The 144,179-nt window shown below is 37.5% G+C and overlaps 2 protein-coding genes across 6 annotated transcripts; both read right to left on the bottom strand.

The window, feature by feature from the left end:
• Positions 1-26,502: 26,502 nt before the first annotated feature.
• Positions 26,503-83,404, bottom strand: PGGT1B (protein geranylgeranyltransferase type I subunit beta). 3 transcript variants are annotated; one of them, XM_004267465.4, is made up of 9 exons: positions 83,221-83,389; positions 75,109-75,227; positions 63,646-63,713; positions 59,747-59,898; positions 58,035-58,167; positions 45,085-45,130; positions 37,380-37,564; positions 31,498-31,606; positions 26,503-27,924 (listed from the first exon to the last, which is right to left on the bottom strand). In XM_004267465.4, exons 1-9 carry the CDS (start codon positions 83,358-83,360, stop codon positions 27,743-27,745), a joined length of 1,134 nt encoding a protein of 377 aa, XP_004267513.1. In that variant the 5' UTR covers positions 83,361-83,389; the 3' UTR covers positions 26,503-27,742. The 3 variants fall into 3 exon arrangements, 2 of the variants coding, with proteins under 2 accessions (XP_004267513.1, XP_033279680.1); XM_033423789.2 differs by lacking the exon at positions 83,221-83,389 and adding an exon at positions 83,031-83,190; XR_007476308.1 differs by lacking the exon at positions 26,503-27,924 and adding an exon at positions 36,295-36,551 and having other exon boundaries at positions 31,510-31,606; positions 83,221-83,404.
• Positions 83,405-86,174: 2,770 nt separating this feature from the next.
• Positions 86,175-116,803, bottom strand: CCDC112 (coiled-coil domain containing 112). Of its 3 annotated transcripts, XM_004267466.4 has the most exons (10): positions 116,516-116,796; positions 103,226-103,347; positions 99,491-99,612; positions 96,568-96,657; positions 93,995-94,070; positions 93,202-93,592; positions 89,666-90,079; positions 88,132-88,227; positions 87,112-87,230; positions 86,175-86,903 (listed from the first exon to the last, which is right to left on the bottom strand). In XM_004267466.4, the coding sequence occupies exons 1-10, from the start codon at positions 116,630-116,632 to the stop codon at positions 86,873-86,875; spliced, it is 1,578 nt and encodes a 525-aa protein (XP_004267514.1). In that variant the 5' UTR covers positions 116,633-116,796; the 3' UTR covers positions 86,175-86,872. The 3 variants fall into 3 exon arrangements, with proteins under 3 accessions (XP_004267514.1, XP_033279678.1, XP_033279679.1); XM_033423787.2 differs by lacking the exon at positions 88,132-88,227 and having other exon boundaries at positions 116,516-116,803; XM_033423788.2 differs by lacking the exon at positions 103,226-103,347 and having other exon boundaries at positions 116,516-116,646.
• Positions 116,804-144,179: the final 27,376 nt, after the last annotated feature.

Here is a 144,179-nt window from a genome sequence, read left to right as displayed (position 1 = left end):
GAAGCCATAATAATTAGAACAACTGGTATAAGAATAGACGAGTAGATCAATAACACAGAATAGAAAATCCAGATTAAAACTTATGATTAGATTTTACATGATTTCTGTTGATTTACTAAGTAATAAAGGTGATATTTCAAATCAGTGATGAAAGGGAGGAGGTCGAGATGGCAGAGTAGGAGGATGTGGAACTCACCTGCCCGCACGAACACATCAAAAATACAACTACATGTGGAACAATTCTCACTGAAAACTAACTGGAGACTGGCAGAAGGACTGCTGTACAACCAAGCCTGTAAGAAAGCTACACACAGAATCAGGTAGAAAGGGAAGAGAAAGAATCAGGTTGGGACCTGCACTCCTGGGAGAGGTCTCAGAGGAAAAAGGAGATTACACAGGTGGAGACTTGCCCTGGGAGTGAGTGCTTCAAGCCACATATTGGGCGCCTTGGCCCTGCGGTCCAACACAGGAAAGACAAGCCCCGTTGCCTGGTTGGAGGGCTGGTGGCACTAACAGGAGGGCTGTGGGAAGCCTGGACTCCACTTGTGAAGAGTGCACGAACACTTGCTCTTGAAGCAGGGCAGAGACAGTGGATTGAGATGGCATACCACTGCCCCTGCATGTACCCCAGCCTGAGATGAGTGATAGCTCCAGCCACTTGCATCATGACACAGCTCTAGACTAGGGCAAAGTCTGCCAAGGCCCAAGGAGAGAGCTCTGCAGTGAGACAAAAATGTGGCTGATGTGACGTCTGAGCAGGGTGGGGGCAGCCATTACTGGTGCTTACATAGGCAGCATATCAGAAGCAGTCTGGGTCTCTGACCCCAGCCAGACTGCCACAGGCCATACCCTGACTCATGCCAAGTGCCCACACTAGCCCCTCTTGCTCCAGCACTGCTTCCCTCTGGGGTGAGGGTACTGGTGCTGGGAGGGGCGAGAGCACACACTTAAAGGGAACAGAACCAGCTCAGACCCAACTCTCAAGATTTCTGTTCCAGTAACTTGGGACCAACCCCGCCCCTGATAGGGTGATGATGGTCACAGAAAAGACGGGAAGACCTAGCTCACACCTGGCTCCAGCCCTCCGCTCCATCTCAAGCCTCACCTCCTACCATGGTGATAGCTACCAGCACACCCTGGGGAAAGATGTGACTCATGATCACATGACATTCAGCTCCCCCCACCAAAGCCACTGGGCACACACAGACTGAGTGAGGATGCTCCCACATAAGGACACTCCTTCAAGACCACAATAGGTAACTGTCTCACCCAATTTCAGAGTGACAAAGTCAAACAAAATGAGAAGACAAAGGAGTTTGTCCCAATTGAAAGAGCAAGAGAAAACCCCTGGGAAAAAACAAAAAATGAAACAGAAATAAACAATTTACCAGACAAAGAATTCAAAGAATTAGGAATAAAAATGCTAACTGAAGTATGGAAAAGGATAGATGAACACAATGAGAATTTTAACTAGGAACTAGAAAACATGAAGAAGTATCGGTCAGAGCTGAAGAATACAATAACTGAAATGAAAAACATACTAAAAGGAATTAACAGCAGACTAGGTGATACAGAAGAACTCATAAGTGATCTGGAAGACAGAATAATGGAAATCACCCAATCAACCACCAAAAGGAAAAACAAATAAAAAAAATGAGAACAGTTTAAGAGGTCCCTGGGACAACATCAAGTGTACCAACAATTGCATTATAGGGGTCCCAGAAGGAGAAGAGAAAGGGAGGGAATTGAAAATGTATTTGACGAAACTATGGCTGAAAACTTCCCAAACCTGAAGAAGGAAAAAAATATCCAGGTATAGGAAACAGTGTCCCAAACTAGATGAACTCAACAGACCCACACCAAGACATATCATAATTAAAATGGCAAAAGTAAAAGAAAAGAGAGAATTCTAAAGGCAGCAAGAGAAAAAGAAAGAATCACATACAAGGGAAACTCCAAAAGGCTATCAGCTGATTTTTCGGCAGAAACGTTGCAGACCAGAAGGGAGTGGCATGATGTATTCAAAGAACTGAAAGGGAAAAATCTGCAACCTAGGATACCTTACCCAGCAAGATTATTAATTAGAATTGAAGGAGAGATAAAGAACTTCTCAGACAAGCAAAAACTAAAAGAGTTCATCAATGCTAAACCTACTCTAAAAGAAGTCTTAAAGGGTCTTCTATAGGAAAGGCAAATACATAGTAAAGGCTGAAGATCAACCACTTAAATAAGCTAGTATGAAAATTAAAAGCCAAAAAAATTATAAAATCAACTATAACTATAATAATTATTAAAAATATAAACATGAAATTGTTAAATATGACATCAAAAACACAAAATGTTGGGGAGGGGAGTAAAAAAATGTAGATCTTTTAGAATGTTTGAACATGAAGGACTACTTGTTTGAAACAAGTAGACATAGTTATAGGTCAACATATATGAACCTCATGGTAACCACAAATCAAAAACCTACAACAGATACATAAAAACAGAGAGAAAGGAACACCAGCACACCACTGAAGAAAATCATCGAAACACAAAAGAAGAAACTAAAAGAAGAAAAAGAGAAGAAATACAGAAACAACCAGAAAGCAAGTAACAAAACAGCAATAAGTATGTAGCTATCGATACTTACTTTAAATATCAATGGACTAAATGCTCCAATCAAAAGATATTAGGTGGCTGATTGGATAAAAAAACAAGACCCATTTATATGCTGCTTGCAAGAGACTTACTTCAGAGCTAAATACATACACAGACTGAAAGTGAGGGGATGGAAAAAGATATTTCATGCAAATGGAAATGACAAGAAAGCAGGGGTAGCAATACTCATACCAGACTTTAAAACAAAGTTTATAACAAAAGAAAAGGAAGGGCATTAGGGATCAATACAAAAAGAGGATATTACACTTGTTAACATATATGCACCTAGTACAGGAGCACCTAAATATGTAAAGCAAATATTAACAGACATAAAGGGAGAAAGTGACAATAATCCAATAACAGTGGACTATTAACACCCCACTTATATCAATGGTCAGATCATCCAGACGGAAACAGTGGTCTTGATACAATAGAACAGTTGGGCTTAAGAGATATCTATCAGACATTCTATCCCCAAACGGCAGAATACACATTCTTTCAAAGTGCATATGGAACATTCTCCAGGATGGATCACATGCTAGGCCACAAAACAAGTCTCAACAAATTTAAGGTGAGAGAAATTATATCAAGCATTTTTTCAGACCACAACAGTCTTAAACTAGAAATCAATTACAGGGAGAAACATGGAGAAAGCACAAACACCTGGAGACCAAACAACATGCTACTAAAAAAACCAATGGAACAATGAAGAAATCAAAGAGGAAATCCGAAAATGCCCCAAGACAAATGAAAATGGAAACACAATTTTCTAAAATCTATGGGATACAGTAAAAGCACTTCTAAGAGGGAAGTTTATAGTGACACGGGCCTACCTCAAGAAATACCAAAAATCTCAAATAAACAGCCTAACCTAATTACAAAAAGAAGAACAAAGTCCAAAGTCAGCAGAAGGGAGGAAATAATAAAGAGAGGAAATAAATAAAATAGAGAACAACAACAACAAAAAAAAACAATTGAAAAGACCAATGAAATCAAGAACTGGTTTTGTGAAAGGATAAACAAAATTAATAAACCTTTAGCCAGGCTCATTAAGAAAAAGAGAGGATCCAAATAAACAAAATAAGAAATGAAAGAGGAGAAATAACAACAGATATCACAGAGATACAAAGAACTATGAGAGAATACTACAAACAGCTGTATGTCCAAAAACTGGAAAACCTAGAAGAAACACATGAAATGAACACATTTCTAGAAACATTCAGTTCCGAGACTGAATCAGAAAGAAAAAGAAATAGACAATCTGAACAGACAGATCATTAGTAGTGAAAATGAATTTGTAATTAAGAAAAAAAATCCCAGCAAACAAAAGCCAGGACCCGACAAGTTCATAGGGGAATTCTATCAAACATATAAAGAAGAGCTAATGCCCATCCTTCTCAAACTATTCCAAAAAATTAAAGAGGATGGAACACTCCTAAATTCATTCTACAAGGTCACCATTACTCAATAGCAAAACCAGACAAAAATGCTACCAAAAAAAAATTTACAAGCCAATATCTCCGATGAATAGAGATGCAATAATTCTCAACAAAATATTAGCAAACCAAATTCAGCAATATATAAAAAGGATCAAACACCATGATCCCACCAGAAAACTACTAGAGCTCATCAAGGAATTCAGTAAAGCTGCAGGATACAAAACTGATATACAGAAATCTATTGCTATTCTATACACTAAAAATGAACTATCAGAAAGAGAAAGCAAGAAAAAAATCCCATTTAAAATAGCATCAAAAAGAATAAAATACCTAGGAATAAACTTAACCAAGGAGATGAAAGACCTAAACTCTGAAAACTATAAAACACTGATGAAGGAAATTGAAGATGACACAGAGAAATGGAAAGATATCCCATGTTCTTGGATTGGAAGATTAATGTTGTTAAAATGTCCATTCTACCCAAACCAATCTACAGACTTAATGTAATCCCTATCAAAATACCCATGACATTTTTCGTGAAAGAAAAATATCTCTTTCATAGATGCCACTAATCTCATTCTTGAGGTCCTATCTTCTAATACCAAAGGTCCTATCTTCTAATACCATCACACTGGGGTTTAGGATTTCAATATAAGAAGTTTTGAGGGGACACATACATTCAGTCTAAGGCTGAAGATTTTGTCTATTGATCTTGTTTCTGGTCACATTGTTGGGCTCTGTTACTATTTCTAATAGTTTGTTAGTTGATTCTCCTGGAATTAAAAAAAAATTATCTGAATACACATAGGTCATTTTTCTTATTTGTTGCCAATATTTAGAGATTTTTTTTCTTATTTTGTTATAACTTTCATTATAATGTTGGATAGCAGAAATGAAAACAATCATTCTAGATTTATTTCTGACTTTAATGGAAACCATTCAAATAATTCACCTTTGTAGCTGAGGATCTTGGGGGTTGAGGATTTGGAGTTAATAACACCCTTTATTGGGTTAAGAAGGTTTTTTCTATTCCTACTATGCTAAAAAGAATTTTTTATTAGATATACATGTTGAAATTTATCAAATTCTTTTATCTATTTATATGACTGTATGATTTTCATTTTTAATCTAGGAATAGAGTGAATTATATTAATTTTTTTCCAGTGTTGAACCTCTTCTGGGATAAATCCTGCTTGGTTATGATACATAAATCTATTAATACATTACTCAATCTGATGTACCAACATGTTCTTCAGCATTTTTGCTTTAATGTCCACATTTGTCCCAACTGGTCACTTTCTGGTGGCCTAGGATTCTTCCTGTTCCCTTTATCTGCCCTGAGCCAGTAGCACATTTGAAGTCATTTCCGTTTTTAGGTAGTAGCTTTTCTCTGTTAACATTATTCCATCTGCTTTGCATATTTCAGGATTCCTTATGATAATTTCTGGCCCGCCCAGCGTATTCATTTCTGTTTTCTAGTACTATTATGAATTTTTTAAAAAAACAAAAAAGATCTGTCATTTCCACGAATTTGGAATGGGAGGGACAGAAGCCTTTGCATGGCTCTATCTTCTATCTTGTTCAAAATTCAAAATTGATGCCATTTTTATTTTTTATTATTATTTTTTTTTTGCGGTATGTGGGCCTCTCATTGTTGTGGCCTCTCCCGTTGCAGAGCACCGGCTCCGGATGTGCAGGCTCAGTGGCCATGGCTCACGGGCCCAGCCGCTCCGCGGCATGTGGGATCTTCCCAGACCAGGGCACGAACCCATGTCCCCTGCATCGGCAGGCGGACTCTCAACCACTGCGCCACCAGGGAAGCCCTGATGCCATTTTTAGATTCTTGCTGGAACTTGATTATTTCTGGTACTTTCCAATCAGTTTAAATATCACCAGAAAACTAAGCACATCTACCTAACATTTTCTTCCCTTTCCATAATATGCTTTTTGGTTTAATTCCATAAAATGTTAACTGTTAGGAAGAAAGGCAGTAATACATTAGCCAGAGTTGTCTGTTATGAAGATATGTCACAATATACCTTTCCTACGTGACTTTTCAACACCCATTTGGGATAATTTTTTTTTTTTTTACCATACAAATGCTATGGTTTATTTTCAGTATAGATCTGTATTAACCCTGAGAATGTGGGGCAATAGATCTACATTTTTTTTTTCTTTAAGTCACAGCTACCTGAGATTTTATTTTTTTTATTTTTGGGGATAAATTCTTTAAATTTCTTCTTAGAATGAACCAACTTGGTCAGCTACCAACATTTGTTTTCTCCTCTGCATCAGAATAAGGATTTTTTTTTTCTCCAAATGAAATGCTGGTTACCTCAGCAACATTAAGAAGAGTTTTCTTTTTAAGTCCCCTTTCCCTTGAGGTGAAAAGGATATTGTACTTTCTAGCAGTTTCTTTTCTTCAGAAGTTTATCACAGACAATCTTTGGCCCAAACAGGGGGGCAAACTGCTTTGGGGTGGTTTGTTTAAGGACAGAGGATCAATTCTTGTCTCAGAGTTTCCCAAATTGCAAAGTTGGAACTGCGTGCACATATCCTAAATTCGTCCTCGGAGGACACTGTTATTTCTCTAGCAAGCAAGACTTGGCCCAGGAGGAAGCCTAGGATGGCCAACTCAGGCTATCTTAGGAGACTGCGGTCGTACAAGACATGCTGCTGAGCAGAGACTGCACTGCCTGCATCCCACGTCCATTCACTGAGTCTTGATATGTATACCAACAACATTCATTCATTCATTAAATATGACTGACCGCCTACTGTGTGCCTGGCAGTGTTCTGGCAGTGCAGATTCAGCAGTGAACAAGATAAACAAGATTCTTAAAATATAAATGTCCTTTTAATACCATGCTGTGTTTTGAAAGCTTCAATTTTGTATTAGATTTTTTGATGCTGAGGTAATATGATCTTGGTAGGGAGGGCAGAACCTTTTTTCCCTGCAAGGTACACTGTGAAATGATATACCATTTCTTTCCTAGGAAATGAGATATGCAAAGAGATCATTGGTTTGTTTGTCATTAGATATGCTAGAACTATATTGGATAACCAGGTTTCTCTTAACTAAGGTCCTAACCACTAACCCCACCCCTATCCCCCAACCTGCTCACATTGGGGCATAATTCTTTGGCGGATGACACCTTCTATAGGTACGGGGAAGGGAGGGTTAAGAGAGAAAACTGCCTCTGATCAATACAGCTGCATCATCATCATAAATAATTTAACCACATACTCCGTTTTTAGTTTCTTTGATCTGCTTCTATCATGATGCCTGGTTGTGTTACTGCCACAGAAGTTTGCTCTTTGCGAGGCTAAAGAATCTCCTTGCAGGACCTCAGTCATCCTCCTGGGGCAAAGGTCCACTTTGTATTATTCCTCCTGCCTCATAGCTCAGCATCGATGGTTTTTAACCATCCTGAAGGATCCTGAGTGCATTGTTGCTTTGAGATGTTATAAGCCAGGGATAAAGGAAATTACTTATTAGTGTTGGGAATAAGATAAATGGGCTGGTTCTCACGACCATCTTCCTCTAATTCCTTGTTTATTTTAGAGGGTTGTTTGTTTTGTGAGAGTTAGGGGAGTGAAGATATAGGAGGAAGGAGAAGGGATCATTTTCAGGACCTCATATTCAGATCTGGTATTGGTTTTGGCAGCAGTGAGTGAGGAGATGGGAGGGTATTCTGAGGAAGAAATTAGTGTAAGATTATCATATAGCAGAATTTATTGGCTCTGGCAAAAGTGATAAAGTGTGTCTTTGTTTTATTTTGCCACAAAGACATATTTTAAAAATCTCCTTCTTGTGTCACTGGTCCTCAACAAAGAACACAGCTCATATCTCCATTAATTTGAAGTTAAAAATGTTAACAACATCAATATTGGCCACTGACTTATTGCTTAATCTAAGTATTTGCTAGGGCTTCGAGCACTGCTGTTCTATTACAGAGGGGAGAAATATCTGGGAAGGAATTTGCAAAGTAGAAGAAAATGCTAAGAAAGGGATTCTATAAGCATCGTACTATAAAAATAGTGTCGACTCTGAGCAGTAGGAAGGACAAGCTTTTGGCCAAGAAGCAGCCACATTTTCACCTACAAACTGGCCAGCCAAGGCAGAGGGAAGCTATGGTGTATGCTTAAAAGTTTTAAAACAGCATCTTTTTCTGAATAAGATTAATGGCACAACGGGAAAGCACACTGAGAATTGTATTTATTAACCTGTCTGCTGCTTTTCTGTAACTACGATATGTACTCCCTTCCCACAGAACATCTCCTTCAGAGTCTGGCTCTTCTTGCTCAGTTCTCCTCAACGACTCGGCTTTACTTCAATCTGCTTCTTATTTGAATCCATAATTGAAATGGAGGGATCTGAGTCTTTCGTGATGTGAAACAGATATACTCTCTTTTAAGGGCTCAAACCACTTTTGCGGCCCCTTTCCTAATGCCCACGCATCTTCAACTATGTCCCGAAGCTCCCAGGAGCTCCAAGGTTCCCCCACAGACACTGCTGCCCATGTACTCTGGCAAAAGAAAATGGGGAATTGCATAGTTTGACTGGTGTGGCCAGTGTCAGAAGGTAATTACAATCAGTAACAAACTGAGAATAAACCACAATACCGCAGGCACAGTCTCACGCTCTGACTCTGAACTCCTATCTCTTCATTTACTGAGACATGCACAATTTTGAATTCTATCAGGGGAAACATTATTATGACACTTCCCATTATAGAGGTTTCTACTATGATTTTCTTTCTAACATAATTTCTGGAACACAGTGACACTATAAGTATTTCCCTAGAGAAGTAGCAATATAGCTACATTAATGTAAATGAGAAGAATATTTGCTGCAAATATACCTATTTTAGAGTTCCGTCAGCTTGCTATGGGGGAGCACTGTATTTCACACAGGCATTTCATAGTATATTGTTTACTGTTAAAAAGGAAAATTGTTAATATTTATCTTCTAGTATCCTTTCATGTAAAGATTCACAGTACGCGTTTTCCTATGTGTAATGTGTACCTAGCTGAAATCTTTCTATCTCATGATTCCAGAAGGAGTTTTAAGTTTCTTTTTTCAATATTCCAAATTTGGTTTACCTGTATGAAAAGAAGTACTTTCTATTTAACTGTAAAAGTACTCACTGAGTAACAAACTCTAAATAATTTGTTACGTTACCCCATTATTTTGTTAACAATGAGACAAAAATGACTATCATATATAAAGTATCCAACACCTACTAAGCCCACAAATATATATTCAATGAATGAATGAACATATCTACCTTACAAATGGAGAAACTGAAGTCAAAAGAAAGGTTTTAGCCATAATCATGTGTAACTCAAGAAATCCCCTGAAAATCTGATTCAAATATTCTTTTCCCTTCTTTTCTTAAAAGACAAGTGAAAGTTCTAATAATGGACATTTACTCTTTGAAAGGGAAATCTGAGAGTAATGTTTTTTTTTTTTTTTTTTTTTGTGGTACGCGGGCCTCTCACTGTTGTGGCCTCTCCCGTTGCGGAGCACAGGCTCCGGACGCACAGGCTCAGCGGCCATGGCTCACGGGCCTAGCCGCTCCGCGGCATGTGGGATCTTCCTGGACCAGGCACGAACCCGTGTCCCCTGCATCGGCAGGCGGACTCTGAACCACTGCGCCACCAGGGAAGCCCAGAGAGTAATGTTTTGTAGATAAAAAACCTTCAGATTAAAATTTCAGAATAAAAATAAGGAAGAAAATTATTTCATCTAAACACCACTTTTGTCTTTCTTTTAATTGTAAAATACTGAAAAGACCATTTAAATACTATGAAGTTACAGAGTCTCATCAATTATAACTCGAAATTGTGGATAAGAAAAAGCTGGAAATCTTCGTCAAGTTCTAACTTTTTAAAAATTGCATATACCACCTTGTCTTCTCTAAATGACTACTGCAAGTGGGAAATAAAACCAGAAATACAGCCTTGTCTTCACCTGCTACCAGCACCACAGTTCTAGTCTGAAAAACTATTTTACAGCACTTCAGTCCAAAATATATTTTCTCCCCCTTCTTTGTTACAAAACCTCGATTGATGTGCTCAACTTAACAAACAAATGAACAAACAAAAAACAAGCAAAAACACAGCCTTCTTTGTAGCTAGGGGTAGCCAATGAGATGTCACTGGAAGTTGTTAGGTGGGGCTTCTGGGAAAGCCCTCTGCCCCCTCCTTCCTTGTCTTCTAACTGAAACACAGTTCTGAGGCCTGGCATTCCAATCCCCATCTTGGACTCCTGAGGAGAACCTGAGGATAGAAGTCACGCACTAGGATGGCTAGAGAAGAGAAAGAGATGAGCCCAAGTCTCTAGGAATCGTGGGGCTTCCATTCTAGCCTTGGACTACCTACCGCCCACCTTCTTTCACTCAAGAGAAAATAAAACTCTAACTTGTTTAAACCATGTTATTTGAGTTTTCTGTTACATGCAACCAAATCTAGTCCCAACTGATAAAGCCACATTATAGCTATTTGACCTTTAGCTATTCATTTAACTTCTCTGTATTTCAGTTTATTCATCTATAAAAATGGGCACAACAATAGTCCTGGCTCAGAGAGTTGTTATAAGGATTAAATGAATTAATACATGTAAAGTGATTAGAATTGTAACCAGAGCAGACTGACCACTCAATGAATCCCATCTGTTACTATCATTCACTTGCACCATCTATAATATCATACCTGGAGTTTAAATGTGAAGGGAGAGGGTGTGTGAAGAAACGAAATCACTGCATTTGTTTCTTGCCCCATTCTTCAGGGACGGAGACCTGAGCAAAGAGCAGAACAGAACCCTGATAATACGATAATGCACGCTTCTCAATTAAAATCACTTTACAGATTACCAAGCACCTTCACATAACTGAGTTCCCCTAAGCCTTACCAGAGCTCTGAGATGAGGGTAAACGTTGAAGCTTGTTTGTGTTGGCAGGTCATTAGCTGACTGGCTCAGCGGCCAGAGTCCAAGTTCACCGTTCCAGTGAGGGCCAGTTGGCTGGATTCCATTTCATAGCCCTCGATTGTGCAGCATACTTAGCTGTGGTTAACTGCTCTCTGAACATGATTCCAAGTTTAAATCGTGTGGGAGAAGACATGAGGGAGTATAACTCAGCCATGCTGGAGAAACTGAAACTAAGTGTCTGCCTTCTCCACCAGCCAGCAGGTACATGTGGGTTGTAAGTGAGGCTTTTTTTAAAAGAGAGATTTCCTGAATCTTTTTCAGAAATCTGACGTTTTTTTCAGCTAGTTTATTTAGAAAGCTTCTGAGCCTTAGGGTTTTTTTTTTTTTAAGAATTTATTTATTTATTTATTATTTTTGGCTGTGTTGGGTCTTCATTGCTACGCGCGGGCTTTCTCTAGTGGCGGCGAGCGGGAGCTACTCTTCGTTGCAGTACATGGGCTTCTCATCGCGGTGGATTCTCTTGTTGCAGAGCACAGGCTCTGGGCACGCGGGCTTCAGTAGTTGTGGCATGCGGGCTCAGTAGTTGTGGCTCGTGGGCTCTAGAGTGCTGGCTCAGTAGTTGTGGTGCATGGGCTTAGTTGCTCTGTGGCATGTGGGATCTTCCCAGACCAGGGCTCGAACCCATGTCCCCTGCATTGGCAGGCGGATTCTTAACCACTGCACCACCAGGGAAGCCCGAGCCTTAGGGTTTTAACTTGAGAATGCCTCTCAGATTAGCTCCAATCTTAATATAATAATGATAACAGCTGATAAGGCACTCACTCTGAGTCAGCACTATTGTAAGCGCTTATTTCTACCATCCCATTTGATTCTCATGAAACTCTACAAGGTAGGTAGTATTATATCCGCCCTTCAGAGAAGGTCATCCTAAGCCACAAACAGTGGAGTGACTTGCCCAGCATCACCGGGAGAGGCAGTGGCAGAGCCAGGAGAGAGCCCATGCTCTTAGCCAGCACCTTGTATCTGTCTTAGAGTCATAAACTCTCCACTTTCCGTCTTTACACTCCAAGCTTGAGTTCCTGCGGAAGGAGGGCAGAGGTGTGATTCTTTGACCAAGTGCCTTTGATTGTGGCCATATTTTTATCACTTGTCATTCCGTATTCCACTCTCTCTTTACTCACAAAGGATGGTAAACTCTCTCAGGCAGTGCGTCTACCAGATCAAATACCAGGATTGTACTGTTTTCTCTGCTGGGGGCGCTTACTGCCTTTGGTTGACCCTTCATCTGAGCTCACTATGAAAAGCCCATGAGAACCTCTGGTCTGCAGCTCCAAGTCAACTTCTCCAGGGAGATTTTTTTCTGAAGAGTCCATTCCTGCTAGTGATACCCAGTTGGGGAAAAGTATTTCCTGTAACACACGCAAGAACAGAGCCTATTTCCTTGATCCTAATTGGCACTATCAATGTAATAACAGCGTTTTGGCAGAGTCAGGGGGCGATAGGGAGGAAGTGACACAGAATTTTTAAAAATCAGAAAAGTATAAAAATGTACTTTACTTCTGTGATCTTCCTCCCAAAACCCATAACCCCAGTCTAATCATGAGAAAAACATCAAACAAATCCCAAAGGAAGAACATTCTACAAAATACCTGACCAGTACTCCTCAAAACTGTCAATGTTATGAAGAAAAGTCTGAAAAACTGTCACAGCCAAGAGGTGACATGATAACTAAATGTAATGTGGTATCTTGGATAGGATCCTGGAACAGAAAAACGACACCAGGCAAAACCTAAGGAAATCTGAATAGAGTTAATAATGATAAGAATGCATTAATATTGGTTAATTAATTGTAGCAAATATACCCTGCTAATGTAAGATGTTAATAATATGGGGAACTGGGTGCAGAGTGTTTGGGAACTCTCTGTATTTATCTTTGCAATTTTTCTGTAAATCTAGAACTTCTAAAATAAAGTTTATTAAAAAAACAAACATGGGCAGTGTTGTCAAGTCCTATTGTATATGTAAAATTCTACTGGGCTGGCTGACATACTGTCCTCACATTTATAGAAACCCTGAACCCAACACCCCTCCTCTCCTCTGAAGAGCTTTGGGCAGTTTATAGAGAGAGACACCTTAGTTTTTGTTTTTGTACCAATCTACATGCCACATTTTATGATCCCCGTGTTACAGAGTAATGAGATCTGGCACATGCAATGGCTTGCTCAAGGTCACCAGGATGGGGGCAGAGCTGGGCGTGGAGCCCTGTTTACCTTTCCTGGTACCACTGCAGGCTGGGCAGGGAAACCAGCTTAGATGAATTCAATTCCATTCAATTCAACCGACGTTAGCTAACACGTACTAGTATTGTGAGCACTGGGAATTTTAAACTGAATGAAATTCAGCTCCCTGCTCAAGGGCCATGTTGTGGTGCAGTGGGGAGAGACAAATACATCAAGAGTTATTTTCAATACAAGAAGCTAAGTGCCAAGCAGACATGTGGAGAGTGTTGAGGGAGCTGGGAGGAAAGGCTCCCCCAGACAGGAGGGGGCTATTTAGCCCTAGGAAAAATCTCAGCCTGAAGTGCAGGTGAGCCCTGATTAGGGAAAATGTGTTTCTTGGTTCCTTAGGGCCCCTGATGCATCTGATTTCTTACAGTCCCAAAGGCTCTTCTGAAAGTTCACTTGGTGGCAGGAGTGGGACTGCAACACTGAAGCCCATTTTCTGGCAGGGCATAAATCTTACATTCAGTGGCCCAGATCTTGTGAGAACATGAAAGGGCTTTGATATACATGAATAGCAAAATAGCAAAAAGAAGAAAAAAGGCAAAAAAAGTTACAGTCCAATTTACTCAGCTTCCTCCTGTGTCTGTGAGGTATAAATGAAGGGAGATCCGTGCAGGATTTTCTGGACTGTGAGGTATGTTGGCATTCCTAAGAGAGTGTGACAGCCTGAATTTTCTGTTTGTGCTTTTAGTGACTGATTAGCTAGTCGGGACAACGTAAATTAATGCTATTTTCTTATACCCTTTGATAGTGGGCATAGGCATTTCTTCTGTAGGTTGTGAACCACTTCCTGGGCCGACTTCCTCCCTGTGGGAGATTTGAGGAGCCATAGTAACTCATCAGTCCCCTAGGCCATGATCTGAGGCACTGTGCAAAGCCCATTTGGCAAATGCAAGAGATTTTTTTCTTTCTTTTTAATAGTGCATGTCTGAATTAAAGAAGCAATTTCCTAAACTGGAGGTTCCAAATCAGTTGTTTCTGCTAGTTTTATTCTGTATATTTTTGAAATTATTTGCTCCCTTTCCATGTTTTCTGAAGGTGGCGAGCAGCCAGCTGTTGGGTCCTCTTCTGTCATTGCTTGGAGTCTTCTCTGTCACCACCAGGCCCTCTCTGGTGTCCTAGAAGTTCCTGCTCTCAAAGACGATGCCCACATCATATCCTGAGAGAGTTAACATCCTTCCCCTCACACTCATTTCCCTAAACTCAGAAGAGAAGAGAAAAGAAACTCTATATGCTTGGCTTCGTTCAGCGGCTGGTGTGGTCTCACAGGCTGCAATTCCTTGGCAAATTACCCCAATGAGTCTTCAGCCATCAGGGGGAAATTCGTCTTTTATAACATCTTCCTTTAATGAGTCTTCCTAACACCGTGAAATGACCTTAACACCCAGAAGAGGATTTTAAAAATGGTGTGTACGTGCCGCGGAGCGGCTGGGCCCGTGAGCCATGGCCGCTGAGCCTGCGCATCCGGAGCCTGTGCTCCACAACGAGAGAGGCCACAACAGTGAGAGGCTCGCGTACCGCAAAAAAATAAATAAATAAATAAATAAATTTAAAATGGTGTGTAGAAAAGGCTGGCTGAGGATGTGTGTGGACGTAAGTTCACCATACTTGGGGAAGAAAAAGGATACAATACAAGAATGTGATTTTTAAAGTGGATGCAGACCAACTAGGAGTCAGGATTTTTTTTAGTGTTTTTAAGGAAAAAGTGATCAGTCTTTAGTGTTACATTTTTGGAAAATAAGCAATGAACAGTGATTTAGTAGACAGTAGTCATATCAGAAGATGTTTTTTATCTATAACTTATTTGATATGATTTAATTTCTCTTTTCAATAACTTTGTTGCATTTAAAGTATATTAAATTGTGCAAAGATAGAACATAATTTTACATCTGGCCTGAGGGATAAGAAATGGGTTTACATGCTATCCTGCATTTCATGAAACTGGCCACAAATCAGAGGAATAAAAACAGAAATATTTTGAAATGATTTATACATACAATATACACTACTGTTTTAGGAAAATTACTTTCCAGTAAAAATGGCCAAGATTCGCTGATTGATTTTTCCAATAAGCATGACTTTCACACCTACCATGTGCTGTGTCACAACTCAGAAATTCAAAAAAAAAAAAAAGAGATGAATAAACCAAAGCTGCTGACAGCAAGCGCTCACGGTCTGCCTGAGACAATGGACAGTAAACAGGTAATTACTGCCCAGTGTGCGAAGTACTCTAGCAGAAGCACATAAGCAGAACCAAGGAGCAACAGGGTGGGAGAAAGACTATAATGGGCCAGTGTCTTGCTTTGTCTAATTCAGCTGGGCAGGTGAAACTGGACTTTTAAGTTGACAGTTGAAGGATAAGAGTTCAGAAGGGCAGGTAGAGGACGTTCTAGGCTGAGAGGCGGTCTGAGCAAAGTCAAGAACAGAGAGAGCAGAGTGCCTTCAGGTATCACGGGTTGGGCAGAGGGGAATGACCAAAGGTGAGGCTGGAAAGGGAGGCGGGGCTTAGGTCTCCAGGGCCTGACACGGCATTATGCTAAGGAGATACATGTTACCCCGTGGACAGCACTTCTCTAACTTTAACGTTCACAAGACTCACTGGGGAGCTCATTAAAATAGATGCTGATTCTATGGGTCCGAGCGTTACCTTTTCTAACAAGTGCCAGGTGATGCTGCTGCTGCAATGAAGTGGTTTTCAGGCCTCACTGAGGTAGCAGATATTCGCCAATTCCAATAGCTGAAATGGATCACCTGTGTGCTAAGATATGCCACCTTTAATCCTTTGAGAGGAAGGGTTTGGGGTGGGACCTGGGCCAACAGAGCCTCTAGGATTGTGCCCATAAGCTACCTCCTGGGCTTACTGTGGGTGCCCTACCATCTTGTCTATGTGTTCTATGATGTGAGGAGGGTGGAGAAGGCAAGCCAGTCCAAACAAGCAGCTCTGCACTGTAAGAACCACAATCTGGTTTTCTACGGAGAAAACACAGTGCTGCAACCAATAGCCCGTTACCCAAAGCAGCTGATATTGGTTGTAGGCGTGGCCCAGAGCCTTCCCTCCTCAAGCATTAAGCGTTAGGAGATTGAAATCTTGGTTCTAGTTCACCTCTGCAGGGGACTCAGTTCATCCAGGCTGTGGTGGTGTCTGCGGCAGCCCAGCTCTACCAAGCTCAACGTTTCCACTACGCAGGGACAACAAAGGAGTGGTGGAAATGAGAATCTTGTTCTATGACTTTCCAGATATAATCGTTTATTTTTCATAAGTTATTTTAAGTCATTCCTTAGTCCTTTCTCAAATTATAACAGAGATGATTAAATTGGCCATTTTTCCTAATAACTGGTAACAGAAATCTGGAAAAGGAAAATGCCAGGCTGCGTAAAATAAATGAAAACTTGAATTTCTGCTGAGTTGATTGGTCTTGAGGTCACCATCATATGTAAGCATGTGAATATAAACACATTCACACATATGTGGTTGCATGTGCAGGTCCTTTTATAGAAGCTGGTCACACATGTTGCCTCTGCAGAGAGCTGCAGAATGGGGGTTGGTGTGGGAGGAGAGTTCCTCATCAACAGTACCCTTTTTGTCCTGTTTAAAGTTTTTCTGATATAACTGCTTACCTTTTAAAAAAAAAAGAGAAGACAGATGTCTCAGTGGTTGAAAAGCATGATGACACTTGCAGCACCCTTTAGTCTGCTGGTTTGGGCAGTAACACTTTCCTCCTGGGCCACCTCGTCTTGAAGCTCTTTTTGTTCTGTGTGTTTAAGGGGAAAAGATGAAAGTCATCAGGTCTCCTGAAGCTAAATTACCCAGAGCCTGAGTAATTTATTAAGGAACTAAACCTTTGAAATAAATTCCCCAAAAGTCAGAATTTTTTTCAATTGTGTCCTCAGTTGACAGTTTCTGCCCTCTCTTCAGAAAACGGTGAAACATAATCGAAATGAGATGTAAGATTACAAAATAAAAATGAACTGGAAGGAAAGACATATATTTTTAACACAGGGAAACATCTTCATTGGTGCCCTTCCTACCACCTTCTCTTCCCCAAACACACTATGACAGATCTCTGGGGAAAAGCATATTCCAGATAGATGCCATACTGACTATTAACATTTAATGGATAACTTTCATTATGGTATTATATATTTATAAGCAGAGAAGAAGCATCATGTCTTCCATAAACACTATGAGTATTAAACATACAAGTTATAACCCAGTTTGCAACCTGCTCTGACTTAAAATCTCATTTTAGTGAACTGGAGTGAGCTCTCTGAAGTCATTTAGACACTAAGGTAATACTGGTACATGCCTGTTGTAGAAATGAAAGCTGAAATAATTTGGTTTGGAGCTCTATGTTCTGTAATCTGTATTTCCTCTCCTCATAGAAGGTAGTACAATGTTTGAAAAAAACTTAGAAGTAGTGCTTCCTGAAACTCATTTGTCTACTTACATATTAATAGGCCTTCCACTTAGAAATTCTCCCTGCATTTTTAGGTTTCATCTAGGAGGGATTTAGAGATAAAATCTAAATATTTCAACGTAGTAATTAACATTGAGCCAGTCCCCACTTCCTCAATGTTTTCAATAAAAACATCTTCCTTCTCCAGTGTTGGACATAACCGCATCGAGCTAGGTCTCACAGAGAAAATCCAAGAGCTGCTGGGATCCTTACCTCTTTTGTTCTCTTCCAAATCTTCAGGCTTCTTAGTACTGAGGAACTTCTGGTGTTGGGCAGGGTTGGGCGGGGCCGCGTGGGGAGGTACATACATATACTTTGCCTCCTAAAGACCCTACTCCCAACTACCATTTAAGAGACATACATTTGTCAACCTGAAGTCACCTTAAGCTCATCTACTCTCCATGTTAGAATGGACCTTTTGAGTTATTTAATACAGTGATTCTTAAACCTGGCTTCTCATCAGAATTACCTGTGGAACTTAAAAAGATTCCTGTCTCTACCATAACCTTCTGAATGAAAAGCTTTGGAGGTGAGTCTCACCTTTTTAAAGTGCAGTTCTGAATTTGTCAATCCAAATTCTGAATGTATCTCTATAATATGAGAAAACAATTTTGTATAACACAAACCATTATCACAACTAACAAAATTTAAAATAATTAATATCACTAAATATCTAGTTCATATCAAATTTCCCTAGTCCTCTCAAAAATATCTTTTGAAAGTTAGTTTGCTTAAATTAGGACCCAAGCCCAAGTCAGGTCCATGTGTTCCTATGTCTCTTACATTTCTTTTAATCTAGAACAGTCTACCTTATCCCTCTCCTTCCACTTCCTTATGCCATTGGCTTGTTGAAGAAACCAGATTTATCTTTAGGATGTGCTACCTCTGACACAGTTGGATGCTTCCTCGTGGTGCCATTTTACTTTTCCCATTTCACTGGTGAGATCTGGACATTAGCTCTAGCAGATTGATTAGCTTCAGTCTCTGCTGTTTTTGGCAAGGATGCTTTGTAGCTAGTACTGTGTACCTCACTCTGCATTAATCAGGAGGCTCTTACTGATTGTTCTCCTTTCAGAGACAGCAGCGTTGATTAGTGGATTCAGGTGCTGGCAGCATGAGCCTTCCTTTTTTTTTTTTTTTGCGGTACGCGGGCCTCTCACTGTTGTGGCCTCTCCCGTTGCAGAGCACAGGCTCCCGACTTGCAGGCTCAGCGGCCATGACTCACGGGCCTGGGATCTTCCCGGACCGGGGCACGAGCCCGTGTCCCCTGCATTGGCAGGCAGACTCTCAACCACTGTGCCACCAGGGAAGCCCAAGCCTTCCATTTTAACATTCTCCATCACCTCTTCTCCTAATGGTTTCAGTATCCACTGATGGTTTTAGCCTAGAATCTATGAGCATTTGCAAAATAATTCTTTTCTGCCATCATTCCTTTTACATTTAAACTGAGAATTTTTCTGAAAACTGGAACTTTCCCTCATCAACTAGGATGATTTGTTTACTCTGAAAATGCAGGTTGTTCAAGAACAGGCAATAGGAATGCTGACTTTTAGAGAAATGAGGTAATGCTCTAAAATAATGGTGTCTGTTTTCCTGTTTGACACTTCCCTGTCCAAACTGACTGTCATCTGAAAGTGAGTCTAGCTATGCACTGCCAGCCTGCAGTCCTCTGCTTCCTCCCTGGCTCCCAGCTGAGCTTACCTTCTCTAGGGCAGGGAGCTTACTGGTTCCATTCCAGCTTCACACAGCTCTGACGCTGCAGTCCTTTATCTTTCTCACATACGGATTCATTTATCAATTCCACTATTCGAAATATATTATTTGTTGTGCATGTTTAAAGTTTTGAGCAGTCCAGTTACTGGTGGAGCCAGAATGTGACTAAGGAGGGGTATATGTTAAGATTAACCCCTAATCCTCACATGCTCTAAAGCCAGCTCAAATGATCACACAATAAACAGAGTTTGGTGATATGCAAATCAACTTCAAGGCAAGTCCCCTAGGCCTCACCTTCTTAAGATGGCCACCCCCAAGCCCCCACTAAACAGAAATTCTAGAGTTGGCACTGAATCTAAACCTTATTCCGCAGAACGGCTCTTCAGCTATTTGAATATGATAAATATGGCCCATTTCTCCTTGCCCCCCTAGAAAGCCTGATCTTCCCACTTCTGACCTTTTTAATATGTGGTACCTTGAAACCAACAGTACACAGTGGTGTCATCACCTCCTTCATTTTAGCTGCCCTACTTCTATTAAAATGATACTTTAATAGGCAGGGATAGTAACTTTGAAAAACTGTTGATTTTTTTTGCCTTTGCATTTCTTGTTCCACCAGAGGCACTCATTTACCTTGAGAGGTTTAGCATATTACAGCAATGAGGAAGGGAGGGAATAAGCAGCTTTAGAGTTTGTAGCAAAATAAGAATCATAAAGCTAGCATTTGTCATTTGAGAAAGGATTTTATAAATTAAACTGCAGTTTAAGGACTTCCCTGGTGGGGCAGTGGTTAAGAATCTGCCTGCCAATGCAGGGGACACAGGTTCCAGCCCTGCTCTGGGAGGATCCCACATGCCGATGAGCAACTAAGCCCGTGTGCCACAACTACTAAGCCTGCACTCTAGAGGCCGCGAGCCACAACTACTGAGCCTGTGTGCCACAGCTACTGAAGCCCATGCGCCTAAAGCCCGTGCTCCGCAACAAGAGAAGCCACCACAATGAGAAGCCCACGCACAGCAACGAAGACCCAATGCAGCCAAAAATAAATAAATTAAAAACAAAACCAAAAAAACCCCCTCCAGTTAACATGTCAAGGCAATGGTAGAGAGAACTCAGAAAATGAAGAATGTCCCTGCCACAAACGAAGGGGAGAAATCTTATTTACTCCCAGCCCTGGGAAAGTGTGGAAAGGATGAAAGAGATGGGCAGAGGAGAGGAGGTGTGTGGAATGCCTAGTTGCAAGGTCTAGACAGGTGTGAAGGAAACTAAGGACATAGGGCCTGGTAGTGTCAGTACAGCCCTTAGATCAGGCAAGAGCACCCCATTCCAATGCTCCCCATAAGACTGGTGGGTCCCCTTTCTAGAGCATGCCCCCAGCTACCAGAGATCATGGAATTCCCATGTGAGCCCACTTCCAGGGCCTCCATGGGGTTCTCTCTTGGGTCCCTTTTGGACTGTGCTGCCAGGGTGTGTGTTCACACTTGGGTCCAAGGTGTGATGATGGAGCAGCTACCTGGGGGAGGTGGAGATGACATAGAGCTTGTCAAGGTGTGGGTGGGGGCCTAGGGTGGGGAAAGAGGGCTGGCCATGGGCTGGGAACCCTGAGGAGGCCAAGATTTCTAGATCTGAGCCTGAGTTTCCTTTGAGATGCTTGATAGGGTGATGTTGGTAGGGTAGGAGGCTGGACACGTATGTGGGCAAAGATCACCTGGCTCAGACTGTGTGGGGTAAAGAGAAGCTTGTGCTCAGATGGAGGAGGTGCAGGGGGGTGGAGAGAGATCAAGTGGGTGTGAAAGAGCCACCCCCTACACTCCCTCCAAGAAGAAGAAGTGGATGTGGAATCTGTGGATCTCTCTAATGACTGCAGGGAGCCAGGGCTGGCAGGCTAGCAAATCAGGGAGAAATCTTTCCCCTTTGCCTGCTCTGCTCCAGCCCAGCAGCACCGACTGCCAAATCATGGCCTGGGGTGGAAAATGAAGTTAATTGTGCATTTATGCTATTCACAATTATTTGGTATGACTTGCTTTCCTCCCACCAAATCTGTTATTATATTTGTCAGTCTAGGAGGATAGAACATAATTTTCTGGTGTGATTTGTAACTCTTAAATATTTAGACATGTGGTACATGAGGTGGCCTTCTGACCTGCTTCTCCAGGCTTCCTAGAAGAGGCTGCAGTCCTAGGAGAAATACTTTTAGCTTACCTCTACACCCAGGGTGGCTCAGTACCATTAAGTGGAAGGGGAGGTTACTAGATAAATGAAATGACAGTGTTTCAGGAATAAAGACCTAGGAGCTTCTGCATAGGCCAAAGAGATGGGGTGGGGTGGGGTGGGGTGGGGTGGGGTGTGTGTGTGTGTGAAGGGGACAGGAGGGTGCAGATACAGTGTCACTAAAATCAGGGAGATTGGCGGTGGCCTGGGATTAGAGCAAAACGGCCATAGCGCTGGGACTGTGCAATTAGCGGCAAGTGGCAGCAACCCACCTGCAAAGGCCACACTAGACCGGAGGCAGACACCTTAGTAGACACCAGATCAGAGCAGCAACCTGCAACAGAGGCCCCCACGAACTGCCAGGAGGCACATATACTCAGCCAACAAGGAGCAAGAGAGAAAAAAAAAACCACTGATATCAGAAGAGACTGAGATTGTTAGCTGACAAATTTAAATGGCCCCGCTCCTTAGCCTCCGCTACCTCTTGATAGATGAAGATACAGGCAAATGAAGATTGGGTCCATTTGAGAAAATAAATGTCATATTTTCTTTGCATAGCTGAGCATTCATTACATTTCAACGCTATTACCACAAACTAAGATCACATTAGCTTTTTTGGGGTGGGAGCAAAGAGCACATTGTTGAATCGCACTCAGCTTACTGTTAACTAAAACTTTTTAAAATTTACATTTGCAAATAATTATGGGGTTCTTACTTGCTTCTCCTGCCCAAGCTGCTTTTTCTAAATCAGTGATTGGTTCTCAAATTTCAGTGTGCATCAGAGCCATGTGAGGGCTTTCAAGAGTTTTAAGATTTTCTCATACAGGTTTTGGACCTCAAGTTTACATATACGTTTCTTGTTTTTTTTACTTTTTTTGCAATCATAAAAGGGCTCTTCTCTTCAAGAACATCTTCTAACTAGTTTGGGTTTATATACATATATAGTCTTTTATTCTTTTTAGTAAACATTTTTATTGAACTGTAATTATACGTACAGAAAAGTGCACAAATCATAAGTGTACAGCTTGATAAATATTCATAAAGTGAATGCACCTATGTAACCAGCACCTAAATTATGAAACAGAACATCGCCAGCACCACAGACTCTGCCTTGTACTCTTCCAGTCCCTGTGGAACAAAAGAAACCAGTTGAAAACTAATGCGTTGATTATGATTCCACTTAAAGAAAGTTCAAAACCAGACATAACTGATGGTGATTTAAGCCTTGATAGTGCTTACCTTTGAGGAGGGAGGTAGTGATTGAATGAGGGCACTGATTTCTGACACCATAGACAATTTTGCCCATTTTGAACTTCATCTAAATGGAATCAGAGTATGCACTCTTTTGTGTCTGGTGAAGGCTACTGATAGTTGTATGTTAGTTGTATGCAATTGCTACTTTACTAAGTTCTCTTACAGCTTTTCAACAAATTCCTTTGTGCTTTCCAGATATAAAATCATATTTTAAAAGTTTTCCTCTTCCTTTTCAATTCACCTCTTTGTTTTCTTTTGTCTAATCTCATTGACTAAATCCCCCAACACAAAGTTAAATAGTAGAGGAGATAGTGGGCCTTGTTCCTGACTTTAGTATCGACATTAAGATGCTGGCTTTTGAGCACAGGTACACTGTCAATGAATTACTCATCAATTTCTACTTATTAAGTGTATTTAACATAAATGTTAAATTTTGTCAAGTGTCTTTTCTGCAAAGATGGAGATAATCATATGATTTTTCTCCTTAACTCTTTTAATATGATGAATATTAATGGATTGTCTAATAATATTCTTGCATTCCTATAATAAATCCAACTTACTCATGACTTAGTATATTTGAAAGTGCTGAATTGTTTGCTAATGTACTGTTAACATTTATGTACTGATATATTCATAAGTGAGAGCGGTCTATAATTTTCTCTTTGGTACAAACTTTGTCAGGTTTTAGAAACCATGCTTATCATGTTCACTTTACAAAATGAATTTAGAAGCCTTTTTTGTATTTTTTGCCCTCAAGAGTCTCTTTATAGCCCCTGGAAATGTTTAAACAACATTAGGATGATTTAATCATGACAGTTTGGTAGAAATACCCTTGAAACAATCGGGGCCTGATTTTTTTTTTGTAAAGAGTCCATTTGTTTTGAATTTCTGTATCTACTTTGGTAATCTTGGCAACTGGCATTTTTCTAAGAAAGGTTATTATTTTCTAATTTATTATATAAAATTACTCAAAGTAGTGTTATAATTTTGAAAAATTTCCTGTTTTATGTTCTCTTGTCATTTAAACTTTTGTGTTTTTGCTTCCTCCCTTTTTTTCTTGAAAAGGTTGTCTGGTGGTTTGTCTATCTTGTCTTCCCTCCTTCCCCCTTTTAATTAATCCCTTCCTTCTACTTCCTTTTGGTTTGCTTTTTCCTCCAGTTTTTAAGACTCGATTGTGTAATTCTTAGCTTTTCTCATTTTTATTGATATTGCTCTAAAATTATAAATTTCCTGTCATAATGGCTTTTTTTAATCAATAAATACTAGGTTTTCATCAGTCTTGTGGTCATGTCCTGCTGGTGTGCTTCCAATGTCTGTGGGGATATTGGGCTGCTTATTCTTTTATTCCTTAAAACAACTTTGAATGGGCTTTGACTGTAATCCTTCTAAGGTTTTGTTTTTGTTTTTGGGTGAAATGAGTTTTCCTGTACTTTTAGGAGGAAGGGGTGCCCTAGGACGACTTTTCTTTGCTCTACGGCCCTAAAGTTCCTCTTTCATTTTCACAAAGTGATTTAAAAGATTATCTATGTCCACATATAATGTCTAGGTATATTGACTTTCCTTCCCAACATTTATCTGGACTCTCTCTTCTCTTTGTCCTATTGTACCTATCCGGTCCAATTTGGATTCTAATTCTAGCTAGGCTTTATCTCATTAGTCTTAAGATGTATACAGGACGGGCCCAGACTGCTCTAGCACAATCATCAGACCATATCATATTGCTCTAACACTACCTGCAAATGGGGACCTGTAGAACCCCTCCCAGTTTCAGCTTTTGTTCTCAGACTGGCCCACTGTACTTTCTAGTGAGAAACTGGGGGCAATGCTATAGTTCTATTCTCAAGGCTGTCAGAAACCAGCTGCCTGCCTTTCACTTCCTCCCACAGAGATGCTGAAACTATGTTGGTCAGTGGTTTGTCCTTATAAAACTGTATTCTAAAGTTCATGGGGACACCCTGTCATCTAGTTTTGTAGAATAGCTATCCTAGTTACTCTGGATTCGAATGGGGAGATTCAGAAACTACAGTGCTGCCATCATCTTCCTCGAGTTTAAACTCTGTGGGATCTCTATTACAGAAAAGAGAGGTTTTAAAAACAATTTTATGATGGTTATGACAAATTATAATTAGGAATTTACTTTATTTACTTAGTACTATGCTAAGTACTTTATATGTATTACCTCATTTGATCTTCAAACAATCTTGTGAGTTAGATTTTCCCCCCCTCATTTTATCAAAGGGGAAGTTAGGGTCCAAGATTACACTGGTGAACTGGCAGATCTAGGATTTAAACCCAAGTCATCTGACTCCAGAGCACCTCCTTACTATACTGACTCTCAAATATTATCAGGCCCAACAGTTTCAAACTATGTACCACTGTCGGCAAAACTTCTATTTGAATTTGAATATTTATAAATAATTATTTAAAGATCTAATTAAAATGTACACATATTATAGGTCAAATCTAAAAGCACTGCAGATGATAAATAGGTTGAATTGTGTTATATGACCTGATGAACCTTGTTTTCATGCATATGCTCAAAACAAGGCCTCTCCTACCATAGTCTAAAAAATACCATACTGGAGTTGGCCGTAGAGCAAAGGGAGCAGAGTTACTGAGACTTCATATTCCCCTTCTTATTCTATCACCACTGCTGAAGAACCAAGTATATATATGAAATAGTGCTTATAATTTATTTTATTAATACTTTTCTTGTAGGTAACTATTTAGAAAAAGTTGGGAATAGTTTCTCCACAATTCACAATGGGCTGTATTTTTTTGGTCAATATGCTGCTGTGGAATGTGAACATTCACTGGCCCATAAAGTTTCACAAGGAGGTCTCTCACGAGTATATCAATTAGAATCATATTGTAATATATAATCTTATGCTATTAAATTACACAAGGAGTTAGAAAATATTTAGTTTTTTGAAATACTTTGACCTTGGAATTCTCCTTCATACGAATACGGTTACTATTACTAACTTTTTAAGCTTCCAACCACTAATGGCAATTCAGGAAAAAAAAAAAAATGGGGGCTTTTTGAATAGTTCTAAAGCCGTTACATATATGCCATTTTAACTCCTGATGTCTACGAAATGAGTTAGTTTGAGATGTAGATGTGTTAATTTGTCAGAATTTAAACTGGTACAAACTGGAATAACTCATGGAAGGATGACATCTGTTGTTAGGCTTATTTTATCCCCACCATCAGACAACTGATTTTATTTCTAATTAAAAAAAAATTTTTTTTTGACTTTGGCAAATTGAGGTTTAAAACTAAGCATGCCAATAATAAATGAATCATTTCTCCAAGTATATACTAGGCTTCCTTTGGGAAGGACCATTGTTTAAGGGTATTTTTTCTCCACTCTAGGAAAGAAATTAAAATTTAAATATTACAATACCTGAACAGTGATATTAGTAACTTAGTTTTTATACTGATACTTGTAAAACTAACAATCCAACATTTATTATCACCAAGACTTTAAATGAAACCCAGTCCCTCTGGTGAAGAGACTTCCTTCTCCATTTCAGCACTACTCTCATAACTTTGAACGTCATAGAGCAACAGTGACAGATGTATTTATTGATAAATTGATTACTAATAAAAATGAGTTTTTATACTAATTCCTTTACAATTAGCTAGGTCACAGAATGAAGAAAACAAAACAAAGAAAAGCAAAACCCCAGTCCTTAACCCCTAAATGGTACATTTCCTTCCCACTTACCTGAAAATACAAAAATATGAATGACCGTGTATGGAGCTACACCATTAACTTTACTTGAGTGGTGCTATTTTTTTTACTTAAATGTTTACTCATTTCATTTGAAAAAATTAGAAAATCATCAGTTTGAAATTTGAGCAGCTAACACACTGGGGCAACAAACTAAAAATAAGAATCCAAATGGCTAAAAATAACTCAGTTATAAAAGTACAAGTATAATTTCCAGTATCACATATCTCAGAAAAAGAAACAAAACCATTAAATGGCTTTCCTTCTAGATAAGACTGTTTTCTCTGCAGAAAGGAAAAAAAAGGAGCTAATGATTTGAGATTAACATCAAACATAACTGTTATTTACGCCAGCAACATCTAAAATAAATGACCCGCACAGCACAAAACTTCCCCATTCACAATCACATACAGTTATATTACTTGTCCCTCAGTTACATAATAGTCTTCTTAAAACAATCTCCCTTTAGAAAATTATTGTATTAGTTAAGCCTATTCATTCTTGCTATGAAGTTAATTTCATTTGTATAGGCCACAAAAGTTTAATTGGCACATTTTACTTAAGTCAAAATAAGTCTTCTTTTTAAAAATTATGGGATCATCTGTTTTCAAAGAATAATCCCAGATACTTAATTCATTAAAGCAATGTTCTACCATCAGCAGTCAAGCTTTTTAAATGATCACTAAGTGTTCACCTGAAGATTATCAATGCTATGTGAACTGTAAACTTCTTTTGAAGATTTGTATTTATGATACAATTTTGTACTGAAGAGCTTTTTAAAAAGATAACCTTCATACATACAGTTAGTTTGCCTCAGAGAACTTAGAAATACAGTATATAAACATTTAAGAACCACAACAGAGTCCACTGTGGTTCAAACTTCAACAAAGATTTCCTTGAAACCTAGTACGAAGGTTACTGGCTCAAGACCATATACCAAAGTGACATCAGCACAAGATTCGATTGTAAGACTCTACCTCTTAAAAAAAAGAGCACACTTGGTTATACATGGCTTTTAACCTTGAGCTACAGTTAGGCTACAAATCCCCCCACCCTCCCAATCTAAAGTTAGTCATGTGGAGATGTGTACATTCTCTGAGCACTGTTTAGAGTCCTTGGTTTTCCAGCTCTGATGGAGATCTCGAAGGCGCTCAGAAGTCCGTGTGCTTACGTTCAGGGCAGGATGAACTTTACAAATGCCACTTTCCTCCATTAGTGACAGGCCACAAATTCCAAAGTATGCATGCAAAGCATCTGAAAATAAGGCAGTTTTATCACAACAGGCATTCTTATTTGTACAAAATATTTTAGCTACTTATCAGCCCATCACTACATTAAAAATAAATTTAGAAAAATACTAAATACAGTTTTTGAAATATTTGCTGTCTCAAACCCCAAATTTTTAAAAACCAGGTGATCAAAATCAGATGATACATTATTCAAGAAAACATCACTAACAAAGGAGAACAGTTCCTAGCTGAAGAAGTGATACTACCAACATCCTCTGTGATTAAAGAACAAAAAGGAAGAGTACCAGTGATATAAAAGACTTCTCACTCTAATGGGTTTTCCCTTTTGCTTACTATAATATATGGAAACAAGGAGCTTTATATCATAAACAGAAATTTTTTTTTAAAAGTGAAAATAAACCTCAGAATCTAAGTAGCATTAGCCCTCCCCCCTAAGTTTTACCTCTGACAGTTCCTAAACCATATATGATGACAATACTATGTTAAATGAAAGAAGCTTAGGCAAAATAATCCATTCTGGAATGCTGTACCATATTTAATTTCCCTATTTCAGGTAATGTCAGTCATTCTAAAAATATATGACCTGACAATAAAAACAAACTCACACATTCTATTTGGTCATAATAATGTGAGTGTTCATACCATAACAATTCTTCTACAGTGGCCTCACTACTGTTTCCCATCTTTCAGGGGGCAGCAACTTTCTTCCATTAAATGGCCACTGAAATCACAAGGCTGTTGCTTGCCTGAGAGCCTTATATGACTTCTGAAAGGGCTCAGAGCTCTGCAGTTATGGGAACGCTACAAAATGCAGATTTTGTAGCAGTCAAAATTTTTTTCTGTTTTTGAGTTCGTCATCATTTATGGTCTCATGAGCTATTAAAGTTCAAAACATCTTTTGTGTCAAAAGAATTAAAGAGAAAGTTTTACTCACAAAAGTATCATTTACTTTTCAAAAAAGGAATGACAGATAGTTGTGCTTACTCAATGTTATTTGTGAAAAAGTTATTTCACCAATGAAGGTCCATGTTAATCCCCTTTTATGTCTTTTTCAGAGAATACTTAGGTTTCTTCTAGCTCATTTTCCTCTAATTTTCAGACCACAAAAAATAAACTTGATTTTTCCTATACTATTATAGTTTTCTTACAGTTTTTCTAAAATTAAAAAGCAACATTAAATTTTATTGTACAGAAATAAGGAAACTTTTCTAGGAAAAGAATGCAACAGAAAATACACTTAGAATAAATAAAATAGGATCTTACACTTTCCAGTAATGTAAGAATTTTTTTTTCTCAAAAGGATGTTTTGTAAAAGCTAATGAAATAGAAGGTAATGTTCCAATCCTCAAAAACAAAAAAAAAACAAAAAAAAACCCTCTTTGTCTGTAGGTGATGACGTATTCAAGCACTTTAGAGTTGAAATATATATTTTCCTCATAATAAAACTTCATTTTTTCATAAGTTTTTCCTATAAATGTACATAAAATCTCTGTGTGTCAAATCTGCTACTAGATTGATTTATTAGAACCAAGAATAAGCTAATTTTAAAAACTCTTACTAAAATGATTTTTATAACAGCTCTGGGAACAGATCTTTTCCACATAAATTCAATTTATCATACAAACACTTCCTATGCTCTGTAATGTACAGGATCTGAAGACATCGTAACATATCTATAAAAAATATTACATCCAAGTATTTACTCAAATGTTAAACAACTGATCTCTCTAGAAAAAAGCTCCAATAATTTTCTTTTAAAAAAGCTACTGTAAAAAATCAAAATGTATCTCAATATGTTTATATAACAAATGCTTTTCAAGAGACTGTCATTTCCTTATTCCCATTATTTGTTAAAACAGTACATTATTTTTTAAAATAGTACCATGTACTGATTGAAAACAATGGAATCAATACCAAAAGAACTGTTTTCTTGAGGCACTTTTCAAACATATTTACAGCTATGTGTTATAGATATCAAAATTTAAAAATATTATTTTGCTTTAGAGATTAAAAGCATTGTACATTTTTTAAAAAGAAGCATAGTTTGCATGAAAATACACGTAAATATGGATGTCAGGAAATATTCCTGACATGATTCCATGAGCCCCTTATTTGTACTTCAATTCAGGTACATATTCTGACCGTAACTGTTCTATGACAAGAGAGGAGGTGAAGAGGTTCTAGACTAATAATAAAAACCATGACACTACTGCAATGCTGCAAAAACAATCATTCCTTAAATCTAGTGTCATATATTTATAGCTAATACTTGGTCAATTTGCTTGTCAAAAGTGTCAGTGTTCTGACTTATTTTTAACAGTCTTGAATTGAGTTTTTTGGAAGCTATAAATAGATTCATTTTGTTGGAGGTGAAACCTAAGGGGGAAGGGCAAGCAGCTTGGAGAACGATGCTAGCGGTGGGAGAGGAGCCAAATCCTGGGAGGGCCTTGTGTGCAGTGCCAGCTGACTCTGAGTGCTAAGAAAGTTTTTCAACAATTGTAACAGACTTAACAGAAGAGTTTAGATTAGAGGTTCTCTTTTGCATCAGAGATCCCTTTGGGAGTCTGAAAAGAGCTTTGGTCCCTTTCCTCTCATTTAAGCAAATGTACATACACACACACAGTGTCACTAGGAGGGGCACTGGACTAGAGGAAGACTGGTAAGACATTTTCAGAATCCTAGGCCTGAACTTGGGCCTAGTGCCACCAAAGTTTTGGGGCAGGGCAGAGCACGGAGATGATGAGCTGTGTTGGCAGGCTAGGCCTGAGGGGTCTGTAGATGGCATCCATGTAGTTACTGACTTTATTATATTAGAGCATGCAGCTTAGACTATGGCCTGTCTAGGTTTGGAAAATAGCAGAATTATCCACATATTTTGAAGAAATGTCATTATTTCTGAAGAACCCTTTTAAAAGTACTTATGAAATACAAGAATCTTTTGTTCTTCACATCTATGCCTTTCCTGAGCTGGGAAAGCATGGAATATTGTATTGTCTGAATCTATTTGGTTCCTGAGTTTTAGAGAGTGAATGGTTTGAGAGTTCATATAGCAAAAGTATTCATCTAAAAAAAATAACCTGAATCTGCCAAAATTCAGAGAATAAGAGTATGGACAGTGAGGGGCACCTGTATTCAGGATTTGAGATTTCTGATTTAATGACTTATGAAAAGAGTAAGAACTAGCTCCCTTTTGGATTTAAGAGTAATTTATTCTGCAGAGCTCAAGTGATAGCTAGTAATCCTAAAGATCTTGGATGAACCAATTCTATTTTGGACAGGGACCATTCACACCATCTGCCTTACTGCCCGCAACAAGATGAAACACTGCTAAGTGAAATATATGGAAAAAAGGGCAAACTATACCAATACATCTTGATAATCAAATCCTTCCTTTATACCCCAAAGACCCTAAATCTACCATAAACTTAAACAATTTACCTTTTTAAAAACATTATTTAAAGTAAGTTTACAACTGTGCCTATATTTTCTATCATATGCCCTTTCTGACAAAGATGCTTGAAGATCTACTCAAAAAATAAACAAAAGTTGCTCTGGATTTATACAAAAAATAAATTACCTGGATGACTATCTGGCCACTTGGCAAATCCCCCTACGAGGCGATCTTGAGTTGATAAGATATAATTTCTATTTTTCTCGAAGTTAGTATACTGGAAAATTTTCAGAAGCTGAAATGACATGACAAATATAAATTTATTGACATAAAACTTTCATATTGACCTTTGGCTCAATTTTCAGATATATGTAATTTAAATATGCTTTTCTCTAATTAAGTAAGGCTCTCAGAACAAGCCTAGGGGGCTTGAGCATTTAAAATTCTCAACCACATTAACTTTTTTTTATCATCTTATCAAATATACTCTCCTTTTCTTGACCCACTCACTATTTCCTTCTTTTGAACCATACCCAACTGACTTCTCTGCATCACATTTAGCTACATTCAAAACACAACTTCCCAGTATGCTCAACTTCATCAGTTATTTTTAAAAGGGCAATTTAATTAACCTATATTCTAACTCTTATGACAGGCTTTTTTTTTTTTTTTTTTTTTTTTTGCGGTACGTGGGCCTCTCACTGTTGTGGCCTCTCCCGTTGCGGAGCACAGGTTCCGGACGCGCAGGCTCAGCGGCCATGGCTCACGGGCCCAGCTGCTCCGCGGCATGTGGGATCCTCCCGGACCGGGGCACGAACCCGTGTCCCCTGCATCGGCAGGCAGACTCTCAACCACTGCGCCACCAGGGAAGCCCATGACAGGCTTTTGAACTATTAGTTACAAATTGCTGGTAATGAAAACTAAAAATATTTCAAAAAAGAGCAACAAAAATTATTAACCACGTGCTAGAGACAGTTTTGTTTGAGAATAGTAAAAAATTAAAGCTCTTTAATTAGGAAAGATACAAGGTGAGACAAATACAATTTTAGCATAAAAAATTATGTAGCTTAAAGATTTAGGACATGTATTTGTCCTTTCTCTGAAGATCCCATTCAATAGAAAAAAATAAAGGATTGTCAAACTGTGAAGAGAACGGGGTTGGGGAGTGGTGAGCAGTAAATAAGAAAGTTCAAGAAGTGTCACAAAGCAGCTGAAAGTGTGTCAATAAATCAGAGAGCCACGAAAGGTATTAATGATTAAAAAAGAAGCATTATTTCTCAAAAAGAGAAACAAAACCAATAATAAGGTTATGGTACAAATAAGAAACCAACTTATTCATTCATTTGGTTTAATTAATAGAATATAAGCAGAGACTCTTTAGACTCCTGATGCTAGAAACATTTTTCATCAAGTGGCACATAAGTCATTACATAGAAAGAAGGAACAATAATCTTAACACTGTACTTGGTTTAGCAATAAAAAGTATTTATACAGCCCTAATATGTGATTACTGGTTTTCAAATTTTAAAATCAACCTAAAGGCAAAGCATAAAATATTTGATCATTGTTACTGAACAAAATATGAATGTCACCTAAGCTGATGTTGTAAAAGTAAAGGTAAACTGAAAGGTTTAGAAGGGAGAGGAAGAGAAATGGTTCAGAACTAAAAAAAATATATACCAGTAACAATCTGCTGGAAAAAGGGGAGGCCAAATCTTCATTTTTTATAGTTGGGAATATGTTTTCATAGCTGGGATAATGCCTAAAGGTGTTAAGTCAAGAAATCAGCATATTTAAAGTTATTATTTAAAGTTATCCATAAGAATTAAACATTTTAAAAAGGTTTAAAAGTAGTTGCCTTTAGAAAGTTGTCAAAGACCACCAAGGTCATATCAAAAAGACTCAAGAAACAACTTGAAGGGGCTCCTACTGGCTAAAGATGGGACAATTTGAGCATTAAAAAGAACAATGTAATGGACTAAAATGGATAAAATATATTAAAATCTATGAGTTCACAGTGATACTCAAAGGTTAAAAAAAAAAAAACCCTAAAACCCAATTATTTTATTGGAAAACTTTAGAGGATGCTAGGGAACCAACTCACTGACTGAATGAACATTATTAAAATTAAGAGAAAGAATCATCTGCCTTTCTCTGTATAACCATACCTTAAGTTAAAGTGAAATTCTTCTTTATAAAAGAATCCTAGTTAATAAATTTAGAGGGAATGATAGAATATCACCATATAGCAACCCCCAATGACATAATGGACCTAAGTAATGATCCTCAACGGCTGCTAAAACCATTCCGTAAGAAGATGATGAAGCTTTTATACATCGGCAACAAACAATCCAAAAGAAAACTAGGAAAGCAATTCCACTCATAACAGCTTCCAAAAGAATTTAAATACTTAGGAATAAACCTATCTAAGCAGGTGAAAGATCTGTATGCAAAAAACTACCAAACACTGGTGAAAGATTAAAGATCTAAATAAATGGATAAACATTCCATCATCATGGATAGGAAGACCTGACATTGTTAAGATGTCAACAATACTCAAAGCAATCTACAGATTCAATGTAAACTCTATCAAAATTTCAACAGCCTTTTCCCTAAGAAATGGTAAAGCCAATCCTTAAATTCACATGAAATTGCAAGGGGCCCTGAAGAGCCAAAACAATCTTTAAAAAGAAAAATGTCAAGAACTCATACTTCCTGACGTTGAAATTTATTACAAAGCTACAGTAATTAAAACAGTAAGGACCAATGCAATAGAATGGAGAGCCCAGAAATAAACAGATGATTTTCGACAAAGGTGCCAAGACAATTTAATGGGTAAAGAACTGTTTTTACAACAAATGGCACTGGGAAAGCTGGATGCCCACATGTAAAAGGATGAAGCTGAAGCTCTTGCTTTATACCATATACAAAAATCAACTCAAAGTGGATCAAAGACCTAAGTTCAAGAACTAAAACTATAAAACCGTTGGAATAAAACATCGGGGAAAATCTTCATAACATTGGATTTGGCAATGATTTCATGGAATAACAACCAAAAGCACGGGCAACAAAAGAAAAAATAGATAAATTGGACATTTCTCCAAAGAAGATACACAGGATGGCCAATAAGCACATCAAAAGGTGCTCGATACCACTAATCATTAGGGAAATGCAAATCAAAACCACAATGAGATGTCACCACATAGCCATTAGGATGGTATTATATAAAAAAAAAAAACAGAAAAAACAAGTATTGGTGAGAATGTAGAGAAATTGGAACGCTTATACATTGCTAGCGGGAATGTAAAATGGTGCAGCCACTGTGGAAAATAGTTTGGTGGTTTCTCAAAAAGTTGAACATATAATTACCATGTAATACACCGATTCCACTCCTAGGTAATTATCCAGAAACAGATATTTATTTTACACCAGTGCTCACTGCCACCATATTTACAATAGCCAAAAGGTGAAAACAATCCAAGTGTCCATCAACAGATGAACAGAAAAACAAAATGTGGTATATACATAAAACAGGTATATTTACTCAACCATAAGAAGGAACAAAATTTTGATATATGTGACAAAATGGATGGAGCTTGAGAAATACAAGCCAGACACAGGACACAGTAGATTATATGATTCTACTTATATGATGTACCTAGTATAAGTAAATTCACAGAGACAAAAAGTAGAATAGAGGTTAGCAGGGGCTGGAGGGATGGGAGAATGGGGAGTTACTGTTTAATGAGCACAGTTTATGTTTAGGATGATGAAAATGTTTGGGGTATAGACAGTGGTATTGGTTACACAACACTGTGATTTGTACACTTATAAATAGTTAAACTTTATTACATTACGTATATTTTAACACCATAAAAAAAAAGTGAACAAAGAAGGCTCATGGGGAACTTTATAATGGATGAATCAGTTTTGACAACTCTGGAACCCTTTGATCAAAAGGAGAGACAGCCAGAGATTCTATTATATCCTCTTGATGTGATGCAATAGGAAATATATATCATCCTGACTTGATATTTAGTGATAAGGAACTATGGCTGATTTCTTAGAAGTGATACTACGGTTCCATTTTTTAAAAAGCTCTTTTTGTTTAGCGATTATACTGAAAATTTTCCAGATAATATAAAAAATGGTATCTGGGATTTGCTTTAAAATATTAGTCAGTGAGGGTGAGGGAAGTGGATAGGTATATGGATGAATGAAGGCTGGCTTTGGGATGACAACTGTTGAGATTGGGTGATGAACATATTAAGGGTTCATTATACACTATTCTCTCTTCTTTTGGGTATGTTTGAAATTTTTCATAATTATAAAAATTAATATGGTGCACCTGAGGAATGGCACTAAAAGTGAGGAGACAGAGGCTACTGCCTTCATTTTAAATTGTTCTATTTTCCCAATTCATTTCAACCACATGTATGAATTTTGTTTAAGAGAAAAAAATTAGGATATTATAGTAAGTCCCCACATACGAACCTTTAAGTTGTGAACATTCAAAGATGCAAACGTGCATTCACATGTCCAATCGCGTAAGTCAGTTCACATGTCTGGCGTACATTGTCACATGCGTGCATCCTCTACAAGTGGTTGTGCTTTCTGTGTACTCTACTGTACAGTACTGTATAGAGTACAGTAGTACAGTATCTTTATTTCAAGCTAGATCTGCAAGAGGACGACTTCATTGAATTCCTTGCTGTGCAACAGGAGAAGTTTACTAATGAAGACCTGATGGAACTGGAGGCCCAGAGAAAGGATGAAGAGAGACAAGAGGAAGAAGTAACTGAAGAACCGAAGAGATTCATGATGCAGGAAATGGCAAGGGGATTTTCTTTATTTGAGGAGACACTGTTAGTTTTTGAGGCACAGGACCCGAATGTAGAACGGTACACGAAGGTTGCAGCAGCCATTCAGAATGCAATCCAGTGCTAGCGTGTCATCTATGACGAGAAAAAAAGAGCTACTAACCAGACATCACTGGATCGTTTTTTCAAGAGGGTAGATAGACCTGAATCCAGCAAGGAACCAGAACCTGTGCCATCCACGTCAGGCGTGAGTGAAATTGCAGCTTGCCCTCCGTCTCCTGTTGCTGACGATCCTTTGGCTCTACCATCTCCCACCTCCTCTCCCTCCTCCAGTCAGTAACTCTTCTTGCCTGTTCACTCGATGCCAGCCCCTGTATGCCAGCTGTGGTACTGCACTATAGTACTTTTCAAAGTACTATACTGTAGGATTAAAAATGTTTTACTTTTTGTGTTTGTTTTTTACATATTATTTGTGTGAAAAGTATTATAAACCTATTACAGTACAGTACTATACAGCCGATTGTGTTAGTTGGGTACCTAGGCTAACTCTGTTAGACTTACAAACAAACTGGACTTACAAACGCACTCTCGGAATGCAACTTGTTCATATGCAGGGGACTTACGTGTATAGATGATGAACATAGACTTTTGTTAGATTCCTGAATATCAGGCCTAGGTGATATGTTTTAAAGGCAAAAAAGGCGATTTTAAGGTATTGAAAACTTGTGGGTATGCAATGGCTAACAAGCTTATGTATTTAGGTACATCAAAAGGTAGTAGAGATGGGGAAAATGTATGAACATATTAATCAATACATTTCAGAAGGCTGACACAAATAAATTAATACAAAATAGAAAACCTTAGATGGTTTCTAAAGGAATGACCCATGGTTTATCTTTTAAGATTAAATTTTCCCATAAACCCTTTACTGGTATGTTCAGACAGATCTCCCCACTAGACAGACCACCGATCAGTTTCAGGTAAAAGTTTTTTATGACATTACACCTACTTTCTTACATAGGTTCTGGGACACTAGAGCTTTATAAGAATAGAAATTTCTAAGTAGTACAACAGATAATTGAATTCTGTGGAAAAACCATACAGAGACTAGCTTTGCCAGAGCAACAGGAAAAACCTTTTGCCCTAAACCTAACAATATTTAATGAACATTACAAAGACCAAACCCTTTACGCACAGTTTTTTTATTAACAAAGAGTAAAGGTTTCTCATTTTTATTATTTCTCTTACCTTTAGAGTTGCTCCCACCCAAAAAGAATAACAGGTGTCGACAGGCTTATTAGGTCTTCCATGATAACCATTTTGTTGTCTCATTATACACCACCTCTTTATCCTGTTCAATTCTTTTTCTGAAAAAACTTCTTCTAGTTTACCCATCAGGCACAGTGATGCAATGCCACAAAAAGTTGATCCTCCTGTTAATTAAAACCACACAATACTTTAAACTTATTAGATGTCTAGGAAAATAATATGAAATGATTGAAGAAAAAAAGGGTTAAATAACTCTAGAAAATAGTGAAATAAAATTAAAAGACAATTAATTTTACTTTTATTTCACTATTTTATTTACCTTAATTTCACTATTTAAAATAACCACTAAGCACTGGAGTCTTCAATATGAACTTGATGAAATAGAAAAAAATTAAAATAACTTAAGGCCGTAAGAACAATTTTTTAAATGAAAAAAGATTTAGAAAGTAGTTCAAAATTATATGGTTAATGGGAGAGTTGAAACTAAAATCTAGAACTCCTACTCCCTGTCTACTACTCTATCACCTGAGTCTGATTTTAATTCCCTTAAAGACAGTGTATTGATTATGAATTGAGGTTCCATCTGCCTAAACCTACAGACTGATTTTCACATATAACATAAACTAGAAGTTTATATGTCAGCTTAAGAAATTTAAGGAAGAAAAGTTTTAGCAAAGGGCAAGTGTGTGTGTGTGTGTGTGTGTGTGTGTGTGTGTCTGTGTGTGTGTTGGGGATGGGGGTAGTGTGGAGAAGAAAACTGTATCTGGAAGTAGATGCACAATACAGGTCCATGCTCACTATGGTAGACTGACTAATGCCCCCCAGTGATATCCAGGTCCTAATCCCTGAACATGGGCATGCTACCTTATATGGCAAAAAGGACTCTGCAAATGTGATGGAAGTTAAGGATCTTGAGACGGGGAGATTATCCTGGATGGGGTGTACCCTAAGTGTAACCACAAGTGTCCCTATAAAAGGGGGGCAGAGGGAGATTAAACCACAGTCAAAGAGGAGGCATTGTGACTATGGAAGCAGAGACTAAAGTGATGAGACAAGAAGTCAAAGAATGTCAGCAGCCACCAGAAGCTGAAAGAGACAAAGGAACAGATTATCCCCTGGAGCCTCCAGAAAAAACCTGCTCTGCTGACATCTTGATTTGAAGCCCTGTAAGATGCAGTTCAGACTTCTGGCCTCTGGAACTGTAAGAGAATAAATTTGTGTTGTTTTATACCCCTAAGTTTATTAAAATGTTACAGCTTCAATAGAACCAATATAGTCACAAAGGTAATTACTTTCCTCGGGAAATGAAAAGTCAGTATTTTTCCATAAAGGAAAAAACAACAACAAAAAAACCCCCACCACTTTCCATTGGCGTTATCTGCTGTCAACTCCAAACAATTTGAAAATACTTATATTTCCAACTTATTACAACTTGACCTAGTGATTTTTATTAATTCCATCTCTTTAAATAGATTGTTCCTAATATGCCTCATCCTGTAACTTTCCTTTTGGTGTTACAAATCTTGGCTGTATTCTCTGGCAAAGGAAAAGTGAGCATTCTCTCTAGAAAATGCAAGGCAGCTATCACATTAAAAGGGTCACTGTCAAAAAATAAAAATAAATAAATAAAAGGGTCACACTGTAAGAACTATTTAGTCTTCAGAATTTTTCCCAATGGAAAAAAAAAGGGAGACCTATGTTAGTCATGAGTGAATTAAAACAAAAGTAAAACAAATTTATCATAACCTTTTAGAATAATTTCTATTCAGCAACTATCAATCTTATTTCCCCTTCAATGACCTACTAGTTTCAATTTCTCTTTCATGAGAAGCTGGCCATGACTTCAGGTATTATTACATCATTAAATATAAAGCCTCTAAGAGAAAGTACATAATCTTTAAAACTATCTACCAAGAAATAAAGACACACTTAATTGTTACTCTCCAAAATAATTGTTCGGATTTTTTAAAGCAAACTGGCACAATTCAAAATAAAAATACTCTTTACTTTGCCCAAATGACCAGATTTTGAAAATGACAATTTCTGAAGTAAGCCTGGTCTCTGAGTAGCCAAACACAGTCATTACAAAGTCTATTCTTTAAGCTAAAATTCACTTATCAACATTTACCCCTGAGAGGTTCCTGTGTAAACAATTTTAGAACACCAGTTTCTAAAAATCTGGATTAAAAGTAGGATGTTAGAAGAGTGTTAGAGGCAGACAAAAACAGCAAGAAAAGACAGGTAACATTATGACAATAAGTACAGTAAGAAAAAGCAGGCACAAGACCTCAACTAGAATATCCTTTTGGGGCTAAATAGGATTAGGTCAATGATTCCTACAAGCTTCAAAAATCTTCGAGAATGTTACATCACTATATATATTAAAGTACAATTTAAGAATTCCTTCTCATAATAATGATCTGAATTCATCAAGAAGATTAAATTCTGTTCATTATGCCCTGGTTGAAGAAGGTTATGAAAATAACCTTCTGTATCGAAGGCATGTAAGAGTACGAGAATATTAAGGCACATACAAATAAGAGAAAGATTTCCACCTGAAACTGCTGAAAGTTTGCCACCTAAAGTGGAATGCTTCAGTTATGTGGATAATTAATGTACACAGAATACCACTGTCATAAAAAAATCACAGCTGGGAGGGACTGGTTCTCTCTTTACAACCTACCCCAGTTCTTCCAGTTGCAGGGCAAAGGAGATGTTACTGACTCTGCTTCTGTTTGCTATGCTTTACTTATGTTTTAACTTATTGTTCCCGTAAGGTTTTAAAGCTCGTTTTTAAGCATTCTCTTAGTATCTATTTGTATATACCAAATAATTTGAAAGAATCTATGTGCTCTGAAATGTGTAATTTAAGATGGTCAACAAACATACAGCTAAAGTAGAAAGCTAAGTAAACAGGTACACAAATAAGTACATCATTTTACTCTTAAACACCACATGAAAAAGGTAAAGTGAGGGAGATTCAAGGGAGTTGAATGCTTAGACGAAATCAGGCGAAGTAAAGTTTAATACTTCTCTTCTGGATTAAGGAGTAGAGATATTCTAAAAGAATCATGGAATCAAATGAATACATGTGAACTTTTACATTATGAATCTCAAGAGGAAAAGTAGTTTCAATCCTAGCAAAGTAGGAAAATCTAATTCTTCCAAAACACATGAACATTTTCCCCTAAAACTGTACTATCATAAAAGAATCACTAGGATAAACAGAATCATAACATTTGATAATCATGGCCTAGAAGGGTACAATGTGCCTATTTAGTTCTCATGACAAATGGACTCCAGGCTAAGCAGGTGGTGGAGAACAGCAGTTGAGTTAAAAAGAAAAAGAAAACAGTGTATTAAGCAGCATTTAGACTGCGGAATTAGGACAAAGAACACATGAAAAAACTTGATTAACATCAAACTGTAGCAGAAGTACACATTCTAAATTCAGCCTTCCCAGCTTTCGGATGCAGAGTGGAATACAGCATAACTAACTCATCGAATATGTACTGGACAACTACAATATTCAAGGGCATATGGAGTATGACATAAATAAGACACGATCAGCTTACAACCTAGCAGAGAAGGTAAACAGAAGTAAATGGTACGAACCAAGTATTACGGGAATATAGAAAAGGGAGAAATTGCTTAGGGCTAGGGGGGACAAGAAACAATGAAAGATTTTACAAAGAATGTGACAGTGAAACTAAGCATAGAAAGATGGGTAAAATTTGAAGTTTAAGGAAAGGGAAATGAAGAGAAGCAAAGGGGAAGCATTTCAAGTATAGGAAAAAGAACATTAGTAAAGTCCAGGGGTGAGAAGGCATGTAAGAACATTTGGAGAATACATTTTCTCTGCAACCTAGAGCACATGGAAGGGATCTCTCACATTACAAAGCTAGGCTGGCACTGGACCACGGAGAACTACACTAAGAGATTTAAATATGGGCAGAATGGTACTGCTGAACAAGCATAGGGTTTCAAGACACTTACCTGATATGTGAGCCTAGGAGTTAAGTTACTTACCTTCTCTGGGTAAAACGACAATAATCACTGTGGTGGTTTTATACTGTGTTAACTTGGCTAAGCGAGAACTGTTTCCCAGAATCCCCTTCTTTATATGGTCTGAAGCTAGAGAAATCTGTGTGAGATCTCTAAGGTGGAAGTGAAGCAGTAGCCATTGCCCTGGTTGTGGGCACAGAAGGTAAGAGACAAGGGTAGAGGTGCTGTGAGAGTCTAGCTTGCCCTTATTCTCCCATATACTTGGAATCCAAGTTCTTTCTACTTCTTGCTCTAGTGACACCAGGCCCACGAATGGATGTACGAACAACAGCCTTCCAGTTACATTCTGGCAGCTGCATGCACCTGGCTCTCCAGATTCCCCTGCAAGGTCTCACTTGTCCACCTGTGCCAGTGCCTCAGGAGAGCTTGTCAGTGACTCTTTCCTGATCCACCTGCTACCCCTTTCAGGGCCTTACTTCTCCATCTTCTTCCACAACCATGTAAAATCTTACTCCTATAATAAATTCCTAGTCTTTAATATTCATAGTGATTTTGCTTCTGATTGAATCTAACTAATACCAAGATGTCCACTCTCGGAGGGCTAGTGTGAGGATTAAGTGAGAAAACTGTTAGCTGGCACAGAGCAGCTGCTTAATAAATAAATTCTTTTCCTTTTAAGTCCGTAAAAGGTTATAAACTGGTGACTAATGGAGGACTGGTGTGACTGGCAAGTTAAGAACAACAACAACAAAAAACAGAACAGGAGATTAAACACCCCAAATTCTGGATTTCTGGCTCTCTGAAAAATCAGTAGATCAGAATAGTTCCACATTCCTGAATAGCAAAAACAGACTTGGAAGGAAGGAAAGAGCAGAATGATGGTTTTTAAAAATGTGCAGCTTGAGAGATATAAAGGTAGCTAGCTCTGCCTGGCAGGCACACAGAAAGGCAGTATGCAGCTCAGAAGCAACAGTATAGATTTGGAAACAAAGTGTGGGTGCCATCACCCAGGGATGATTGACAGGGAACCATCTGTTAGTTCATTTAACTATGTGCCACGTGTTACAAGTGTGGGAGATAAAACAGTGAATAAAATAGGCCAAAACCTCTGATCTCATGAGGCATATATTATGTGGAGACAGACAATAAACAAATAAATAAAATAAAAGTGATATGGAGAAAAATAAAGCCAGAAAGGGGGACAGAGAATGGGGTATGTATCTGTGGTTGGTTTGCAATTCTAAACAGGAGGTGTGTTTGTGGGTGGTTTGCAATTTTAAAAAGGGGGCTTTTCCAAAAATATCATTTGAGCCAATACCTGAAGGATGTGAAGTGAAGCCAGGTGTTTGCTAGGGATGGGAGTGGAGGATTCTATATAGAAGGAATAGCAAGTATAAGAGTCCTGATATTTAGAAAGATGAATGATCCAATGAAAAGAAGGAAGTTGGACTAAGATAAAGAGGTGAGAGGAAGAAACAAAAATTGTGAAGGAGCCAGAAACAACTTGTCGGGAAGAAGGACAAGAGGAATTGATACTTCAAGAAAGAAGGGGAAGAGGCTAACAGCTTCATTTGCTTCAATAAATAGAAGATGAGGAATGAGAAAAAAGACACTGGATTTGAAATGTAGACCATTCATGACTTTAAAAGAAATATTTCATTTAAGTTGCTGAATCTTACACAGAAAAATTAAAGAACAAGCCATTTGTGTAGAAGGGCAAATAGTATACCTGGACCACTATTCTAAAAAGATTAATAAAAGGAGAAAAAGGGAGAACACCATGACTTCAGAGTGCCCAATCTGCAAGACTACTTTTTAGAAAGAGGTTTCTCTTGCCAGTGTAGACAGTGATAAGATAGGGAAGGGAGGCTATACCAAAGCCTTCTAGAGTAGTACTTCTCAGCCTATCTAACCTCACAGCACACAAGAACATTAAAACGTCTGACATTTGCAGAACACACAGCGGTGACCTGAGGAGCGAGCTCCTGGTACCTAAACGGGAGCTCTAGACGCCTAGGTCTTGGCTGCTCCAAAGGCTCAGGCAGCAATAGCTTGGCATGCCTATAGCCCATTTGCAGCACACCCTGTACTGTGGCACCCTGCGTAGGAAGCCCTCCTCTCGGGCTTTAGACCTTAAATCTACCAAGACAAAAAGAGTGTAAAAGGAAGATGTAAGCTTTTTGGCATGAACCACAGCCCATCAATGATGATCTTGCTGGGTGTGATCCTACTCGAGTCATACTGACTCCAAATCACTACTTGTGTGACTCAGCAAGACTTTTTTTCCATCAGAGAGTATCATGTTTGAGCGGCCCTCTCTGTTTCATATCCCAGAGAACGTAATCCTATTTTCTGGGGAACAACAGTGTTTGTTCCACAGGTCTCCTGCACTGCAAAGTATCTCCTCCGCCTGAGTGCCCATTAACATCCTTTACAATAGTGAGCCCAGACCTCGTCTTCTCAGAAATTCTTATAGATGCCAGATTTCCTCTTTGTGCAACTACAAGTATATCCCTCCTTACCAAGTAGTGATGACCAGTGACATAATTGCTACTGCCACCCCCAATCTCATATAGACATACACAAGAATTATGATGTCCTAATTTCAGTATGGCTTCAGAGGAAAATCCAAGACAGTTTTCTATACGCCCCTTAGTGACACGTATGCTCTACAAATACCACCGAAGGAGGGAGTGAAAATGTCAGAGAGGGAAGAGATACCTGATAGGACAGGTCCTAGGGAAAGCACAAGGAATGTGTTTTAAAAAAATGTTTATACATGGTTTACAGTTTACAAACCAGTTTCCCTCGTATCTCTAAAAATAATTTTAAAGAAAGATATAATTATTTCTACTCTGTTGATGAGGAAATCCTCAGAGAGATTAAGTAAGGGGCCTAAGCCACATAGCTAGTGTTAGGGCTGAGACCTGAATATTGATGTGTTCTTTCTACTCTATCGTGCTAGCAGAGGGATGGACACACAGGTGAGCACAAAAACACTGCTGTGATGAAGAGGAAACAAGGATTTCACTCAGAGAGCCTCCCTGATCTGGGCTCTTTTTTTAAAAAAAAAAAAAAAAGGAGCAAGGAAGTGCATTTACTTCTACACGATATATTCCACTTGAAAGAGTTCAGGCTATTGATGTTTTGACAAACTAAGTGACTATCGCTCACTCTGGTTCTGCCAAAATTGAGGAAAAGTGTGAAAGGAGAAACTGTATTAATGTACGCAGTGAACATATGCTATGTGGCAAAATGTTTTATCACTATGACTTAGGACAATTATATTAAGGAGGTAAAAAAATTTTTTCTTCACAAATTCATTGATTCATGTTTAATATTCTGTATCTAGCTTTTTAGTATTACACCAAAGAAGAAAACGTGCTGTTTTCTAACAATATTTTAAATTATCCCAAGATGTTTTCATGCAACTAACAGCTGAAATGATCACCAGAAAGTACTGTTTGAACATTCTGGTCTGAATAATCTCTGAATGGTTACTGACCTAGGAGAGGCTCGAGTTGGCACAGCAGTGTCAACAGAGAGAAGTAGGAAAGAAGACAGTCAGGCTGCACCAAGAGTTGAGACAGACTTCTGAGGTCCTACATGTTGAAGATACCATGATGTTATTTGAAGGAACAAAAGAAACTACATGTCCATTTATTTTAAGATGCCTTACCATGAGATTCAAGTCCAGCTCCCTGTGCCAACCCATTGTCATAGGACTGAAAAAGAAAAATATGTTCAGTTTAACAGGGAAATAATAATAAATAAATAAGTTGTCATTATGCTCATTTTTTGTCTCTTGATCTAATTTTAGTTCTCCTTTATATTTTTCAAAATATGCACTCTTTCCCACAATGAAATAGATCTAGGCATTTTCAAGTACCTGCTCTTGTCTTATTCACCAAGCCAAATCAGTAAATGTATGCACTAGGCATATTCTGAGAATACTGTCCAAAGATGGCACCTACATATTTAATTTCTACCCAATAAGAAGCCCCAACCTTTATTCCTCTCTCACTTTCAAGAATATATGAATTTAAGGAAAATGTAAGGATTTTATACTCCTATAACATTATAAACACAAATCTATTTTGAGGCTCTTAGGTAGCCAATGATAATGGTGCCTGCCTAAATTTGAATCTCCCCACATATCCCACAAAATCAAAACAGGATAAGAACAATACAACTACATAAAACTGAAACCTTGTCAAAGCTAGAAGACATGCTCAAGCTTCAAATTTCCTTTCTACAGAAGAGGAAACATCAAATCCCACACTCCTGACATACTTTTGCAGAGAGCAAGGGCAATCTATGAAAACTTGTGAGGAAGAGAGAGGAGGGGCGCTAATGGCAGGTCTGAGATTACCTAAAATCACTAGCTTAAATCACTAGGAAAAGCCTCAGTGTGAAATACAGGCAATCCTTGCTTTGCACAGTTCCAATATACACAAATTCCAGGTACCCCCGCTTAGTTAAGTAACATAGTATGGTTCAAATTTCAGTAATAACAATATATTAACAGTTAGCAACTGCATAAAGTACAAACTTGCTGCTAGCTCCTCAGTCCACAAACCATTACATACATAATAGATGTGTATCACAATCAGTGACCAATCACGTCACCTTTTTCAAAGTCTGTAGTAATTGGTCACCGCACATGTTTTTCAGTTCACACAGACAGCAATGTATGTGGCTGTGCTGTCTCTTTGTCTTTTAGTGATAAACCCACATGATGTTTTAAAAACAATCAAAAAAGGAGATTGGCTACCAAAGATGAAAGTGCAGTAAAGAAATGAAAAGCAGTTAACACTGAAAGTGAAATTGAGATCAAACAGAGTAATATAAGAAACAGCTATCATGACAGTGCTGGCTGATTGAGACTAGATATGCAGTCAGAAAAATCAAGTGAAGGCGAAAGAAATATCTACATAAATGAGGAAAGTGGCTCTGATGAAAAAGATGGAGATGTTCTAGAGAAGAGATGCTGGCAAAAACTTCACATAAAAGGAACTCTCAGATATTTCACAATGAAAATGCAAAGGACAGAATGTTGGAAGCTGATACAAACTTAGAAAGGAGTATGATCATTTACCAAGACAGAAAAGATGCCTGCTCCATATTATAAATTATATAATGAGAAGACAAACAGTGCTGTTCAAGCTACTACTGATGAATGTTTTTACACAGAAAACACTTTAATTTTCAATATTGCTAATGTTTTAAATTATGATGTACTAATAAATAAACATTGGTTTTACCATTTAAAAATTCTGTGTACATTTATAACAGTAATAGTTTTTAATGTTTTGGCAAAAAATTATAAAGGTCACAGAACAAGTGTCATTTTTCCCACTGATGATTAAAATCACTGTGCATCATTTCAGCCTGCAAGACCATCATTACAGTCTGGCACTACCAGGCAAAGTGAGGATGCTGTACTGTAGGAGCTCTGGTAACACTGAACAGTGACTACAGACAAAAGACCGAGGAGAGTGTGCAAGTCAAGGTGGCAGCATTCAATGGGCATAAGTCTGGTGAAGACAGTTAAAAAAGGAAGGGAGAAGGGCCCACTGAAGACCAAATAAATGAAAACTACAAAGAACAAAATGCAAAAACCCGGGAAACAAAAGAGAACCTTTCTCCTACCAGAAAATCACAGAACTCACAAACCTTCCCCAATCACTAAACAAACAAACAAACAAAAAGACACTCTAAATTAAAGAAATCATACTTTGTTTCTCTGCACTGAAAAGAGGGCACTCTTAAACTAGGAATTCTTGTAAGAAAAAAAAAAATCCACTAATGACTAAACAGAAAAAGACAAATCTACACAAAGTAACTCTGAGATGAAAACACAACAATCAGAATGAAAACATCCCAGTATAGGAAAATCTGCCTTCACCTCCAAAAAATGGTGATAAAGCAAAGGAAAACTGTAATACAGCACCCCAAACTCAACTGCATATCCTCAAATAAGCATTCGGGAATATGAAAAGAGATTTAACGTTAAAAAATGAAAAGGATAAACAGTAGGAAGAAATAAAAATTAAATTATTTCAGGAAAACACAGTAAGGGACATTTAAGAAAGGCTGAAAACAGCAAAGAGAATAAAAATGAGATAAAGAAGTAAAAAGGGTCAGAGAGAAAGTGGTTGAAATGAAAGATAAGCAAAGAAAGAAAACACACTAAATTGGAATACCTAAAGAAAAAGGAAAAATAATGGACTACAAGCAGGGGTCAGCAAACTGGGGACTACAGGTTAAATTTGGCCTGTGGCCTGGTTTTGTACAGTCCTAAAGTTAAGAAAATGGTCAAACTCATTCCTAATAAAATAAATGCAAATTAAAAACACTGAGATACCATTTTTCACCCATCATATTGGTAAAAATAAAAACCGTGTGAAAACACATTCTATTGGTGACACTGTGTGGACACAGGCACTCTCATACACTGGTGGGAATATAAATTGGTTCATACCTTTTGTAGAGAAAATGGGCAATATCTGATAAACTTTATGTATGCATTTACTTTTTTTATACAGCAGGTTCTTATTAGTTATCTATTTTATACACATTGGTGTATATATGTCATTTCCAATCTCCCAATTCACCATACCCCCTGCTTTCCCCCCTTGGTGTCCATACTTTTGTTCTCTACATCTGTGTCCCTATTTCTGCCTTGCAAACTGGTTCATCTGTACCATTTTTCTAGATTCCACATATACGTGTTAATATACACTATTTGTTTTTCTCTTTCTGACTTCACTCTGCATGACAGTCTCTAGGTCCATCCATGTCTCTGCAAATGACCCAATTTCGTTCCTTTTTTATGGCTGAGTAATATTCCATTGTATGCATGTACCACATCTTCTTTATCCATTCGTCTGTCGATGGGCATTTAGGCTGCTTCCATAACCTGGCTATTGTAAACAGTGCTGCAATGAACACTGGGATGCATGTGTCTTTTTGAATTATAGCTATCTCTGGGTATATGCCCAGCAGTGGGATTGCTGCATCATATGGTAATTCTTTTTTTTTCCTTTATGTTTGTTTTTTCATTTTGAAAAAAGCATAACATATGCTTTTTAAAAATTATTAAAATAAAACCCTAGAAAAGCGTAACATTTTTTAAAATTTATTTTATCAAAGGTATATACATTCATCATTTAGAAAGTTAAATGGTACTGAAAAATTTATAACAAAAATTTATAACAAAACAGTGATTCCCTGCATCATTCCTCACACTCCTCCAGTACCCTTTTCCAGAGGCAACCACTTTTCAGTATTTGGCCATTTCTTCTGGAGTATACATCTTGGTGCTTCCAAATAATATGCCTAGATCATACTGTTTTAAATTGTGACTTTTAGACATATTCTATCATTTATTATGGTAGATAAGCATCCAACTCTCTTACACCCCATTCCCCTCTGTTCCTGTGCCCCATGCTCCGAGGATACTACACTTTGCTTAAATCAACTTCTGTGATTATGTAACCTGTCTATGAAAATACAATTCACAGTTGAGCATTGTGGACTATGGTTGTTTATTTTCTTATTTTTCCTGAAATTAACTGTTACCTTTTCCCCCATTTGTGTGTTTTACTTTGTACTGACCGTCTAATAGACACAGCTTCTGATAGACACAGTCAACCACCATTAGACACCTACCAATGTCTGTCTTTGTCTTGAACAGAGCCCCCCACTCCTCCATCCTTGTCCTATCTGGGTTGAGTGCTCTCCACACTGTTGCAGAGCTGTCATCTGGGGACTTCCCTTCACTATCAACCTTGGAACTTCCCATGTTTTTCACCTGAGTTGGATTTCTTATCTCTTCCTCTTTCTTGGTTTACTCTTTTGTTTTGGTGGAGAACATCCTCTAAGAGTCAAGGCAAAGAAGGATCTTTCCTTTGTTCCAGTGTTATGAAATTTCACAGTAATGTTCCTGGGTTTGAGCCTATTTTCATCCATTATAATGGGCCCTCAGTGGTCCTTTCAGGATATCTGGAAACTCAGATCTTTCCCTTCTGAGAAATCTTCTTGAACTTTTTTTTAACATCTTTATTGGAGTATAACTGCTTTACAATGTTGTGTTAGTTTCCGCTGTATAACAAAGTGAATCAGCTATACGTATACATATATCACCATATCCCCTCCCTCTAGAGTCTCCCTCCCACCCTCCCTATCCCACCCCTCTAGGTGGTCACAAAGCACTGACCTGCTCTCGCTGTGCTATGCAGCTGCTTCCCACTAGCTATTTTACATTTGGTAGCGTATATATGTCAATGCTACTCTCTCACGTCGCCCCAGCTTTCCCTTCCCCCTACCCGTGTCCTCAGCTCCATTCTCTATATCTGCATCTTTATTCCTGTCCTGCCCCTAGGTTCATAAGAAACATTTTTTTTTTTAGATTCCATATATATGTGTTAGCATATGGTAGTTGTTTTTCTCTTTCTGACTTACTTCACTCTATGACAGACTCTAGGTCCATCTACCTCACTACAAATAACTCAATTTCATTTCCTTTTATGGCTGAGTAATATTCCATTGTATATATGTACCACATCTGCTTCATCCATTCATCGGCCGATGGACACTTAGGTTGCTTCCATGTCCTGGCTATTGTAAATAGTGCTGCAATGAACATTGGGGTACATGTCTCTTTTTGAATTATGGTTTTCTCAGGGTATATGCCCAGTAGTGGGACTGCTGGATCATATGGTAGTTCTATTTTTAGTTTTCTAAGGAACCTCCATACTGTTCTCCATAGCGGCTATATCAATTTACATTCCCACCAACAGTGCAAGGGTCTTGCAGTGCACTTATTGTTTGTAGACTTTTTCATGATGGCCATTCTGACCGGTGTGAGGTGATACCTCATTGTAGTTTTGATTTGCATTTCTCTAATGATTAGTGATGTTGAGCAGCTTTTCATGTGCCTCTTGGCCATCTGTATGTCTTCTATGGAGAAATGTCTATTTAGGTCTTATGCCCATTTTTTGATTGGGGTGTTTGTTTTTTTAATATTGAGCTGCATGAGCTGTTTATATATTTTGCAGATTAATCGTTTGTCCATTGCTTCATTTGCAAATATGTTCTCCCATTCTGAGGGTTGTCTTTTCACCTTGTTTATAGTTTCCTTTGCTCTGCAAAAGCTTTTAAGTTTCATTAGGTCCCATTTGTTTATTTTTGGTTTTATTTCCATTACTCTAGGAGGTGGGTGATAAAAGATCTTGCTGTGATTTATGTCGAAGTGTTCTTCCTATGTTTTCCTCTAAGAGTTTGATAGTGTCTGGCCTTACATTTAGGTCTTTAATCTATTTTGATTTTATTTTTGTGTATGGTGTGAGAGTGTTCTAATTTCATTTTTTTACATGTAGCTGTCCAGTTTCCCCAGCACCACTTACTGAAGGAATTGTCTCTTCTCCATTGTATAGCCTTGCTTCCTTTGTCACAGATTAGTTGACCATAGGTGCGTGGGTTAATCTCTGGGCTTTCTATCCTGTTCCATTGATCTATATTTCTGTTTTTGTGCCAGTACCATATTGTCTTCATTACTGTACCTCTGTGGTATAGTCTGAAGTCAGGGAGTCTGATTCCTCCAGCTTCGTTTATTTCCCTCGAGATTGCTTTGGCTGTTCGGGGTCTTTTTTGTCTCCATACAAATTTTAAGATTTTTTGTTCTAGTTCCGCAAAAAATGCCATTGGTAGTTTGATAGGGATTGCATTGAATCTGTAGATTGCTTTGGGTAGTATAGTCATTTTCACAATATTGATTCTTCCAATCCAAGAACATGGTATATCTCTCCATCTGTCTGTGTCATCTTTGATTCCTTTCATCACTGTCTTATTGTTTTCTGAGTACAGGTCTTTTACCTCCTTAGGTAGGTTTATTCCTAGGTATTTAATTTTTTTTGTGGCAATGGTGAATGGGATCGCTTCCTTAATTTCTCTTTCTGATCTTTTGTTTTAGTGTCTAGGAATGCAAGAGATTTCTGTGCATTAATTTTGTATCTTGCAACTCCACCAAATTCATTGATTAGCTCTAGCAGTTTTCTGCTGGCATCTTTAGGATTTTCTGTGTATAGTATCATGTCATCTGCAAACAGTGACAGTTTTACTTCTGCTTTTCCAATTTGGATTCCTTTTATTTCTTTTTCTTCTCTGATTGCCATGGCTAGGACTTCCAAAACTATGTTGAATAATAGTGGCGAGAGTGGACATCCTTGTCTTGTTCCTGATCTTAGAGGAAATGCTTTCAGTTTTTCACCATTGAGAATAATATTTGCTGTGGGTTTGTCGTATATGGCCTTTATTATGTTGAGGTACGTTCCCTCTATAACCACTTTCTGAAGAGTTTTTATCCTAAATGGTGTTGAGTTTTGTCAAAAACTTTTTCTGTATCTATTGAGATGATCATATGGCTTTTATTCTTCAATCTGTTAATATGGTGTATCACATTGATTGATTTGCGTATGCTGAAGAATCCTTGCATCCCTGGGATAAATCCCACTGTATCATGGTGTATGATCCTTTTAATGTGTTGTTGGATTCTGTTTCCTAGTATTTTGTTGAGGAGTTTTGCATCTATATTCCTCAGTGATATTGGTCTGTAATTTTTTTTTGGTAGATCTCTGTCTGGTTTTGGTATCAGGGTGATGGTGGCCTCATAGAATGAGTTTGGGAGTGTTCCTTCCTCTGCAATTTTTTGGAAGAGTTTGAGAAGGATGGGTGTTAGCTCTTCTCTAAAGGTTTGATAGAATTCACCTGTGAAGCCATCTGGTCCTGGACTTTTGTTTGTTGGAAGATTTTTAATCACAGTTTCAAATTCATTACTTGTGATTGGTCTGTTCATATTTTCTATTTCTTCCTGGTTCAGTCTTGGAAGGTTATACCTTTTGAAGAATTTGTCCATTTCTTCCAGGTTGTCCATTTTATCGGCACAGAGTTGGTTGTAGCAGTCTTTTATGATGCTTTCTATTTCTGCAGTGTCTGTTGTAACTTCTTTTTCATTTCTAATTCTATTGATTTGCATCCTCTCCCTCTGTTTCTTGATGAGTCTGGCTAAAGTTTTATTAATTTTGTTTACCTTCTCAAAGAACCAGCTTTCAGATTTATTGATCTTTGCTACCGTTTTCTTTGTTTCAATTTCATGTATTTCTGCTCTGATGTTTATGATTTCTTTCCTTCTACTAACTTTGGGTTTTGTTTCTTCTTCTTTCTCTAGTTACTTTAGGTGTAAGGTTAGATTGTTTATAGGTTTTGGATCATCGTGTTTTTGTTGTCATTTGTGTCTAAGTATTTTCTGATTTCTTCTTTGATTTCTTCAGTGATCTCTTGGTTATTTAGTACATATTGTTTAGCCTCCATGTGTTTGTTTTTTAAGGTTTTTTTTCCCTGTAAGTTATTTCTAATCTCAGCGTTGTGGTTGGAAAAGATGCTTGATATGATTTCAATTTTCTTAAATTTACCGAGGCTTTATTTGTGACCCAAGATGTGATCTATCCTTGAGAATGTTCCATGTGCACTTGAGAAGAAAGTGTAACCTGCTGTTTTCAGATGGAATGTCCTATAGATATCAATGAAATCTATCTGGTATATTTTGTCATTTAAAGCTTGTGTTTCCCTATTAATTTTCTGTCTGGATGATCTGTCCATTAGTGTAACTGAGGTGTTAAAGTCCCCCACTATTATTGTGTTACTGTCAATTTCCTCTTTTATAGCTTTTAGCATCTGCCTTATGTATTGAGGTTCTCCTATGTTGGGTGCATATATGTTTATAATTGTTATTGTCTTCTTCTTGGATTTTGGTCCCTTCATCATTAGGTAGTGTCCTTTCTTGTCTTTTGTAACATTCATTAATTTAAAGTCTATTTTATCTGATATAAATATTGCTACTCCAGCTTTCTATTGATTTCCACTGCATGCAATATCTTTTTCCATTCCCTTTCAGTCTGAATGTGTCCCTAGGTCTGATGTGAGTCTTTTGTAGACAGCATATATATGGATCTTGTTTTTCTATCCATTCAGTGAGCCTGTGTCTTTTGGTTGGAGTATTTAATCCATTCACATTTAAGGTAATTATCAATATGTATATTCCTATTTTCTTAATTGTTTTGGGTTTGTTTTTGTATGTCCTTTTTTTCTCTTGTGTTTCCCACTTACAGAAGTTCCTTTAGCATTTGTTGTAGAGCGGGATTGGTGGTGCTGAATTCTCTTAGCTTTTGCTTGTCTGTAAAGCTTTTGATTTCTCTGTCGAATCTGAATGAGATCCTTGCCGGTAGAGTAATCTTGATTGTTGGTTGTTCCCTTTCATCACTTTAAAATATCCATGCCACTCCCTTCTGGCTTGTAGAGTTTCTGCTGAGAAATAAGCTGTTAATAACCTTATGGGAGTTCCCTTGTATGTTATTTGTCATTTCTCCCTTGCTGCTTTTAATAGTTTTTGTTTGTCTTTAATTTATGGCAATTTGATTACTATGTGTCTCGGCATGTTTCTCCTTGGGTTTACCCTGCCTGGGACTCTCCGCGCTTCTGGGACTTGGGTGGCTATTTCCTTTCCCATGTTAGGGAAGTTCTAGACTATAATCTCTTCAAATATTTTCGCGGGTCCTTTCTCTCTCTCTTCTCCTTCTGGGACCCCTATAATGCAAATATTGGTGCATTTAATGTTGTTCCAGAGGTCTCTTAGGCTGTCTTCATTTATTTTCATTCCTTTTTCTTTATTCTGTTCTGTGGCAATGAATTCCACCGTTCTGTCTTCCAGGTCACTTATCCATTCTTCTGCCTCAGTTATTCTGCTATTGATTCCTTCTAGTGTATTTTTCATTTCAGTTATTGTATTGCTCATCTCTGTTTGTTTGTTCTTTAATTCTTCTAGGTTGTTGTTAAACATTTCTTGCATCTTCTCGATCTTTGCCACCATTCTTTTTCTGAGGTCCTGGATCATCTTCACTCTCATTATTCTGAATTCTTTTTCTGGAAGGTTGCCTATCTCCACTTCATTTAATTGTTTTTCTGGGGTTTTATCTTGTTCCTTCATCTGGCACACAGTCCTCTGCCTTTTCATTTTGTCCATCTTTCTGTGTATGTGGTTTTTCATTCTGCAGGATGCAGGACTGTAGTTCTTGCTTCTGCTGTCTGCCCTGTGGTGGATGAGGCTATCTAAGAGACTTGTGCAGGCTTCCTGATGGGAGGGATTGGTGGTGGGTAGAGGTGGGTTTTGCTCTGATGAGCAGAGCTCAGTTCAAACTTCAATCCACTTGTCTGCTGATGGGTGAGGCTGAGTTCACTCCCTGTTGGTTGTTCAGCCTGAGGTGACCCAGCACTGGAGCCTACAGGCTCTTTGGTGGGGCTAATGGTGGACTCTGGGAGGGCTCATGCCAAGGAGTACTTCCCAGAACTTCTGCTGCCAGTGTCCTTGTCCCCATGGTGAGCCACAGCCTCCCCTCACCTCTGCAGGAGACCCTCCAACACTAGCAGGTAGGTCTGGTTCCGTCTCCTATGGGTCACTGCCCCTTCCCCCTGGGTCCTGATACGCACACTACTTTGTGTGTGCCCTCCAAGAGTGGAGTCTCTGTTACCCCCAGTCCTGTCAAAGTCCTGGCATCAAATCCCGCTAGCCTTCAAAGTCTGATTCTCTGTGAATTCCTCCTCCAATTGCTGGACCCGTACGTTGGGAAGTCTGACATGGGGCTCAGAACCTTCACTCCAGTGGGTGGACTTCTGTGGTGTAACTGTTTTCCAGTTTGTGAGTCACCCACCCAGCGGTTATGGGATTTGATTTTACTGTGATTGCGCCCCTTCTACCATCTCGTTGCAGTTTCTCCTTTGTCTTTGGACGTGGGGTATCTTTTTTGGTGAGTTCCAGTGTCTTCCTGTCGATGACTGTTCAGCAGTTAGTTGTGATTCTGGTGCTCTCGCAAGAGGGAGTGAGTGCATGTCCTTCTACTCCACCACCTTGAACCAATCCCCCCGTATGCATTTACTTTTTGATTAAGCAATTCCACTGCTTGGAATTTATTCTGAAGTTATATCCCCAACAATACATAAGCACACATGTAGAAGGTATGAATTTCAACACTGTTCGCATTTGGAAAATATGTAGCCTATATATAGAAGAGCTGGAAAAAGCTATGACATGTGCACGTGATGGAGTACTACAAAACTGTTAAAAAAGAAATGAGGAAAATTTCTATGACCTGATATAGAGTGGTTTTCAAGCTATATTGTTAAATGTAAAAAGCAAACTGAAAAAAGTACTCTTTTGAGTAAGAAAGCAGAAATAAAAATGTACATATCTGTTCATCAAAAAGAAGTACAGGGAGGCCTAACCAAAAACTAATGAGAACGTTTACCTACAGAGTGAATGGGAACAAGGTGGCAAACATGGGAGTTAGGAAGGGGGTGGAGATAGAAGGAACAGGAAGCCCTGTGAGTTACACATCTCTGAATATAACTTTTTGTATAGTTATGACTTTCAAAACCGAGTTAATATTTCACATATTAAAGAAATAAAATCAACAAAGTTGGGGGGAATCCTAAAATAGAATCCAAACAGAAACAAATAAACAACTTTATTTCAAATAAATTAACATAAACAAACTAAAGGTTGGGGGTGGAGGGAATAAAAGAAGTAACTCAAGTGTTTCTTAAATATAACATTTTGACTATATACCTTCAGGCTCTAAACAAAAAGAACCAATGCATTCTGGATAATAGGAGACAGGTTTGTCACTCTCTGAGAAGGGAGTTACAAATGAAAAAAGGAAGGTTAAAATGAACCTAGTGGTATTGGATTAAAATTTGAGGTATTAGTGTGAACTCACGGTTTTTGATTGATAGATAGATAGATAAAAAGATATAGATGTGTATAAGTGTGTAAGGGGGATGTCTGTGTATATATATATACATTTCCTACCTCTGAGAGAGGGGCCAGAAGCAGTGATATCCCAGTACCAATAAGCACATTTTGTGCCCAAATCGTGGTTTCTAAACATCATCCTCCAATAAGAACTAGAACTCCTTGAAGAAATGACCAATTTCAGAACTGAGGCTGGGAAATTAAACTATGAACCTGGAATATCTTGTACCAGAAGACAAGGAGGTGCTCAAAGAATGAAGGGGACACACCAAAAGGGCACAAGGGGTTTTTGCTGGCTGAAGGGGTGAAGGGGTTTTTGCTGGCTGAATCTGGGACAGCATCAAAATAAATCATGATAGTTACAGATAATAACCCATTGAGTAAAACAAGAATCTAGAGTGCCTTTTTAAATTAAATAAATAAGTAGATAAAGGTGAAGGGAAAGCTTTCCATAACTGTAGAATTTTAACTGATAATTACAGAATGAATGATAGAGCTGGAAAATATCAATGCATACCAATACTAGTGGATAAGTTTGATGAGGGACAGGATATTTATACAGTCTCCAAGTATCTCACCATGAGATACTAAATAATTACAAAGGGAAAAATGCTAACTTTACAGAGGAAAATCTGGCATACACCACCTTAACCAAGTGATTAAAGTTAACATCACCAATAATAGAGCAAATTAACATGTTGTACCTCCAAATACAATGCACTGAGAAGAACATGGTGTTATTTCTGCAATATTCATGCCAAAATGTATATCTCCCACCTTTGTCTATAACATAAACCTCCTTTCCTCTTAAAACTCCTTTTATAAAGCACATCATTGTAAAGCAATTATACTCCAATAAAGATGTTAAAACTCCTTTAAAGGTTTCGTCTTTCTGCCTCCACAGGCTTTTAAAAACCTGTGCTATTATAGATTCTATAAAATCTGATTCACATTCACACATTCAATTAAAAATAACTCCATTCCTCTAAGAACTTACATTTTTGTTCTGAAATATGGACTAGTAAAAGTTGAATTAACAGCCTAAAATATTCTAATCTATAAAAATTTCATATTTAGGAAGTAAAATAGACCTGGGAAGCAGCACTTCTATTTCTCTGGTTGTATATGAGAGACTAAAAAGTAGAGCAAAGGATAGTTCTGGCTGAGACTAAACTAAGTTTTCCTTACTATTGTTGATAAAAAGACTAAATTGTATTGTGTGAAAGAATAAAATTTCTACTTGATATTCTCCTTAAAATAAACCTTAGATTAAAAAAAAAACCCACATAAAAGTATTAAGAAACCAAAAGTGATCCAAAAATCTACTGTCAGCCTAGTCAATCTTGCTAGTCAAAATAGCTTAAGGAACTCACACCTCACATCCAATATAGGAATAATCTCACCAAGGGCACTGTAATTCTCCTTTATGCTTGGCTGCGACTTCCCAATGATCCCTATTAAGATAGGTTCAACATTTACCTTTGAGATTTTACTATTTTTTGCTTCTAAGGCTGACTAATGTCTTTCTGCTAAAGACAGTTTCTTTGGACACAATCAGATTACATTTAAAATTTAATGGCTAAAGAGTCAAACTTTCCTTGAATATTATTCTTAAATGGCTATTCTGATATATGATGTACCCAGAAAGCAATCTTATTATCCTTATTTCCAAATTATTGCTAGAAGAGATGAGGCATGCCCCAGCCCCCATATATCAGCAGTAATAACTTAAAACAAAGAGTCAATTTATCAACACAACTCACCATACTTCTTCTAATATAGTTGATGGCTTTTTTCATATCCATGCCAGACCAGTTGTTGAGCATATAGCAAATACAGGAAGCACAGTATACAAATCGCATGTCATTTTCACTGCCTTCAGGTACTGCACAAAAACTGAAAATAATAACCATATGATTTACTGTACTATAATTTATTTTTTTGTAGGGGGGTTAGTTAGAAACACCTACTTCATGTCTTCACTCACAGAAAAAGCTATCACTAAATACAGATTTAAAAACCATATACTACTTGTATTATTCAATAAAGGACTATTAATTTGAATAATATAAAACTATCTCTAAATCAACACTGTACTCCCAAGTTCAATTTCTGGGCAGCTTAACATACTACCACAGTTACTCTTTCCCAGATGCCACCACTCAGAGTAAGTTTCTTTGCTCTCAGCCATGGAAAGCTATGGCACAGTGGCTTGAGAATTAATAGCAGAAAAAGTAGCAGGGACCTATTGGGTAGTAAGAAATTCTCAAGCCCAAGTTCTGCTTATGTGAAATTTCTTCTCAATGTATATATAGATAACCATTAATTAACTGATCATATTGGTTTTTGTTTTTGTTTTTGTGGTACGCAGCCCTCTCATCATTGTGGCCTCTTCCGTTGCGGAGCACAGGCTCTGGACGTGCAGGCCCAGCAGCCATGGCTCACGGGCCCAGCCGCTCTGCAGCACGTGGGATCCTCCCAGACCAGGGTATGAACCAGCGTCCCCTGCATCGGCAGGTGGACTCTCAACCACTGCGCCACCAGGGAAGCCCCGATCATATTGTTTTAATTTAATTTTCACATATTTAATTAGTTTCAGAGAAGTACATAATAGTTTGTATTTCATATCTATTCTTTTATTTATAAATAAGGATAAGATAGCAGTGACCAAAGACTATAATGAATTATTGAGAAATTAGTCACATGTACTTGCTGAGGTAAATATTTAGTTTTATAGTATTTCCAATTAATGTCAATTTATCTTATATGTTTCCACTAATTTTCCCCTCATCAACAGCAGTGTTTTTAAAATACTGACAGGAAAATAGACACAGCAGTAGATGGACTACAGCTATAACAACGTGGCAGGATTTGTTTGCAAAGTCTTTTCTTTAGATAGCATCACTACTGCTTTATCACTTCCTAAACTTAAAAAAAAAGTTTCACCTTAAAACATTTTTTTTGTTAGACACACCACTCAAACCATCAAATATTAATGAACTCACTACTTTTTCTATCCTTTAATAATATCACAGAAACTACCTACACTAGAATATAATAATATTCAATGTTCATCCCTTTTTCCCCCATCACTATGTCTTAAGGCATAAAAGTTTAGATTAAATGTATGTCTGCTTCAAAATGTCCATTTTTTTTACCCAGAATGTAAATTAAAGTAGATCCTAATCCTGAAACTATTAAACCATTTATTTATGGATCTATTATCGCCTTTAAAAAAAAGAAAAATGAACTAAGAAAAAATGGAACTGTTATTGTGATTACTTTTATTTTCATTCACATAAGAAATATTTCACTGATTAGGCACTTAAACCGTATGTATACAGTGAACTCTAGGTGGTTCTAATAAGAGTTTATGATAAACTCTACAATTCTAGTATAGGATTATATCTATTTTTAATTCCAAATGATTTTTCTTAAAAAAAAAAAAAGACAAGTAACGAAGAATGACCCATACCTTCCATCTTCTAGCTGAAGGGCTCTCAAGCCTGCTAAGCATGCTTCTTTATTTACTCGGCTTAGGTCATCTCCAAGAATAACTAAGCATGAAAGGCCAGTGTAGGTCATTGCTATGTGGCCACTATCATAAGGATGAGCTGTTCCAGGATTCTAGATTCAAAATTAATATAATGTTAATTAGAAAACTGAAATGAGATCTTATTTCATTATGCAATTTGACAAGAGGTTTTAGTAAACAGTAAAATTAAATGTTGTTTATACTGATTTGCATAGACATCTGATAGAGACAAACAAAACTCAATTTCGTGTATGTCTCAACATAAGTATTATTGCATACTTTCCAGGCTACATAATTTTCAATTTTATCCTCAAGTTTATGGAAGTAGATCTGATATTCAAATAAGCCAAATTATTTCAACTTCCTATTTGACCAACCATATCACTTATAATTTAAGTCTTATAAAGTTAGAAAAGCATGTAGAAATAATTATTTTTTATGCTGTACAAATTCAAATTAAATACCACAGTAGTGATCACCATTTAAAAATCCTACAAAACAATACAGTTGAAAAACATTATTCTATTCTCATATGGTTTAATTATTTGAGTCTCTAATAATATTAACACTTACAATGACAAAAAAATGCAAAGAAGAGCTCAAGATACTAATATTGAAAAATTCTCTAGAAATAAAACAATCTAATTTTTAAAGTTTAAATTACCAAATGAGCATTGATTGCAAAAAGTCTTTTGTGAAGACTGTTAGACTAGTAATTGCCCAGGCAGAGCTGGGGAGTCAAACTAGGAAACTCATATAACCAGAATATTTATTAGATTAGTTTCACTGATTTGACTGTTTCAACAAAACTATCAACAGTTATCAAAGTCTCTTAAGGTTTATAAAATATGTGACGCCTTGTAGGAAATCCTGTAGACTCTAGCTGGCACTGGCATAGATAAAATTAATTAAAAAACTTATTAAAGTAAAAGTAAAAATGTAAAACCAAGTAACTTTACATTCTGCAATACACAAAGCATTTAAAGTTTTATAATTATTTTCAAATAGCCAATCCTGTTTGGTTATTTTAAAAAGATGATTTCACTTAAAAAATGTAAAATTTCACATTGTACTATTTCTCAGTTTAAGAAAGTTTTAATTTTGATAGAATAAGAGTGTATTTTAAATTCATCTTTCTCACAGAATTTCCTTCTGTTTTAGTTTGGGCTCATCAATAATTGCTTCAAATACTAGAATAACTGCCCATAACATTAGAAAGTTAAAATGAAGCTTGTACCAAGATTCTGGTTAAAACAGACTCCTCTGCTTTCTACAATAAATGTTAGCTTCTACACTACTGTAAGGCATCAAATCCTGGCTCTACTACTCACTGCTGCATTTTCTCATTCTGGAAAATGGAGATATTAGTACCTATTTCACAGGGTTACTCTGAGGATTAAATAAAATTACTGTCTATACAGATGCTAGTTATCTTACTGATGATGATGCAAGTGCAAGGCAAATATCAAAAGGGCCACTACTTCTTTGGAGTCACGACTCAAGGGTCTTGAAACCACTAGTGACTTAATCAGAATACTTTGCTGCTCACTGACCTTCTGTAGTTCTTCATAGAATAAGTTTGCAAAGGTGTTCAATATCCTCTATAATCTGAATTCACCCCACCTACCCAGCCTTACATATACAATTCCTTATATGGTCTCACAAATATGACAAGCAAATTTTCACCGTGGTATTTCTTTCATTCTGAGCTCCTCCTTAGAACTCAAGCTTTAATACTCCTGGATATCCTATTCCACATTTATAACTGCCTTCTTAGAAATCCTGTAACGTTTCATTTTTTGGTACTCACACTAAATATCTGCTATGTTAAAAACACTGTGCGGAATCCGAACAGAAATCAAATGTGGACCTTAACCTTGAAGGGAGAAGAGGGCTACTTGAATAAGTACAGTACAAAGTAGAATGCTGTATGTGTCATGATGGAGATACAATAATACCTGGATAAAGGATTGTTTTCTGCAGCAGAAGAGGAGTTTGGTTAGGTACAGATGAAGAGGCGGCGTTACAGGTAGAAGAAAAAGTAAAAGGAAAGCAGAGAAGGAAGATTCCAGGCTATGTAGTATGTGTTAAGGACAGTACATAATTTAATAGAGAATATGGGATTTGTTGAAGGAAAACAGTGAGAAAAGGGGGTTCAGAAGATCCATTAGTGTTTCTCAAAAAGTGTTCTATGGCCACTAAAGGTCCTGGACATTTTTCAGGTAAGTGAATGGCCCATAGGTGGTTTCAGACGAAAAAGCGAAGATACTATTTACATACTGTATTGAAAAATCATATGTGCCTCCTCAGATTCTCTTGGCTTCATCTGTCTCCTGGATTCTCAGCCACCACCCTAAGTGACAACTCCTTGTGGCCCTATATGATTCCAGCTAGAGTCTCTAGCTCCCTCTAACACTCAAGATTCAGATTAATGCAACACAGAATGGAGTGAGACCTAGCTTCCCCAGAAAATGCCAGGGTCTCGATGAATTAAGGGCCCAAAATGGGTTTCAGGAGACTCTGTGAATCAAAGGCAAAAAATGTTTTCTCCTTACATTTTATCCTTTTGTTTCGAAAATGCCTTGGAAGGGGGTGAGGGGAGTAAGGGGGCTGTCTCTTAAAAGTAATGTTATCAAAGAACTGTTTTACCCCAACAAGTTTAAGTATACATCTGTATAGGGTATGGTGCTGTATAATGGTCATTATTATCAGTGTCATGACTTTTAGATATCCTGTCCATTATGACTAAATGGAGAGCTACCTCTATTCAGGACTGGCTTAAGTTGGAAAGTATTATATGTATGGGGAAAAAGGACAATTTTTATGGATCCTTAGTTTCTAGATTCTCTGTTAAAAGCAATTGGCATACATGATTGGAGACACCTTAGCAAAGTCATATGACTTTGACACAGGCATGCTGGTCTACAGCTTAGGGCAGAGGAAGAAAGTTGAAGCAGTGCCTCTATCAAATCATGTCACCTTTTCCAAACTCACTGCTATTTATTCCAAAATTTTGAAGCAGAGTATGGAAAAATTGGCAACATGTCATTTACCTTCAGCTTGGAAAGGGATATAAATCTTGATGTACTCAGTGTAGCCAGATATTGGCTTGTAACCATTATATAAGCAGACTGACCCCCATCAAGGAAAAAGTTTCTATTTTGTGAGGTCTCTTTCCACAAAATGATGAAGTTTTGCTCTGCTTTCTATTGTAGAAAAATATTTTACGCACAGATGAAACACCTACAGAAGTTTGTTTGGGGTCTGCTTCTTTGAAGAAGAAAAAAAGCTTCTCATATGTTAGGATTCACTGCTTTCTATACCTGCATGTGCTGGTACCAAAGCCTCTGCCTGTAAGTCTGAAGACAGTCTGCCTGAATGTCATCATAATTCATCACTACTTGGGTCTCCAATCACTGCTTAGCAAGAGCTTTCTCTTTCATTCCTAAGAAATGTGAACCAAATATAAAGTCCTTCTGTAACACACGGTTCATTGGTTTCTTAGAGAACAAGTATCATGTTCTTGAGTGCTTTATTTCCATTTTCTCCAAGAAATCACCAATAATTTTTACACAAACACACACACACACACGATAGTAAGAAAGACAATTTTTTAACAACAGCAATTTCTGTTCATTTATATATTGTGCATTCTTCCAGAAGTAAGGTGGGTATAGCTTTCCCTTAAAAAGTTCCAGTTCACAACACACAGTATTAGACAGTATTTAGCTACACTGAAACTTGGAGGCCTGGTTCTTTCTGTTACTTTCTTAGTTTTCTTTCTTACTAAAATCTCTCCACTCCCTCTCCTCCTTCCTCCTAATGCAAAGAGAACTAACCTTTGATGGATTGAATGGAATACCCAGGTATGAAGAGCCTCGGAAACCACAGCGATTTAGATTTGATCCTGGAAAATAAAAATAGGTACTTATTTTAAATGTACCTTATTTTTGTACAGATTCTAAAGCAGTTCAGTTATACAGTCTCTCAGAAACAGAGTATTTTAGTACCAAAGTTTTGTCACTGTCTCCATTTTCATGCTAGGCAACACTGAATGTCTGCTCTAGGAGCTTTATGGGAATTTCTTCATTTAATTTCCAAACCAGTCCAAACCAAAACAATGACCTCCTACCAGGTACCTTTAATTTAAGCCTAACTCACTGAGTACAAAATGCTTTCATACTTTTCCTAAATGACCATTTTCATGTCATCAACATATTCAATCCCTCATGTTACAGAACAGAAAGCAGAAGCCCAGATGTTAAGTGACATGTTCAAGGTAATAGCTGGTTAGCAACATAAAAGGATCTAGAAACCTAATGTCCCATCTAGTGCCTTTTTACTTTAACTCATGGCTTCTTTACAGGGGAGCAAGGTAAAGGTATAAACTGCTCTACAGTCACAGAAAATATATGTACTTTGTATTTTAGTATTAGACCTTCATTCTAAGTCCAATACTTTGCTTTGAAGTACAAAAGAACACTGTAAGTTAGCACTTAGTCTCTAGTTATTCAAACTATGTTTACTCACACTGATATTTTTCCTACCTAAAATTTTTCAAGATGTCAATGGAATATAACTGGGAACTTAACAAAGAAAATATCTACATCCATGAAGAGGGAACTCTTGTGACTACTGCTGGGAATGTAAATCGTTGCAGCCACTATGGAAAACAGTATGGAGGTTCCTCAAAATATTAAAAATAGAACCACCATGATCCAGCAATTTCACTTCTGGGTATATATATCCCCCCCAAAATGACATCATTATCTCAAAGAGATATCTGTACTCCCACGTTCATTGCAGCATTATTCACAACAGCCAAGACGTGAAAACGACCTAAGTGTCCAAAGATGGATGAATGGATAGAGAAAATGTGAGCTATATACAGATAAAATGTCATATGTGTTACACATACACAGACACAAACAGACACACACACACACACAGGAATATTATTCAGCCATCAAAAAGACGGAAATCCTGCCTTTTACAACAACATGAATGAGGCTTGAGGGCATTATGCTAAGTGAAATAAACCAGACAGAGAAAGACATATAGTGTATGTTCTTACTTATATGTGTAATCTAAAAAAGCTGAACTCACAGAAATAGAGTAGAATAGTAGTTGTCAGGGCTGGCAGCGGAGATGTTGGCCAAAGGGTACAAACTTTTAACTATAAGATGAATAAGTTCTGGGGATTTAATGTTATGTACAGCATGGTGATTATAGTTAACAATACAGTATTGTATACTTGGAAGTTAAGACCTTAAATAGTAAATCTTAAATTTTATCACCACACACACAAAAAGGAAATTATGTAAAGGGAATGGAGGTGTTAACTAACTTTATTGTGGTAATCATTTCACAGTATATATGTGTATCAAATAATCATGCTGTACACCTTAAATTTATATATATGTCAATATTATCTCCAGAAAGCTGGAAAAAAAATTAAAAAATATAAATGAAAAAAATGGTCATACCCACAATAAGAAAATAATTATGGTTTTGAGAACTATTATAAAATCAGCATGATAAAAATAGAAGGTAGGAACGTAGTACCAACAGACTGTACATGCATTGCTAATAAAAAAAAAACCAAGTTGGGCTTCCCTGGTGGCGCAGTGGTTGAAAGTCCGCCTGCCAATGCAGGGGACACGGGTTCGTGCCCCGGTCCGGGAGGATCCCACATGCCGCGGAGCGGCTGGGCCCGTGAGCCATGGCCGCTAAGCCTGTGCGTCCGGAGCCTGTGCTCCGCAACGGGAGAGGCCACAACAGTGAGAGGCCCGCGTACCGCAAAAAAAAAAAAACAAAAAAAACCAAGTTGACTTAAAAACAGGTTCCGAGGTGAGGAACTAGCTTCATATCTCTTATGACTGGTACATGACTAATCATAATAACTGGTTTTCAGGTACTATAAACTATTCAGCTTTATATACCTGAAATACTTAGAATAGTAGCTTATACATTAATTCTTTGAGTAATTTAGGAAACTATCCCTAAATTTAAAACTCTCCACCAAGCATCTTCCCCCATTAACAAAAAAATTATTTAAAAAAGAATGTTATCTAATGGTGATAACGATTTTGATGAACATGGTTCTCTTATCTTTGCTTAAGAATTTTAAATTGGTAAGCCATTTAAGACTTGCCAATATATAATGAGTTATACAAAGGCTCATACCTTCTGACTGGTAATGATGCACCTGAAAATCCACTCCAGTAACTTCAAATATGAGATGGTCATATGCACAAAAACACTCACTATAGTATTGTGATGGTAAAAATTTTGAAGTGACACAAAAATCCAACAGGTTAAATATAACATACTATACTCAAAAGAACATTATACTGCTATGAAAAGTAATGATTAGGGAAAACTACATAGTAACATAGAGAAATATATATGTTCAAGTTAAGAGAAAAAGCAGGATACAAAAATATATGTGTATTATGTTTATAATTAGGCGAAGTGGGCTTATCATCAAAGCCTGGAAGAGAATAAATAAAATAATACTGTGTAGGAGGATACGAATAAAGGTGAATTTTGTTCTCTTTATTAGTCATTGTTGTCATCACAAATTACTACAAACTTAGCAACTTAAAACAACACCCATTTATCATCTCACAGTTCTGTAAGGTCAGAAGTCCAAGGCAGGTCTCACCAGGCTAAAAATCAACGTGCTGGTAGGGCTACATTCCTTATTAGAGACTCTGGGGAACAATCTGCCTTCAAGTTCATTCAAGTTATTTGGCAGAATCAAGTTCCTTATGGTTTTAAGACTAAGGTCTCCATTCCTTTGCTAGCTGTCAGCTGGGGGACCCCCTTAGCTCCTAAAGGGCACTCTTGCCATTTCTTGCATCTGGGCCCCTGTATCTCAGAATCAGCAATGGTGCTCAAATCCGCCTCATGCTTAGACTCTCTCTGGCTTCCCCTTCTGCAGCATCTCTCTTTTGCCCTCTTTAATCTGCAGTTCTCTGACTCTTCTGCCTTCTTTACTAAGGGCTTATGTGATTATACTGTGCCTGTATGTATAACACTCATCGACCATCTCCACATTTTAAGGTCAGCTAATTAGTAACCTTAACTTCACCTGCAAATTCTGTAGAACTCAGTGTTTGATTAAATAACCAGGGAACAGGAATTTTGGTGGGAGAGGGGGCAACATCTTTAGAATTCTGCCTAATACTCCTTCCAATACTCCAAATTGGATGTTAACACTGTACTTTTAAAATCTAAAATTAAATTATCCCTTCCTTACCAAGCCATGGGTGCCTTTATCCTTTTATCGTCACTTGTTTTAATCCATCTTTAATTGGGCGAGGGGTAGCGTCAAAAGGTATATTTTCCTAGGCTCTATATTTGATCTGATGCCTAAAATGTTTTCCTATTATGACTTAAAACTTTTGCAATCAGTTTTATTTCCTTCAGACTGCCTTTTTAAAAGTTATCCTTTCAAGCTACTGATTTGCTGATAGTTTTCTATGAAAATCAAATCCTATTTCTACTTTTTATGGAAGAAAGCTCTGATTCCACGTTTCAGGTCTGAGTTTATACTTCCCTTAGGAAGCCTTTCTGGAGCCCCCACTAAGTTAGTTAGGCTAACTAAGTAACTTAGTTAGCCTCTGTCAGCCTTACAGAGGCTGACATACAGTAGGGGTTTAATAAATATCTGTTTCTCAATGAAATTATTTCCTTAGAAATAAATGAATGGAATTTCTATTTGCTCATTTCTGTGTTTTTATGTCACTTAAATTATTAACTTTTCTGAAAACTAGCAGAAATATTGATGCTGAAAAATACCACATAAGGTTAGGAGCTGTGGCATGGACACTTGGAATCAAACTCAATATCCTATTCTTGCTAGCACTGTGTTCTATAGGCAAGTAACAACCTCTCTGAGCTGGTTCCCTCCATTTTTGAACTAGGAACAATAATATACTACAATCAATATTTAGCAGGGTTCTCCTAAAGGTTCAAGGGCATGTTTAGATGGTGTTTAGCACAGTGACTAAGGCTCAATAAATAGTAACCATTTAACATCAGCTAATTAGATGTTATCAAAAGTGAAATAGGAGGAAATTAACAGCTTCTGTTACGATTTATCAAGGAACGTTTTCTTTAAAATAAAAATACCTTTTCTTCCATTTTCAAAATGGAGTATGTATCATCATCTTAAAAAATTCATTAGGCCATTCTTTCTGGTTCCTGTCAAGATTTGTCTGCTATTGTGCGTTCTTTTATAATTCTAGTAAGCTTACCTATTCATGATAATTATTAAAATATAAACATGCAATTTATTCCAAATTTACAACTGCATGCAAATTCAGGATACAGTTTAAACCTCTTTGGAGGTTTTTAGATAGCACCATCTAGTATTCCTATTCAGTAGTAACGAAGCGAACAAAGTGTGATCCGGCTGACCAACAGAATCAAGTACAGTTTGGAAAAATATAGATACTCTTGGGTCCTAACCTCGGCCCACATCAAAACTCTCACAGTAGGGCCTGAACAATCACATATAAGAAAGAAAAATAATCCCTGTCTGATACACAGTCAGAATTGAGAACCACTGATTTGGTGAATGCATACGTAAAGTCAAACTAGTTTCCTTGTTTTATGGAAGGAGTCTAGATAGCTATGTATCAAAAAAACCCAGATTACTTTAAAAAAATGAAACTGGGTCTATGGAAAGAAAAGGAAAATAGCAAAAATGGGCATATGCAGATGGATATAATACATATATGTGTATTTATGTGTGAGCACGTAGAGGGATGTGTTATTAGAGAATATAACATGTTTAGCTATCAACCATAAGGAAAACAATCCCTTTATCTGCATGCTTGCACATGGAAGTCAATTATTAAGCTACAAGGCTGACTCCTGCTTAATGACTGCGTCATATCTCATTTACAACCTAGGATTTTACTACTAAGCTCATATAAACACCAATTATATGTCAAGCATCACAAAGACAATGCATTTAGATATTCTCTAAAAAGCAAATGATTATAAACCCGTAGAATGTAAAACTTTAATGAGTTTAAAAAGACTTATTTTAATCAGCAGTTATTTTGCATTTCATAAGAAAATGTGTTTCCCCTCTTTTAGGAGAAAATTTTATTGTGAATGATAAAATAAAAATACATTAAAAAATTATATTTAGGTGCTTCTAATAAAGGACAACTCGGGCTAAAATATCATATTACTAATGGTGGTCATGCTGCTTAAATATAGTTCAAAACTTGTTTTGGTCATCTTCTTAATTTTCTAATTCTCATTTTGAATGTTAGGTTTTTGCAATAAGCAAAGAGAATTCAAGAGAGGAATGTGGTGATTTAATGTAAAAATAGACGTTTATATTTTATGGCTATAGAAGTAATTCCTCACAGGTCTCAAGAAACACAAGGTTTCCTAGTAAAAGGACACACCTTACATAACTGTTTCAGGATGTCAAGAGAGACCCAGACAAGGTACATAAAATATTATATAATTTAAAAAGTGGTTTTTTTAAAATCTATTTTCTAAATTTCACAGATTAGTTTTAGAACAGGGCAATTAAACAGAAGGCAGGTGGGAGATTTTCTCTCATAGAGATTAGAAATTTAATAGTGTTTCATCTAACCAAATGGTAAACTGATTATTTGGAATTGCAGGTGGACTGTGAAAAGACCTGTAGTACAGCCTACCAGACATGTGACTAGGGGCAATTGGGGACATCAACCGACCAACCACTGTGAGACTATCTTTGCAAAAAGTTCTTGATCTACAATGCTTCCCAAACAGGTGCTCTATAATTTCTAAAATCTGCAACATGCTCAATTTAGCCACATGAAACTATACTTACATTTTCAGCATGTTGTTAAAAAAAAAAGGCACAAGCTGACTGAAAAATCTACTAAAAAACTGAAATCATTCAACATTTTACCTTTTAATATTAAACCACCTTATCTACAATTCCAAACACTTAATTCTAATGTTTTATGAGCTCTGTTATGGAAGAGATACCAGATTTATTTTCCTTTATCACCATAAGACAGCCTCAGAGTTCTCATGAAAAAATCCGTATCTTACAGAAAAACATACATGATAAACAGAGCATCTATTGCATGGGACTAGTATTAGAAAAACTGAAAATTAGAAACGGAAAACTGTATTCTAATTTTGCCCCTAGCATTAACTAGCTGTATGACTGTGGACAAATCATTACTCTCTCTGGATCTTAATATCCTCATTTGTAAAATGATGGACTATAATATTCCTTGTTTGGTTCTAGTTCCAAAATTCTCTGGTTGTGTCCCTGATCAGAGAGGGTAACACAAAATTCCCAGCCTGATCCCTTGTGTTTCCTAAATACTTCCTGATATTGATGAGAAGGGCCCCAACTCTCCAATGGTCTGACCACACACTTATTACTAGGATACCACAGGGTCTTTACAACCCTGGAATTAAGTGGAAGGCCAGGGTTAATTGTGATTAAATATTCACAATGTACTTAAGTTCCATTCATGATAGTCTCCACTAGGGCCCTATATACTTCACCAGTAAAGCAGCACTGGGGCCTGGAGTCAGAAGCCAGGGATTTCAGTCTGACTCTATTACTTTCCATCTGTATATGGCCTCGGGCAGGTCTCTTAATCACTCTGCCTCTCATTTTCTTCTCCACTTCTGGGGAAGGCAGATTAGGGGAAGAACAAATTTGATGATGTCTTTGAAAATTACAAAATATTAAATAATGTACAGCATTGCTTCTGCCAGTAGCAAAATATGGATATTTGTGTATAATCATATAAATGGGTTTAGTTTTTGTTTATTTTTGTTGTGTTTTGAAGAGCGGTTAAGCTAAAGTTTTTAAAGTTGAATTTTAATACAGAAACATATTTATTCTAAGCATTCAAACAATGCAGATATATAGAATAAAACTAAAGTACCTTATCCTGCCATCCCCTACCTCTGTTTTCATCTACTTCCCCCTCCACAAAGACTGTCTATGCACGCTTTCAGAGTTTTTCCTATACATTGATGTTAATAGATCAGTAAAACAAAACACCCCTGTACATGTTGGCATTTATCATTTAACTATATTTGATGAACAGTTTCATGTCGGTACATATATAGATCTACCTCACTCACTTTACTACTGGGCTGTACTCTTTACTGAACCATAGTTTATTTAACTGTTTCACTTTTGGTGGGTATTTGTTTCTAATTTCTTACTGTAACAAACAATGCCAAAACATTCTTCTATACAGATTTTTGTGCACATGTATTAGTTTCCTGAGGTTAGTAACAACTTACCATAAATCTGGTGGCTTTAAACAACAGAAATTTGTTCTCTCATAGTTCTGGAGCCCAGAAGTCCAAAATCAAGTTGTTAGCAGGGTTGGTTCCTTCTGGAGGCTCTAAGGGAAAATCCATTTTATGCCCCCTCTTAGTTTCTGGTGGCTGTGGGGAGTCCTGATGTTCCTTACCATGTGGACCCATCACTCTAATCTCTGCATGTGTCTTCATATGGCCTTCCCCTCTGTGTCTCAAATCTCCCTCTCCTTTCTCTTGGAAGGACACCAGTCACTGATCTTGAGATCCTTACCTTAATTATACCTGCAAAGACCCTTATTCCAAATATGGTCATATCCTGAGGTTCTGGATGGGCATATATTTGGGGGCCATTATTTAACTAATTACAACACACAAGAGAATATGTGAGGATAAAAAGTTACACTGCTAAAATGCTCTTCCAAAGGCTGCAATAATTTTTACTTCCACCAAAAGAATATTAAAGTGCTCTTTTCCCCACATTCCTACAAACTTTTAAAAACTTTTTGCTAAATTGATTTGTTAGATAAAAAATAATGTTAACATCCTTGTTTCTATTGCATCTCCCTTATTTCTAGTATCCATTAATCCTCTTTTCATGTATTTAATGACTATCTGTACTTCTTTTGCAAACTACCTATTCATAAATTTTGTCATTTTCTAAATGGCAATGTGTCCTTTTTTTTATTGTTAACAATTCCTTATAGTTTGGATATTAATATTTTGTCTGGTATATATATTGGCACAATTTCCTCCAAGTCCGTCAGTTATCCAACTTATTCTTTCCCTACATAACATTTAAAAATATTTATTTAGTCAAATCTACCAAATTTTTCCTTTATGGTCTCTGGGTTTTGTTTAACACTTTTAAGATTTTTAAATTCCCTACGATTTTATGTGATATCACAAAGTAGGACAAATACAGAGCTAAGAGTTACAGAAAGCATGTTCTATGCAGCCTGCAAATGTCTTATGAATGAGAAAATATTTGAGGAGCCAGAGGACGCTCTAGGCTAAACGTGAAAATAGAGAAAAGAAGAAAAGTAGGAAAAGGTGTAGGTAATTTAGCAGTCCAACAACTGTTGATAACACAAAAATGCTCTAGGCACCAAAAGGGAAAAGAAATGTAAGACTGACGCATTCACTGCCCTCCAGAAGTTTACAATTCAGATGTAAGCAAAAATATTTTAAGCAACAGTTAAGCAACAATGACTAAAAAAATTAAAAAATTAGCAATGGGCTTCAATCCAATGAAGTCCATGTAGTTGAAAGTACAATGGGAAAGAGAATTCTGAGGGATCTTAAGAGATGGTGAGTACACCCTAATTCAAAAAAATTTTTAACTTTCATCGAAGTTAACTTTCATCAAGTAATGAACTTCTGCAAAGTAAACTCACCTGTATAACTAGCACTCAGCTCAAGAAAAAGTGCATAACCAGCAACCTAGAAGCCCCATCCTACTTCCTTCTTGTCACTCCCCAAAAGCTCAGATTCATTTTACCTACATTTTCACTTTGTATTAATAGAATAATACACTATATACTTCTTTATCTCAAAACATGTTTGTGACATTCATCCAAATTTCTGCATGTAGGTCTAAATTGTTCTTTCCCATTACTGTATACTATTCCATTGTGTGAATTATAATATATCATTTATCTATTATACCAATGATGGGTAGTTTGTATATTCCTACTCTGGACTCCTGTGAAAAATACTGCTATCAACATTCTAGTACATATCTTTTGGTGAATACATTTTTTCATTTCTGTTGGATACCTACTAGGGAGTAGAACTGCTGGTTCACAGAATGTACATATGTTCAGTTTTAGTAAATATTGCTAAATAGTAGTTGTAAAATAGTAGTTACAGTTGTGCAACATTCTCATCAACATTTGATATTTTCCATTTTGGCTGTTCTAGTGAGTATGTAGCAAACACAATTATTAGGGATAATATGAAAGTCCAGATAACAGCAAAGCTCTCACAACAAAAGATCAAATAATGAGAAAAGTAAGAAGGCTTCAAAAAGAATATGGATATTAATTAGCTGGAGCTGGCAAACAGTCCTTAAAGGTAGATAAAAATATAAGAAAAGACAGAAAGTAGGAAGCATAGTGAATAAGTGACTAGTGTTCTGGTAACTGTAACCTATAGCGTGAGTCTCTCACTAAAATGCTATGGTCCCTACATTTCTAGAGAGACAATAGCTATTTTATTCCAAGGAAATGAATATCATAAATAATTTTAAAAATAATATATATTTTAACAAAAACTTATACAATAGTTTTCCTATGTAACACAGTGTATAATTTCATATCTGTATCAGTGAAATATATTTAAGAAAATACAAAGTATAATTTGATTAGGACATGTATTTTTAGTAAATAAAAATTATACATAATCTATAACAAAACTACCTTACATCTGTCTAATATCTAAGTTTTTAAAAAGTTCCAGACTTTCACTTAAACTAGTGAAAAAAAAATCCTGATTAAAAAAGGAAAACACAAATTATTCCCATTTTGTAGGTGACTAGAACTGTGACCTCACCGCAGCCACAAGCTCTCAGGGAATGAGAACCATATCTTATAATTTATCACAGCCCCTCTCCACAGGTTTAGCAGAGTACTCTTAGCAAAACATTCAATAAATCCTACTCACCAACATGTTAGAATCTATAACTACTCAGAAATATATCATATATGCTGCTTCATGTAGTGGGTGAAAAATGATTAGATATTTATGTAATAAAATTCTGATAGATCTAAAAATGCTTAATCATTTTTTAACAAGAATTCATCAACAGGCACAGATTTTTTAAATTATGTATTAAAAAATACTACAGGGCTTCCCCGGTGGTGCAGTGGTTGAGAGTCTGCCTGCCGATGCAGGGGACACAGGTTCATGCCCCGGTCCAGGAAGATCCCACATGCCGCAGAGTGGCTGGGCCCATGAGCCATGGCCGCTGAGCCTGCAGGTCCGGAGCCTGTGCTCCGCAACGGGAGAGGCCACAGCAGTGAGAGGCCTGCATACCGCCAAAAAAAAAAAAAAAAAAATACTACAAACTTCAAGAACAATAAAGTAGAAAGCCACAAACCATGTCCAACAGCATCTGCTAACAGATCAAAGCACTTTATTTCTAAATAAAGCTTTAGCTTATTATTTCCCCAAAGTTCACCTGGGTGAGATTTATACATGATTACTCCAACCAATGAACCACACAGTTAATTTATAAATGCTGACTCTTAAAAGAAAGGTAAGTAGTGACCATAGACAAAAATTGCATGATTTTCTGTGAGTTTATCTGCTTGCTCTAATTCAATTCAATGTTAGAATTTCTAACATTTATAAGTTAAATAGATATTAGGTATTTTACACTTAATGGAGTGAACAACAGAGTTTATAAAACGTGTGTGTTTAGCTGATCAATAATTTATGAATTTTGAGAATTTATTTAATTGATCAAAATGTTTAAAGTTTTAAGAAGCATAAAAATGACTGAAGTATAAATAAGAGCTCTAAGAAACCATTAAAGAAATACTAATGGAACTTTAGAGGGAAAATGGCCAAGAGATTGGAATGAAACTTTTTGACAGCAATGAGTTTTTCACTGAAGAGACAAAAAGAATGGTTGGGAATGAAAAATAGAGTGAATGCTACAAAACTAATCAAACATAAATATGGACTACAATACTGCTCAACAAGCAGTAGTGAGCATGGAAATATGCAACACAGCATGGTGTACAACTGTGAATCTCCATCCAACCTTAGACATCGCTAAATTGTTCTCTCCAGAGATTAATGACTGACTAGACTTGGTCAGCACTGTGTTTGAACAGAAAGGGAATGTTACAAGGAAAACACAGATGAATAAAATATGTTAATAGTTTAGGAACAAATACTAAGATTTCCGAGTGCAACACATGTTATGCCAGGTACAACTAGTCACACTAAAAACAAAATGCTAAAAACTCACTCACTGTCTTCTGTGGGAAGGACCTGCAGGGAGTAAATCCACTCGATTATATCATCCTTGTTCACCACATCTAAGGAGTCCAACATATCCAGCCCGGAGAGCGCAAAAAATGCAATAGTCAATCTAAAAGAGAAAAATATAAAATTCCATCTTAAGTATCAAACCAATGAAGTCTTTCTGGTTCAGAAAAATAATAAACTCATTCCAACTTTACGATAATTTAAACAATATTCCCAACTTGCAAAAGCTGAAAAAACCAATTTATTCTTATAAGTTAATAGTATCAATCAAACCTTTGTTTTAATTTTTAATAAAGGAACATTTAAGGGTTAAGAAATCAACCCTACTCATCTGAAGTATACATGAATTCACTGAAACCAGTTTATGAGCAACCTGAAGGCTAAAAGTAGATTTGAAAAAGAGAATTCCCTGCACTTAATCAGTATATATAAGGCCAAAAAGGTGGAAAATATATAAAAATCTCAATTTTCACTGATTTGCCAAGAGCAATTATGCTTGTAGCTGGTGCTTAATTCTTAAGGATGTTAGAATAAATCTATCATTATTCAAATTTGTTTATGAATAATGTGACCCCTTGGAAAAAATTTATAATGAATTTTGGGGAATAAGGAACACTTTTAAAAATGCAAATGCATTTCAGTTTCCATTTTCCTAGAGACGAACATTTTTCTTCATTCTTTTTTTTTTTTCATTTTGCTGTACTCGGGCCTCTCACCGTTGTGGCCTCTCCCGTTGCGGAACACAGGCTCCGGACGCGCAGGCTCAGCAGCCATGGCTCACGGGCCCAGCCGCTCCGTGGCATGTGGGATCTTCCTGGACCGGGGCACGAACCCGTGTCCCCTGCATCAGCAGGCGGACTCTCAACCACTGCGCCACCAGGGAAGCCCGAGACGAACATTTTTGATGAAATGGAACACTATAAAGCAATATCTTTCCCCTCCAAGATTGTGCACTAAATCAGAAATCTACGCCTTGTGCTTTCATATAAAAACTAGTCCCCTCAGTGGTAGCTTTTTACTTAAAGAGTTTGTTTCATATATTTCCTTTCCTGTTGAGATGCATTCTACAATGTTGTTTGATTGAGCATGGTTATCTCGTTTCCATATTCTAATAATTCCTATGACTAATACTGATAAACTAATACTTCAAATTATCTGGTCTAAAATCTTCTAGCAGAGCCACTTGATGCATTCTATAACCTTCTAAACAGAGATTCCAAGAGAAAATTAAGCCTTAATGCCCTAAGGCAACCATTGTATATAATTAACTTCTCTGCATCTAGAACGGTATTACCAACTTTAGGAGAAATGAGAAAACAGTCACTCATTTTTTTAAAGGGTATAATTCTCTCTCTGATCCCTGGTTGAAAAGGCTGGCATCCATTAGATAACAGGAGGAGAAATCAGAGAGCAATTTAATTCCAACCAAAGCTTAAAGGCAAAAACTAAAACTGAGATACTGGTACACTCAAGAACAATACATTTTAGGGCTTCCCTGGTGGCGCAGTGGTTGAGAGTCCGCCTGCCGATGCAGGGGACACAGGTTCGTGCCCCAGTCCGGGAAGATCCCACATGCCACGGAGCGGCTGGGCCCGTGAGCCATGGCCACTGAGCCTGCGCGTCCGGAGCCTGTGCTCCGCAATGGGAGAGGCCACAACAGTGAGAGGCCCGCGTACAACAACAGCAAAAAAAAAAATTAAGAGAAAAAGAACAATACATTTTAGGAAACTCGCATTATCGAGAGAGTATTACTATGTATTAGGCACTGGGCTAGGAAATTTCTCATATATTATCTCAATTTAATTCTAACAACTCACTGAAATCCACTTGAATTAGGGTGGTGATTTATCTGGATAAGATCAGGAATAAATTAAGGGCAGTGGAACACCTTTATGTGGGGAGCAGTAGTTCAGAGCCCAGATCTGCAATAAAATGAGCTAGCCTCAAATCCTAGGTTGGTCAATTTCTAGCCATATGTAATCTGGTTAGGTTACCAAACCTTTTCTAAGTCTTTTCTAAGTCAGCTTCCTTATCTGTAACTCATTAAACTTCACACAGTTATTGTGCTTACCTGCTCAAAAGCAAGCACTAAATAAGTGGAAGCTATTATTATTGGTATTTCCCTGATTTGACGGGACAGGACTAACTTACACTATACAGGCCTTTTCATTAGTTGGCAACTTCCACCATCCCCCCAACTGCTCTTCTCCAAAACAAAATATTTTAGACATGGGGAACATTTCTACCTAACAGTACTCACATGTGAAAATCACTGCTCTTGGTGCTAATTATGTTTCATGAGATAAGGTCTGCCTTGTGCATGATATGCACTCAATTTATTGAATTACCTAACAAATAAAAGACCTGTAATACTACATCTAGCCCTCCTGGAGAGCTATCATAGGGTTCAGTTTGGCTGTAATCTATAAAGTGAATGACGACAGTCTGGTAAAATTAAGCATCTAATATTTGAGTTTATTAAATCATTATTACAGAGAAAAGCAAAAGGAAGAGAAATAAAAGTGAGGAACAACATGAGGTATTGATAAAACAATCATCTTCCTGTTACTAAAAAATGTTGTAAGAAAACATATCCAAAGGGCTATAAAAATAAGTAGGTATTATTTCCTAAGTTAAAAGCAGAAATTATCTAGTCCATCTCTTTAATTTTCTAGTTCAAGATAAGAAAGTCCAAAGAATTCAAGTAACTTGAGATTTCAATGCTAGATAACCAATGAAAACTACTCAAGGAATTCTGAGTCCAAGGTGTGTTTCTCAAATGTGGCGCAATTAGAATCAGCTTAAAAACAAACAACTTAATACACCACCAACAAAACCAGGAGAGGCCTAGGCCTTACTCCACGACAAAGGTATCATAAATTCTAGATGGAAGGTAGGGTCTGGGACCTGGTGTTTGGGTAAGTGGGGACGGGGTGGAGGATGGGGAGCTTCCCAGATGATTCTAAAGGGCAGCCAGGCTTTAGAAGCACAGCGATTCTCCACTAGGGCAATACTGTTCCCCAGCGGACATTCTGAAGACAATTTTGGTTTTCACCACTAGGGAAGGGTGCTATTTGGCATCTAGTTGGTGAAAGCCAGGGATGCTGCTAAATGTACTATGATGCACAAGACAGCCCCAGTCAACAAAGAAGTGTCTGGCCCAAAATGTCAACAGTGCTGAGGTCTAGAAACTCTCCTCTAAAGTCATACTGTTATCTGTATATAAGAGATACCTGAATGATCTGTTTTTTTGTTTTACTTGCTCCACGGTATGGATGCAAACACCAGAATTCAGTCATCCGATGGTAAACTATTTTGAAGTCCTGCATACTTAACTATTAAAAGCTTCTCGAGGTCCAGCATTTTCAACTCATAGCAGTTTAGACTAAGGTTTATAGGATTAACAACACTATAGTGAAAAGCCTGTTTATCAAGTTAAGCACCCAGCAGTGGCTGGCAGACAGAACCAAGAAGTCAGTTTGGAGCAAACATCCAGACTTCCTCTAAGGATAATAAGAAAGTATTCCTTTTCTGACCACACTAGAGTTCTCAAGTAGTCCTAAAACACTGAGAGGGAGAGAATTAAATAAGTCACATGGAATAAAAAGGAATTCTGGGCTGTGGGCCTCTGGGAGAAATAATGTAGGGTTTTGTGGTGCCCAGTTGACTGCTGCTTGGGGCAGAGACTGCTAGGCAACCTGCCTTGGTTCAGGCATCTAGAGGGGTAATCTTGCCAATGCATGCACCTAAAATCAGGCCAGTGAAGTGATTTTTACTTTATTACTTCTTTGGAGAGCATCTGTCTGTTTTCTTCCTTTCTTCTTTTCCCTAGAATTGAACTCTGAAAAACTGAACTAAGCCATGTCTTCCTGCCCCTTCTCCACCTCTGGACAGTACATATAAAAAGTTTATCTTACTTGGACGAACAAGTAACATCCCCCCAACCGCCCCACCCCCCCCCACCCCCACAATCAAGTTGCTTCACCAATAGATCAATTTGCAGGTAAACTAAATGATGTTTCTAAGCGCTACTACAGATAACATCCTCTTCCTTTCTAAATCTGCTCCTTTTGCCTCTTGTTCTCTAGACCAGTTGCTAGTTCCAACCCTAGAATTCTGGGACTCCTCCTTCTTTCTTCATCCCCTCCTTTCTGTCCCTAATTTTGCTGTCCCAGCACTTGACTCCTGGACTATTGCAACAGCTTCCTAATTGGTGCCCCTGGTTCTGGTTTTGTCCCACTTGATACAACAACCAATCTCAAATCCAATGATCACTCTAAAATGCATATCTAACCAGAAAGATCCACTGCTTGGCAACTGCCCGTCACTTACATGATATCAAATTCCCAGGTTCTTGACATGGCAAAGAAAACCTATGTCTACCTCTCCATACTAAATTCCTACCACACCTGCCTTACATTTTGAACCACTGTCAGAGAACTGACTGGTGTTTCCCTGCTCAATACTCACTTATCTATCTTTATTGTCTTTACTTATTGTCCTTTTGCCTATAATCCACTCACCCACACAAAAACTCAACACATTCTTTAATATTTAGCTCCAGGGTTACTTCTTCCAGGAAGCCTCAGACTCTTCCTCAGAGTCTCTCTTCAGGTTGATTACGTAGGTGCTTCCGGAATGCCCTGTGAATATCACAATCACCGTGCAAACAAAATCAACGTGGGCCAGGGGATCAGCAGCATCAGCCTCACCTGGGAGCCTGTCACAACTGCAGCATCTCAGACCCTACCCAGACCTACGTAATGAGAACCTGCATTTTAACAAGATCCCCAGGTGATTCATATGCACATTAGAGCTGGGAAGCACTGTTGTATTAAATAATCTGTTTGTACTTTTGTTTCTCCTATTAGGCAAACCGTCTCAAACTTTAGTGTGCATCAGAACTACCTGGGATGCTTATTATGAACCTGGACTCCCAGGCCCATACAGAAAGTCGAATGCAGTAGATCTGGGGAGGGGCTCAGGTATGTGTATTTTTATAAGTACTCTGTTATCACTGATTAAAAGCCTCCCTCACCAACACACTTTGAGAGACACACTGCCAGACTGTGATATACTTCAGATAATGAAGAGAACAAAAGGACAGAGAAGTTGCTGGCTGGTAGGCAGCTCAATGGTTACAACACAGGATACAAAGGGGATACGGAGGAAACCAGAATAGAAAGATTGTGAATGTCTTGGGGCGGGGGAAAATCATCTAAACCCTTCCTCTAGAAGAGCTGGGTCTGTAAAAATAACATAAAAGAAAATGGTCAATATTTTGCTCCCCAACTTAAAAAGGCCTACTCTAATGCCCACTGCCCAAACACAAATGACAACAATATCACATAACCAAAAAGCTCTCTAAGCCACTCATGAAAAGAAACCTGTTAACTGACAAAGCTCACAATCCAAGGTCTATATTCACTTGAGTTAACTAGTAACCATCACTTTTCAGAAGTTAATATAAAAGAAAAACCTCGAGTGAATCAACAAACAGTATACCTTATAATTTTCATAAAGCCACTGCTATTAGAAAAGTTAAAATTATTCTATTGGGCAGACGCTCCTGCTGCCGCCGCTGAAAAAAAAAAAAAAAAAAAAAAAAAAAAAAAATTATTCTATTGATCGGGCTAAAAGAAACAGGGAAATAGAATAATTTTGTCAAAATGGTGGGTCAGAAAATAAGGGTCTAAATGTCTAGTTCAATATTAGCCTTCCTAGGAGTCAGCTGTTTCACATCTATCAGTAAAAAGAAATGAACACAGGAAAACCTGAATCATTGCTTTATACCTATCCCCATACCCAGATACATGGTAGCCCCTCAATAAATGCTTGTGGAATTGAACTATAATACTAGCTAAGAATTATGACTCAGTTAATACATTGTTTTATCTTAAAACTCTATTAGTAAAAATTTCGTGACCCAGTCACCTTTGCTTAAAAAGTTGGAGCTTCTCCACAAGCATCTTAAAGTCAATTATGAGTCACATACACCACAAAAGGACTTAATGCTGAACTAAGGAAAGTAAAGAATGTGAATCAGGAAAGAGAAAAATTGAAAAACTTAAAAAAAATTACCACAAAACCCAGTATGTGCATATTATCTTAAATGTGGTTATGAATTGAGCCATTAAAAAAACCAAAATGATAAAACATACTTAAGTGACAAACATGAGGCATAAAAAGGATATAATTAATATCTCTTAAACTAGTGCACTGTGATATTACATATCTATTATCTAATATACAATGCCTGGTGTAAATCCTAAGATCATACTAAGTTATTAAATCTATTGTTAAGTTAGTTGTTTAATCAGACAATTTATGCTGCGAGCAGGATTACAGTTTACTGCCAACATGCGTTAGTCTGTATGATTTTGTCCTTGCTGAATTTTATAGACCAAACACACTAGCATTTTGAAAATGCAACCACAGACCTGTGATAGCTACAAGCAAAGTTCAACTGTTTAACAGTCAAAATAGGATGGATGTTTTTCTTTATTCAAATGCTTTAAATTAATATAAAATTAATCCTCATAAAATATGTGATTTATCAATGTATTTCTAAACATCCCATATCATTACAATCAATGACTGAGTCTTGGAAATGTTAAATTAGATCGAGGTATGGGCTCTGCTAGTCAATCAATATACATAGATGGAGAAAGGAATATAAACGATGCTTCACTCTTTCTTTAGCAAAAATCTGTTCATCCTTCAGGGCTCAGCTCGGAATAGTTATTCAACAAATATGTCCTTATTGCCTTCTCTTATGCCAGATATTAGTCAAGGTTCTAGTGCAATGCTGTCCAGTAGGACTTTTTGAGATGACGTAAATGTTGAGATAGAAACAAAAGCCACAGGCCAATGTGGTGACCGAGCACTTGAAAAGTGGTATCTACTGGAAACAAAGGAAGTGAATTTTTAATCTTATTTCATTTTAATTAATTCAAATTTAAATATCGAAATGTGGCTACCAAATTGGACAGGGCAGCCCTGGTATTACAGAGGTAAACAAGAAAGACAAAAATCCTGCCTTCATGAAGTCTACAATCCTGTGTGAAAGAAGGGTATCATCAATATATAATTTCAGGTGGTGACTGGAAGTAGTCTCCTTTGGAAAGGGTGATTAGGGAAGGTCTCTCTAAGGAAATCCGGGTTAGGAACCTGCCCTATTGAAACTGCCTGTACGTCTTGTTCAGCTGTCCTCCAGCACCTACCATAATAAATATTTCTTGACCATGTATGCGAAAGTAATCTATAAAACTTCCAAAACTGAAGTGTTCAAAATACACCACAGGCTCAGTTACGAAAATACGGAAAAGATCAGAGCAAAACCAATTGGCTCTCTCTTCCAAGCCAGTCCCATGAAGCTTTGGAGTCTCACTTCAAAACACAACAGTGCAAAGCAAAGATCGCCGCCTCCTTTCGTTATTCTCATCCCCAGATGTTTACTCTTAATGACTAACTCACAGTTTCTTAGCCTCTGCCAGATCACAGTCCTCAGACCACCCCAACTCACAATGCCATTGCAAATAAACTTTAACAGGCTGCTTCCAGCAACACTGCACCTCTTTCGCCAATCCTATCATTAGATTTACGATTCCTGGAAAGTTCTTATCTACGCAAACCTTAGAGGCTCCCTACCGCTCCTATACATTGAACACCATACAGGCATTCAATTAAGAATTAACGACTTTATGGACGAAAGGGAAGCACCGGAGAGGCTATTTAGGTAAAATACGATGACAAACCCTTTGCCTTTTTCTGTTTATACTCGGAAGCGAGGCCAAGGGACTCACAGGTTCGGAGCAGGGTAAAAAGGAAGCTCAAACTTGAAACGAAAACATGGTTGAGAAGTGAAAAGGGCGAAACCTGTAGATTCCAAAAGCCCTCGACTTACAGCTCGCCCCAGCCCTCTCGCCGTAGCTCGCGGGAGCGAGGGTGACTGCAGCCCGGCCCGGGAGGGTAAGCAGTGCCGGGTGGTCGGTGGCGCAGCCCTCATGGGGCGCCCACTTAGCCATCAGGCTCCGCAGCGCCTTTCCGGGGGGCCGGGCCCTGTGTCGGCCTCGCTGGCTGTGGCCACCAGTTACCTGCTGGTCTCGAGCGAAGAGTAGCGCTCCGGCAAGACCTGGAGGCAGCGCTGGAAGAACCGCACGTGCCGGTCCCGTAGAAAATCCAGCCGCTCTCCCTCTCCACTCCCAGCCGGCCGCTCTTCCTCCGTGGCCGCCATGCTGCTACGGAAACGACGTCCGCCGCGACCCGGAAGCAGTTGCCTCGCGGCGCGAAAGAAACCCAAGGGGCAACACCTGGGGGTCGGGTGGGGAGGGCAAGTGCGCCCTCCGCTTCCCACATCGGTGATTGAAGCTACACGCTGTCAACGGAAGGCCTTACGCGGCGCTTTCTCCCTCCCATTTCTCCGTAGGTAGCGCACGACCCCGCCTTTTCTACGCTAAGCTCCAAAGGTTTGGAAACACCTCGCAAGGCTTGTAAAATTCAGCCCACAAATCCACACATCCTTCCAGAACTTTTATCTTGGATATTTGGGAGGAAGTGCAAGGTCAGTAGCTTCAAGTTCGCTTTGAGAAAAGTAAGGCCCTAAAGAACATGAAGATGGTACATATGAAAATAGAGATGGGCCAGTATAAATTTGCCAACAGACTCATTTTTGGAAGGCCACAGTTTTAAGCTGAATGGATGGAGAAACTCAATCTACAAATCAAATTATTTGGTTATGGGGATAACCAAATGCTTATTAATTATCGACACACAGACACACACACACACACTCCCTGTTCACTCGCATGCGAGGATTTGTATCATTTGCTTTTACGAGACAAAGATTTTACTCCTTGAGTCAATGTGTCATCCAGCATCAATGTTGGATCAATTTGCAACGGAAAATATGCGCAACGTGTTCTCTACGCATATGCTAAAAAAATGAAATAACATAGGCTTCTAGCTTTTTTTTTTCTTCTTCAAAAAGAGGGATTTAAGTTGCTTCAACCATATATTCTTCCCTTTAAAAGTTTACGATTCAGTCTTGGGGGAAAAAAATCCACGCAAGGATCAGGCCTGAACTTGGTTTTTATAATCAACTAATAGAAGTTTGGGCATAATTTCAATTGTTAGCTTTCTTAGAAAATGTATTTCTTAAAAAACATACCACGTGGGCTGGAGTTATCCTAATTCACCAATCCAAAGCACCTTGCATAATGTTAGGTACTAGTAACTAATTATTCACAGGTACTCCTGCATGTCTTTAACAAATATTGCATTAACAACTGCCAGGTAGGGGCAGAGGGCTGTCCTTGGTGCTTCCCTACAAATACAGAGGCCAACAGTCCTTGCCCTTTAGGTACGCCCAGTTTAGAGGAGTTTTCACTTCATTATTACAATGAAGATCTCTCTCTCTCACTTACACATATACACCACAAAATGTCTGAAGATGTTCAAAGTGAAATTACATCACACACATATAACTTACTAGAATCAATTATGCACATTCTATATAAGCTCAGAAAGACAATCCTATTCAACCTGGCCCTTAAAGGGGAGCCAATATTTCATCTGATTCTCAGCCCACGAACCACTAATCTGATCCAAATCTGGAGGAAATACTTCTATGGTGGACTCATTGAGAGATAATATACCTCCTAGGTAAGTAATCACCCACCTTTTCATGGGTGATTCTGACCATACAAGATTTTTGACATACATGTGACAGAATCTAACCCCCTACATAAAATGTCACTCTACATTATTAGTTAAGAAGTATAAATAGCACAAGTCTTCAAAGTATAGGAATGATAGAGTATCTATAAAATTGAATACTATTTATCCATTAAATGATAATGTTTGAACTATACAGAAACAGAAAAATATGTGATGTAATGTTAAGAGATTACAGTGTAATATCTAAAATGTATTCTAAGACTACCTATTTAAAATATGTAGGTGTATTTCTGGAAGAAATTACCTTAGGGTAGTGGAATTATGGGTGCTTTATAACATTTTTCCTTTAGTGTTTTTTTCTAAATTTCTTATTAATATACTTTTTAATCTGGTATAAGAAATGTTTATTTGATATCTCTTCTATGAGCCTGTAACTGTAGACATTATTATGTTTATTGTACGTCCTTTATACAAAGGATCCATATGATAAATTCCTCATTTATTTTATCAATAGATTCAGTTAGAAGGACTAGTTTCTTCAAAATACTTCCATACTTACTTTTATTAAAAAAAACAAAACAAAAAATAAAACAAAAAGCTATAAGAACCATATCACCCAGTAAGCTTACCTTAGATGCAGGAAACTAAAAGCTGTATTTGTGTACAACAAAAAGCAACATGTTAGAAAGTAATGTATAAGAAACCTTTACTTTTCTGTATCTTGTCGCTGTTCAATTCTGTTTTTAAATTTCCTTGTCCTGTTCTTTGTTTTATTTCTAAACTGCCTCAAATCATTTTAAAAAGTTAAGGAGAACAAGTACAATAAATGAAATGGGCATTCCTGATTAAGGATGTTTTATATTAATTCTCTCATTTTGCACCAATAATTGTATAATCAGAATTCAGTTTCCATAATTTGGAGGCCATCTACTTTGAATATTAACTTTGAAATATGAAAAGGTTTTGACTACTACTCATAGTAAATTTCTGAGTCATTTGACCTAAATGTATCAAATTACAATTAAAGATACTCTAATATAAAAGTTATAAGAAATGAGTTTCTATATTTATTATGTATATGATGCCTTTCCTATAAGATGGGAACTAATTAAAGTTAGGAACTAAGATTTTTTTAATAAGAAAAGTTGAGTCAAATTAAGTTAAATTGTGTTTTCATTTACAAAAGTTTGGAGATTTTAAAATTAACTCTTTTGACCAAATATATTAGTCTAGCAATTTTAAAACATTTTAAATACCACTAAGAGAAATCATAGTATTCTAAAGCCAGCTTATTTCAGATAATGTTTCAAAACAGAAGATTTTCATATTTTGAGGCAAACAAAGCAGAAAAGAAAACTGCATCAGCCAAGAAGATGTGAAAGACACAAGATTTTATAAATGTGTGGAGTCCAGAAAGGCTGAAAGGAGATTTGGAATAGCTAAAGGAAACCAAAAAGATTAAATATCAATAATACAAATAATAGGGTATATATGAGATGAGAGGCATATTTTTAAAATAAATATTCTCTATATAAAACAAAGCATGCTTCAAACAAATACAAAATATTTGGTACACAAAAATGTAGTAACTGACAAATTACCAATTTGTTAAACTTAGAAAAAGTACCAACTTATTTCATAACTCAAAAAAAAAAAACTTTACATTTTTGTTACTCAGGCTAATTTAGCTCCAAGTTATAAATCTTACAATTTTGGTTTAAAAATGTTACTGTATGATTGTCTCAATTTATTTTGCTATGCAGTGACAAAAACAAAGTATCTTTCAAATGTTCTAAGTATTTAAATGAAATACTGTTTCTAACATAGACTTATTCAAGGAACTTTTACATCAATAATAGGCCAACTTGTACATTAATTACCCTCTTAGTATAAACAGGAAACACTAATGACAATGCCTCATGGAACTTAATACCTGCCAATTCACATGCAACACAATAATCAATCTGACTAGGCTAGTAATATTTCAAGAACACAGTCACTCTCTCCTATAACAGAATATGCTAACATTCTCATCAACTGAATGCCAATTTCATTATCCCATATTCTTTTCTAAACTCCTTGTCTCCAGGTTGGAATAGCCCTAAGGAGAAGAAGAAAAGAGCAATTACAAATATATAGGATATTTTTTAAAAGTTCTGATTAAATGTTAACTTTAAAAAAGTATATAGATTTATCAACTTTTTATTATAAAACACAATATACATACATAAACTGCATAAAATATATACAATTTATATGCAGTTTATTAAATTATTATAGAGTGAACACCCATTCTAACTCCTTTTTACCTATGTGGGATATGTAGAAGTGGCCCAGAGCCTGTTGGTCCTATCTTTTTGGTGCGTTCTTCCCAACCTTTGGTAGGTTTGTAAACTCTAGAGGGATCTCTACTAATGTTGTTTTCAACCTGTAATCAGAAGTAAAATGAGTGCCAGTTAATTTATATGAACTATTAAGTTTGTACTTGTAAGATCCTTAGTAACAGACAGCAGTTTTAAGGAAAATACTTGATATTCGCTAGACAGAAATAAAACCGTTTCAGTAAACTTATAATTGTGCTCATATAGCTAAAATAAAATTTGGATTATATCAATCTATTAATAAAGTGTTAATTTAGGGGTTTTTTCTAGTTCAATTATTTTTTTTTTTGCAGTACGCAGGCCTCTCACTGTTGTGGCCTCTCCCGTTGCGGAGCACAGGCTCCGGAGGCGCAGGCTCAGCGGCCATGGCTCATGGGCCCAGCCGCTCTGCGGCATGTGGGATCTTCCCGGACCGGGGCACGAATCTGTGTCCCCTGCATCGGCAGGCGGTGGGAAGCCCAAGTTCAATTATTTTATTCTACTTCCACTGTTGTATTTTTTTCTATTTCTATCATGAGGGAAATGTAATGCAGCAAAGTATGATAGTGATATAGCCAGACAATAAATTTAAGATAAATAAACACCAGTAAGTCCTTTGTTTTATCCATGAGAGTCACCAGTATCTTTATCACCAATGAAATTAAACAATGCTCATAGCTGCTATAGGTCTAAAATATAGGCTCATATAGGAAGAATGAAGAAAAGAATGAAGAGTAGGAAGAGAGAAGGAATTTAGGGTAAAAGAAAATGAGGTGCTTATAATGTGAAATGGTAGAATTCAAACAACAGCTGCTTAAGTTGTACCAAGTTATTTTTTGTAATATGTAAATAAATAAGTGTGAAATAAAGGAGATGGATAAAAAGAAAATGGATTTTATGTTTGTATCCTTACAAATCAATGAATTAGGATAATAACAATGAAAATAAATTAATCTCAGGACTGAGTACCTTTTCTTTTAATTTTGCCAGTTTTCTTTGTTTTTCTGCCTTTTCATCTTCCTTTGATTGTCTATCTAGAATTTTCAATTCAAGTTTATGTAAATCCTAAAAGACATAACCAACAAAAAAGATAACATTAAGAAATTAAAATCAGCTAGAATCTGTTTCAAAGTTTATTAAAGTAAACTTTAATAAAGTTTAAAGTAAAATTAAATTACCTTAAGTAGCAATACTCCTTTAATATCAACTTTTTCCAAAAAAGGTAAGAGCTTTATTTTCTGAATATAAATGTAATACATGCACATCCTTTCTGAATCACCTTCTTTTAGGCGTTTCTTGTTTTATTTTATGGCTCAGTCTAAAACTTCCTTTTAATGGGTGAGTTAGCCTATTTTCACTTATCAATACAGATATGTCTGGTTTTAGACCTCTCATATATTTTCTGTATAACAGGTTTTCTTTTTTTTCCTAAGCCTTTAATTATGTGACCTGCTTGCCTTTTTGGGGAGTGGATCTTTTGTTATTTAGGGAGATTTTTATATATGAACCAAAAGAAATCCCACTAGTAATGTGTTTTTTTCCTATTATTTTTCTTTGTATTTCCCTTATTTTTGCTTTATGAGTGTTGTTCCTATGTATTCTGATGCATATAACAATTCATAGCACTTACCTCTCATTTGTACTCTTTTTCATTTTAAAGTACCCTTCCTTGTCTTTTTTAATACATTTGGACTGAATTCCACCCTGTCTGATAATAAGATTGCAACTTCTTTCTTTGATTAGGATTTTTCTTATATACATTTGTTTAAAATCACCTATAATCCTCTCAGCAATAACCTTGATTCCTTTAAGTATATGTTGAGTATCTATAATGTGCTAGACCCTAGGGTAAAGGATGAACAAAAAGGGCAAAACCTCTGCCTTCATGGAGCTTACATTATGGTAGGGAGATGGACAGTGAACTAGTAAGCAAATCACCTATAGGGAAAAGCCAGCCAGTTCGGCAAAGGAAACAAGACATTCATGGCCTGGCCTGTGGCTACCTTTCCAGCCTTGTCTCCTGCTGGTTCCCATCTCCCAGTTGATGCCCTAAAAATACTGAAGTGTTTACAGTTTCCCCCACAAACTACTCTGTTACACTCCTCCAAGCTGCCCATTCATGTTCACTCTACTAAGAGAGATCTCCCCTTTCCTTCCCCTTTCTTCTCTTCCAAGACTCAACTCAAGTATCACCTTCTGTCTCACACTCACAGTTATGGTAAGCTTTCCTTCTTGCACATCCACCTCCGAAAGTTCTCTGTCCACACCTCAATCACCACAGTTTACCATATTATACTGAAGTCCTCTATTTGCACACCAGTCTTTCCCAGTAGACTATAATCTACTAGAAAGCAGGGAGCATGGCCCACTTATTTTGGTGTACTAATGCTAGGTCCAGGCCAGATATATAAGAAGGATTCAATTAATTTTTGCTGAACTGAACCTGGAAGTAATACCTCCATGTGTATCACTGAAAAATTATTTAGGAAATGTATTTACTCACTCTTTCTTGAAACCTGGAAATTTCATCAGCAGCGGTTTTTCTTTTTTCTGCCTTTTCTGTCTTTTCCCTAATCTCCTTTTCAAGTCTCAACAATTCTTCCTGTTCTTTCTTCTGCTGGGTATAAGTTTCTAGCAGCAATTTTAGTTTACATTGGCGTTGACGTTCTTTCTGCTGCTTTTTCTCCTTCTCTTGCTCTTCTTTTAACTGGGAAGCATATTTCATTGACATTTCTATACTTTTCTGTTTTTTCCAAGCTTCAACTGCCAATTTCTGCTTCTTTCTTTGTTCTTCTTTTTGCTTTTGATTATCTTCCTGTTTATTATGAAAAAGCATTGGTATGTTCTCCGCTTTTTCCTTCAACTTGAAAATTTCCTCCTTTTTTTGCTGCTTTTTGGTTTTCCAATTCTGAATAGACTAAATGGTTAAAACATAGCAAGAAAAAATATTTTTAATAGCCAAAAGCATTTTATTTTTTAATTTGGCCACACTGTGCAGCATGCGGGATCTTACTTCCCCAACCAGTGATCGAACCTGGACCCCGGCAGTGAAAGAGCTGAGTCCTAACCACTGGACTGCCAGAAAATTCCCACCAAAACCATTTTAAAATACAACCTCAAATCCATCTTTCTTTCTAGAATAGTGTTGCAGGATGCTAGTTGCTTAGTTTTTAAAAGTGTTTTTTTAAACCAATGCAGGTTTTTTCTATTTCTATTTGTAAAAAATTTAATGTATCTTTTAAAACACTGAATAATGGCTATTCCATCAGCCTTTCTCTTCCTCTTTTAATCCCCAGGTACACAAGGACAACACCTCATTAAGTATCTTCCTCCCCTTCACCTCCTTCATTGTGTTCAGGGGAAACATCCCTTTCCTCTGATCATTTCACTTCTGCTTCCAAATCCTCTTTCTAGGCTTAGAATCCTTTCTGAGTGACCTATCTCTGGTCAAAATATCAGAAGAGGAATTAAAAGTGGGGTAGTTGAGAGTATGTGCTCTGAAGCCAGGTATTTGGGACCAAATCCTGGTTTTGCCATTTACTAGGTGTAACCTTGGACGAGTCACTAAATGTCTCTGTCCTCATTTTGCTCATCTGTAAGTGGTAGGCAGCACTTCTCAAACAGGGTTGTTGTGAAGTTTAAATGAGTAAATGCCTGGCACATAGTGCTTCATAAGTGTAAAAAAAAAAAAAAAAAAGTAAAACGTAAAATAGCTTCAGATCTTTATATATGGGTATGTAAAGATTATTTAAAATTCTAGCAGCCTTCTCTGCCATAAAGGAAACATCCACTGAATTACTTTCCCCTCAAGTTGGGAAATCATTTCCTCATCTTTCCTTATGGTATATCATTCATTTTCATTAAATAAATCCTTATGCTGTGTGTACTATACGCAAGACAATGTGACGGGAACCATAGAAGATTAAAACAATACCAAATGCCATCTAGTATAGTGCTACTCAAAGTACTGGTCCACAACAATATCAGGAATTCATGCCAGGATGTACATCAGTGTACTGCTTCCTCAATGAGAAAGTTTTCTGTGAAAAAACAGCCACCTGAACTAAATAGTGTACTTACTGGGTAGCTGATTCTCATGCAATCATGATAACTCACTGAAGACCAGAATAGTTTGCAAACTAACATCCAGTCCATGCACCATGTTTGAGCAGCATTGCTTGAGGTGAGATATGTACATAAATACTAGAATACAGAATGTGCCATCGCACATCACACAAGACGTATAAACAAGTACTAGTGAAATTCTGAGCGGACTATTTATGTTTGAGTGAGCAGAAAGGAAGCAGCATCTGATCTGGGCAGATTTGGGCAGGTTGATAGTGGAAGGGGGAAGAAAGAAGGAGGTTCCAAAAAGTGAGAACAAGATAAGCAAGGGTAGTTGGGCCAGAAAGTTCATGGAATGTCTGAAAATAAGTATGTTCATTTAGGCAAAACACAGGATATATTAAAGGAAATGGGAGATAAAAATGGTAAATTTCCTACTCAACATTTTAAACTCAACAGATTTGAAACTGCATTCCTGATGCTGTACCCCCAAGCTTCCCTCTTCTCTTCCACCATGTCCTACTTCAGTAAATGACACCTCCACTTTCACACCCCCTCTTACCTCACCCCTACATCCAATCAATCATCAGGTATCAGGAAACAGAGTGGCTGGGAATAAGAAGAGAAAGCCGGAATCCAGGTGGTTTACCTTCATTACAAGAAGCACTGTGTCTGTTCCTTTTCCCTAGAGAGGTGGTTCTCAAACTTTAGCTTATTAACATAATAACCTAGAGTACTTGTTTAAACACAGATTTTGGGGCCCCGCCCCCAGAGTTGAGATTAGGTCTGGGGTTCGGGCCTGATAAATTCTAACAAGTTCCCAGGTGATGCTGACTTTGCTGGTCCACAGACCACTTTGCTGGCCTGTGGACCTCAAGTTTTCAGTATCGTGGAGAAAAAAATCCCAAATAATTCTTAATTGCTTGTCATTTTGAGTTTTTAAAAATGACTTATGTTTCAAAGTTTTTCTTAAAGTTTCAAGTCTCAACCTTACGAACATTCAACTTATTTTGGGCAGAAACAACTGCAACAACAAATGCCAGCTATTTCTTCTAAAACTTTAGACTACACGTGCAATCAAATATTTCTTTAATGCTCCTTAGGTATGTTGTTTGTTGAATTGTCATACCTTTCTTGTTAAACCAATCGAGTTAAAGTTTATCTAGCTACAAAGTCTACAAAAAAGTGACTCAAACTTAGACTATCTAAACCCATGGTTCTTGACCAGGGGCAATTTTTTACCCTCCAGGGGACATCTGGTAATGTCTGGAAATATTTTTGATAATCACAATTCAGGGGATGCTACCAGCATCTAATGGGTGGAGGTCAAGGATGCTGCTAACCATCCTACGATGCACAGGAGAGCCCCCAGAGCAAAGAATTATCCAGCCCAAATGGTCAACAATGCCAATGTTGAGAAATCCTGATCTAAACCAGAGCCAGAATAATATTTTTGTGAAAATGGAACTTTTTAGGTATTTGCTGCAATTAAGAGTTACCCCTTTACTCTGGAGTTGCCAAAATTTTGAGTCTTTTAAAATAAACAATGAGGCTGAAGTGCCAAAACTAAAAGAAACTTTTGAGTCAAAGAGCTTTCTTTCTACTGCCTCTTTATTTTCTGTTGAAAATAATGTGGCCTTTGCTGGTAAGATGACTTTTATCAAAAGCCTGGGTAAATCTGCATTTCCCACACTTCTGGTGGACACAGAGGGTGTTGCCCACTGTCAGACGTTTTCTGACCCACTGTATTATTTACTGGAGTAGATATGCTGGATGTTGAGGATGTCCAACTATAGTTCCACTAAAATGACTTCACTTCTCAATGCCTCAGTTTCACCCTCTATAAGATGGGGGGAAAAACTGTAACATACCTCACGGGGTTGTTGTAAAGTTAATAATACGTGTTAAAGAGTTTAGCACAGTCCTAGAACACAAAAATATACAACAAATAATAGCTATTATAATTGTTACTACCTCTTTTTTCCTTTCTTCTAGGGCCAGAAATTTTTGATACCATTTCTCATGCTGTTGAACTTCATCCTGTGTTCTTCCAGGAAGGTGTTCAAGAACTTCTCCCATAAATGCTGGCTTCCCTTTATGCTTGTTTCTCACCTTTACAAAGTTCTGGTGATCATAATCATCCCAGCCCCCTTGTCGCCCTCCTGCTTGCTGAAGGAATTTTTCAAACTCTACCACTTCTTCTGGAAGAGTACTTGGTGTTACTTTGTCTACAGGAACTTTGCTCGACATTGCTCTGAAAGCTTTCTCTGTTTCCGAATTATCCAAAGCCCATGTGTCCATTTTTCTTGATATGGCACACAACTCATTATTAGTTGTCTTCTCTTCTTTAATAAGCTCTTCATAGCTAAAATTTTTAAAATAAAGTTTGAAAAATAAGATACAAACCAATCCATATTAACCCTTCATTTTTCTTCAAATTTTATGATTCCCAATTCTTTTGATGTCATCTTCTCCACTTTACATTATTAACATTTATAAATCTAAGCCTTAAAAGAGTTTCCTCAGAGAAAAAACAATCTTTCAAATTCTTATGTGAGATTTTATAGTGTCCAAATATAAATGAAAATTCACTTCAAACATGAAAAGCAGTCTAAAACCTAAAGCAAAAGAAAAGAGGTTTTATATTGCCTTTGTGTAAGACTAGTATTAAATACATAAGAATAAAATAGTTTACATACAACAATCTAGTAAAGAGTTATTGAAAAAAAGGTAAATAATTGTATATTAAAATGTATTTAAAACATACATCAACCTCTGCTCTTCCTTAAAAGTGTTAATTGCATTTTCAATTTCTTCCATCATTTCTCTGAGCTTTTCAACAACTGTAAAAAGAAAAAAAGAAAAAAAGGAAAAATTATGTTATGTCATATTTTATTATGACTAAGAATTAAAAATTAGGAAGAAAATTAGAATGTTCCCTTAATTTAAAAACATTTCTTAGGGGGCTTCCCTGGTGGCACAGTGGTTGGGGGTCCACCTGCCGGTGTGGGGGACACAGGTTCGTGCCCTGGTCTGGGGGGATCCCACATGCCGCGGTGCAGCTGGGCCCGTGCGCCATGGCCGCTGGGCCTGCGCGTCCGGAGCCTGTGCTCCGCGGCGGGGGAGGCCGCAGCAGTGAGAGGTCCGCGTACCGCAAAAATTATATATATATATAAAACACATTTCTTAGCCTAAAGGACAAGAAAAAAATGTGCTTTTAAAAAGTGAATTTTTATGATTGCAGTTTTTTGTTTTTGTTTTCTTCTTTTTTGCGGTACGCGGGCTTCTCACTGCTGTGGCCTCTCCCCTCTCCCGTTGCGGAGCACAGGCTCCGGACGCGCAGGCTCAGCGGCCATGGCTCACAGGCCTAGCCGCTCCGCGGCATGTGGGATCTTCCCAGACGAGGGTAGGAACCTGTGTCCCCCGCATCGGCAGGCGGACTCTCAACCACTGCACCACCAGGGAAGTCCCGATTGCAGTTTTTTGATTACAGATTTTTTCCTATGCACATATCTTAAATATTTTTCCCCAAAAAATATTTTATACCACATATATTTTTTTGTGACATGCACTTTTTCTTTAACAAAATGTTGTAGTTAACTTTCCATATCAATATACATATGGCTACTTCATTCTTTTTATGGCTACATGGTATTTCATTGTCTAATGCTACCCTAATTCATTTAATTAATTCTCCAACCGATGAACCTTTAAATAGATGCAATGCTGTAGTAACTATCTTTGCATACATATTTTTGCATGCTCAAATAAATATTTTTAATTTTTATTTTATATCACAGTATAGTTGATTAACAATGTTGTGCTAGTTTCAGGTGTACAGCAAGGTGATTCAGTTATACATACACATGTATCTATTCTTTCTCAATTCTTTTCCCATTTAGGTTATTACAGAATATCGAGCAGCGTTCCCTGTGCTATACAGTAGGTCCTTGTTGGCTATCTATTTTAAACATAGCAGTGTGTACATGTCAATCCCAAACTCTCAGTCTATCCCTGCCACCTCAAATAAATACTTTTAGAGGATAATTGATAACCTTAAATGCTAAATCAAAAAAGTATGCCCACTTTACAGTATGCTAAATACTGTCACACTGTCCTTCAGAGAGGCTCTATCTCTTTACAGTTCTTGAGAGTGCTCCTTCCCATGTAATTCTAGCCAGTTCCAAAATAACCAAAAATTTATTGTCATTGATTTAATTGACATTTTTATAATAATTAATAAGCCTGAGCACCTTTTCACATGTGTTTTGTGTTTCTTTTGCTATAATATGCAACTTACAATCTTTGCCCATTTTTCTGTTGCTCTAATTTGTAGGTACTCTTTACACATTATGGATATTAGCTTTTTAAGTTACATATATACTGCTAATATTTTCCTAATTTGTATTTCAACTTTGCTTATGGTTTTGAGGTATTTTTTAATAGTCAATTATGTCCACTTTTTTCTTTATGGTTTCTGATCTTTGTCATTCTTATAAATTATAATACAATTATAAAAATATTAACCCATGTTCCTTTCTAATATTTTAATGGTTTCATGTATTAATTTAATAAATAATAATTATATTTACTATTTTTTATTGCTTACTATGTTATAAGCAGTGCATAAATGCTTTATGTGCATTGTCTCACTTCATTCCTGCAACAGCTCTATGAGTTAGGTTGTATGATTTTCTCCATTTTAGAGCTAAGTAAATGAAAGCTCAAAGAGATCAGGTAACTTGCCTAAAATCACTTAACTGATAGTTCAAGGATTTGACCCAACATGTGTCTGATTCTTAAGTCCATACATTTTGAGCACTTTACTGCATTGCTTTGATCTCTCAGAAATGAATGCTGGCTTAAGCAAGGAGGTAAGGATACAATTTTGTTTTTCACAAATGACTAGAATTTGCCCCAATACTACTTAGCCATTCCCTTAGGTGTTTGAAATGCCTCTGAAAGGCAATAATTTCAAAAAGCAAATGATGGGAAAACACTAGGCTAAGAATCAAGAAATCAGTCTTCTTTTCCTCTTCATCAGCTGAATCTGAATCTTTGCATACCACAGATTCTTCATCCTGTATGTGACACTATTATCTGTTCTGTCTACTTCATCATTTGTAAGAGTTTGATAGTATTTTAAAGATAAAAAAATACATAAACACCAGATATTACAGTTTTCTGATGTATCCTTATGAATCCCTAACCAAAAAGTAGGGCTTAGCTCCTCCATTAATGCCAAATAGAAAAATTCTTACTAGAAAAGTATAAACTCTTCTAATGAACAAAAGAAAAAACTAATACATGAGAAAAAATATAAAATCTAAATTTACTTACAATCAGGTGTAGGCTTCACATCTTTTAACTGATGCTGAAGTTTCTTTACATTGTTGTGTATTTTGGCCAATTGTTGCTGGATTTTTACTCCTGTAAGGGAGAAGTATGTACTTTAAAATAACTCTATGACAAATGTGGTTCAGGATTCTTCATACAAGACTGATCACCACTATTTAATAAATGATAGTGAAAAGCAATTAAATAATGAACAAAAGATGGTTATTTATAAGTGTCAAAACAGCCTGAACAAACTCTTGCTCTAACTAAACCATCTCTCAATTTCCTCTAATGTTTTAAAGCACAATAGCCTAAATCTTACTATAACCTGTGCCAAGGAAATGTCCTTGGAAATATTTTTTTAAACTCTAGAGACTGAGTTATTGGACACTCAAATACATGGATCAGTAGCATAGGTTTAGTCATGTTTTGTTCTTTAACAGTTTTTTTCTTTCTCTTTTAATTTGTTATAATTTATGGACATAGATTTTGACCTCAACTACTGTTGGAATATTAAAACTGTCTAACCAATATTAATTCTATGAATACTGACAAACTTCCTAGTGAGAATTAACTTCATCTAACCACATCCTCTAAGATGGGGCTGGTGATACCCACTGGTGTCACAGTCATGGCCTTGAGGAGATGTCTCAGGTGCCATTTACTGGTATGTATGCTACAGGTTGCCAAGCTCAGCCAAAGGACCAGTCTGAAGTAAAGTGTTAGGCCCACAATAAAAGCCTGAAGAACAGAAGAGGGTCTCAAAGCCATTTTCAGATGTTCCGTATCAGCAACAGGAAGACTGGGTTCTTCTTTCATATTTTCTTTCTGAAGTTGTAATCTTACTTTAATATTTACTTAAATTATTAGGCTAAAGTCAAATATTCACATTCATATACATATTCATATATAGTAATATTTTATCATCTTTGGGTATTTTACTTATGCACCCCCCTTATTTTTTTGCAACTTTTCCACAAATGAACATGAGGCAGCAAAAGGCTCTGTTCAAAAGTCCTTAAAAGCAATAATTTTTTAAAAAGTTTACCTTTAGGCCTGAAGCCAGTTCTAATATTCAAAACAAACCTCAAATATGTGTATGTGACTTTGGCTTGTTCTATTTTTTATTAAAATTCAAGTGTTCCATAAAAGTAGAAACTTTATCCAATGTATTTTACAGAGTCTTACTGTTGAAACTTTAGGTCAAGAAACTTCCCTAGTAAAGTAATCAGGAAAGTGTTTTTTGTTGTTTTATTTTTGCCACAGTTTGATCAGCTACAGTGATACTGCTATAGGGCAAATGATCTTTTTATTTTTTTAATTAATTTATTAATTTATTATTTTTTTTGGCTGTGTTGGGTCTTCTTTGCTGTGCGTGGGTTTCGGTAGTAGTGGCTTGCGGGCTCTAGAGCACAGGCTCAGTAGTTGTGGCACACGGGCTCAGTTGCTCCGCGGCATGTGGGATCTTTCCGGACCAGGGCTCGAACCCATGTCCCCTGAATTGGCAGGCGGATTCTTAACCACTGCGCCACCAGGGAAGTCCAGGCAAATGATCTTTTATTAATTCATTTGGAACTGACATTCTGCACTGCAGGCAAACCATTCAAATACAATATTACATAAATTCAGGCTAAAATTGTGGCATGATATTTGATGTAAGGAATATGTATTTAGTACTCCTGAGCTGTAATATGTGAAGGGGAAATTTCTATATCCTTATACTAACACAGTGCATTCCTTTTTCTCCTAGATAAAATAAACACAAAGTGTGAATAAAGAGAGGCAAAATTGTAGAAGAGAAATAAAATGATAAAAATAAAGTTGCCTTAAAAGGGGGAAAATCAAATAATTTAAAATGCACAGAATGGAGACACTCTACTTAATGGCATGACTGAGAGACAGAAAGATCAGCCTTGCTTTTGTCTGTAAAAGAACTGAGGGACATTAAGAAATATTAAACAAGGGATGCTTAGATTCCTTTATGAATCAAAGAGGAGAACTGGCAATTTGGCATTTATGTTAGGTCTTATCATTCCAACACAAGAGGGAGAATGATTCTTGCCACTATCTCACAAAAGATGACTTTTTAAAATAGCGCAATCTTACATTCTGAAAGGAAAAACTTATTAAAATATTCTTTTAATTGACTATAAGGGAGTCCCATGAGCAGTATAATCTCTATATAATAAGTCTTAATATTTTATAAAGCTTAGTGGGTTGATAACCATTATTTTTCCTTTAATCAAAGCTAAGATGTTTTTATTATTATAACATAAGGACTTTGCAGCATATAAAATCTACTCTACAAGGAAACAAAGTATTCTTGTAGAATTCTTTTTTAAGGCCAACATTTAGTACACTGTTAACAATGATTAATATTCATAACAAACAACAGAACATATTCACTGTACAACCTCTAAGGCACTTTCTTATATATTATTTCATCAGATGCACAGACAGCTCTACTATGGTAGAAATGGTAGGTTTTATATCACAAACAAGTAAACTCCAGTTTAAGCAATTATGTGACTTGACCACTTCATACCACTAAGTACAGGTTCTGAATCTGTTGATGATTACTTAATCCAGGGCTCAGTCAGTAAGATCGTGGTGATGAGCTAAGATCAGACAGCCCAGGAATCAATTTCCCTTTACTTTAAAAAAATTTAATAGCATTAATTGATTTGACAACCAGAAAACAAAACCCTCTTTTTCCTATTAAAATTAAAGAAATATACACAGAAAACAATCCAGTCAGAATAACTAGTGACCCCAAAAAATAAATACATACCCCTAAAAGATAAACTCATTACCAGCTAGAAAGTACCTTGATAGAGAAAATAACACAGTCAATGAACAAAGACAAAGCACAGGGCAAAACTATAACTTTATATCTCAGGTTTTGTTCATCATGAACTCAACTTACTGTCTGTTTTCCGGCTGTTAATCAATTTATTTTCCAATTCTTCCAGCATACTATGTTCAATTCTGAAGTCACTTTTTTGGTTGTAGAAATGATTGTGTTTATCTTTTTCTATGTTAATAACTCTTTAGGGAAAGAAACAAATAGTGTAAATATGATTTAAGTATATTTTTAATTGTTTAAAATATGAAGATACTTACAATCTGTACTTTGGATTAATTCATCTAAGGATTCAAAATATAATTACTTGGATCAATAAGGCTAAGGAGTCAAAATAGTAGTTAGAAAACTGTTAAGTTCAACTAAAATCAACAGTAATTTGAATTGTTACTTAAGTTACAAAATGTTAATTTAAGAAAATTTAATCATAGACTTGCTTTGAAAACACATAAACTTTTGGCTATTGATTCCAACTCAATCTCACCGTGGGCTGAAAATTGTCACCACTGCTGATGGCTGCTTTCAATAGGAGATACTGTTAACTCTGCAGCATGAGCCAAGACATTTAACCTCTGCAGGCATGAACATCCTCATCAATAAAAAGTGAATAATAACAACTCACCACTACCCAACAGGGCTGTGATTAATATTGTATGAGATAATATATGTGAGGGATCTTTATACAGTAAAATGCACTATGGAAATGCAAGTTATTAATATTAGTAAAACTAAAACTTCAAAAGGCAAACAATCTAGGAATTTTCGTATATTTAAGGGATACTGTCTACATTTACTTCAAAGCTTCCTTCGTCTCATCCTTGCTCCTTGGCTTTAGTCCATCTACCTATTGGTAGGTAGGACTTTTAATGTTAGCTTGAACCCCGGGGTAAAACAAGACAATTACCATCAAGAAACTTTTTTTAGTTGGACACAGAAATTTACTTTCTCAATGCCTGTTTTCTTTCTCCCACAAGGTGGAAATTAACATGACTTCTCCACTAATCCTGAATTTAATGAGTGGTGGAGTATCTCTGGCCACTGACTTAATTTCATATAACCCGAGGGGCAACTATCTAAGGTAGAGTTTCCCAATCTTTTTCACTTGCCACACATAGAGAAAAATTTAATATCCATAAGGCATACTGGGGTAAACAGATGAGAATGTCACAGGCCCTACCTGGCTGCCCCAAAGGCTGAAGAGGTCATAACTTGCACGTATGTTGGGAAAGGAAGGAAGGGGTAGAACAGAGACGTCAAATAGATGTCAGTCTGCAGGTCAACTCTAACAGATTGAGGGTAGCTACTGGAGTCCTGCACTGAGGACTCCAGCCCATCTAGTCTCTGGTTGGGGTGGGGGAAGTTATTATGATCAAATAGAAATGTTTGTCATGGACACAGGATATGCGACGACAGTAAGTATGTTTTGATATTCCTGGATTAGAAATATTAACCTATAAAAACATTCAAAATGTAATAATGGAGACAAATTGCCAAACATATGAAAAGGTGTTCAACCTCACTCATAATACGAGAAATGAATATTAAAACTATACCATGGTAACACTGTATACCTATCAGACTAGGGAAAAAAATCACAACTTTAAATAATATATTCTGATGATAAAACTGTGATGAAATGGGTCCTCTCATATATTGTTGGTGAAATCATAAATTGCCTATGGAGGACAATTTAGCAATATTCATCACATTTGCAAATTCATATACCTTTGACCCAGCATTTCTACTTATAGGAATTGTTCCTAAAGATACACTCACACATGTGCAAAATAATGTGAACCTATGTGGAAACTGCAATTAATTCAACATTATTTGTTATAACATAAGATTTACTATAACCTAAATGTCTATCACTAAGGGGCAGGTTAAATAAATGATGGTACACCCCTACAGTGGAATACAATGCAGTAGTACCGTGTTCTATGTACTGATAAGAAAAGATCTCCAAGATACACTCTTTTTTAACAAAGGTTTTATACGAAAATGTTAGATATACCCAAAAGTAGAGAATGGTAAACTGACTCCCCTCAGATAGCTTCATACAATATATACCTCATATCACTCTGATTCACTCAACAATTTTACCTTTTTCCTTCTTGGTTCAGCTACCTTTTCTTATCTTTTCTCTTCCTTTTTTGCTTAAGTATTCTAAAGTAAATCTACTACATTATATAGTTTCACCCCAACATACTTCAGTGTGCATTTCTACAGATTATGGATACCTGACATATATAATTATAATGCCATTATCATGCCTGACAAAATCAATAACTCCTTGGTATCTAGGATATATTCTTAAGTTAAAAAAACAAAACAAGATGCAGAACAGTGTATACAGTATGCTACCATTTATATAAAAAAGGAACCATTTGAATAAGTACATAAAATATAAGTACATAAAATATCTTATAAGTACATAAAATATCTCTGGAAAGATACATAAGAAACTAAAACTACTAGCTGAGGGGAACGGAAGTGTTTGAAACAAAGACCTTCCACTGTAGACCCTTTGATATGAACTGATTTTTGAATTATGTGAATGTATAACCTATTCTGAAAATAAAACAATTATATTACAAATGGTGTTCTTTCCTTTGCATCCAATGAGAATTGTTGGATTCAATTTCAATGGATTTTTCTAATACTCTTTCAATGAGTTTTTCTAAAACCTTACAACAGATGAAGGAAGATTAATCAGAGTTACAAAACCTACACATACTGATAGACAAGGTATCTATCTATATTGGCATAATCTACTGGTTTGCTATATATATGGACATTAACCGCCTGGTGGATTACCCTATCTAGAGAGAAACATGACCAGAATTCTTAACCTAGAGTCCAATTCTATCTAAGGTAATGCATTTTGGAAATTTTTAAAAAATTGTATTTTATCAAATTCTGAGTATTAAAAATATAAGAATTATACAAATACAGTAAGAATTCAATCTCACAAGACTACAGTATGGTCTAACTTTTCAAAATTCGAACAGTACACTTTTTATTGGTAGAATTTCTAAACAGACCCAACTGCCACCAATTCTGGTCCAGAGACTATTTCTTACAAATGACTCCTTTTCTCTTGGTTCCTTAGCAAACTGATATTGTATAAATTCAGAGCAGTGTTTGTACAAAGCCTCCAACTATAGGATAGGGTTGGGTGTTCTGAATACTAATTCTTTTATCTTTACTCATGATATTCATCATATCATATGGTGCTACTGATAATGTTAAACATTGAGTAAATATCACTGGTTATTTTAAAAATACATATACACTAAAACTTAAAATAAATGCCAACTTCTCAATCATTCTAGTCATAATGTGCAGGATGGATCTGAAAGGGCAGAGACCAAGGAAAGGAAACCAATGAAAAGGCCAATAAAAAAACCTCAAGGGTACAGCACAGACGTTTCATTAAAATTATTCACTCACTCAAAAAGATTTACTGAGTGCTCACCTTGGTAAGTAAAAATGTATTTAATCTGTTACTTGATATATGTGATCTAAAGAAATAACTTTTGTTTTTGTTGATATACACTGTCTCAAAATGGTAAAAATAAATAAATAAAATTTAAATAACTATACTTAAAATTAACTTTATACTAAATAGCTTATTATCATTTGTCTATTTCACACTTCTCTTGTTTTACATCTGAAAGACTAGTGACTAGAATTTCATAACTTAGTGTGGGATTGGATAGGGTGGAGTAGAATTTTTATGCTGTTCACCATAAAATGGCTAGTAATGTTATTTGAAGATAATGTTTTTATACTTACTGATTTTTAAATTTTTCTGCTGTACGTATGAATTCTGCTTTCTTAGTCCGACTAACTTTCTGCTTCCAGTTTTGAAGCTGAAAAGGACGAATTGCACCTGAAGTACCAAAACAGCCATCACTCTGAATAGAAAACAAAAATAAATTTATCCTCAATAATAAAAATGGTAGGAGATGAAGGTGGAATTTTTTTCAGAGAAAAAACATCAATGATGGAGTGTCTCAGGGGATAATTTGGGGGCCAATCTTATTTAATTTTTAAAAATACATTTTGTGGAAGAAGGAATATCTATCTTAAAATGCTAAATTAGTAAGTAAGATATGTAATGTCTTCAGGGATTTTCAGAAAAGATCTAATTCTTTCATTCAATCAGTCATTTACCAATATGTATTGAACACTTATGATGTGACAGGTGCTGCACTAGACACTAGGGAAACAATGATAGCCCATGATAATATGGCGCTTGACTTAAAGTCTAGTGAGGGGAACAGACTTAAAAAGAAAAGAGTAAAAAAGCAATAAATTAAAAACAAAAACATGGTAAGTGCTATTAAGGAAATAAAAAATGTTGAGATGAAGATAATGGGGCAAAGCATTATTTTTTTTTCTTATTTTTTTTCAGTTAGAATGGCCACAGAAGGTCTATTTGAGGGGATGATGTTTAAGGAAGAATGGAGCCAGCCATGCCAAAAACTATAGGGAAAGGTGTGCCAGGCAGAGGGACTAGCACGTGCAAAAGCCCTAAAGCAGGAAAAACCTTGGCTAGTTAAAGCAGAGAAAAGGCAACTGTGACACGAGATTAGTAAAGTGCAGAGTAAAGTAGGAGATGAGGATACAGAGGTAGGCAAGTGGCACATCACTCCAGCATTTTAAGTCACTAGGGGAGTCTGGATTTTACTGAAGGGTTTAGAGTAGGAGAATGCCACGATACACTTAATTTTTTTTTTTTTTTTTTGCGGTACGCAGGCCTCTCACTGTTGTGGCCTCTCCCGTTGCGGAGCACAGGCTCCGGACGTGCAGGCTCACGGGCCTAGCCGCTCCGTGGCATGTGGGATCCTCCTGGACCGGGGCACGAACCCGTGTCCCCTGCATCGGCAGGCGGACTCTCAACCACTGCGCCACCAGGGAAGCCCATATACACTTAATTTTTAAAGGAAATCCTTCTGGCTAATTTTTTGGAGAATAAATTGATGGAAGGTGGAGGAGGAGGTGAGGAAAGACTGGAAGCAGGAGAATCAATGAGGCAGGTGACACAGCAACACAGACAAGGAAAGATGGTGTTCAGGGCTACCAGGGTGATGGTGAAGATTAAAAGTAAGAAGACTAAATATATCTGGGAGGTATAACCAAGAGGAATTGCTGACAGCCTGGATGTGGGAGAAAAAGAAAAAAGGAAACAAGCCTTTAAATTTTGAGAAGCAAGCAAGAATAAAGTAATGAATTTAGGAAATACTTCTAAAATTGGGATATAATCCACATACCATAAAATGTACACATAAAGTTTACAATTCAGTGGTTTTTAGTATATTCACAAAGGCGTGCAACTATCAACAGTATCTAGTACCAGAATATTTCCATCATACCAAAAAGAAACCCTGTACTTATTAAGCAGTCACTCCCCATACCCCTAGGCAGCCATTAATCTATTTTCCAACTCTGGATTTGCCTATTCTGGACAATTAATATAAACAGGATCATACAACATGCAACCTTTTCTGTCTGGTTTCTTTCACTTAGTAAATTTTTTTTTTAATTTATTTAATGTATTTTTTTCTTTTTTTGGCTGCGTTGGGTTGTTGTTGCTGCTCGGTCTTTCTCTAGTTGTGGCGAGCAGGGGCTACTCTTTGTTGCGGTGCACGGGTTTCTCATCGCGGTGGCTTCTCTTGTTGCGGAGCACGGGCTCTAGGCACGTGGGCTTCAGTAGTTGTGGCTCACAGTCTCTAGAGCGCAGGCTCAGTAGTTGCAACGCACAGTCTTAGCTGCTCCATGGCATGTGGGATCTTCCTGGACCAGGGATTGAACCCATGTCCCCTGCGTTGGCAGGCAGACTCTCAACCACTGAGCCACCAGGGAAGTCCCTAGTATAATGTTTTTTAAGATTCATCCACGTTGTACCATGAATCTGTACTTCATTCCTTTTTATGGCTAAGTCATATTCCATACAGATCTAGCATATTTTGTTTATCTACTCATCAGTTAATGGACAATGGGATTACTTTCACTATTTGGTCAATATGAATAATGCTACTAAGAACACTTGTGTACAAGTTTAAGTATGAACATATGTTTTCAATTTTCTTGGGTATATACCTAGCAGTGGAATTTCTGGATCATAGGTAACTCGTTTTTACTTTCCCATTTAAAAATTTCATGTTTTTTTTTTTTTAAGCTGTAAGCCTTCTTATAAGTCCCTTATCAGATAAATGATCTGCAAATATTTTCACCAATTCTGAGTTGCCTTTTCACTTCCCTGATGATGTCTTTTGAAGTACAAAGGTTTTGAAAAAGTGCCAAACTGTTTTCCACACTGGCTGCACCATTTTACATTTCCACCAGCACTATATGGGGGTTCCAGTTTCTTCACATCCTCACCAACACTTGTTATTGTCTATCTTTTTTTATTACAGTCATCCTAATAGATGTGAAATGGTATCTCAGTGGTTTTTCGTTAGTCCATAATGACTAATGATACTGAGCATCTTTCCATGTACTTATTGGCTATTTCTTTGGAGGAATATCTATTTATCTCCTTCCCTATATTTAAAATTGGGTTGTGTTTTTATTTTTGAGTTGTAAGAGTTATTTATATATTTTAGATATGTCCTTATCAAAATATGATTTGTAAATATTTTCTCCCATTCTCTGAGCTGTCTTTTCACCTTCTTGATAATATCATTTGAAGCACAGAGTTTTAAATTTTGCTGGTCCAATTTATTTTATCTTCAGCTGCTTGTGCATTAAATGTCATATAGAAGACACCATTACCTAATTAAAGGTTATGAGGACTTACATCTAAGTTTTCTTCTAAGAGTTTTACAGTTTTATCTCTCAGATTTAGGTTTCTAATCCATTTTGAGTTAATTTTTATATGTGGTGTGTGAGAGAAGTCCAACTTCACTCTTTTGTATGTGAATACACCATCTGTTGAAAAGACTATTCTTTCCTTATTGAACTATATTAGCACCCTTGTTGAAAATCAATTGCCCACAAATGTAAGGGTTTACTCTTAACTCTCACTGGTATGTCTATCCTTGTGCCAGTACCATACTGTTTGATCACTGTAGCTTCACAGTAAATTCTGAAATTAAGAAGTGGGAGTTCTCCAACTTTGTTCTTTTTCAAGATTGTTTTGACTATTTTGGGTCCCTTGAATTTCCCTTATGAATTTTAGGATCAGATTGACAGTTTCTGCAAAAAAAAAAAAAAAAAAAAGACAGCTGAGATTCCGATAGGGATTGCATTGAATCTGTAAATCAATTTAGGGAGTACTGCCATCTCACGAATATTAAGTCTTCATATTCATGAACACAAAATGTTCGTTTAGGTAGGTTTTCTTTAATTTCTCTCAATGATGTTTCTGAGTTTTCGAAACATATGTTTCAAAAACTTAAACGTGTTGCACTTTTGCTAAATTCATTCCTATGTATTTTATTCTTCATTATACTATGGAATATTAAATTTTTTAATTGAAGTATAGTTGATTTACAGTATTGTGTTAGTTTAGATGTACAGCAAAATGATTCTTACATTTTTTTCAGATTCTTTTCAATTATAGGTTATTACAAGATATTGAATATAGTTCCCTGTGCTATATAGTAAATCTCTGTTCTTTATCTATTTTATATATAGTGGTATGTATCCATTAACCCCATACTCCTAATTTATCCCTGCTCCCCCTCTTTCCCCTTTGGTAACCATACTTTTTTTGTTGTTTTTGTTTTTTCTGTAAGTCTGTTTCTGTCTTGTAAAACTTGATCTGTATTATTTTTTAGATTCCACATATAAGCAATATCATATACTATTTGTCTTTCTCTGTCTGACTTACTTCACTCAGTATGATAATCTCTAGGTCCATCTGTGTTGCTGCAAATGGCAATATTTCATTCTTTTTTATTGCTGAGTAATACTCCAAAATGGCACTATTTTCTTAATTTCATTTTTGAACGGTCCATTACTACTGTATAGAAGTACAACTGATTTTTGTACATTGCTCTTGTTTCCTGCAAGTTCCTGCAAACAGCTGAACTTGTTTATTAGCTCTAATAGTTTTTTTGGAGGATTAGTTAGGACTTTTTATATACAAGATCATGTCATCTGCAAATAAGGATAGTTTTATTTCTTCTTTTCCAATCTAAATGCTTTTTGTTTTTCTTGCCTAGTTGCCTGGCTAGAATCTCCAGTGAATAAAGTGGTGAGAGTGGATATTCTTGTCTTATTCCTGATCTTATGGGAAGTCTTCAATCTTTTGTCATTAAGTATTATGTTAGAGGTTAGTGTTTCATAGATGCCTTTAACAGGCAGAGGAGTTTCCTTCTATTGCTAACTTGTCGAATATTTTTATCATGAAAGAGTGCTGGATTTTTTCAGTTGCTGTTTCTGCATCTATTGAGATGATTATATGGTTTTTGTCCTTTATTCTATTAGTATGTTCTATTATGTTGATTGATTTTCATATACCTGGAATAAATCCCAACTAATCATGGTGTAAAATCCTCCCCTATGTTGTTAGGTTTGGCTTGATAGGGTTTTGTTGAGAATCTTTGCATTTGTATGCATAAGAGATACTGATCTGTTATTTTCTTTCTTGTGATGTCTAATTTTGGTATCAAGGTAACAATGGCCTTATAGAATGAGTTGAGAAGTGTTCCCTTCTCTATTTTATGAAAGAAATTTGTTATCAACAAAAAAAACCCTGACATTTATATTTACCTCTACATTTGTCTTTATTATTATATATTACAAATATATTTATATGTACCTTTATTATAATAATATATTATCATACATTACCTTTATTATTATATACCTTTACATTATACTGACTTTTATATTTACCCTATATTTACCTTTACCAGTACTCTTTATCGATATTATTCTTCACTTGGATTTGAATTATTACCTAGTATCTTTTTACTTTTGCTCGAAGGACTTCCTTTAGTATTCCTTGTAGGGCAGATATGCTGGCAATGAATCCTCTCAGTTTTTTAAAATCTGGGATTGTCTAAATTTCTCCATTTTTTTCACTAAAGATTTTTACATTTTACTTGAGAAATGTGTGTAGAGAATACAATTTTTAAAAATTTGTTCATTAGCTTATAAGTATAATATAATCTTGATCATATGGGGAAATTATGTTTAGCTGAGGAAAATATGCTCCAATTCTGAGAAGTACTATACAGTTGACCCTTGAAAAATACAGATTTGAAGCAGATGCACTTATACACAGATTTTTTCCAATAAATATACTGGAAAAAATTTTGGAGATTTGTGACAATTTGAAAAAAACAGATGAATCACACAGCCTAGAAATATCAAAAAAATTAAGAAAAAGTTAGGTATGTCATGAATGCATGAAATATATGTAGATACTAGTCTATCCTGACATAGGCATAAGGTGAGTGACAGTCATATAAAATTAATAATGCGTTAGTTTTCTTACTGTTTTATAACTTTGCTTTCAAAGAGTTACATTACCGTACAGTATGCTATTCTCTCTCTTAATTGGAGAAAGTGCCTAGCAGCCTAACATCACAGGTAAGTGGTTTTTGAAAAAAATGGAACAATGTTCCCAATGTTACATTATGAATATGATGATAATATTGTATGCCATAAAAATTTTATAATGATTCTTTCACTGGTGTATAGGCTAGGCTATTGTGAAGCAAACGTATCGACTATATTAGGCTACCATAAAGCAATCATATTGCTGCTCTTCATTATCAGTGCATGGACCATTATATTTGTAAATAAATATGAATTTCTTCTTCACATTATGTTTTCATTTTTGATGTCTAGTGTTAGTAATACATACAACATCTATAGTGTTTTGTATAAGACAATACTGATATAGATACTGACTGGCAATTCATCTTATAAACAAATCATGTAAACTTACAGTATCGATAAGTACAGTACAGTACTGTTCATGTATTTTTGCCTCCTTATGATTCTCTTAGTAACATTTTACTTTTTCTAGCCTATTTAATTGTAACAATGTATACAATAGTATACAACAGTATGTATACTGTAACAACAGTATAATGACTATATACAGTCATTACATGACTGTATACAATACAGTCATATTACATGACTGTATACAATACAGTCATATTATATGACTGTATACAATACAGTATAACAAAATATGTGTTAACTGACCAAAAGATCAACAGTAGGCTATTAGTAGTTAGGTTTTTGAGGCGTCAAAAGCTATACATAGATTTCTGACTATGCAGGGGTTGGTGCCTCTAACCCTCGTGCTGTTTAAGGGTCAAGTGCACTTACTTGTTCTAGTTATGTGAATTCCAGGGATGTGGACTTCTAGGAGAATTTACATGGGAGCCAATAGAGGACCTGTGCATATGTTTTCAATTTTCCATAGTCTACCATTATCCATTATATTTTACTGCCATTATATTTTGGGGACAATAGAGTGAAGATGTCCTTATAATTAGTGGCAGCAAATTTTGTAACCTAGGTTTCCATTTTATATGTTTTTTATGAAAAATAACTTGGCAAACAATAAAGTCTTTGGGTTTTACTAGGCTGTAAGGGATAAAACTATCTATATTTTTAACAAATCAACTCACTTAGAGCTTGAGTTAGCATGTTTCATTGGCAGAAACACTATGCTGGAAACAGAGCCCCTATTGAGATGTATATCTAATAACAGAAATCGAGGCAAATTATTTAATATCTTTAAGTCTCAACTTTATATTTTAAAGTTATTTTTATGAAAATATTTTATTGGATAAACTCCAAGCTCCCTTTGAATTCCAATCTCCTTTGATATTTAAATTGAGATATAATTGACATATAACATTATATTAGTTTCAGATGTACAATATGATTCAATATTTGTATATATTGCAAAATGCTCACCACAAGTCTAGTTAGCATCCATTACCAGAGTTACAAATTGTTTTTCTTGTGATGAGAACTTTTTAGATCTACTCTCTTAGCAACTACTGTTAACTAGTCACCATGATGTACATTACATCCCCAGGACTTATTTATTTTATAACTAAGTTTGTACCTTTTGACTACCTTTATCCATTTTGCCCAGCCCCTATCCCCTGCCTCTGACAACCACCAACCTGTTCTTTGTACCTATGAGTTTAATTTTTTTTTTTTAGATTCCACATTTAAGTGAGATCATATGGTATCTGTCTTTCTCTGTCTGACTTATTTCACTTGACATAATGTCCTCAAGGTCCAACCACATTTTTGTAAATGGCAAGATTTCCTTCTTTTTATGGTTGAATAGTATTCCAGTGGTGTGTGTGTGTATCATATTTTCTTTATCCATTCATCATTAGTGGTCATAGGTTGCTTCCATTTCTTGGCTATTGTAAATAATGCTACAGTGAACACTGGGGTGCATGTATCTTTTCAAGTTAGTGTTTTCATTTCCTTCAGATAAATACCCAGAATTGGAATTGCTGGATCATATCGTAGTTCTATTTTTAATTATTTGAGGAACCCCCATACTGTTTTCCAGAGAGGCTAAACCAATTTATATCCCTACCAACAGTGCACAAGGGTTCACTTTTCTCCACATCCTCACCAACACTTGTTATTTCTTGTCCCTTTGATAACAGCTATTCTAAAATGTGCAGTTTTGATTTGCATTTCCCTGATGATTAATGATGCTGAGCATCTTTTCATGTACCTGTTGGTCATCTGTATGTCTTCTTGAGGAAAATGCCTATTCAGTTCCTTTGCCCATTTTCCAATCTGATTTTTTTTTTTTTTTTTTGCTATTGAGTTGTACAAGTATATACTTTGGATATTAACTCCTCATATGACTTGCAAATGTTTTCTCTCGTCAGTAGGTTGGCTTTTCATTTTGTTGATGTTCCCTTTGCTGTGCAGAATCTTTTTAGTTTGATGTAGTCTCCTTCATTTTTAGACAATTACTTTTCTGGACACAGAATTCTTGGTTGAGAGTCCTTTTCTTTCAGCATTTTGACTATGTCTATCACTCCATGCCCTTGGAGTCCAAGGTTTCTGTTGAGAAACCAGTTTTTACTGAGGATCCCTTGTATGTGTTGAGTTGCTTCTCTGTTGGTGCTTTCAAGATTTTCTTTTTGTCTTTGTCTTTTCTACAGTTTGATTATGACATGTCTAAGTATGGATCTCTTTGAGTTTATTCTACTTGGAGTTCACTGAGTTCCAACAATGTGCAGATTCATATTTCACCCATCATTTCTTCAAATATTCTTTTCCCCCGTTTTCTCTTTCTTCTCCTTCTGGGACTCTCATTAGCTGTGACACTTGATGGTATCTCACAGGTCTCTAAGGCTCTGTTCATTTTTCTTCATTCTTTTTTTCTTTCTGTTCCTCAGTCTGGATAATCTGAACTGACCTATCTTCTGCCAGCTCAAATCTAGTGTTGAGCCCCTCTAGTGAATTGAGTTCTTGTATTTTTTAACTCCAAAATTTCTATTTGATTCTTTTATTATAATTTTTCTCTTTATAGATATTTTCTATTTGGTGAGACACCATTCTCATAGTTTGTTTTATTTCTTTAGAAATGGTTTCCTTTAGATTTTTGAACATATTTAAAGTAGATGATTTAAAGTCTTTGTCTGTTATGTCCAACATTTGGTCATCTTAAGGGACAGTTTCTTTTTACTGTTCTATTTTTTTTTAATTCTTCTGTGTGTGGACCATACTTTCTTGTTTCTTTGCACATCTCATAATTTGTCTGTCAAATACTCAACACTTTAAATAATATAATGTGGCAACTCTGAAAATGAGATTCTTTCCCCTCTCCAAGGTTTGTTGTTGTCACTGTTTGTTTAGTCATTTTTCTGAACCAATTCGGTAAAATCTGTATTCTTTGTTTGTGTGGTACTGAAATCCCTGTTTTGTTAGCTTAGTTGTCCGTGAACAATTGGTTGGTCAAAGATTTTCTTAGATGTCTTGAACAAATTAAGTCCCCAGTCTTTGCTGAGGTGGTCTAAGTACATGCTGGAGCATGCCATCAGTACTCGGGCAAGCAGTCTAAAACTCTACTTTAGCCTTCACTTCCTGTTGCACAGAGTTTCAAGACCAGCCAAAGGTGAGAGCTCAGGCCTTCTTAGGCCTTCTCTGGTTGCATTCATTTCCTATCACTACTATAACAAATTTACCAAAGATTTGTTTACCACAAACTTAACAACACAAATTTATTCTCTTACAATTCTGGAGGTCAAGTCTAAAATTAAGGTGTTGGCAGGACTGTGTTCTTTCTGGAGATTCAGAGGAGAATCTATTACTTCCTTACCTTTTTTTCAGGTTTTAGAGGCCACTTTTATTCCTTGGCTCATGGCCCCTTCCTCACATAACTTCACCCTCTTGCTTCCACTGTTACCTCTCCTACTGGTTCTGATCCTCCTGCTTCCCTCTTACAAGGACCTTTGTGAATATATCGGCCCACCCAGATAAACTCCCCATCTAAAGATCCTCAATTTAATCATATCTGCAAAGTTCCTTTAATCATGTAAGGTCACATATTCACAGGTGCTGGGGATTAGGATGTGACTATCCTTGAGGGGGGAGGGGGATTCTGCACTCTAACCACACACACACAGCCCTATTCATGTGTGTGATCTTCTAGAGGAAATCCATTTTGAGTAATAATTTAAAGTCAGAAAAGTAATGTGCTTATTACTGAAGGACCACTCCAGGCAGCCAAATGCCATAAAATACAAGTCATCACAGGAAGGTCATTAGAAACAAATCAAACAGAAGACACAGTTCTATCTTGGTACAAAACCAGAACGTACACTAGGTGATACTGCTAGAGATACTTCAAAAAAGTTATAATTCAGCTGCTGGAAAGATCAAGAGGGAAAGGGCATCTGAGAGGACAATCAAGAGATTCATGGTCTTCGGCCTTGAAAGGCAATGGCTGAGGAGAATTATGGACAAATAATATACAAGTATTAAAGTACATAGATAGGGTACATTATTTCTTTCCAAAATGAATGAGAAATTTATGGGATTCCACACTCTATGGAGGTTGTAAAATAAAACACAATATAAAATAGTTCTAAAACTTCAAAGATAATTTTTCCAAAATAATTTAAGGAAACAGTTACGGACTGAATTATCACCCCCCAAATTCACGGTTGAAGCCCTAGATTTGGAGGAAGTAATTAAGGTTAAATGGGATCATAAGGATAGAGTCCTAATCCATTAGGACTGGTGTCCTTATAAAAACAGGAAGAGGGCTTCCCTGGTGGCGTAGTGGTTGAGAGTCTGCCTGCCGATGCAGGGGACGCGGGTTCGTGCCCCAGTCCGGGAGGATCCCACATGCCGCGGAGTGACTGGGCCTGTGAGCCATGGCCGCTGAGCCTGCGCGTCCGAAGCCTGTGCTCCACACGGGAGAGGCCACAACAGTGAGGGGCCCGCCTACCACAAAAAAAAAAAAAAAAAAAGAGGAAGAGACACCAGAAAACTCTCTCTCTCTGCATATGCACATGTGAAGACACAGCACGATGGTGACTGTCTACAAGCCAGAAACTAACCCTGACAGCACCTTGATCTTGGACTTCCCAGCCTGCAAAATGGTAAAAAAGTAAACTTCTGTCATTTAAGCCATTCAGTCTGTGGTATTTTGTTATGGAAGCCATAGCAGGCTACTAGAGGAACTTTAGATATTTTGGCAGACATCTCTAATATCATGAGGAAAATTATCTCTTCTCAGGAAAACATTAGTTGGTTTCACCGTTAGAGTCAATAGGAATACTCATTCATGAAATCCTATGACAAATATCCAAGTTCAGTGCTAGGATGTAGAATTTGAGTGTATAGTGTGTATGTGTGTGTGTCTGTGTGTATGTGTATGTGGTATGTTGGGGGGAATACACAGAGGGATAACACATAGTTAAACTCCTCAAAAAGCACAGTATGGTACAGTAGAGATTCTAATTGTTTTTTTTTTTAAACCCAAACACCCTTGAGAAATTCTACCTCACTACTGCTGTGACTGTCAGTCATGAGGCTCTGCCTTCCCTAAACTGGTGAGAGGGTATAAAGCAGGGTGTCTCAACCTCAGCACTACTGATATTTTTGACCAGGTAATTTTTTGTTTTGGGGGAGCTGTCCTTTGGCCTGTACCCACTAGATGCTAGGAGCACACACAAACACCCCACAGTCCCCCTGCAGCTGTGACAACCAAAACTGTCTCCAGACATTGCTGAATGTGAGAAACCGATGTCACAGTTGAAACAGCTCCACAGGTGATTCTGGTCCAACACCAAGGAAGGCAAACCTCTGAGAATCACTGTAGTCGGCAAGAGTGTGCATCAATAACAGTATTAGCCAACTTGTGAGAAATGCAAACCAGGAGGTTAAAATGGTTATAAGAATTTGGAGAACAAATCATTTTCAACTAAAGTAAGCCAGAGAGAGCCACCAAGAGGACTAAAACACTAGGGCCATACATTTTAAAAAAGATTTTAAAAGTATTTTAAATATATCTGAAAAAATTATATATCTATTATGTATTTTTCTGTATTTTATATTTTTTTCCTGAGACATTTGGGCCAGAGTTAGAATAATAAAAAGAAATACAGAGGATGTGTGAGAAAATTTGTCTGAGGTGGAATTTCTTGAATTTCTTGAAACAGGTAAAGACACTGTATTTTCTTAGAGGAAGAAAATGATAGAAGCTGTCCTCAGCTCATAACAGCCTTCTTTCAGGTTTGGACTAATCCACAAATATTTAATGAGCATCTACTATGTTCCTGGACTAAAGAGGCACAGCTTTTGGTACTGGGAATACAATAGTGAATAAACTTCCAAAAGTTTCTTCCCTCATAGAGGGCAGGGTTTACATTCCCAGGCAGGGTGGAGAAAAATTTAAGAGTAAGCATAAAATATGTAATATATTATATGGTAATAAGTGCTATGGAGAAAAACAAAACCAGAAAAGACAACAGGGTGTGCTGGGTAGGGGGACTCAGTAAGGGGAGGTCAAGGAAAGAATCACTGAGCTGATGGCATTTGAACAAAGATATCTGCAGGCGGTGATGGTGTTGGCCATGAGACCATGAGGAAAGAGATTCCAAGCAGAGGGAACAGCAACTGCAAAAATCCTGAGAGAGGAGTGTGCTCCACCTGTCTGAAGGACCACCAGGAAGCCAGTATGGCTGCAGCCGACTCAGAGCAGGGGACTGGGGATGAGGTGACAGGGAGGTGGTAGGGGCAGCTCAGAGGCCCTGTGGACCACGGTAAAAACGTTTGTTTTTACTCTGAGGGATCTGAGCAGACAAGTGTCATTACTGGACTCAATCACCTGACTGTTGATAAAACTTGAGGAAGGCAAGAGTGGAAGAATAGAAACCAACTAGGAAAGTATTTCTGCTGGGGGAGAAATGATGGTGTGGACCACCATGTGAGGTGGTGAGAAGAGTGGGATTCTGGACTTATTCCGAAGGTATAACAGACAGGAACTGCCCATGCTCTGGGGTGTGGGCTGTGAGAGAAGGAGAGGTGCTCTTTGACCTGAGCAACTGGATCCAACAATTCTCCTTGGGGGATCCTCTGGTCCTCACTGCAGAGAAACGGGTCCTGAGAAGATCTCTGGAAACACATCAGCCTCAGACCATCCCATGTTTGACTCCTCCTTGTGTTCCCAGCGCTGATACAATAATACAGCAGCCACCAGTCACTGGGCACCGAATTTCTCTCCAACCAAGCATTGTACCAGGGGCTTCCCAGACAATGTGCACGGCTCGAGAAGCTGCATATTATCAGTCCCAACGTTTAGATTAGAAACTGAGTCACCGAGAGGTTAAATATGTTCCTATCACACGCTAGGAAGAGGCAGAGCCAGCGTTTCCACCCAGATCTTCCTCCACTCCAAAACCTCAAGAGAGGCGGCTCCGTAAAAGCAGTTAAACGCACAAGCGAACAAAGCGAAACGCTGGCGCGCCAGGCCCCGAGCAAAGGGAGGCTAACACCGCGCCTCCCGCCTCCCGGGGCCGCGCTGCAGAGCACACCTGTTCAGCCTGGGGCCCCGTCCAGCCTCTGGCGCCTGCAGCCTCCCGGCCCACGTCTGCCTCCTCCATTTACCTGTTGCGGCACAGGCGTTGCTCCCACGCGGGTCCCGGTGGCCGCACCCGCCCCGGCCACAGCCCCCGCTACAGCTGTGGCCGCCGCCGCCACCACGACCGTCGTCAGGGCGGCCATCTTTCCGCGCCGAGCCGCTCGGTGCGCTGCGGCCCCCCAGGCCTGGGGTGGAGGGGTTCGGGCGTGGGGAGATTCTGGCTCTGCCGGGGCGGCAGAGCTCCCCCGGCAGGGAGAACGCTGCCGAGATGTGGGGCGGGGCCGGAGCGCAGGGCGGGGCGGGAGTGCGGGGCGGAGGTGGGCCGCGGTGCAAGGCGGGGCGGGGTCGGGATCAGGGCGGGGCCCGAGCGCGGGCCGGAGCGCGGGCCGGTGGTGGGCTCGGCTTCGCTGTGCTCTGCGGCGCAGTTTTATTACAGTGCACGTTATCTACTCTTTATTTGGCAAAAAGTCTTTCTCCCCGGCCCCTGTCCCCTAACCACCGGGAAAATTCATTGTTTTTCACTGTCCTACTTAAATTTATTCGTGTTATATATAGATATATGATATACATAGATATCTATATATCCATAGAGAGAGATACTTTACATAATAGAACTTCTTTCTAGGTTTCTACTAAGTTCTGGTGAAACTGAGTCTAAATTAAAAAACATTATTGATGAGCCTGAACAATATATTTCACATTTTCAAACAAAACACAGCATGCCCTACACTATCAGATATCAGGCGCAGGGATGTCACACTCCTAGGACTTGGCCATTTAGAAGAGAGACTCCAAAGATACAGTGTTGGGAAGGTGGTGAAAAGCCAGAGATGACTCCTGCAGTCAAGTCATTGGCAACCAGTGGCAATTCAGCTGATTTGTGGATGCATTGCGTTTTCCTCCTTTAAAGGAACGTATTCATGCATTCATCGATTCATTAATTCAATCAATATCCAGCTGCTACTATATGCCAGACCTTGAGAATTAACTGTTGAATTAGACACACACACGAAGTTCCTTCTCTCCAAACTTCTATCAGGGAATTCAAACAAGTAAACAAACAGGGTGTTTATCGAGCACTTACTTTGTGCCAGTACTGTTCTAAACAATCTAGTGAAGTAGGTACTATTATCATTTTCATTTCACGGATAATGTTAAGTAACACAAGACCATATACAAGTAGGAACTGGGATATAAGCCTAACTGGTCTAACTCCAGAGACCATCCTGGTAGAGATGTTAAAACAGGCAGATGGAGCCCAGGAAAGAGACTAGAGTTAAATATATGAATTTGGTCTTCATCTCCAAGTAGAAAACATCTTAAAAAGTGAATGAGATTACTCAGGGAGAGTATAAATTGAAGTCTGGGAACTGAGGCCTAGAGCCCTCCAACACAGATGACACAGACAGGAGGAGTTGACAGGAGAGGTCTGTGAGAAGGGAGGAAAGCCGGAATCCTATGGAAGAAAGTGTTTCAAGAATGATCAACTGTGTGGTCTGCTGCACAAAGGTTGAGTGACATGAAAACAGACAGCTGATGGTTGGATTTGACAATGAGGAGGCCACTGGCCACCCTGACAAGAGCACTGTCAGTGGGGTGGTGAGCCTGGCTGAGACAGCTGAGGAGATGATGAAGGTGAGGGGTGGAAATAATGTCTTTAGACAACTATTTTGATGATTCTGTGATGCAGGTGATCAGTGAAATGAGGTGGTAGCTTGAAGATGTGTGATCAAAGAAGATACATGTGGTGTGTGTGTGTGTGTATGTTTCAAGCTGGGGACTAGTGGAGGGCATCTGTACCTTGGAGTCTAGGTCACAGATGGAAAGTTTGATGTCTGAGAGGGGCACCTGCTCTTCCTTACTGGAGGGTTGCAGCACAAGGTGGTTGGCAGATTTGGAGACAAAAGATGGGCTGCTCTCCTTTCCCCATGCACTAGAAGGAAGAGGGAAGCTTCCGGGTATTGAGAAGGTAAGACCTCTTTAATTTATGTACTTACCTTTCACCCAAAATGAGGTCTGTTGTCACAGCACTGTGAGTTCCTGTAACTGTTAGTCTAGAATAATCTGGTAGCCTCAAGGGAAAACAGTCAACCAATTACTTGAATTGAGTGGTCTCTGCCAGGGACAACACTGGATTGGATACTATAAGGGAATATATTAATAGTAACAACACGCAAGATGGCCACTTTAAGATTTTTACTGTTTTATTAGGATGAAAAATTCCAAAAAATGATTAAGAATCTCATAAACAGAAAACCAGAGCAGGCCTTTGCAACATGAAGATTAGGCAGCTGCCTGGGCCCTCACTTTGGGGCCCTTTCAGTGGCCAGAGCTACAGAATATATTCTCATTGTATAGTTTCATTTCTTACATTTTGTACCAATTCTAACATTACATCAGAGGTTTGTCATTCCTTAATTTCTTTTATGTTTGTATTTCTTTTCTCTTAAACACTAAAAATCTTGGTTCCTTAGAATATCAACATATTTACTTATTTGCTTTTTCTTGCAACAATTATGTAGTTTCAAATTACAATTCTGAAATTACCACTAACAGTAAACCTACTGAAAGAAGTTTAAGATCATTTTGTTGTTCTTTTTGCCCTTAGAATATGTCCCGCACAGGATATTCAGTCAGAGTGTTGTGTTCAAGAGTTTACTGAAATTTCTCTTTTCTGGGTGGTAACAGAATCTATTTTTAGGTAGTCAGATTCTTTTGATTGTTTTTGTCTTCACTTTTAGTGTTTCCTCTACTTTTTTTCTTTATGGTATCCTTTTTAAAAACTATGTAAAACATATGTAATGTATGTAAAGTCAAAATGATATGACATATTTAAGGAAATCTTGCCCCCAAACACACCCTCTCCATGGCCTTTTCAACTGATCCTCTATATGTGACCATTTTTTATTAATTTCTGGCTTGCTCTTTTACATTTCTTTTTGCAAAAATGAGTATATATATATGTGTTCTTATTTTTCCTTTTCTCTTACAAAAACATGTAGCATATTGCATTCTTTTGCTAGTGCTGCCATAACAAAGTATCACAAACTGGGTGGTTTAAAACAATAGAAATGTATTCTCTCACAGTTCAGGAGGCCAGAAGTCCAAAATCAAGGTGGCAGCACAGTTGGTTCCTGAGTTCCTTCCTCTCCTGAGAGTGAGTTATCTGTTCCATGCCTCTCTCCCAGCACCTGTGGTCACTAGCACCCTGTAGTATTCCTTGGCTGGTGGAAGCATTACTCGTCATTGCCTGTATGGTTGGATGGCCTTCTCTCCTATGTGTCTGTGTCTCTGTGTCGAAATTTCCCTCTTCTTATGAGGACACCTGTCATTGGATTAGGGCTCTCCCTAATCCCGTATGACCTTATCTTTACTTTATTACATCTGTAAAGACCCTGTTTCCACATAAGGTCACATTCACAGGTACTGGGCATTAGGACTTCAGCATATCTCCTTAGAGGACACAATTCAACTCATAACACACATATAATACTCTACACCTTACATTTTTCACTTAACAATATATCTTACAACTCGCTTGATGTAAGTTCACAGAAATCCTCCTCATTTTTTTAATGGATGCATAATACTCTATTTTACTCAACCAGGCATCTATTGACAGATGTTTGGGTTATTTCCAATCTTTTGCTGTGACAAGTATTGGGGAAGAAAAAATATTCCTCTACCTTTCTAGGTTCTTCTGAGAGTCTAATAATTAAATTGACATGACACAGATTAACAGGAGACAAATTTTAATTTCATACATATGGGAGTTCACAGAAACAGGAGACTCAAAGAAATGACCAAAGCAGGCAGCTTTTATACTTTTTAGACAAAGAAACAATTAATTTGTGAAGAACTGACAAAGACACTTAGGCTTGGGTATTAATTAGTGAAGAAACTAAGCAGAATTAGTTTACATAGCCTTTTCCACCATGACTTTTCTATCCCTGGAGGTAAAAATGTCCCTAAGTCTTGGTGCTCAGACGTTGCCTTTCAGATGGGAAATTTATTTCCTGCTTTCAGGCAGAAAGAGGGCAGGGTCAGGGAGTCCATCTTGCACTGGCTGTTTCTCAAGTAACTTGAACTCAAAGCAATCAATATCCCAAAGTAGCGTATTTTGGGGTGGCCTGCCCTGAACCCCATCACAAGTAATGATAAGTATTTCATATTTGGGGAAGTGTATCTTCAGTGGAATTGCTGAGTCAAGTGATAAATGCAAAGGCAATGTAGTTAGATATTGTTAAATTCCTTTCCATAGAAGTTGTACCATTTTGTACTCCAACTAGCAATGCCTGAGGGTGCCTGTTTCCTTATTATTTGCCATCACAGTATTTCTTCAAGTTTTTGTATTTTGGGCAATCTGAATAGGTGAAAAATGGTACTCTCAGTAATTTTAATATACCTTTCTCTTGTTATGAATGAAGCCTTTTTTCCTAAGTTAAAGAATGTCAGTTTTTTCTTTAAACTGTTCACATCTTTCCCCAATGGTATTTAGTCTTCCTCTTCCCAGTTTCTTTTTTTTTTAATAGATCTTTATTGGAGTATAATTGCTTCACAATATTGTGCTAGTTTCTGTTGCACAACAAAGTGAATCAGCCATATGCATACATATATCCCCATACCCCCTCCCTCTTGAGCCTCCCTCCCATCCTCCCTATCCCACCCCTCTAGGTCATCGCAAAGCACTGAGCTGATCTCCCTGTGCTATGCTGCTGCTTCCCACCAGCCAACTATTTTACATTCGGTAGTGTATATATGTCGATGCTACTCTCACTTTGCCCTCCCATCCCATGTCCTCAAGTCCATTTTCTATGTCTACCTCTTTATTCCTGCCCTGCAACTAGGTTCATCAGTGCCATTTTTTGGTTTTTTTTTTTGTTTGTTTGTTTTTAACATCTTTATTGGGGTATAATTGCTTTACAATGGTGTGTTAGTCTCTGCTTTATAACAAAGTGAATCAGTCATACATAAACATATGTTCCCATATGTCTTCCCTCTTGCGTCTCCCTCCCTCCCACCCTCCCCATCCCACATTTTTTGTTTTTTAGATTCCATATATATGCCTTAGCATATGGTATTTGCTTTTCTCTTTCTGACTTACTTCACTCTGTATGACAGACTCTAGGTCCATCCACCTCACTACAAATAATTCAATTTTGTTTCTGTTTATGGCTGAGTAACATTCCACTGTATATATGTGCCACATCTTCTTTATCCATTCATCTGTCAATGGACATTTAGGTTGATTCCCTGTCCTGGCTATTGTAAATAGTGCTGCAATGAACATTGGGGTACATGTCTCTTTTTGCATTATGGTTTTCTCAGGGTATATGCCCAGTAGTGCGATTGCTGGGTCATATGGTAGTTCTATTTTTAGTTTTTTATGGAACCTCCATACTTTTTCCATAGTGGTTGTATCAATTTACATTCCCACCAACAGTGCAGGAGGGTTCCCTTTTCACCACACCCTTTCCAGCATTTATTGTTTCTAGATTTTTTGATAATGGCCATTCTGACCGGCGTGAGGTGATACCTCATTGTAGTTTTTATTTGCATTTCTCTAATAATTAGTGATGTTGAGCATCTTTTCATGTGCCTCTTGGCCATCTGTATGTCTTCCTTGGTGAAATGTCTATTTAGGACTTCTACCCATTTTTTAACTGGATTGTTTGTTTTTCTGATATTGAGCTCCATGAGCTGTTTGTATATTTTGGAGATTAATCCTTTGTCTGTTTCATTTGCAAATATTTTCTCCCATTCTGAGGGTTGTCTTTTTGTCTTGTTTTTGGTTTCCTTTGCTGTGCAAAAGCTTTTAAGTTTAATTAAGTCCCATTTGTTTATTTTTGTTTTTATTTCCATTACTCTAGGAGGTGGGTCAAAAAAGATCTTGCTGTAGTTTATGTCAAAAAGTGTTTTTCCTATGTTTTCCTCTCAGAGTTTTATAATGTCTAGTCTTACATTTAAGTCTTTAAGCCATTTGGAGTTTATATTTGTGTATGGTCTTCCCAGTTTTTAAGAGCTCTTTATCAATTAGGTGATTGTTATATAATTTTTTCATATAAATTGAGAATATTTTCTTCTAGGTTTTTAATTGTTTAGTGACTTTTCCTTTTTTTGCTTTGAAAAAGTTCTTTCTATTTTTATGTAGTCAAGTTTGTCAATGTTTTAGTATTTTCTTTGATGCTTCTGGATTTGTAATCATAGTTGGAAAGGCTTTTCTCACTCCCAGTTTATAAAGAAATGAATCCTTGTGTTCTTGTACAGTTTTACTTTTTACATTTAGATATCTGGATAATTTGGATTTCATTCTGATATCCAGGATGAGATATGGATTCAATTTTACTTTTTCCTAAAAGGCTATCTAGTTATGCCAAAAATATTTATTTAAAACAGTATATTTCCCCAGTGATTGAGCTGTCACTTAACTTTTCACATATAATTGTTCTATTTTGAATTTTTTGCCTATTCTATCATTCTGTATATCTAGTTATGTATCAGTGAACATGCTTTTCTTATTTATAGGGAAATTATACAGTGTTTTAATATCTTACAGGGCTAGTTCCTCTCATTGTTCTTGTTTTTGGGTTTCCTTTCCTTTTCCTGCTTACTCATTTCCCGAAAGAACTTTAGACTCAACAGTCTACTTTAAGAGTAGACTTTAAAAATCTCAATATTTTTAATGGAATCACATTAAATTTCTTTATTAACTTGGGAAGAATTAACATAAGTATGATGTAGAGTTGCCCTACCCATAAACAAGGGATGCCTTTACATTTGTTCCAGTCTACTTTTGCATCTTTGAAGAGTAAACATTTTAAGCTTATTCCTAAGTTTGAAAAAAATATTCTCTTGCAACTACAAGTGTGATTTCCGCTCCCTTGACATCATCTAGCTAGTTATTCTTCGGATATATGAAACTATTGATTTTTCTTTATTAGTTTTTTATGCTGCTACTTTAATCAATTCTCTTAATTTTGGTTTTATTTTTAGAATGATTATCTTAGGGTTTCCTTTTATTCTATTACATTATCTGCAAACAGAGATCATGTTATCGCTTTCTTTCCAATTCTCACACTTCTTCCATACAGGAAGATGGAAGAAGGCTGTCAGACCTAAATGTCCATCAACAGAGGAATGGATAACGAAGATGTGGTACACATATACAACAGAATATTACTCAGCCATAAAAAGGATTGAAATTGGGTCATTTGTAGAGATGTGGATGGACCCAGAGACTGTCATACAGAATGAAGTAAGTCAGAAAGAGAAAAACAAATATCGTATATTAACGCATATCTGTGGAATCTAGAAAAATGGTATAGATGATCTTATTTGCAAAGCAGAAATAGAGACACAGACGTAGAGAACAAATGTATTCATACCAAGGGGGAAGGGGGGTGGGAGGAATTGGAAGATTGAGATTGATATATATACACTATTGATACTATGTATAAAATAGATAACTAATAAGAACCTACTGTATAGCACGAGGAACTCTACTCAGTGCTCTGTGGTGACCTAAATGGGAAGGAAATCCAAAAAAGAGGGGATATATGTATACGTATAGCTGATTCACTTTGCTGTACAGTAGAAACTAACACAACGTTGTAAAGCAACTATACTCCAATAAAAATTAACTTAAAAAGAAAGGCTTTCAATTTGGGTTCCCCTGAAGTCAGATCATGAAACTAGGACTTAGAAGAGGCAAATATTTTGTTTTAATAATTATGTAGAGATCACTATTGCAAACTGAACAATGGTGGAACAGTTATGATCCATCCCAAAGCTACATAATAATATGCTGAAAATGTGTGGAATTGCTCCAGACAGTTAGGCAAAATCAAATAGACTCTTATGCCTGGGCACCAGATTTATTCTTTTATATAGGCTTAATTATTAACAAAATATTTGTATTACTGTCTTAAATACACTAACAAATGGATAATTTTATGGTGAGCTATAGAATTCACCAGTATAAACTGACAGGTCTGGAATAAGGTTGCTTCATATTGACTTCTGAAATCAGAATAAAAGCTAATCAATAAGGGAACCCTCTTACACTGTTGGTGGGAATGTAAATTGATACAGCCACTATGGAGAACAGTATGGAGGTTCCTTAAAAAACCAAAAATAGAACTACCATATGACCCAGCAATCCCACTACCGGGCATATACCCTGAGAAAACCATAATTCAAAAAGAGTCATGTACCACAATGTTCATTGCAGCTCTATTTACAATAGCCAGGACATGGAAACAACCTAAGTATCCATTGACAGATGAATGGATAAAGAAGATGTGGCACACATATACAATGGAATATTACTCAGCCATAAAAAGAAACAAAACTGAGTTATTTGTAATGAGGTAGATGGACCTAAAGTCTGTCATACAGAGTGAAGTAAGTCAGAAAGAGAAAAGCAAATACTGTATGCTAACACATATATATGGAATCTAAAAAAAAAAAATGGTTATGAAGAACCTAGGGGCAGGATGGGAATAAAGATGCGGACCTACTAGAGAATGGACTTGAGGACAAGGACAGGGGGAAGGGTAAGCTGGGACAAAGTGAGAGAGTGGCATGGACATATATACACTACCAACTATAAAATCAATAGCTAGTGGGAAGCAGCCGCATAGCACGAGGAGATCAGCTTGGTGCTTTGTGACCACCTAGAGGGGTAGGATAGGGAGGGTGGGATAGGGAGGGTGGGAGGGAGGGAGATGCAAGAGGGAAGAGATATGGGGATATATGTATATGTATAGCTGATTCACTTTGTTATAAAGCAGAAACTAACACACCATTGTAAAGCAATTATACTCCAATAAAGATGTTAAAAAAAAAAAAAAAGGATACCTCTTGATATCCCTAATGGAAAAAAAAAAAAGCTAATCAGTATTACTTATGTAAGGGGTGATAACTTCCTCCACAATTTTTATTCTCAAATAAAAACAGTTGAACTCCTTCCACTGGCCTTTAAATGACTATCCCCATACAAAATGTTCAATTGTTTAAACTTAACTATATTTATAGAAACTGAAAAGAGAAAGTTGTGTAAAGACTTCCCAGTCTTGCAGCTCTTTTTTTATAGTTCCTCGGTAATATCAGAGTTCCCTAATCAGATACTCTCCAACAGACTGTCAGTTCCCTGATGGGGCAAAAATATTTATTGTTGAACAATAACAACAACAACAGCCAAAGCAACAACAGTGAATCTTTACACCAAATGTAGCTGTTAAGACAATTTAAAGGTAGGTCTAGATAAAAGGAAAAAATGTGAATATTTACTTTAAAAATAATAATCCTTACTTTTGATGGCCTATCATGTGCCAAACACTCTTAACAACACACACAGCTACTCTTTGCTGTAAATAAATAAAGTTTGAGAATCTTAGTCAATAAACTTTCTAAGATAATACAGCTAGAATATGGCAGAGCCAAGCATCAAGCCTGGATCTGACTTAATAGTTAAAACTTATTTTCCTAAAGCAAAAAAAACCTCCAAGTCTATTTTTCTTCTTTTGAAAAATAATTTTTTTCCTGGAGGCCAGTAGAAAATAAAGAAGATAATCACTTGTGTTTGAATGGATGTTGATTATTCTTTTGCAGGTAGTCCCAGGTTTACATCCTTCAGATCAGACTCAGGGAAATGAAAAATCTTCAGTATGGTTGACAGTTTTATGACTATACCATTTAGTCCCAATAGAGCACTTTTTCCTGAAAATTCAAACCCATTTGATGAACATGAACCTATCGTTAAAAAATTAATTTCAGAAGTTATCACAGGGTCATTCTTCTACAGTTAGATAGAAAATTAAACTCATATATCATCTATATATTCCCTTGGATTTATGGGAAAATTTTCAGGAACTCCTAGCTCACAGGAACAAAATAACTTTTCAATTAAGTATTTATACTCTTGCTTGAGAATTTTAAATCAAAAACAGATCTCTGTATATAAATGTGGAAGTTAAGGAATTGTACATCATGAAAATGCTAAAGAAAATATTACTGAATGGTTGGGACTTCTGTAATGTTTGAGATTTTTTACAATTATCATGTATTAATTTGAGCAGCTGTACCGGCTGCCTCCAGGCTTCCTTTTATGTGAGAAAAAGAACTATTTTTAAAACCAGTGCTTTTTGAATTTTTGTTACACATAGACTGAGATAAACTTAACATTTTAACACTAGCTGGTGCTTATAACACCAGTAAATGTCTAGTGATGGGCATAATCTGGAGCACAGAGACACTGTATGGCTTGCTCACGTTGGAAGGAAAATCAACAAGAGTTAGGCCATTATCAGGGAAAGACTGTAGACACCAAACCAGGTTTCCAAGGACAGAGAAATACAAGGAAGTGCCATTCTGATTTGGGCATGGAAGTAGGCAGCACTGAAAGACTGCTCAGAGGGTGTTACACAACTGTCGGCAGGAAGTACTTGGTGGAAACCTCAGTGGAATCAAAAGAGAAAGAAAGAAAGAAAAAAGGAAAGGTTTTGGTTTTGTACAAATATGTAAAGCCAAGCGTGTGCCTGACTTGGCTATTGGTCAGTGTAAATGAATAAGACATAATGACTAGTTCTTGCAGATTTCTTTCCCCTGCCTATCAATATTTCTGCAAGGACTAGTTCTTAGCTGGGGAGGCAGGGATGTTCACTTTCTTAGCAGAGCTTGGGACTGTAGCTGTCAGACACCTATATCAGAATTGCTCTCCTTCTTTAGGGCTGCCAAGCCACAGGGAGACTACCTGGAGAAGGTCACAGACAAGGGGCTTTCAATAAAGAGTAGACTAGATGACAGATTTATAAGGTAATTCTACTTGACATATCCTGAACTCTATTCACTGAAAACAGGGACTATATTTTATAACACTCATGAAATATTCACAAAGATGACCATACATTTAGGCCACAAAAACCTCAGTAAATGTCAAAAAGCAGAAATAATGCAGATATAATTCTCTGGTCATGAAAGAAATCAACTGAGAAGACAGAAAGACCCTATCACATAAAATTTTTTAAATCCTGAGTCAAAGAGGATATCAAAACTAAAATTGCAATTTAATTAGAAAACACTGGTAACATTACAAACCAATATCCAAGCAATACAGCTAAAGCCATCCTCAGCAGAAAATTAGCAGTTTCAGTAGTTACCTTAATAAATAAGAAAGAATAAAAATAAATGAACTAACCACCTAGCTGAAGAAGATAGGGGAAAAAATGATCAATAATCAAAAATGGAAAAAAGGAGAAATGAATTAATGTGAAAGAAAAAAATAATAAAATAGACTTCCGGGAAGATGGCGGAAGAGTAAGACGTGGAGATCACCTTCCTCTCCACAGATACACCAGAAATACATCTACGCGTGGAACAACTCCTACGGAGCACCTACTGAACGCTGGCAGAAGACCTCAGACCTCCCAAAAGGCAAGGAACCCCCCACGTACCTGGTTAGGGCAAAAGAAAAAACTAAACAGAGACAAAAGGATAGGGACGGGTCCTGCACCAGCGGGAGAGAGCTGTGAAGGAGGAAAAGTGTCCACACACTAGGAAGCCCCTTCGCGGGTGGAGACTTCGGGAGGCGGAGTGGGGGAGCTTGGGAGCCGCGGAGGAGGCTCTACCCACAGCAACAGGGGTGCGGAGGGCAAAGCGGACAGATTCCAGCGCAGAGGATCGGGCCGACCGGCACTCACCAGCCGAGAGGCTTGTCTGCTCGCCCGCCGGGGCGGGCGGGACTGGGAGCTGAGGCTCCGGCTTTTGTCGGAGCGCCGGGAGAGGACTGAGGTTGGCGGCGTAAACACAGCCTGCAGGGCGTTGGTGCGCCGCGGCTGGCCGGGAGAGAGTCCGGGGAGGGGTCTGGACCTGCCGAAGAGGCAAGAGACTTTTACGTCCCTCTTTGTTTCCTGGTGCACGAGGAGAGGGGATTAAGAACGCTGCTTGAGAGAGCTCCAGGGATGGGCGCGAGCCGCGGCTAAGAGTGCGGAGCCCAGAGACGGACATGGGACGCTAAGGCCGCTGCTGCCGCCGCCGGGAGGCCTGTGTGCGAGCACATCGCCACACGCCCTTCCGGGGAGCCTGTGCAGCCCGCCACTGCCAGGGTCCCGGGATCCAGGGACGGCTCCCCCGGGAGAACGCACGGCGCGCCTCAGGCTGCAACATCACGCCGGCCTCTGCCGCTGCAGGCCCGCCCCGCACTCCGTGACCCTCCCTACCCCCCGGCCTGGGTGAGCCAGAGCCTCCGAATCAGCGGCTCCTTTAACCCCGTCCTGTCTGAGCAAAGAACAGACGCCCTCCGGCGACCTACACGCACAGGCGGGGCCAAATCCAAAGCTGAGCCCCTGGGAACTGTGAGAACAAAGAAGAGAAAGGGAAATCTCTCCCAGCAGCCTCAGAAGCAGCGGATTAAAGCTCCACAATCAACTTGATATACCCGGCATCTGCGGAATACCTGAATAGACAAGGAATCATCCCAAATTAAGGAGCCCTGTGGATGAAAGGCTCTTGGTGCTGCAGCCAGGAGTCAGTGCTGTGCCTCTGAGGTGGGAGAGCCAACTTCAGGACACTGGTCCACAAGAGGCCTCCCAGCTGCACATAATATCAAACAGCAAAAATCTCCAAGAGATCTCCATCTCAACGCCAGCACCCAGCTTCACTCAACGACCAGCAAGCTACAGTGCTGGACATCCTATGCCAAACAACTAGCAAGACAGGAACACAACCCCACCCATTAGCAGAGAGGCTGCCCAAAATCATAATAAGTCTACAGACACCCCAAAACACACCACCAGACGTGGACCTGCCCACCAGAAAGACAAGATCCAGCCTCATCCACCAGAACACAGGCACTAGTACCCTCCACCAGGAAGCCTACACAACCCACTGAACCAACCTTAGCCACTGGGGACAGACACAAAAAACAACAGGAACTACGAACCTTCAGCCTGCAAAAAAGGAGACCCGAAACACAGTAAGATAAGCAAAATGAAAAGACAGAAAAACACACAGCAGATGAAGGAGCAAGATAAAAACCCACCAGACCTAACAAATGAAGAGGAAATAGGCAGTCTACCTGAAAAAGGATTCAGAATAATGATAGTAAGGTTGATCCGAAATCTTGGCGATAGAATGGACAATAGAATGGACAAATTGCAAGAATCAGTTAACAAGGACCTAGAAGAACTAAAGATGAAACAAGCAACGATGAACAACACAATAAATGAAATTAAAAGTACTCTAGATGGGATCAATAGCAGAATAACTGAGGCAGAAGAACGGATAAGTGACCTGGAAGATAAAATAGTGGAAATAACTACTGCAGAGCAGAATAAAGAAAAAAGAATGAAAAGAACTGAGGACAGTCTCAGAGACCTCTGGGACAACATTAAACGCACCAACATTCGAATTATAGGGGTTCCAGAAGAAGAAGAGAAAAAGAAAGGGACTGAGAAAATATTTGAAGAGATTATAGTTGAAAACTTCCCTAATATGGGAAAGGAAATAGTTAATCAAGTCCAGGAAGCACAGAGAGTCCCATACAGGATAAATCCAAGGAGAAATACGCCAAGACACATATTAATCAACCTGTCAAAAATTAAATACAAAGAAAACATATTAAAAGCAGCAAGGGAAAAACAACAAATAACACACAAGGGAATCCCCATAAGGTTAACAGCTGATCTTTCAGCAGAAACTCTGCAAGCCAGAAGGGAGTGGCAGGACACATTGCAAGTGTTGAAGGAGAAAAACCTGCAACCAAGATTACTCTACCCAGCAAGGATCTCATTCAGATTTGATGGAGAAATTAAAACCTTTACAGACAAGCAAAAGCTGAGAGAGTTCAGCACCACCAAACCAGCTCTACAACAACTGCTAAAGGAACTTCTCTAGGCAAGAAACACAAAAGAAGGAAAGGACCTACAATAACGAACCCAAAACAATTAAGAAAATGGGAATAGGAACACACATATCGATAATTACCTTAAATGTAAATGGACTAAATGCTCCCACCAAAAGACACAGATTGGCTGAATGGATACAAAAACAAGACCCATATATTTGCTGTCTACAAGAGACCCACTTCAGACCTAGAGACACATACAGACTGAAAGTAAGGGGATGGAAAAAGGTATTTCATGCAAATGGAAACCAAAAGAAAGCTGGAGTAGCAATTCTCATATCAGACAAAATAGACTTTAAAACAAAGACTATTAGAAGAGACAAAGAAGGACACTACATAATGATCAAGGGATCGATCCAAGAGGAAGATATAACAATTGTAAATATTTATGCACCCAACATAGGTGCACCTCAATACATAAGGCAAATACTGACAACCATAAAAGGGGAAATCGACAGTAACACATTCATAGTAGGGGACTTTAACACCCCACTTTCACCAATGGACAGATCATCCAAAATGAAAATAAGGAAACACAAGCTTTAAATGATACATTAAATGTGATGGAGTTAATTGATATTTATAGGACATTCCATCCAAAAACAACAGAATACACATTTTTCTCAAGTGCTCATGGAACATTCTCCAGGATAGATCATATCTTGGGTCACAAATCAAGCCTTGGTAAATTTAAGAAAATTGAAATTGTATCAAATATCTTTTCTGACCACAACGCCGTGAGACTAGATATCAATTACAGGAAAAGATCTGTAAAAAATACAAACACATGGAGGCTAAACAATACACTACTTAATAATGAAGTGATCACTGAAGAAATCAAAGAGGAAATCAAAAAATACCTAGAAACAAATGACAATGGAGACACAACGACCCAAAACCTGTGGGATGCAGCAAAAGCAGTTCTAAGGGGGAAGTTTATAGCAATACAAGCCCACCTTAAGAAGCAGGAAACATCTTGACCAACCAACCTAACCTTGCACCTCAAGCAATTAGAGAAAGAAGAACAAAAAAACCCCAAAGTGAGCAGAAGGAAAGAAATCATAAAAATCAGATCAGAAATAAATGAAAAAGAAATGAAGGAAACAATAGCAAAGATCAATAAAACTAAAAGCTGGTTCTTTGAGAAGATAAACAAAATAGATAAACCACTAGCCAGACTGATCAAGAAAAAAAGGGAGAAGACTCAAATCAATAGAATTAGAAATGAAAAAGGAGAGGTAACAACTGACACTGCAGAAATTAAAGAGATCATGAGAGATTACTACAAGCAACTCTATGCCAATAAAATGGACAATCTGGAAGAAATGGACAAATTCTTAGAAATGCAGAACCTGCCAACACTGAATCAGGAAGAAATAGAAAATATGAACAGACCAATCACAAGCACTGAAATTGAAACTGTGATTAAAAATCTTCCAACAAAGAAAAGCCCAGGACCAGATGGCTTCACAGGCGAATTCTATCAAACATTTAGAGAAGAAATAACACCTATCCTTCTCAAACTCTTCCAAAATATAGCAGAGGGAGGAACACTCCCAAACTCCTTCTACGAGGCCACCATCACCTTGATACCAAAACCAGACAAGGATGTCACAAAGAAAGAAAACTACAGGCCAATATCACTGATGAACATAGATGCAAAAATCCTCAACAAAATACTAGCAAACAGAATCCAACAGCACATTAAAAGGATCATACACCATGATCAAGTGGGGTTTATTCCAGGAATGCAAGGATTCTTCAATATACGCAAATCTATCAATGTGATAAACCATATTAACAAACTGAAGGAGAAAAATCATATGATCATCTCAATAGATGCAGAGAAAGCTTTTGACAAAATTCAACACCCATTTATGATAAAAACCCTGCAGAAAGTAGGCATAGAGGGAACTTTCCTCAACATAATAAAGGCCATATATGACAAGCCCACAGCAAACATCATCCTCAATGGTGAAAAACTGAAAGCATTTCCACTAAGATCAGGAACAAGACAAGGTTGCCCACTCTCACCACTCTTATTCAACATAGTTTTGGAAGTTTTAGCCACAGCAATCAGAGAAGAAAAGGAAATAAAAGGAATCCAAATCGGAAAAGAAGAAGTAAAGCTGTCACTGTTTGCAGATGACATGATCCTATACATAGAGAACCCTAAAGATGCTACCAGAAACTACTAGAGCTAATCAATGAATTTGGTAAAGTGGCAGGATACAAAATTAATGCACAGAAATCTCTGGCATTCCTATATACTAATGATGAAAAATCTGAAAGTGAAATCAAGAAAACACTCCCATTTACCATTGCAACAAAAAGAATAAAATATCTAGGAATAAACCTACCTAAGGAGACAAAAGATCTGTATGCAGAAAATTATAAGACACTGATGAAAGAAATTAAAGATGATACAAATAGATAGGGAGATATACCATGTTCCTGGATTGGAAGAATCAACATTGTGAAAATGACTCTACTACCCAAAGCAATCTATAGATTCATTGCAATCCCTATCAAACTACCACTGGCATTTTTCACAGAACTAGAACAAAAAATTTTGCAATTTGTATGGAAACACAAAAGACCCCGAATAGCCAAAGCAATCTTGAGAACAAAAGAAGGAACTGGAGGAATCAGGCTCCCTGACTTCAGACTATACTACAAAGCTACAGTTATCAAGACGGTATGGTACTGGCACAAAAACAGAAAGATAGATCAATGGAACAGGATAGAAAGCCCAGAGATAAACCCACGCACATATGGTCACCTTATCTTTGACAAAGGAGGCAGAAATGTACAGTGGAGAAAGGACAGCCTATTCAATAAGTGGTGCTGGGAAAACTGGACAGCTACATGTAAAAGTATGAGATTAGATCACTCCCTAACACCATACACAAAAATAAGCTCAAAATGGATTAAAGACCTAAATGTAAGGCCAGAAACTATCAAACTCTTAGAGGAAAACATAGGCAGAACACTCTATGACATAAATCACAGCAAGGTCCTTTTTGACCCACCTCCTAGAGAAATGGAAATAAAAACAAAAATAAACAAATGGGACCTAATGAAACTTAAAAGTTTTTGCGCAGCAAAGGAAACCATAAAGAAGACCAAAAGACAACCCTCAGAATGGGAGAAAATATTTGCAAATGAAGCAACTGACAAAGCATTAACCTCCAAAATTTATAAGCAGCTCATGCAGCTTAATAACAGAAAAACAAACAACCCAATCCAAAAATGGGCAGAAGACCTAAATAGACATTTCTCCAAAGAAGATATACAGAGTGCCAACAAACACATGAAAGAATGCTCAACATCACTAATCATTAGAGAAATGCAAATCAAAACTACAATGAGATATCATCTCACACCAGTCAGAATGGCCATCATCAAAAAATCTAGAAACAATAAATGCTGGAGAGGGTGTGGAGAAAAGGGAACCCTCTTACACTGTTGGTGGGAATGTAAATTGATACAGCCACTGTGGAGAACAGTATGGAGGTTCCTTAAAAAGCTACAAATAAAAAAAAAAAAAAAAAAAAAAGCTACAAATAGAACTACCATATGACCCAGCAATCCCACTACTGGGCATATACCCTGAGAAAACCAGAATTCAAAAAGAGTCATGTACCAAAATGTTCATTGCAGCTCTATTTACAATAGCCCAGAGATGGAAACAACCTAAGTGTCCATCATCGGATGAATGGATAAAGAAGATGTGGCACATATATACAATGGAATATTACTCAGCCATAAAAAGAGATGAAATTGAGCTATTTGTAATGAGGTGGATAGACCTAGAGTCTGTCATACAGAGTGAAGTAAGTCAGAAAGAGAGAGACAAATACCGTATGCTAACACATATATATGGAATTTAAAAAAAAAAAATGTCATGAAAAACCTAGGGGTGAAACAGGAATAAAGACACAGACTTACTAGAGAATGGACTTGAGACTATGGGGAGGGGGAAGGGTAAACGGTGACAAAGCGATAAAGAGGCATGGACATATATACACTACCAAACGTAAGGTAGATAGCTAGTGGGAAGCAGCCGCATAGCACAGGGAGATCAGCTCGGTGCTTTGTGACCACCTGGAGGGGTGGGATAGGGAGGGTGGGAGGGAGGGAGACGCAAGCGGGAAGAGATATGGGAATATATGTATATATATAACTGATTAATTTTGTTGTGAAGCTGAAACTAACATACCATTGTAAAGCAATTATACTCCAATAAAAATGTTAAAAAAAAAAAGACGAAAAAAAATAAAATAAAATAAAATGTGGTGTATATTAAAAAAAAATAATAAAATAAAAACCAGAGGAATGATAATCCTAATGAATAAATTTAACCAGTTAAGACAGATTAACCACTAGCTAACCTGATCAAGAATTAAAATTAAGAAAGCACAAATGTACATAATAAAAATACAAAGAAAAGAATCACAGGAGACTATTTTTTTCGATTATCTGCAAATAAATGTGAAGATCCAGATGAAATGAATCGTTTTTCTAAGAAAACACCATTTACTAAAGTTGGCAAATTAAAAATCTAAACATTAAATATTAAAAACCTAAGAAAAAGGAAAAAATTGTTAAAATGGTAGGCTCCCAAAGAGCACCAGGCCCTGAGGACTTCATAGGCTGATTTTAGGAAATTTTACAGAATAAACAGACTCTAATGCTTTTTAAACTGTTCCAGAGCAGAGACAAAAAGAGGAAAACTTCCAAATTCTAATAACAGTAGCATACGTTTGTTACCAAAAACTGACAGCAATAACACGAAAAGCAAGCTACTGACAAAAATCAGTTATGAATATTGATGCAGAAAATGTTTACCAAGTTTCAGCAAACTGAATCCAGCAGCATCTTAGAAGAATTAAAGGAAAACTAGTTCCCCCCACTCCCAGTATCATAAGAATGATTCAGTTTCATTTCCTATGTTAGGAAGTGGTTGGGTACAGTTGGTTGGCTCACTCAGCATCTATTTCAGCCTCTTTTTAGTGTGCCATGTATACTGCAGAGGCTGGAAAGCTCAGAACCCTCATTTCCCAGGCTCCCTTGCAGCTAGGTTCCTCAATGTAAATTATGTTTTACTAATCAGATACACTTGTGTGAAATTCGATTTCAGAACTCATTTAAATAGGGGAAGACATAGTAGCAAGGCACACATTTTGCTGGGACATATTATAGCAGACATAGTAAAACTCTGCAGCTGACAGTTCTAGCATTAGTTTTCTGATTCAGAGGTGACAGATAAGGTGTGTTCTGGCAGCTAAGAATTCTGGTGGCAACTTCTCGTTCCCAGATCACATTAAGATGGTGTGTTCCTGGAGCTAACGGTGGCAGCATGACTTTCTACTGTGGCAGAGGGAGCAGGTCTCTTGGTGGGCCAGTTCTACAGTGTGGATTTGGGAGTTATTTCTAGAGAGCTTGAACCTCTAGCTCTCCACTGATTTATAAGCAGTTCACTCCATGTATTAAATCCCTTTCTGTTTTCTGCAAGTGAACTCTGAATGATAAAACAGATTAAAAGAAAGAAAAAATGTACAATTTTCTTCAAATATGCAGGAAAGGCATTTGATAAATTTCAGTATCCATAATTAATTTTTAAAAATCTTCATAAAATAGGAAAGATCCATATTTCTTAAAAGCCAGCATTATGTTTAATGAGGAAACATTAGAAGTATTCCCATTAAAATCAACAGCAATACAATTATGTCTACAGTCACCACTATTATTTAGCATAACTCTAGAGGTTTAACCAATGCAATAAGACAAGAGAAAGATATAAGAGGTATAAACATTGGAAGAGAGGTACAATTTATTACTATTTATAGATAATTGTATACCTGGAAACCCCAATAAACTCAATTAAAAATCTGTTGCAAACAGTATGAGGACTTATGAGATGGATGGGTATCAAATTAGTGTGCAAAATTTAATTGCTTTCATCTATACAAACAACCAGTTAGAAAACATCATGGATATGTCAATTACATCTCAAAGTTAAAAAAGAAAACATAATGGAAATAAAGACCAAAATTGCAACAGCAAAAAAGAAAATATCTAAAAATAAACTGAAACATAGTGCTTAACAAAGACAACATTTTAAATTAGTAACTCTTTCAGAGAGGACTTACACAAAAGGATAACTTTCATACCCATGCATGTCTGAAAATGCTTTTATTTTGCTCATACCTGAAGGAGAGCCTGATTCGGTAGTGGACTCTAGATAGAAAGAAATTTTCCCTCAGAATGTTGAAGATATTGTTCTCTTGTCTCTTTTATCCAGTATAGCCACTGAGAAGTCCAATAGCAATCTGATTCTTGTCCATCTGTAGCTAATCTCTTGCTTTAATTTTGAAGCTCTTTAAAAAAGCAAAAACAATAGCAAATCACTTTGCTATTTACTGTCAGAGGTTTGAGCAGAACTCAAAGCCTGCCAAATCCAGCAGAGCACTGGAGTGTTCTCTCCATTACATCTGACACCATAATGCCTACTTAATGCAGAAAATATAATGCCAAAATTGTAAGCAAAATTAATCTTCAACCAATTCAGCTCATATTCTTTAATGATTTCCTCCCAAAGACATTTGAGAACCTCACCTTTCCTAAACTACAGAGAACTGCATTTCCGTTTTTATCCACCAGATGTCACCTGAGAAACAATAAACAACAGTGGGGAGTCTATATTTGATTCTTTGCAAAAGAATAACATTTTCATCTTTTATGCATAAAAATTAGAATGTTCTTGCTAGGATATACCAGCAGTAGGGATATGAAGGCACATACCAGTTAAAACCCAGACAGAAAAGTAAAAACATTTACTCTCATATTCAGATTCTCAAATATAGTCAACTGACATTCAAGTCTTTTAAATAGACTGAGTTTCCCAAATTTTATACTAAATATAAGAGTTCTTTTTAGTGAAAATTGTTAGAACAGCTTTTAATACTAATTTCTACATGATGTAAACAGTTAAAAAACTCAACTACTCATACTAGAATGTAAGCCAAAAGAATAGATACTACTAACTCTGAAGTTCACAAACTCATTTCTACCAACAGTCTCATTCAGACTTCAATAATCTATTATCCCCTGGTGTGTGTGATGAGACTCCTTAAATGATCTACAAACCCTGTGTGATCTGGCCCTGACCACCGTTCTTGTTTCCCACTCTTTCTCTCCTGGTTCTCCAGCTAGCCTGGGCCTCATTCAGATCCCCAAATGTGCCAAGTATCCCTTTGCCTATGTTAGCAGTGCAATCTAGAGTGAACCTCTAACCCTCCCTATATCTTATTAGTCATGATCCTTCTGCACACGGTTTGAATGTCAGTTCCCAAGGAAGCCTTCTTTGGCCACCTCCACCCCTACCGAAATTTGGATCCCTTCCTTCATTAACAGTTGTCAGCATTTGATTTGATCTAGAGAGTAGCCTCCATGGGGCACCCATATATTTACCATCTAGTCATCAGTAGTGCTTAATAAATATAAATAAATTTATATTTACTTATTTATTTGTAAATAAATAATGTTTAAAATTTATTTAAAGAAAGAATTACTGAATATGGATTACAATGTTTGTACACCTCCCCTATTAGAATGCAAGTTCCATGAGGAATGAGCTTTGTTCTGCTCACTGTTGCATCCTTAGCCCAACACAAGCCCATTGCAGGCATCAATAAACATTTGTTAAATGGATCCATGAATAAATGAGTGAGTAGATATCTTCTACACAAAAAACTAGAACACATTTGGACACATATATGAAATGAGGATTAACTTTAGACAGGGCTGCCAAACACGGGAACAATTAAATGTCTTTTTTAACAGCTATTTTTGCCCACTGGCCAAGTGGTATGTGGATGACAAAAACACTGGTCACCTATGAGGCAAGTTCTAGGTGAAATTACACTTCACTTATTTTTTTTAGTAGAAATTTTGTTTCTTATCACCCTCACTCACTCACTTAGGAACCAAGAAAAAATACAACACTAAATCCTTTCATAGGGTTTTCTTCTTTCCTGGAGAAATTACTGGGATTTGTCAAGTAGAACAGTGCAGTGCAATTATTGACTATCTCTTAGGTGGGTGCAAGGGTGAAACAACTCCTCCACCCAGCCAAGGGCTTAGATGGGGGATTTTTCCAGGCACTGCCACAACATGGCACAGGGATCCTGAATGGAATTATTCAACCAGTTATTCCACATATATTAATCACATATTCAACAGCTATTTTTAAATTGAGTAATCATTATGTGCCAGTTATATTGATTTAAGCCAGGGCTGCAAAGCCAAATGAGACATGGTCCTTGTCCCCAAGAAGCTTACTATCTTTTAGGAAAGACAGGCTTTTAGGGAAGACCAATAGCTGAAGTCCAGCATGGCCCACATAAATGCGATGTACAGGGTACCATAGGAATACACAGCTCAATGTAAATTAGATTAGGGTCGGGGGTCAAGACAGTTTCCTTAAAGAGGAGACACCCAAGATTAGTCTTCAAGGACAAGAAACATTTAACTGTAAAAATAAAGAAAAGGCAAACAGTTGTTTTTTTTTTAATAAATTTATTTTATTTATTTATTTTTGGCTGTGTTGGGTCTTCATTGCTGCACGCAGGCTTTCTCTAGCTGCAGTGAGCGGGGATTACTCTTCGTTGCAGAGCACGGGCTCTAGGCACATGGGCTCAGTAGTTGTGGCACGTGAGCTCTAGAGCTCAGGCTCAGTAGTTGTGGTGCACGGGCTTAGTTGCTCCGCGGCATGTGGGATCTTCCCGGACCAGGGCTCGAATCCATGTCCCCTGCATTGGCAGGCGGATTCTTAACCACCGTGCCACCAGGAAGCCCCAAATAGCTTTTTAGAAGAGAAAATAACCTGAGGGAGGGCGCAGAGAAATGAGACACTATGGCTTGTTTAGGGAATTAGAAGAGAGTTAACTAGAAGCTAGGAGACTCTCAATGACAAGTTAATTCCTCCACTCCCACTCTCACAATCCAACCTCCCGGTGAATTTTTCTTCCTTTCTTTCTTTCTTTTTTGTTTGCGCATGAGGAAAAAATAGAGACAGTAGAAAAGTTTTCAACATGAGTGACAGTTATGGCAAACGCAGGTTTTCAAATCAGCACGAGCTACTATTACTAGTTTTCTAGAGAAAATAATTGAAGCTGGTCTTAGAGACCAGGCAAAGACTCTAGTGAGAATACACTGCAACTGCAAGAGATGCTCTTGTAGCCTGGGTTGCAAGAAACCAGAGCCTAGGGGAAAAGCTGATGAGCTGCCACTTTCTAGGGAGGTATAATCTCAGGGAAACAAGAGTGAGGGGAAAAGGAGTGAGGCAGAGGCAACGTGAGGGAGGCTTCAGTCAGCCTGGTTGGTAACGAGTATAGTTAATGCTCCATCTCATGCGATGTGTTCAGTAAGACCAGATAAGCTATTGCATCTCAAGGCAGCCCATCAGGAGAAGGGAAGGGAAAGGAATTTATCTCTCAGCTCTTTCCCACTCCTCACTTGCCATTGGTCAACAGTGGGGCCTGTGGGGCATTAACTACCCTGGAAAGGCATGACTCAGTGTCTCCAGGCCCCAAGGGGAAGCTGAGGTTATACTGCTTTACTGAAGTGGGCATTTGTCATGTTTTTTGGCTACTCATTATCTTTGGGCTTATGTTATATTTGGAGAATGTCCAAATATAGGGTCCAGGTTCTGTCAATCAGACCCACTTGACTGAGAACTCCATGGGGAAGTGAGCAAGGTACCTCACGCAATCCATCATGGCAGGTGGAGGGAGAAGCAGCACCTCTGAGAGACCATGACCAGAGGTCCTAGCAGTAGCCTCTAGGGTCCGCCACTGGGGGCAAGAGATGAGCTGTCTAGGCCTAGGGACAGTGAGGTATCCCCTAGGACCATCCTCCTATGTAAGCTGCATGTAGCTCCTGGTCTCAGAGCATCATAGTTGATTCTCTGGCCCTCACCAGGATTCTGACAACTACTTAAAACCTTTAATAAAAAAACTATTTTTCCCTTAAACTAGAATGTGTTTTGTTTTTTGTTTTTGTTTTCTAAATCAAGGACCCTGAAGGATTCATGCAGCCTAAGAATAAATTTGGGGTTGTCTTTAAATTATGACATACTTCTAATCCTAGATTTGCTCATTTATGTGAAACATGTCTCATTAATTTCTATTCCATATCCTATAATCAAAGAATTCTAGAATCACAGAAAGATCCTTTTAGAGACTATTATGTTTTATCACTCACCTTTGGCTTTGAGCAAATCTTCATATCACTCCCACACCCATTTGAGGGAACGGAGTTTCTCCTGAAATAAACAAACAAAAGGTAGTTTATGCTAGCTGAAATGTCTGTGTCAGCCATGCAGTGAGTAGGGCTGAGAGGGCACTCTTGGGACATTTTATTTATGTGAGAGACAGGTGAAGGGCCTGCAGGCTGTAACCTAATTTAGTCAAAAACTTCTGGTAGAAAAAAAACAGTGACCTATAAATCAGTAATTTTCCTGTAATATCTAGTGAAATCAGGTCACTATTTCCAGTGCTAAGTTTGTCCCCTGGTCTCTTAGCATTTAAATATGTCATGAATTTCCTTTTGATATGGTTTATTAATAAATTTGTAGGAAATACAAAAATTTAAGGCAAAACCCACAGTGAAGATCCATAGTGGAAACTATGTACTGGGACCAAATATCTTTGTCAGGCATTGTCCAAATAAGCCTGTCAAATGCCTGGAGTTTGTCCAGGGGATCTGTGCAGTTCCCTTTAGGGGAACAGTCAAACAGCCCATAACGCTTTCTCGATTCAAATTCAAGTTCACCACACATTTCTCAACTGAGAGAGGTCCCAGTGAAGTGGTTGAGGGCTTACGGACTCTTGAGTCCGACCTAAATTTGAATCTAGATTCTCCCACTAACCTACTAGCTGTGCAAACCTTGGGCAAATTACTTCTCTGTTTCTGTCCATTTCCTTTACCTGTCTTGGTGGGCTGTCTGTGAGGTTTAAATGAGGTGATGGCTATAAAGCCCTCTGCACGTGGCAGAGACCCAGCAGTCAGCAAGTAAGGCCCTGAGTTTTCCTACACACGTGTGCTCCCCCTCAGACACCCATCTCAGAGGAGCGCTCCGTGGAGAACAGCAAAACGTATCGCTCCATGAAAGACTGGTCTTTCTAATCCACCAAACAGATGAAAAGCTTTTTTTTATTTTATAACCTCCATTTACAAAATGCATTTAGTTACATAATTAGAGCAAATGCCCAATATTTAATTTGTTTCAGTAAAATCTGGGCCCAATCCTCTTTCAATTCAATAAAAATAAAATCCTACTGCAAGACACACTTCTCATCTGTCCCACTTTGAAATTCTCACTCAAATCTGTGTCTATGTGAAATTCTGAATTCTTGCTAGAATTAATGTTCCCTAAGTCTGCCCAGATCGATGTCCAATAATTTACATGAAGAATATTAAAGCTTGGTCAAGAATATAACTCTTTCAGACAGTTTGCTTGACATTTAAAACTTCCAGTTTTAAATCTGAAATTAAATGTCTTTCTTGTTAATTGTCTGCCTTCACTAGTATATAAGTCCCGTGAGAATCTAGAATTTCACCTGGTACATAATAGAAACTTAATAGCTCACTGTTGAATGAATGAATGAATGAATGCATGAATGGTGAATGAACCAGTAAGCTTTTTACCACACAACTAAAAAAATAATACCTGGGCTAGAAAATAAGATCTGTACTAGGCTAAGCTTTTTTCATCTAAATGCACTGAGTTTTACAAGTAGTTTTAATTATTTTTAACTCTCTTCTCTTTTTCATTTCTAAAGTTAATCTAGAACCTTTCACATGTATGAACTGTGTACATTTTACCTTGTATGAAAATTTAAATACATTTTCAATGATAACACCCATGTGCTATTGACAAACGAACTAGACATGTTTGGTCCTAAGAGAGATTCCTGAAGAACGGATGCCTGCTCTCACAGCAGCCTTATTTTGCCAGTATAGATAATTTAAGGGGCTGTTTAGATCTCTCATTCTGGGTGGAATGTTTGTCTAATTTTGGTAGTAGTACAAAAGAACTTCTGTTAGAGGTCTTTCCAAGGGTTAATGACATCATTTCTTCCATATGACAATCTGGTTTTACTTTTTGTGAAAATATTAGAGAACTACTCTCAGATACAAAATTGTTTTCCTGAATGGGCTTTTATGTGTTAATAACTTTTCATATTTTTTTAAAAACTGGAAATGGAACGATTAACAAAAAGTGTTTATAAGTGATTTTTGTTCTCTACTGAAAGAGGGACATGACCTTTTGACCACGATGCCAGAGGAAAAACTACTTGAAAGGAAAAATTACCTGCAGGCATTTAGATGAACTCCACACTCAGGGACATTCCATTTGTCTGCTGGCTTTAAAGGCAGCTTGATGAAGATTAACAAGGAGGAATGGAATTGCTAGGTAAAGCACACTTCCATAGACTTTGTAAGAAGAAAAGTCCTGCCTAAATGGGAGGAGACAGGATGCATGTATCAGTAGATCACATTTCGAAAGCACATCCCAAAGAGTTCTGCTTGACACAGTCTCTGCTACTTTACTACACTCCAACTACACCCTACTCTTTGACCTAAATTAATTTTCCCTAGAGAGTTATTTTTTTACCTCAGACTTTTTTGGTAAGTTGTGAGGTAAAAACCTTGCTGGCTCATTCATTCTTCATTGAACAACTATTCGTTAAGCACCGATTATGTACAAGGGAAATTCCAGGCTATCACAGAGCCTGGATACTAATGGTGAAGGACAGTTATCAAGTAAGCAAATACCTAAGATCATTTCAGTTAGTGAGGAGGGCTACAAACAGAATGGAACAGGAGGATGTAATGGAGAATGTGAGTGGGTGATCTTGAGAGAAAATTGGTTGGGGAAGTGCCATTTGAGCTGAGACCCGCAACGTAAGCAGGAACCAGCCCTGTGGAGACGTGGGACACAGGGTTCCAGGCAGAGAGAAGAGAGAGGAAAGCAAGTACAAACAGCTCAGGCAGGAGCCTCTGGACGTGCTGGGAAGGAAAGAAAGCTTATGTGATGCGTCCAAGTGAGCAAGGGGGAGACTGGTGGCAGATCGAGGTCAGAGAAGTAGCAGTGTAAGATCGCAGAATTCTGACTTTATGCTACAAGGAGAAGTTGGTGGAAGATTTTAGTCAAGGGAGGGATGTAACCTGCTCTGTGTTGTCAAAGATGGAGCTACATGTTATGTGACAAGTGGATCTATTTTAGCTTTATAATTTGGGCTGATCCCAATTCATCCAGGAGTTCTACTGGGGTCAGTGTTACTTTTATTTTCTATTTTTTGCAAATCCAGATTAGCTTCTGCTGTTTCTCCTTATTATCTTTAGACTTGACCTCCAGAAACAGCAGGGCCTTCTAGGTGATGACCTTTCCTAGCGCCAGAGAACATGACCATCATGACCTAGTATAGGAGAAAATCAGTCCATTGCCTCATGCTTTCCTAGCAAACACATTTGTTTGTCTGACCTGGAAAAGCTATGCTGCAACTCTGCCAAAAACCAAGAATTTTTGACAGGTCAGCTATACTAGATTAATTAGAGTGATTGTAGTTTTCCCTGAAAGTATAAACCAGTTCTACCAGGTTACTGCCCTCAGGACACAGGCCTAAAACATGGCTAGCTGTATAGGTTTTCTAAGTGAGAGACTTCAGAATTATGACTGAAGGATAAACTACTTGAAGTATGAACTGTGCCAGCCC

The sequence above is a fragment of the Orcinus orca genome, chromosome 3, assembly GCF_937001465.1.
Source record: "Orcinus orca chromosome 3, mOrcOrc1.1, whole genome shotgun sequence".
NCBI classification, from domain to species: Eukaryota; Metazoa; Chordata; class Mammalia; order Artiodactyla; family Delphinidae; genus Orcinus; species Orcinus orca.
This window is presented reverse-complemented; position numbering and strand designations above follow the sequence as displayed.

Bases quoted from the DNA above. Each gene is read 5' to 3' on its own strand.
- PGGT1B (XM_004267465.4), bottom strand. From the start codon at position 83,360: ATGGCGGCCACGGAGGAAGAGCGGCCGGCTGGGAGTGGAGAGGGAGAG. The intron at 75,228-83,220 runs GTAACTGGTGGC...TTTCTCTTTTAG, and splicing joins TCTTCGCTCGAGACCAGCAG to ATTGACTATTGCATTTTTTG. The intron at 27,925-31,497 runs GTAATTTATTTT...CCTTATTTTCAG, and splicing joins GTGGCCAGATAGTCATCCAG to ATGCTTTGCATGCATACTTT.
- CCDC112 (XM_004267466.4), bottom strand. From the start codon at position 116,632: ATGGCCGCCCTGACGACGGTCGTGGTGGCGGCGGCGGCCACAGCTGTA. The intron at 103,348-116,515 runs GTAAATGGAGGA...TTTTCTATTCAG, and splicing joins CAACGCCTGTGCCGCAACAG to AGTGATGGCTGTTTTGGTAC. The intron at 90,080-93,201 runs GTAGTAACAATT...TTAACCATTTAG, and splicing joins TAGAAGAAAGGAAAAAAGAG to TCTATTCAGAATTGGAAAAC.